Source organism: Oreochromis aureus, linkage group 10 (assembly GCF_013358895.1).
Source record: "Oreochromis aureus strain Israel breed Guangdong linkage group 10, ZZ_aureus, whole genome shotgun sequence".
In the NCBI taxonomy this organism is placed as follows: Eukaryota; Metazoa; Chordata; class Actinopteri; order Cichliformes; family Cichlidae; genus Oreochromis; species Oreochromis aureus.
The window spans coordinates 3,132,541-3,276,719 of NC_052951.1; the positions used below are offsets into that span (position 1 = coordinate 3,132,541).

Genomic DNA, 144,179 nt, shown 5'->3' on the forward strand with positions numbered 1-144,179 from the left:
AGCATGACAAGATAAATGGAATTTTTAAATCTCACATGCAAAGTACGTGGTGTTAGAAAAATGCAGCACAGCTGGGCCTCGGGCTGTATAACAATGAAAGAGTTAACATATTCAAATTCACGGGTGTGTGTTTGAAGGGAGGACGCCTTGGAGAGACCTCATGCAGAGAAAATGTGTGAAGGTCTGGGAACTGACTGAGGAGCAGATAAAGAAAGATTGCTGGGGTTACGGGTGGAGGTAAAAGACTAAAAGCTACAGCACATGTGGGCTTGTAATTGAAATGGAGAAACTGCAGTGGGGTAGAGAAAGAGCAAGCTGCTTTTGAAATACTGACTTATAGCTCCTTAAATACCTGCAAAGTGTCTTTTTTTTTAAAGCACTGAGAACTTCAAGGAAATGATATAAAGCTAAAGAAGAGGCCTACAGTCAAATATTTAAAAATACTACAACAACAAACATAACTAATACAAAATGTGTTATGGTCAATCTTAAATTGGATTTGATTATTTTAATAAAGCACCAAGAACTGTATATACAAACATTTCTGAATGTAAATATGGGAGTTTTATTATAATAACTTGATAAGGAGCCATTTCTATTACAGAGACATAAACTGCATATTGCTTAAATTGGAAAAGCTAGCTGCTCCATCTGTTAGACATATGATTGTTTGTAATGATGGCGGGTCCTTGTATAACATATGAACTGTGGCAAGACATCACCTTCTTTTATAAATTAATCCACTACATACTTTCCTAAAGAAGGGAAAGAAAGAAAGCAATGAAACAGCATTCCTTAGTTTTTAGAGAATTCCACCAGCTCTTATGGCCATGCAGATAATTCCAGGTCATGACAATTATCTAGGAACCTTCCTAAATAAAATTCATTAAGAGTCTGATCAATTCTATAAGTGAGTGTTTTCACAGCGGAAGAGAAAGAGCACACCAGAAAGAAAAGGAGGGCAGGCTTACACCCGTGACTCTAACAGCTTCTACTTCAACTGTATATAGAACATCGACATAACCACTAACCACCACAAAGTTACGTGTGCAGGGTTATTCTGACTATGAAACCAATAGAAACAATTAGCTGTAGCTAATGACTCTAACAGCTAACCCTAGCTCACCCTGGTTTGTCTTCCTTTTCTGATGAGCACAAATAATCATCTTCTCTGTCTTGAAACCAGAGCAGTAGCAACTAAAGTTGAAAAAAATACATCAGGAAAGTATTTACGGGGGTCATAAGTCAAGGGATCGAAGAGCCATTTTCCACTTACAAGAGTTGCTGCTTGCTGGCCACTAGCTAAATCATATATGAGTGTTGTGGTGGTACAGAGCTTGTGGGAACCTGGATGGATCGTGAGTGACTGGGAGAGGTTAGGAAATGTACAGGCCTGTGCAGAGTCTATTGGAATACTAATGGCACTTAAAGGTAGGGATAGTTGAGGCAAACAAAGCAAAACACCCCATTTCAACAGTGTTAACTGAAGAACATGAACTGGGCACCACTGTGGGGTTGTTATGGTCCCCATCACACGTAGAAATAAGGACCAACTCAATAGAATGAGTTATGAATGACCAATGGAGGGCAGCAATATGCATTTGCTCCACACTTCTGGACAAATTTCAAAAGAACAAAGAAGATAGAATGATGAACGCTTTGGAGATATAAGTTGGTGCATTCCTCATTACTTTAATATTTTAGATTACTAGACACTATTTTTAAGATGGAACAAACTTTTTCAGGATTAAATGTTTTCATTTTGTTGGTTGTTTTTTTCTGGTAAAAATCTAAAAAAAGAAGAAGCTGTGTAGTAGTTCTTACAAGCCAAACAATACCAAAGACAAACCCTGCTGCTAATGAGGTGAGTTAGATTTCCATGGCTCCGCGCAGAGGCACTCCCACGAGGCGGTGCGCTGTTCAGGCCAGCATCATGCGTTCATCTGCACACAGATGCTGCTGTGAACTTAACTCCAGAAGGGATCTCGCTCTCCATCCATGGTTGTCCTCAGGATAAGAAATGTGCACAAAAGGAAATATGCACTCATCTGCCTGTGCATTGCTGGATTCATCATGTACAGATATCTCGGGTAAGTTCTTAAATTGTTACATATGTTTCAGTAAGAGGCTGTTATTTTCCCCTCTAATGCAACAATTCAGCTTGATGTAGTTTTCACAGACACACATTTCAAATAGTCTCAATAGTAATATCGTTTGTGTGGCTACTATAACAGTACAACAGTGTCACTGTATTACACACGGTTGTCATAAGAAACTTTATTTATTTTGGGAAGTGAATAATAAGAAACTAATGGATGATAAAGAAAATGTAAAAGAAGCCCATATGAGTTTACTGAAGTCTGATGTCCTCCTGCTCAACTCAAGACATCTGCAGATTCCTGCCAAGCATGTCATGTGGTCAGTTAGGGTACAATAGCCTATGTTAGGCATTAAGTGACTGTGACACACTGAGTGGAACTCCTCTTCCAGCATGCCAGGCAGGGGGAGGAGGATGAGCCGAAAGGTCGGCTTGTGTGCCAACACGTCCCAGTTTACCCTCGAGGGAGAGCCCTTCCGCATCATTGGGGGATCCATCCACTATTTCCGTGTGCCCAGGGCCTACTGGAGGGACCGCCTGATGAAGATGAAAGCCTGTGGGATTAATACCCTCACTACGTACGAACACCACTCCAGTGATTGAGTTTAGAATCACAAGCACTGTCACTGCTGAATGTTAACTGTGGACGCCCTCCATCCTTGCAGATACGTGCCGTGGAATCTGCACCAGCCGGAAAGGGGGGTTTTTAACTTCCAGACACAGCTGGATTTAGAGTAAGGAGAATTTTCTTTCATGATTAATCACCACACAGCATCCTTCACACCACCTTCCTAGCTTCTCTAACAATATTACCTGGTCTAAGGTATTTTGGGAATATTCTTCATTTTCTCCTCATCATCTAAGTCCTCAGTGCTCAGGGGAGAAGCTAGAGGCAGAGAGTCCCACCTGACAACAGCAGCATCTCCATAACAAAAGCAGCTTATCGAGCAATTAACCGCACAGTGATGATAAGCGAAGAGAGAGGTCCCGCCTCTGCCAGTGCTGTTGCCAGGCACTTTTCAAACTCACCAAACAATGAGAAATGGAGCCTCACTGTGAGTCTGAACTTTGGGTTTGCACAGAAAAAAGTTGCTTGTTGATTTTCTCTTCTGTCTGGATTTCAGAGCCTATATCAGTCTTGCAGCCGAGATGGAACTGTGGGTGATTTTGCGTCCAGGGCCCTACATTTCCTCTGAGCTGGACCTAGGAGGACTGCCGAGGTAGTCATGGTGTTCTCTGTATGTAGGTTTATGCAGAAATTCAGAATTTTTTGTGTGTATCTTCATATGGTATGAAAAGGGACGTTAGTTTAAACTGCAAGTGTACTCAGTGCCTGTCCTGAGTAAATAGATTTTTGTATTTAAGTGAATTTAACCCGACAGCACAAGAGTTACTTGATCTAATGCACAAAGTGCCATTTTTGCTTTCTGAATGAAATCAGGGTGGAGGAGTCGCAGCTTGTTTAAAGTGAAGGCTTGCTCAGTGTCTCAAGCTTTGTCCAGTATTTTAGACTCACTGTGACTCTGTTGTTAAGTGTTAACTGAGCATGTTTTCTATGTCTTTGCAGCTGGCTCCTCCAAGACAGCAGCATGAGACTGCGGACGACGTACCCAGGGTTCATTCAGGCTGTCAACACTTTTTTTGACAAGCTGATACCAAAACTGGTTCCATTGCAGGTCAGGCTGGAAACATACCAGCTGAAACAGAGTTTGTTAATCTTTTTAATAAAAGAAATGCTTGTTTGTGTTTTTTTAGTTCAAGAAAGGAGGTCCAATCATTGCAGTGCAAGTGGAAAACGAGTATGGCTCCTTTGGAAAGGATCAGAGTTATATGCTCTTCATTAAAGAGGTGACTACACATGAAACTTGATGGGATGAAACGGATCAATAGGATTATTTTCACTTCTTCCTTTGTGTTTTATTTTGAAAGGCTCTGCAGTCCAGAGGGATCAGCGAACTGCTGCTCACATCAGACAAGCACAACACGTTAAAGTCTGGGGGTGTGGATGGAGGTATATTAATAATTACACACCTAAACATAAACACGCACACACAGAGTTGACCTAATCTCTTGTAGCCCTCAGGACAGTGAAGCTTCAGAAGCTAAATCAGAGAAACATCCAGGAGCTGACTGCTATCCAGGTGAGTCTCACCTTTCCACATCACTTGTATCCATCACTGATGACAGTAAGGAGATGCAAGCTGACTGTGTGCGTGCTGCTTTTCAGCCCAACAACCCCACCATGGTGATGGATTACTGGACCGGCTGGTATGATATCTGGGGAGAGCTCCACCATGTGCTGCCCCCAGAGGGTAAGGAGGGTTCTCTGTGCTGCTAGTGGCATGTTGCTCCCCTGCTATTCATAATCAACCTGGGTGGTCTAACAATGGAGTGTCGCTCAAGGGAGTTTTCATACTTCAGCGAGGTGGTGAAAGAAGCGTACACATCCTTCTCTTAGTATCTATGAAAGCCACATAGTGATCTGACAATGTTACATTAGCAAAAAACAGGCATAAAGTGTCTTGTGCAAATTAAATTCTTCTTATATTTTATAAAATGTAAAGAAAAATATTGTGGAAATCATTGCCTGTAGTTATTTTATTAGTCTTTCATTATTTTTTTACATTTTGTTGTGCAGTTTGTGCAGTGAAATACAAAACGGTCTAAATCTCTTGCTTCATAAACCAAATTTGGAAACAGAAATATGTTGTTTTTTTTCTTATAATTACTGCTTTAAAGCAAATTTGTTTTAAAAACAGTCTTTTACATCAACCCAACCAGTAAACATGGAAAACCTGCATGTGAAAAGAAATTTGGATGCAGAAATCTATACTCTTACTTTACGAATACTTTACTAACCCTTGAAAAAAATACATATATGGGTAAAACCAACCAAAGGGTAGCGTTGTTGTCTGGCCCCTCTCATACGTCTTTCTCACTACTGCTAATCTATCTCCAGTTCCTCTAATCTGCTGTAAATGTGCTTTCTTTCTCACCCCAGTGTAAATTTTTGCATGAGAAATGGCAGCTAAATGCCCACAGTGGACATGCAAATGTCAGGGTCATGCTGCTTTTGAATGAGTCACTTACGTATTTAATGAAATGAGTCAGAAGACAGTCAGAAGAGTTCGGGATTTAAAATTTGTATTTGCATGAATCCATTATTCTAAACACTGTGAACATGTTGCATTTCTTGTCAGATATGGTATCCACTGTAAGGGAAGTTCTGAGGAGAGGCATGTCTGTCAACTTGTACATGTTCCACGGAGGATCCAGTTTTGGCTTCATGAGCGGAGCACTTGCCGATCCCTCATACAGAGCTTTAGTCCCCAGCTATGGTTGGTTCCTTTGTACTGTGAGCTCAGTCTCAAATAGACTCTCGTGCAAATTCACAAAGATCTTTCAGTGATTAATAACTGCCATATCAGAGCTGGACTATATTGTGTTCTGTACTGTTGACCTTAACAACCAGCAGGTGGCAGCAAATGACAGTTTTCGCACACTGTTGATGTTCTGCAGATTATGACGCTCCTCTGTCTGAATCTGGGGAATACACTTCAAAGTACCATCTTCTCAGGGATTTACTTTCTCGATACAAAAACAGTAAGAAAAACATGAGATATGTAGCACATTGTTACGTTCAGTTACTGACTTCTTTGCCTGACTGGATTTGACCTCTCTGTGCAGCAGGAGGCTCTGACAGTCTCCCGGACATGCCAGTCCTGCATTACAGGGAGGCTTACGAACCAGCTATTATGTACCAGCACCTTTCATTATGGGATGCTTTAAGCTTCACAGAAGGAGTATGTTTATGTGAGATTATCTGTAACATACATATCCTGCAATGTAAAGAATTTTGCTTTTCAGACAGCTCAACTGTTTCAATTGTCTCTGCAGCCATTTAAGTCCGCCAAACCAGTAAACATGGAAAATCTACCTGTGAACAACAGAAATGGACAGTCCTATGGCTACACTCTGTATGAGACTATTATCACGAGGGGAGGGCTGTTACAGTCAGGGGACAATGTCAGAGACCGTGCCCTGGTGAGTTAATGCACACTATACATGTGCATGATATTTATCCATAAGCTAATTGCTTAGCTTCCATAATGTGTTTGTAGCTGCTGAAATTAAAAACTAGGAAGTTATGTCTTGCTGCTAAAAGATATTTTCCTGTGAAATATAAACTTAGTGGCATATGATAGTCAGCATAGAAAAATTGCAAATATGGGAAAACAGCTAATCAGACTCTGTCCAAGGGTAAAAAAAATCTTCCTAATAGCTAATTCATTACATTTTTAAATATTGTTTATAAAATCCACAGCAAATAAATAAATAATTAGAAAACCCCCGCAAGAACAAAATTATTCGTTCTTGCTGAAAATTTGAACGATCAATTATAAAGCAGGAGCCAGAGGACCGTTAACCTAGTTTACATTAGTCACACAGGCCAACAGACAAGTTAACAACCACCCCGCTGGTTGTGAGTTGTTGCTGGACGTCTGTTAAGACCAAGCTATTCATTCCTAAAAAACACAATCAGTGACTTCATGGTAACCTGAGTGCTGTGATTGCTTTGGTCACTATTGCCAGGGCCACCTGTAGTTTGTACTGAGATGCTGACTTGTCTGCAAACACTACCTCTGAGTGGTCAGCTAGCACATGTTGGGGAAAATACATTTTATACATTTTCCTCTAGAGTTTGCCACTTTAGCCCTGCGTGACTGAGGTCTTAGCAGAGCAAAAACAGTGGGAAACAGTGACTCTGTCCAAGCATTACAGAAAATCTTCAGACAGTTCACTCATTATTACTCAAGATTACAAAATCTTATAGTTCCATTAAAGGCTGCATGCATATATTTCAGTTGTGAATTGTTTCACCACAGCTTACTTCAGTTACGACATCAGAACTGCTTGCGTTATTAAACAACTGAACAAATGTGATCAAATGTCACGCTGAAGTTATAAACCTAAACTAGTCTGCTGACCATCTTCATGAGTTCTTATGTATTGTTTATAGCGCTCTGCTCCGTGGATGTCTTTTCCAGTTTTTTTCTCTCTCATTTTCATTTGTTCCTGTGGGATAGTTGCCCGCTCTGTCTCTACACTTGATAGGCTTCTCTCCCTCACATATTCTCTGGTGAATTTTAAATTCTACCAATTTTCACAAAGTTAATGTCAGCCACAGCTATGTCTGACAGCTCAGGTGCAGTGCAGGATTGAGCCGAGGAGCACTGCTTTATGACAAACTATTCCACTGTGTAAATCTGAGATTTGTGCTCCTACGGTGTGCAGAAAATCTTTAGACAGTTCACTCATCATCTCTTTTTTTCCACAAAAAAAAAAAAAGATTTCAAAATCTTGTAATTCCATTATAGTTCCTGACCTGTTTGGATATTTCAGTTGTGCAAATTACCATTGTTTATATATATAACATATAATGCAAGCTATTTATTAAAGTAAGCATTAATTGGATCAGTCAAAGCTGAGCACACTGCTAAAACCTTGGCTCTGTCCTCGACCTGCATGCTGACAGAGTTCCTTTCGGCTCAGTCTATTATTTAATTGAAACCAAACAGAAGTGAACTGAACAGTGTTTTTAGAAACATACATAGAGACTGGAACAAAATGTAAACATCTCTCTGGTAAATAATGTTTAGTGTTCTTCTGCACATCATGCAGGTCACATGGTTTCAGGTTTATACAGTGTTATGGTTTATCATAACGGAGCTCTTCTCTGGATAAACCTGAGATCCACCTGAGTCTCAGACCTCAAACTCACACAGCTTTAGCACTTTCATAGATAAGCTGACCCCATAGAAAACTATACTGATTCTTCTTCAGCTTCTATTCATTTCTCTACATTGTCACACTGTTTTCATAAAGAACCATGTGTATAGCATTAGCTTAAATTGTATTATTTTTGTCAGACCCTCACTTGCTTCTTTTGCACTCCCTCATCACAGGCCATTATTTTTTAGACACTAATTTGTACACCTCTTGTCAGGTAATTACTAAAATGAGCTGACTGCATCTTTGGATATAAAGATAGCTCAATGTTTGCATCACCCTATGATCTTTCCACTTCCATGGACACACTTTTGCAAATGCATCATCATGCTACTTTGCCCTACAGCACTGACACTCTGCCTTTTTGGTAAGCCCTAAAAGAGAGTTTTACACTGGCTCAGATATTAGCAGATCTGGCTTGAGATATTAAACTGACAGGTTTGACCATTCATGCTGTCTTTACCAATTTTATTGCATGAAATGCTCTTAAAGTGAGATCTAAATTTCAACCAATTAAACTTCAGCGTAAGTGGATATTTCATTCTTCAAAGAAAAAGGGGCGGAGCGTTGCTCTGGTGCCTTCCAGCAGGACACAGTTTATTAAACTAAATTACTACACTTATTTGACGCTAATGTTTTTAATCCAGGTGTTCGTAGACAGAAGCTACATTGGCCTTTTCAAGCGCCGGAGTCTGGAACTGGCGGTTCCTGATGGTAAGGTATGGCATCAAGTTGAACAGTGGAGGGAAAGGCTTCATTCAATGTGATGGATGCTGGAGAGGCTTCTGTTTGGCTGTTAAAACTATCAAAAAACATAAATGTGATTGATCCCTACAGGAACGTCGTACCTTAAGTTTATTGGTGGAGAACTGTGGACGAGTTCACCAGGGAAGGGAGCTTGACAAGCAACGTAAAGGTGATTGACTGAAATTTTTGCTGTTCATCGCTCTGCCTGCTTTTAAATCACTCGAGCAATCAGTGTGTAGAGCGCAAGCCAATTTCGATTTGTGTTTTTGCAGGACTAGTGGGAGACATTTTATTAAACAATATCCCCTTGAGAGATTTTACAATATACAGCCTGGATATGAAACCCAGCTTCATTGATAGGTTTGTAGACTTTATTAAATCTAATACGCTGCATATTTCTTGCTTTTGTCTGTAATAGTGTGTTTGATGTAGCCTTATTTCAGTCTTTATCAAGCACCCTGGAAAAGTCTTTCTGAAACCCCCAGCTTCCCTGGATTTTTCATGGGCAGACTGTTTGCATATGGGTATCCAAGTGACACGTTTGTGAAGCTGCCAGTAAGTGAACTGAAATATAAACAGCTATGTTAAAAATAAGTAAATGACATTTAAATAAACGGAAAAGACTAATCACATGGAAAAATCATGTTCGTTACACCTTGAAATCCAATAAATTAGAAGAAGGAATTCCGATGACTGAAACCTCTTTGTGGAGTAACAGGTGGAAACTGACTTTTAAATGTCTGTCATTAGGACCTTTTGTGCTTTTTCCGATTGAAGTGTCTGCCTGTGAGTCTTCAATCTGGAAAAGGGTATAAAAAGCTCTTCAAATTATTTGAAATAACAAAATTAACTGTAAAGAAAATCAAATTACTGCCAGTTCACCGCTGGGTAGCTTGCAGGCATTGATTCAACTTCACATTCTTCAGCATCGCTTGAATATACAGTAATGTGAATCAGTTTATCTGAAAAGTGAGCTGAAAGTGGACCTTTTTGAAAGGATAATGATCCGAAGCACATTCGTGAAAGAATGGAATGAAAGAAGAAATGGAAGGTCATGCAATGACTTAGTTGAAAAAAATAAAACCTTCAGTATCATTGAAATGTTGAATGGGCATTTAAACCAAGGAGAATAATTTTTGCAGTAGAAGTAATTTTACAGGGAAGAGAGTTTAGAAAGCAGGTGTCAGATACTGGTGGATGGATATTGGCACTCCTACAAGGAGTGCCAATGGAGGCAAAATGAGCTTCTGATACCGTGGGTGTAATTTCTTTTATTTTAAAAAGAAGAATATTAGATCTTATTCACCGAATCATTGAAGAATTACCATTTGTGCTGTCCTTCAAGTACTATAAAACATCTTTTGTCTGTGGGATTTTTAAAATAGTCAAATGTTTCCTCATCTAAATATGTTTAAAAAATACATAAAGAAGCCAGGTGTGTTTATACTTATTTTTTAATTTGTTTTAAAAAATGTATGTATCTGGGATCCGCAGGGCTGGGAGAAAGGTGTTGTGTTTATCAATGGGTTCAACCTTGGGCGCTACTGGTCCATTGGCCCCCAGCAGACTCTCTACCTCCCAGGTCCTTTTCTCAATAGTGGAATCAATCAGGTATAGCTGTTCGGAAACAAATGATGAATTATGATGATTGTAGCACTGTGTTGGTCTGTAAGCAATTATCATTCTACCTTTCTTGTAGGTCCTTAACTTCATAGCCAAAGCAGACGTTCTCACGTGCAGTCATCCAAAAAACCTCCACAAAGCTTCATCGATCATTGGCGATGATGTTATGTGTAGGCAGAAAGATGATTGGTTTAAAGGTTTGCTACAATAGGAAATAGATGACAAAGGAGTTCTTAAAAAAGTATAAGACAGAATATAGACCATATGTAAAAGATGGTTGCAGCCACTATGATGTTACCCAGGGATGGATCTGATTGTGTAACCATCTGCTCATAACTACAACATAACTTGAGACTGATAGCAATACTCAGAGTAAAATTGTAGTTTGACTAAAATATGAAGTGTAATAGTTGTTGTGCCACACAGGTTACAATGTGTCTTATTTTCCCTGTTTCCATATTTTCGCATCTAATGTGACGGCACAAGGACATACTTCACTTCCATCTCGTCCCATCTTTCTACACAACTAAATTAGTTCTGATTGGATCTCTCTCTCTCTCTAGAAAATCTTCATCCCATTTTTATTCATTGATGAAAGTGTCAACAGACATCATCTTAAAGTGTTTTGTCCCTGTGACTTTAGCTTTTATGCAGTTATTGTCTTGTTTTTGTCAGAAAAAAGGTTGTTGACAAAAAATATGATGAAAATTTTTAGTTGACAAAATTAACACTGCTTACTTGCTCTCTCTTATCTAGTGTTAGATGAGAAGACTGATGATATTAGCGTGTTTAGGTTTTACAAGGCTTCCAGTAGCTTACCCCAGCCTAGCATCGCCATAGCTAATTTACATGCTGTTTGTTGTATGTTTCATTCATATTTGCTTGTAAGATGATTTTGTTACCTACTGGGCGACTCAGGTTAGCCGTTTCCTCCTCTTCACACTCTTTATGCTAAATATCTGCTGGCTCTAGCTTTGTAAAGTGCTGTATTGTTAATGTATTTTTTTGTACTATAATTGCAAAACCAAAACCAAACAAATCTCTAACACCTGTCTGTTTTTTTCACACTCAAATAAATTAGGTCATTGTGTTTGAGGAACAAGAGGGAGACTTCAAGGTCCACTTTGAGGATGAGGCTGATCTTGGCATGGCTGCTGACATCCAGTGAACGACATGACATCACAATTCCAATGTTTGTGTGTTTGTGTATGTGTGTATGTATGTATGTAAAATTTGCATATTTTTTTATATTACTGAGTGCTTATCATATCAGGAGGAATTGAAATACAGGGAAACAATAAATTCTGTCAAATGCAATAAATTCCACCTACATATATATTGGGGGCTCGTCCGGGATTCATTTTGAACATGGCACAGTTTAGTCTGGTAGATTTTATAGCTAATCCTACCTTACAATAGCTTGATGTACGTAGGAAATATGATTTATGTGCAATTGCCTCACATTATGAAATCTCTGTGTAAATCTATGAAGAAAAGTGAATTTAGAACTCTGGTTAGAAGGCTGGTTGAAATGGGCGTGTTCCCATTGGAAGTGGATATGGAAGAAGCTGCTTCAGTTTCTGATTCCTCTGATGAGGGTTATGCTGAGGAGGGGACGGGAACACCTGCCGCTGTCAAACCAGAGAGGGGTAATCCATACACACACACACACACACACACACACACACACACACACACACACACACACGTATATATATATAGACATATTTAGACATGCCTCTTTAAATCAAAGACAGAGTCACGATTGTATGGGAGCAGTTTATAACTATGTACATACAGTACCCTTATTTACAATAAATCTTTACACATACAGCAGAATTATTAAGCAATGATCATGTTCTTACCCGTGAATTTACAGTCTTAGAGTAACGATTTTAGGGAGTCTGGCTGTGGCAGGTGTGGCAGATTGTTAAATCTGTATTGCCTATGTGAATATTCTTGAGTGTGTGTCAAGTAGCAGTTACTGCAATGTCTGAAGCTTAGGTCTGTAAAGGAAAAATCAGCTTCATGAGGCAGTAGTTTGAACACAAGCAACATAGCAGTAACATCAGAACCTAACCTTAAAGTCAAAGTTCAATGTTTCAAGTGTTTTAATGTTTCAAATGTCTCCAAATTAACACTGAGAACTGACTCAACTCTTAAAACGATACAAAGTCATAGAGAACATTTGCATTTTAAAGTGGTGTTACTGCAAGTCAGTGGAGTATGAACTCATAACTCGCAAGGCTTCCATCCACGGTGAGAATAATTAGAATGTATAACACAGCTATTTGAAAGAATGCACTTCTGATTTTCAGAGTAATGGCTTTACATTCCATCGACTCTCACACGTACTGTTCACAACTAACATACGAACGCTACAAATGACTCTGAAACAATAAATAACTGCTAAGAAACCTTCACCCAGTGCAGTCTCAATTAGCTTATGAGGAAGTCTTTGAGTTTGACAGGCTAACAGCAATACTGGATCCTCTTTTAAATATGAGTACATGTCAGCGCTGTTACAGCATGTTAAGCTTGTAGTAAATGAATGCGAGAGAGGACACTGCTGTTAATAAGCCACTGCTCCATGTTTTTGTGTGCATGTGTGTCTGTGTGCAGTGTGACAGCTCAGTGTGTGCAAATGTATGTTCAAAAGTAGCAGGGCTCCTAATTAGTACTGGGTTCAGTGTTGTACAGTACAAAAAGGGGGAGGGCTCAGATCCCATCAGTGCTCTCTAACAGTCAATGCTGACTCTCTTGAAACAAGGACTTCTTTTATTTCCCTGTGCAGCTCTTTGCCCAACAGCCAGCTCGCATCAAAACAAAAGGGCCCCATTCAGTTCTGATTGGCTGGTTGGCTGGTGTTGGCTCTTTATTGCTTGCTGTACCATCTCTTCCTGCAGCTTAAGTCATGTGACATCCCATATCTCAGAGGAGACCTCAGTTGGCAAACTCCTTTCGGTGCTGCTCCAGAACAGACCAGACGTTTTTGTGCAGTTGTGCTTTGATACTCTGTGGTCGCTCAAACACACATGGCTTTGCTCTGCCTCTTGAGCTGGACACGTGTACCTTCATGCTAAGCTGTGGTGAAATACAGCTGCTGCGTCCTGGTAATATTTTTGGCCGTGACCGTTGCTTTTCGGAGGTTGGTTTGAATCCAGGGAGAGTTCAGTAGAAACGTTCCTCCCCTGAAACAAAAAAGTTTACACTTAATAAGTGCTATCAGGAAAACAAGAAAATGAATTATTAGCCACAATAGAGGCTACGTAAAGCTTTATCAATGCAATATGATGTCCAAAATATACTCCCAAATTTCCAGCATGGCAGTAGCATGCAAACCGACTTCCATGTGTCATGAGAAAACTCAGATTTTATGTCATGTTTTTAATTACAGGTTCTACCAAACACTGTTTTTATATTATCCCTTTTAAAAAAAAGAATACAGCAATATAATCTGTGTGCACAGGCTTTAAATGACCTGTTTCTAATCTTGTAACTTATTTGTTTTTATAAGTAATCCATAACTTGTCCAATGACAGGCTCACTGGTTTATCACAGGGCTGATTATTTGCCATTGCATGGAAAAGAATTGCCTGGGGGAATTTTTGTAAGATGACAGAGATCCTGTCTGTAGGTGCTCGTAAAGAATCATAAATATGACATTAAAATCACTTATAAAAATTACAGGTTTATTTTTATATGATAGTCATAAGTGCAAATGATTCCCATATTAACAAGCAGTAACTAGTAGTCTCCTTTATGTTTGAGAAAAGATGGAGATGACTGATATTATTATGCAAGAACGGCAACGTTCCATCTTTTCTCTTCTTCTTCTTCTTATATTTTAATAATGTTGAAATTATTACCAGATTTGCATTTATTTACAATCGATTTCTTTGTACTGTGTATGTGCAAAATGCTGACATAGCGTTTTCAACAACACCTGAAGGAGTGTTTATTTAAAAGCAATAAATTAGGACTTTTGTGGTGCCAGCTAACATTCAGCATTTGAATGATTGCTGAATGTTCATTAGCTGATCATCTTTCTCATTATCTAGTCTTGGTTGAAAAATAATTTCAATTATATAATAATTTCAAAAAGAAAGTTTCACGCGTGTCTGAGACACCATGTCACCATCTGCTGAACAGCCTTCTTAAACGTTGGCTTGACAAACTGTGCAGTGTATCAGGGTGCTGGGTCTTTTGAAGTTATTGTGTTTTTGTCACTTTTTCTATTTTAAGGATGGGTCAAGTTAAAGTTTTACAGTCAGCCTTGTTTATGGTTTCTTGCATTAGGTTCCTCTTGTGTCTCCTGTGACAGTCTGTCAGTCCTTTGTGTATGTTTCCTGAGTTATGTCTGTGTCTCCCTCCGTGTCTCGTCTCCCTTTCCTGTTCCCATGTTCCCCTCCTAGTGTTTTATTCCATGTCTTCCCTGCCTGTTATGTGCATGCATGTCTGTTCTTCCCCTGGTCCCAGTGTCAAGCCTGTGTGTTTTAGTCTGTATCACAGTATGTTTCCTGTTTTATTTTGACAGCCTCTCATCCCACGTTCAGTTTGTTCTGTTTCATTTTACCTATGTCATTTTTTTTAATTACAAGAACATGGTTGATATTTGTCACTGTGTAGTTGAGGGTCTATCCAGAATACTATGTGTGCAGTTTTTCCCCATCTTTTTTTTTCTCTCAAGATTTTCTCTCATGATACTGCATCTTTATTGTTTATTTCTTTCAGGGACTGTGTTAATCACACAAACAGAAAAGATGATTTGTATCAGATTAAGCTACTGACTAATTTATGAGGCTGGCTCAAGCTCTAAATATCACAGGAGAGCTTATGAGAACACAAAATCTCTGCAGGAGCCACTGACTGTAATGTCTCTACATGACTCTTTGCAAAGAATGGAAGACAGACAGCAAATTCCTAGTATCAAGCTGTCTGAACTCGAAACTGAAACTAAGACTGTGCCAGACAAAAAAATACAAAAGAAGAAGCAAAACTGGCTGCTTTGGCTTTTCACCTAACTGGTCTCAACATCGCGTCTTAGAAATCATATTTATATACAACTAAATGTTTATAAGTGGTGAAAAAAACGAAAGAGTTGGGTACGGGAAAAAAATTGTCAGTGAACAAATCACCCCCACTCGGTCGTGGCAGATGGCGCCCCTCCCTGAGCCTGGTTCTGCTGGAGGTTTCTTCCCATTAAATGGGAGTTTTTCCTCCCTACTATTGCCACGTGCTTACTCATAGGGGATCTTCAGATTGTTGGAGCTTTTTTAAAACCAACCACTGACATCAAATTTAAGACTCAGCAATTCATCATAAAGTTGAGGAATCATCCATGTAAAACATATTTGTGAGGGCACTAAGGCTAATCACACACTAATTAGAACAACTGGGATCACATTACGAAAAAGGAAAACAAAATAATGTTTGAAAAACTAGATATGTAATTTTTTCATATAGATTTCAAACAACATACTATTTGATGTCAACATATTTTTGTTACATTTGCAGTGCTCGTTGGTGTTTATGAGTATATCTTTCTGTCTTGCTTCACATTTTACTTCTGCTTGGCTAGCTTTAGCCGTGCTAGCATCAGCACAGGTAGAAACAGATATACATCAGAGAATCAGCCATTTACCAGCCTATCTAAATTCAAAAGGAAAACTATAAAAATAAAAATATACACATATAACATATAGAACATTATTTCATTTTATGCTAAAGTCAATGGTTATCCATTTCAGACAACTCGGAAATGGCTCCAGGGACTCTGTTGTGACAACAAATTTCATCTGACGTTTCTTTATTGAAAGTCTACCCAGTCAGAAATACAAACTGAACAACACACCATAAGTTTACACTCAGCTCAGTGACCTGGGTTCAGTAAATGAAAAGTGGTTTTGTTACATATGCTGACACTGTCCCTTGTTTCTTTTCTGACATTCAATCAAGCGACACCGTTACTCTCCACTCACATATTCACATCATACTTTTCTTTTGTATGGACACACTGGCTCTTTCACTTCAGTCACACTGAATGTGTCAGTAGAACAATTTTACATGGTGTACACAGCAGAAAACAATCCGCTGCATGTGTTTATTAATATATGTTGTCTGATTTGCTTGAGAAAAACATGCAAGACATGCAAAGCCCCATGGAATGAACTAGGACACCACGTTGGAGGGTCCCAAAAGTTATAAACCCACATTAGAACCAAGTCAATATAACAATAATCAAGGCAACTTCAGTGATCAACAGTAGTGTGAAAGCTTTAAGAGAATGTGAAGAAACTGCCTTTCAAAATATTTCTATGGGAATAGTTATTACAACCCACAAGAGTTCTATAAGCAAAATATGAATAAAGAAGAAACTCTGCCACATTACAGTTTAATATGTGAATAAAATCAGAATCTATTGATTTGCATGTCAGAAAAACCCGTATTTTATTCACAATAGAACTCAGAAAACATATCAAATATTTAAACTGAGAGGTTTTGAAAAATATTAGTAAATATTTCTGTTTTTATTTATATTTTTTTAATATTTAATACAGCATATGATTTTTTTAATGTGTTTATTAAAAAAAACTTGGTTTCTAAAAAGATTTGACTTATGAAACAAGCTGTAATATCTGTGATTCTACGGGTGGGAAAATATAAGAGAAGGGAGCTCATCCAGGTCACTACGTTTGTCTCAATAGCTGCAAAAATTCTAGAAAACCAAATTTATTGCAAATTTAAGACAAAATTTTTCTTCTTGTGACATCACCCACAGTCGCTGAATTCCTGTTTTGCGACCTCTAAATGAGCATTCTCTGCCATGTTGATAGGAACAAACCAGATGTGATGAGAAATGGTGGGTCTGACTGTGAAACTGCATGCTCATTGGAAAATGACTCATGACATTAACCATTAGTGCACAGTTTCATAAAATGGTTAGTCCTCTGTTTTGCCAAATAGACTAAATTTTTATTCAATATGACCTGAAATGAGAAACTAAACCATCAACTTAGCAGGAATGTGTCAACCATTTCTACAGACTTATTCATAAAGACTGAAAATCACAGGTATCACCATCTCGTAACCTTAAGACACAATACAGATAAACTGCCAATGGCAGTAAGAAAACACCGAAAACAGACCAATCTTAACCCAAAAGAATGTCTGAATGAATGTGCCCACAAACGACACACGGTTAATAATTAAAATGTTACAGCTTGTTACTTTCTTTGAAGTAAGTCCTAATGCTGAAGTTAACTGGTACATTGAAATCTTAGTTGACACAAGCGTGACTCCTTTCTGAAGAATTCAAATATTTGATGTTCGGACACCATGAGCTTTTACACTTAAGTTGAAAGATGTGTTACTCATGAATGGCGCTGATAACAATCTGGAGGGGCAAAATAGTATTTGAAGGCTTGCATTTATTAAAATACCGCAGAGCTAGGAGAAAAGTAGATACTTGACCTAGAGACAGGGTTTCTATTATGGCTGTCATAAAAAAAAAATACAAATTCTCAGATACCAATAGATACTAAAAATGTAGATGCTCATGTGCAATAGTATCAATACCAACAGTGCAATCTTTGCCTTTTCCATTTGACATAACTTCACACAGCACGCTGCAGACAGGCAGGCACGCAGCTCCTCTCCTCTCTAGCAACTAAACTTGGTGACGTTAACAACATTGAACAACAGTTTGAAGAATTTCGGAGGTCAGTTCAGCCTCTGTTAGAACAACAATGAGGTACTGATCAGTTATCATAAATGTTAATCTGGCTGAAAGGCATGTAAATGTTAGCTGGTTAACAATGAGCAATTACCCCATAGTCACAAACCCAACCTCAGGGGGTCACAAGCTTCTCGTGCCAGACCCACGCCGAGATACTTGGGCAGACATCCAATGCAGCAGCCCCTTTGGAAATCAGGGAGTGGCCAGTCTGATAGCCGTATTAGCCATCTGTTCAGTTACCATTAAAGTCTTATAGTGGCAACTATGACTAAAACCCCCAGTGACCCATCTCTTCAGGTCTATGCACTGATGTCCACTAAAATAAAATGAATTGCTTTGAAAATGTATTATATACAAAGGTCAGACATGCATTTCAAATTAGGTGTGTATTCTGGGTGCCCATATTCTTTGAGTTCGAAGTTGCTTTTCCATTCCCCCACACCCAAAGTAATCACTGTGTTGAAATGCAGTAATTTGCATTTCTAAATCTCTGCTATTACCTGTGTCACGTGAAGGATGTCATATCTCTACGTTAGAGTCTGTAAATCCTTTCTTGCCCTCATTTACCAGCACAGGCTTCTCTGTCCTTGTGTGCCATACTAATACCTAGAGGTAAGGAGAAAGGCATGGACAAGCAAAAAAATACTCAATATGATAAAATACGAATACAGACATTTTGGCTGGAAATGCTGTTTGCTGGTAATAGAGTGCCTCATATCTGCCACACAATATCCAGAAGCAGAACATAGCATATTTTAAATGAGCCTCTGAGCTTAAAGGGTTGGCTGTAAGCTGACAGTTTAATGACTTTAAGAACAAATTTTTCTGACAACACAAGATCCTAAGGCTCGTCTTATTCTACCAGCATTTCCAGATGCAGCTTGTTTCATTGTCATTTCACTGGCATTGCATTGCATTTTAAACATATAGAAAGCCTCCTTTTCTTACCTTAGTGCAGTTAGCAGCTTTAGGCTCCAAGTCACTGAGAGTGACCAGCTCTTTTAATAAGCTGCTCTCCTGATATCCTCCCTTTACCCCACGCAGCTTGAAATAAGCCTGAGGTTTGGACAGAATGAGCTGCAGGTTCACCGCAAACCCAGCCATGTCAATAGCAAAGGGCCGGTGCGGGTCAAATACAGTTTTCCAGCCAAACACCTTCCCCAAGGTGTTTACTTTGGGCGACTCATAACGCAGGCCACCCACAAAAGCCACGGGCCACACCGACACCTTTTTAGTGGAACGCATCTATTAGTTGAAAACAGAGACACAGAAACAAACCACTTATACGAGTCATTTAAAAATCCATACAAAAGATTAGATTTAGCTAAAGATCACAGATGGTAAAAGGTGGACATAGTGTGATGTCAGTTTGTGAAATCAGCATCACAAACTTAGTGTTTAGAAAAAGGACTTAAAAAGTTAAGAGCTAGTGCTGACCGAGAAGCTGAGGACACTGCAATGAGCGCAGGATACAGACTTGCCAATGACATGCTAATGCACAAGCCTACTGTCCTCTAGTAGCTTTTTGACTCTAATGGAATCATCATTTAGAAAATATAAGATTTTTAAAGCAAATCGCACAGACCTGTCGGCCACCATCTGGCAATCACCAGTCACTAGGGAAAAATGTGCATTCCCCCGTCCAGTTGTTAGTAGTTGCTGAAAGAAACTGTTTGCTAAAGCCCCCGTAAACGCAGGGCTGGAGACAGTCACTGACCTGCTGGTAGTCACTGGTTGCCAAAGTAAAAGTGTTCATTCTGCAACCGGTTAGGGTGCGGTTTCTGGCAGTTGCTAGTGTGAAACTGGTTATAAAGAAGAGTATAAAGCTGTACTGAAAGTCTCTTTGTTATTGCTTATTATTAGCATATTATTACATTTGCTTGTAGTAACATGGAAAATGCCAGCTTGTCTGCAGACACTTTCACTAGCTAAGCAGTAGTGAAATGTGTAACAACACAAAACATTGAGAACGTTTACTTCTCCTGTTTGTTGTGCAGCAACCTCTTTGCAATCATTTTCACGCAACAGAAGCCAGTAACCATCTGCAAGCATCGATCAATTACTTGAGATATACACATTTTTTCCTTAGCCACTGGAGGTTGCCTATGCCTATGTGAGGCGTAACTTAATATATATATATATATATATAAAAGGCTTATAACTACTGGTTCAACTGAAACCATAAACTCATTGGAAAAGTGTTTCATGAAGTTCTAGATTAAGAAAGCCAAATTAAATTTCCTCACCTCCTCAAACAGCTCCAAGCTATATGTGTTGTCATCATCTGCAAAGTAGACAACCCCAGGCTGGCTGTTATTTACGCTGAAGGTCTCCCGTAACCACCGGAGAGCTAGGTTCCTCTGTATGGTACCACGTGGTATTCTGGGGTCCCTGGTGTCCCCGTGTACCTTATAGTTCCTAGGTGTCTCCACATTGAGGTGGGTGTAGTTGAGCCCTGTGTTGTGGAGAAGATGACTAACCAGACTGGTCCGCCTCTGGGAGTCTTCTACCAGGATCCAATGCAAGTTGACCACATGAAGCAAAGTGTTGGCCAGCCGTGTCAGCTCTGCTTTCTGCACCGGGCGGCTGTAAGTGGGAGTGATAATGTGGATAGTGGGCAATATATCCGACCAGGGTGGAGGGCGGCTGTACACGTATTCCGTGCGTACCACCTCCACAATGTCCCGGTTCTGAAGCGAGCATGACTCCTTAAAAGCAAAGGTGTTTCTGGAGTTGGAGTGACCATCAGTTCTGTCATCTAGTCAGCAAGAAAACACATTACAATGAGCTTCTGTGTGCTCACAAATATGGATTGGTATTCATGCTACAGTATATTTCTGTACAGTAAGATTTATTTCTTCATAATTAATTTTACTATATGAGACAATGTTAATACTCTTTGATCAGATGCTAAGCTGCATTAATAAAGAGATGTAATATTCTCAACACTTGCTGAGGTACACACTAGAAGTAACTGCGTACAACTTTGACGACAGTATAAAAAATATGCACATATCCAACCTGGTCTCCTAAAAAATGCATTCCTGTATAACTGAAATACATTCACAATAACATTTAAAATGTATTTTCTCTCCAAAAGACAAAATCTGCATTAGGAGGCAGAAGACTTTCCTCCAACAGACCTTTGTTTTCCATACTCTGTTTGTTAAAAAAAACATGATTAAATTTAGGAACAGGTCATGGATTGGGTGAGAAGAGACCCTTGCACATTTTTAATCATTTTCAGTAGCTCTCCATTTTCTTGGTATTTTGAGTAAAACAAAAGTAAGAAATGGAAAAATAGCAAAATAACGCCATGTTAATGACAAACATATTTATATGTCACATATCGAATCTAGGAGAAATGCATTCCACTCAAAATGTAAGTGAGAATGCAGAAATTTACCATAACACTAACTCAGGCAGGCCACAAAGACAGTCACAGCTGCATCCCACATCAGTGTCAGGCCAAATCAGTTAACACTTGTATATTAGATTTTCCAATTAGCAAATCTAATATAAAAGGCATGCTTTAAGGTTCTATAACCTGCCCACAGTTTTTGTACAACTGCAAGCTACTTTGTAACCTGCCTCTAGACCAGCTTTTCCTTTAATTCTGTATCCAACTTATTCAGTGTTAATATCTCTTTCTCTGCTATATACTGGGTCTCGCTGCCTTTGACATACTGTACTGCACTAAGCTACACTATGCCACAAAATTTAATTTGCTGCAGATGTAAATTTCAGTCTTTTTTGACTGTCTGAATGTACGTTTTTTTCAACACACTCTTTTTTACCCTTTCGAGTAGTAAGCAGAGGAGTGAGGGTGCTCTGGTGCCAAACAGTGATGAGTAGTGTCCAAGGCAACACGATCAATATAATGGCAACGATGTCTCGTCTCTTCGGCATCTCCAGGGTCAGACCTGAATCATGTTCCTACCTGCAAGGGTGTGTAACACATGATGGGTGCACAGTTATTAGAACTACGCAGCTGTGATTTGTTTGAGATCATACTTGCATCTCACTGAACCAATTAAAAGGGCCTTTGGATCTATTTTAATGTCTGTATTTTGTTTTCTATATTTAATGAATTGAATAAACTGAGGCATTCATTATGACAAACTAATTTTATGTCAAAGGTGGGCAGGTGGGACCCAAACAGGAGTCACAGACACATACAAATAAACTAAATAACAGCCTTCTATTAGCTGGAATGCCAAAGTCCATAAATGAAGAACTAAATCCAAAATCCCAAACAGACACACAATACACAGGCAGGAAACTGTGAAGATAAGTTAACAGACAGTCAGATAAAGAACAAAAGGAAATTGGGCTAGAAATACACAGACACAATGGGGACAAATCACTGGGAGTGGAAACACCTGGAAAACAATAACAGCTGAAACTAATCAGGGGTAACAAGACAAGGGAAGTAAGACGAAATACGAGACACAAGAAACAAATAATTACCATTACAATTAAGTAATACTAACACACAATACTAGCTAAACATGAACAGTCCAAAACTCTAAATTCTGGGTCAAACACCCAGGACCACGCCAATATATAAGTAATTTTAATTTGTATTTTAAGGTATATAATTGAGTTCGAAGTACTTTTCACCAGCCTTTCAATAGTTGTATTTTTAAAGGAAACATTCCCTTCTTTCAAAAGTAGTAGCAGATTCTCTTTAACATGAATGGATGAGCTGGTTCTTTGAGTCTCTAGATATAATGGCCATTTGCTAGAGGTGGATTACATTTTGAAGTGCATGTTGCATGGAACATGGTGGCCCTCAATTTAACACTGTCATACTGTAGCTGCAAGGCACAAACTTCAAGGAAAGAGGAATTTTGTTAATAAATAGTCTTAGTCTGCTGGAGCAGGCCGAATATAGGTCAGAGACTGCTCTAAGCTTTCTATTTTATCACAGCTGAAGATGTACTGGTGTACTATTATATAATTAAGCTAATGATTTGAAGAGGGCTACCGTGTGGCTGAATGGGTGAGCCCCTTTCCTGCTTCTCAACACAGTGGGCACAGATATACAGTAGTTGTCATGAATTCACAATGAAACAGTATATAAGCATTACACCCAGTTATTATGCAAATGGCCAAATGCAAACTAAACACACTAAAACATTTATAAATTTATATTCCATTGTAGCAGTCGTTACCATGTTCTTAATAATTGCCCCATATGGTTCTTTTTATTTTTTTTCCATATTTGCTTACATCTGTCGTTGCCAGACACCTAATGTTTATATTAAGAAACTGCCATAATATAATAATTTAATAATAAATTATAATAATAATAAATAATATATAATATAATCATTTTTGAACAAAATACTTTTTTTGAACACTGCCATCCATGTTTTTCCATTCTAAGGATTTCCTTATTGCCACTTAGACACCACATCTTCAATTAGATATGAAGGTGTGGTGTTTGTGGATAGAATGAAGACAATCTCGGATGAGACTGTGGTTTGGGTAAGGACTGAGTGAGGACCAGAGCCAGCATCCCCTAAAAGCAGTGATGATTGAGTATTATGAAGATTTTGAAAATTGTTTTGAATATATAACTGGTAGGCTTACAATGACCAATGGACAATGACCTCGGTCAGGTGGTCAGGGATCCCTTTGTATGAGGCAGACATAGCTCATGTACTCATACAGAAAAAATGTCGAGCAAAGCAATCAGGAGAAATTTGGGACAATGGAAGAAGTTGAAGTTTGAGAGAAACTGAAACTGAGGAGCAACCTGGCCATACTCAGTGGTAAACAGAGGGTCTAAAGGGGAAGCATGATGACATTTTTAAAGCTGTTGCTAATGGGCTCGAGAGGGCTCAGGAGTAACTTTATGGTGACATACAATATGGACAGAGGGTGGCCTGACTGGTTATTCTTACTTCTTTGGAGAATGTGAGGCAAACATTCAAAGATTAAGTGAAGGTCATTGATGCAGAGGTGATTATCTGAAATTTGTAATTTGGTCTTTGAGCAGCAGTAGATGGAGAGAAGTTGAAGGGAGCTTCTGATGCTGGAGTTTTTTAATGAGTAGTGATAGCTGAGATAACGCGGAGGAAAACGCAAGGGGAATCTGTGAGAGGTTTTGAAGAAGAAATGCAACTAAGGTAAGATTTTATTGTGGGGATTTTGATAGAAAGGATTTGATGTGTATTTGAGGAAAAAACTAGGCAATGTAATGATCATGAAGGACAGGAAGAGTAGACTGAAACAGGAACAAAAGGAATGAAATGAATTCCAAGAGGTTCAGACAGTGGGCAAAGTGTTGTGAGTAAGGCTGTTAATGATGGCTTCCTGAGATTAAGCTAATGACCTCTGCAAAGCTAGGGTTTAAATCTTAAATATTATGGGTGAATGTTAAAGTACTTGCATTGTGTCTGATTCTGCATGTGGGACAAGGATCTGTCTGGAGAAAGAGACGACGAGAGACGGCCTGGAATGGGGTCTGCTCTGAGTAAGAATTGGTGGGTGACCAACAGCCACGCAAGATGATGCACGAAGGACATGATGGATGGGGAGTTGCTTCAGCCTTTGTTAATAATGCAAATTATGTGCAGTGAATGAGGATTAATCTTTTTGACCATTTGTTCCCCCACAGTGATAACTACTGGGTAGTTCTGTAAATGGCTGAAGATGATGGGAAATTGTTTTTGAGCTACTGTGAAAATTTGGATGGCCAATTAGAGGAGAACCACTTTCCACCATAATAACCTCCAGAAACTATTGAAAAAGCAAAATCTTTGCAGAGCTGAATGTCATCAGAGCGGGACAGCTGATCATCATAAAAGAAAGTGATGCCATTCCACTTGGCAAAGACATGATGCCACATTCCAGGAAGAGTTTTACAGAATTATTGTGATTATGTGCGGAATGGCCTTTTAAGAACAAAGTGTTCTTAAAAGGAAAGCAGCTTTTGTTTGGTGCAAGAGCGAGCAAGGAGAAAGTTTTGGGGGAGTTTAATGTCACTAAGTTTCTCCAAGGGCATAGAAGCCTGAAACCAAATAGTGTTGAGGGTCATGCCAAGACACTACAGGGATATCCAAGGACCTTCTGTTTTGTCTTCTGACAAGAGATTGCTTAATTAAGTGAAAACTGACATCAGGGTGGTTAACCCATGCGCTGGAGGTGATGTGGGAGGAGATATATCCAGGAAGATATAACTAGAAAATCATAAGATGGACCAGATATGGCAATATGTGGTTGTTGTCTTGTTGGTAATTATCCTTTGGCTTTGGCTTTGGAAAGACAGCTGAACATCTTGGGGCTGCTGTCTTTCCAAATGTAAGCCCAACTCTAAAATAGCAAACTGCCTTCCATTTGATTCTAAAGAGGAACCTGAATTCAGGGTGGATTGGCAGGAACTTGAAGGCGCTTGTAATTTTGACTAGCGTGACCTACTGAGTATTTGTATTTCAGGGAAAAGTCATCTCTAGGAATTAAGCTATTATTGTTCGGGATGAGGCTGATATCTATAATGATGTATTTTTTTTCTGGAATACTTTCTGGTTGCAGTGCCAAATGGACTGATGTGAAAAGGCGATTAAGGAAAGGCCTAATCATGAATCCCTCTCAAATGTCTTTCATCATGCAAAACCTTTTGATTTGATGGTGAAAGTGAGTTGATGGTGATGATGGTGAGTCAATGAAATTTGGCTTAGGGTAATTTTTTTAAGGCTTCTTTCATTGCTTGAATACTAACTGGTGTTGAGACAGATGTGGCTAGTAACTGCTTAGCTCTGACCCATAGGTGACCACATCAGGATCCCCTTCAATTTGCTTATCAGCCCCGAGTCGGAGCTGAGGACACCATCATCTATCTGCTCAATTGTGTCTACACCCATCTGGACCAGCTGGCGAGCACTGTGAGGGTCATGTTTTTTGACTTTTCCAGTGCATTCAACATCATCAGTCCGACCCTCCTGGGTGATAAGCTAAAAGCTATGCAGGTAGATGCTTCTCTGATGTCCTGGATTGTTGATTACCTGACAGGAAGACCACAATATGTGCACCTTCCACAATGTGTGTCTGACAAGGTAATCAGCAACACAGGGGCAACACAAGGGACTGTCCTCTCCCCCTTCCTCTTCGCCACCAAACACCAAAGGCTTCAGCACAGAGACCTGCCATCTTCAGAAGTTTTCTGATGGCAGGGGTGATGAGTCAGAGTACTGGGCTGTGGCTGACGCCCTTGTCACGTGGTGTGAGCAGAATCATCTGCAGCTCAATGTGGGAAAGACCAAGGAATTGATTGTGGATTTCAGGAAGACCAAGAAAACCTTGACTTAACACCTTAAGGGAGTCCAGCTCCCGACCGGAGAGGCGAATGTTGTCCAAGTTAAAGACAACCTTGGATAATACCTCCCACCCACTCCATGACATGCTGGATAGCCACAGGAGCACTTTCAGTGAGAGACTGAGATTACCAAAAAGCACCACTGAATGACACAGGAAATCATTCCTGCCTGTGGCCATCTCCCTGTACAACTCCTCCATCTCCTCCACTGTAAACACTGCAATAGTTACATCCTTTTTGCACATGCTCTTTCTCATTCTGTAATGTTGCTGTCAATATCTTGATATTCATTTATAATCACATCTGTCAACCCTGAATATTAATTACTTGGTGATTTGTATATATTGTATATATTGTGCTGTTCCTCATATCTTAACATACTGTGTTGATAAATAGTCTAGTTTGTTTTTGTTAATGCTACAGTACTGGAGCAACTGTAACCCACAAAATTTCCCTAGGGATTAATAAAGTATTCTGATTATGATTCTTAGCGGGAATGTGTGGGTGGGCTGGGCAGAAATGGCCACTGGAATGAAGGTAGCAACACTTTGACATTGAGCATCAGAAGTATGGCGTTATTTTTGTGCCACTATTCTGAGCGCACGAAAATTTTTTTTACAGGTGCAAGTGCTGCATTTTGAGGAGAAATTTATTTTGAGCGAAGAAAAGCTAAATTTGAGTGAACAAAATTCATTGCTGCGTGCAAAAAATGTATTTCAGTGTTTGCTATTATCCACACACACACACACACAATAGCAGCCCCTCTCGCTCAGTTTTTGCATTTGCGCTTGCTCGCAACGTGTTGCTTGCACTCTCAACATTTCTGCCCGTGCACGTTCAACTCTTTCTGCACACCGTTATATTTGTGCCACAAAACCAGCCAATCACAGACTTGGATGCAAAAAAATCTGATTGGCTGTTCTGGTCTCCAATCAGATCGAAATGACGAAATGCAATATCCCAGAATGCATTTCGTCCAAAACTCAAACGAGGCAGTGGCGGAGGAACACAGAGTGGCAGAGTTTGAAATATTACTCTTTCTGGGTCACTAAATAAACTTTTAAGATATTTTCATGCGAGAATGTTGCTGTGTAAGCTTCAAATATCTGCTCGATTTATCAAGACATCACATATTTGCAAAAGTGCTCTAATGTTTTTGGAGATGCCTGTTACCCACCAGCTGACCGCATAGCTGGACTGGCCATTGGGCATACCGGGCACATGCCCGGTGAGCCGATGGTGATTTTTCATTTTTATGTTTGTTTGTTTTTGTAACGGTATAAACAATGAAAGGTGGTGGATTAGCCAATTGGTCATGATCAACTCTGGGCTAGACCAATTACAATGCATCCGTATTGAGGGGAAAAGGAACGCGATTCGTCCCGTACTTCAGCTAGAATGAAAAAAAGACACAAAGCTGGAGTTATTCTGTGTTTTTGCTGCACAACTGCCTCTTCTCTCATTCTCTCCCCTCCATCTCCTGTTGCTACTTCAATCATGAAACTGATCAATGATCAGCTGATTGGCTTTTCTGCCACAAGTCCCGTCTCTCTTGTTTGTTTATCGCCCACTTTGCGCCAGAAAGAGGAAACCAGCGGATGTTGCGCTAAACAACAGCAGCACGTTCAAGCTTGATAAGCTGTTGTTAGAAATTATTTAATATTACTTCCTAGTATCAGCTGATGTTTGCTGGAGCCACAGCTGTAAAAGCTGCTCGTCATGATATCGGTTTGGATATGTGGTGAGAGGGAAACATGAAGGTGATACAAATCATACATATATACCAACAAGACAGTGTACATCACTGTCACAACAGTGTTTGTTTTAGTTCATGGTTTTTCCTATAATACCTGGTGGTGTAGTCGGCCGATTTTTTGTCAGTTCAGCCTTATATATTATGTTTAACCCGAGTGACCACCCGGTCAGCTGGTGGGCAACAGGCATCTCCGAAAACATTAGAGCACTTATGCAAATATGTGATGTCTTGATAAATCAAGCAGATATTTGAAGTTTACACAGCAACATTCTCGCATGAAAATATCTTAAAAGTTTATTTTGTGACCCAGAAAGAGTAATATTTCAAACTCTGCCACTCTGTGTTCCTCCGCCACTGCCTCGTTTGAGTTTTGGACGAAATGCATTCTGGGATATTGCATTTCGTCATTTCGATCTGATTGGAGACCAGAACAGCCAATCAGATTTTTTTGCATCCAAGTCTGTGATTGGCTGGTTTTGTGGCACAAATATAACGGTGTGCAGAAAGAGTTGAACGTGCACGGGCAGAAATGTTGAGAGTGCAAGCAACACGTTGCGAGCAAGCGCAAATGCAAAAACTGAGCGAGAGGGGCTGCTATTGTGTGTGTGTGTGTGGATAATAGCAAACACTGAAATACATTTTTTGCACACAGCAATGAATTTTGTTCACTCAAATTTAGCTTTTCTTCGCTCAAAATAAATTTCTCCTCAAAATGCAGCACTTGCACCTGTAATTTTTTTTTACGTGCGCTCAGAATAGTGGCACAAAAATAACGCCATACCAAAGTTGTTGAATTACTGCAATTGTACAGTCTCCTAAGTGCATGGTGGATGTAACCTTCCTATATATACTTTGTGGCAGTAGCATGCTATCTTGCTAGCATGCTAACAATATAGGTTCAGGAGTTTTGGGAAGGCAGTTGGAGCTAATTGGGCTTTTAGGTAGTGAGGTATTTTGGGCTAGCATAATGCAAGCTGTAGTTGGATGGAGGAGTGAAAAACTGGCATCCCGGTGTCAGATATGGTAGCAGAGGAAAGCTGTAATGGAGGAATGGTACATTATGGTGCCAACAGCACAGACTGAATTAGAGGTAAGAGGCAGCTGCATGGAATGGTAGATAGCATTTTGGCAGCTTGGTGGAGGGGAGAGGGAATCTTTTTCTGTTACCTAAACTTGCTTCCGGTTGCTTATGAAGATGCAAGGCATGCTCTGCTTTTGCCTCTGCCTGGAAGAGGATCAATTTTATTTGTTGTTTAGAACAAGAGTTTTGAAATGCTAAGAACATCTGGAATAGTGTTGCCTTGTTATTGGAGTTAAAGCTAAAAACTCTCTCTTTTAGAACACGTTAAAGCCAGGCTATGGAACAGCCAAAAATTCTCGATGGCTAATTATTTTCAGGAGACCTGAATGGAGAACCTTCTGAACCCAACGCTGAGATGAACTTGAGTTTCAGGAGAGTTTTATACAGTGAATCATATATTTTTTATAATTTTGCATAAATTGGTCTGATAATGGAAATACTTGAAAAGTATTCTAACTACAAGTCAGCCAAATTTATCTGTAGGAAGACTCAAATGTATACCTTGTGTACCTTGTATGAAAGCTACTTAAGCTATTATAATGGGCCACAATACTGTGGTTTAGGATTGAACCCATTAGTAGAGTCAGTTATTTGTGTGTGTGGTACAGGAATGTATAGGGATGAATGTTGTAGGAATTTATGTTGTATACATTAATAGAAACAACAAATAATGTATGCATGTTGTATAATTATGGATCAATGCAGTCCATAAATGCAAATGCGAATTCTTACCTTACCTATGTTTACAGCTAACACACATGACCATTCCAACAACTGATGCTGCTCCACTCCGTATGTATAAATTTGAGGATGAGCGGTTCAGTGATGTCATTTAACTCTAGAAAGACGAAAACATACAGGTTTAGATTCAACTGATGGCACAACAGAAAATTAATAAGAGATCTGTTAAAGTGCATTCTTGGTCAAATGTCCTGCATGATCAGCATTTCAAGTCTTTAATTAAAATTATGCCATCTCTAATAAAACTAAAGCCGTTCTCAGACATCAATGCCAGGAAATGATGGGAAGATCAGGATTTAGACATTGTTCAAAATTCTCACAGCTAACAGGACAAGGGTTCATGTGTCCAGCATATACGAGGTCGGACACTCGTTGTGAATTCTCCTGCTCTGTTCTCAAATGAGGCCATCCAGACACTACACTGATTTTCTAGTAGGGAACCCCCAGAGAACCTGTTAAATGTGTTAAAATGAAAGTGTTTAATGACCTGATCTGACTGCATTTGATGCATAAAGCTCTGTCAAATATCACCTAGAAAAGTTTGGGCTGCATTACATATGTGATTATATTTTATAATTGGGTCCCTCTAGACTTCCATATATGAGCCAAATGTTTACCATCCGGCTTAAAATAGGATAAATCACATTTTCATTAGCATTTTTTGTGTGCTTTTGGTGAGGTTCATTAACAGAAGTGATTTTATATTTGAGGACTAGTCCATATGGAAGATTGCAAAAACAAAAGATTTATAGAAGACTTTCATCATGTGTACTTGGGTGTTTTCATGGCTCCTTCAACTGTTTTCTGCAGTCTAGGCCCCACAGCTTTCAATCTACACAGATATCCTGACAATACAGCCATCCAGTCTGTATTCTTTTGTTTTCCTCCTCTCTTTAGGCCTCTCTTCATGAGGCATATCCTCTGCTGGTTAATCACAAGTCTTTAGACATCATTAATCCTTGATTAAAGAAGATCAATCCCAGTCTGAGATCAAAGGTTGTGCTAGCTAATTAACACATCAGAACAGGTCTAATACGGTCATGTTTGAACAGCATGTCATTGATATAGACAAGCTAATTTTCTATACACAAGCTGAAAAGCAATGACTCCACCTCACCACCATTTTGCAGCCCTACAGTATTTAAAGCCTAATTAAGCTCATGGTTGAGAATAGCCACAGATGTGAAATGATATAACATAAAGGTGTCAGCCTAGCAATGATGCCTTTTGGCGAAAGGTTTAATCACCATCACATGGCTGTTTGCCCTTTCAGCTACAGCAGCATGGTTTAGCTAGAGATTCTGAGGCTTACCATGCACTGGACATCTCCCCTGAAAAGACTGCACTTTTGGAGGAGAGAATGAAACAAATGGAGCTTGATAATATCTGTCAACAGTTTGAAGAGGACTCAGGCTGATTTGGAATATCAGCAACTTTAGATTCAGGTGAGAGAAGCTCAATGAATGCAGGAGGAGGCACTGCAGGCCAGGGAGACCTTAACTAAGCGCTTTGACAGGAGTCACCATTTAAAGAAAGCAGAGAAAGAGTTGGAAAGAGCCAAAAGAGACTTTTCCAGTTGATTACATTTTGTATGATGGATTATGCAGAAAAAGTAGAATTGGGCTGAAAGATCTATCGCTTTATCTATTCAGGTTGTAAATTGTGTTTTTAAAAAGTAACTAAGTAACTAAGTAATTAATTACTTTTGAAAATAAGTAATCAGTAAAGTAATGGGATTACTTTTTGGGGGAAGTAATCAGTAATTAGTTACTGATTACATTTTTCAAGTAACTTGACCAACACTGGTCTCCACAGACAGCTTCCGTACACCAGCTTCACTTTCCCAAATGAGGACAGGGCATGCTCAAATCGGTATGAGGGTCCCCCAGTTTACCATAATGTTCCTACCAATACAGCTAAATGGGGACATCTGTCCCAACGCCTGCCGCTGGGCCACTGGCATTATTCATGAAAGGTACACCTGCGGCCTCTGCGCAACACCCACTGGGTCCTGAAGTTATTTCTCCAAGGGGGGGTCAGCTGTAGCTGCAGCTTCAGCTACTCGGTCTCCTGGCTTGGCAAGGCACATCGACTCTGCACCTTTGGTTTCCATCTCCACATTCGAGAGCATGACACCAGTCCCACCGGTGGCTCAGTCTGTCACTGCCCCTACTTTAGGCCAGTCTTCATTCATCCCTACTTTTCAAACACTGCTGGTTAATGCTGTCTATCCCCCCAAACTAGTCATATTCCATCCGCTGGAGCAGAACTTCTAATTGCCTCTGCTTATGGCATTCCCAGACTTACATTATCGGTATTTCAAAGTGGAAGGGAGAGTGTCTCCAAAAGCCCATCTTGGGAGAGCGATTTTGCTCTACTCAAGATGGCATTGGATGACCTGCTGAGTAGTCACACCCACCTTGGTGAGCAGTATAAGTCAGGTGTTGCTTACCCAGCCATTTAAAACTCCCTAGTGCTTTACAAATGGCAAAGGCCTACATGTTCCACCCACAGCCCTACACAGCTGCTCTACAGGGGCTCCAGGAGAAGTATGGCTAGCCAAGACAGCTAGTCCAGTCAGAGATGAGTGCAATCTGAAGCACTCCAGCTCTGAAAATGGGAGATGCAACTGCCTTCGATGCCTTTTCATTATCTTTTCAGTCATTGGTTGGAATGTTAAAGACATTTGAGGGTCCAAGCGCTTACGAGCTAATGTGTGGGTCACATGTGGATCAACTATTGAGTAAAATGCCTCCAGCCCTTCGTGACAGTTTTGTGGAACACTGCTTGATCCATGGCACCCTGCATTCAGGTACAGATAAGACACTATCTGACTTTGCCTGTGACTAAATTTGCAATCACGCTGCTAAGTGAATCTCCAGTCAGGCAGCCACTTTTTTCCAGAATGACTCCTTGTGAAGTGAAGAAGTGAAGAAGTGGGCTTGACACCAGTCCTCCTTACAGTTCAGGAAAGCAATGAATCATCATCACTGAATCGACCTAAATCCAGCACTAAGCCACAGCCCGACTGTCTGTGATGCGAGAAAAAACACATTATCTCAACAACTGTAATGAATTCAAGAAGCTGAGAACCAGTCAGGTTGTTAAATGGATCAAGGATGGTAACCGATGTTGGCGATGTGGTCTTTCTGCAGATGTTTGTGTCTTGAAGAGCCCTTGTAAGCTCTGCAAAGAGCAGCACCTCACAGTACTTCATGACTCTGTGCAGGAAACTTTGAGTGCTGTTTTCATGGTGCATTTGCCTCTGACACATATCTACCTTGATCACCCTAAGCGCTCCCAGAAGCTATGTTAAAGGTCGTGAACGTTCTCATTCACAATGGTAACTATGCAATGGAGGCATATGCTATCCTAGATGATGGGTCGGAGAGAACGATCATCCTAGCACCTGTAGCGCAACACTTGAAACTCACTGCCACACAGAAACATTGTCCCTACAGACAGTACACCAGAATGTTGAGCAGCTTGCGGGATCCTCAGTCTCCTTTGAAGAATCATCGCTGGGCAAACCTGTTGAGGGATACAGGATCCCTAATGCTTTCACAGCTAATGGGCTCAACCTGGCTGATCTCACTTATCCTGTTTCTTTTCTACAACAGAAGTACCATCACTTAAGGGAACCCCCTCTGTCCTCAATGGATCAGGTGACATCTTTACCTCTAATCGGGTCTGATGTACCTCATCTCATCATGCACTGTGTGGGGCCTATGAGCTGCAGTGCTTACATTTATCCACAGCAAAGGAGCATTGTGACCTTCTCAGGAATGTGGAAGACCGGTGGCAGCATGACACTCTGCCCCATGATGAGAAAGCTGCCACCAGATCTGAACAGGACCAACATGCCTATAACCTTTTATAAGTTGTGATCATTCAAGTGAACGTGGATGGGGTGCAACGTTATGCCAGACCTTTGCTGCAGTGGACACCCATCACCAGTCTTTATGCCCCAAAGGAAGATGTAATATCTAGTCTTCGCAGCACTGAATGTAGGCTTGCTCAGGCCCCCAGCCAGGCAGATTCCTGCTGCTATAAAATCCACAAACTGGAACAGGCAGGCTACATAGTCAAGATCTCATTGAAAGAAGCCGGCCAGACAGAGGAATCGTGGTTTATTCCACATCACATGGTGCAGCATAATGGTAAGAACAGGATAGTCTTTAACTGTTCATTGCAATACCATGGCCGGTTACTGAATGACCAGCTTTTACCAAGGCCCTAGTTCCATCACTCCTTGGTGTACTCCTTTAATTTTGCCAGCACGCTGTGGTCGTGAGTGGCGAAATTAAAGGAATGTTCCACCAAGTACGCCTGCCGCACCAAGACAGACCACTCTTGCGCTTCTTCTGGAAAGATATGCAGAGAGAAGAGGAGTCATCCATATATGAGTGGCAAGTATAACATTAGGGAGAAATTGCAGCCCTTGTTGCGCCGTATAGGCCTTTCAACACCGTGTCAAGGACAGCAGGAATGTAACCACCAACCCGGCTAACATAGTTGGGTCATTTTATGTTGACAAAAATGTATGTCCAAAGCAGAAGAGGCCAAGTGCTTGGTGGACAGCCTGGAACAGTTGTTAGCGGAAGGAGGATTTGAGATCAGGCAATGGTCCTGTAATATTTCTGCTGCCACTGAACATCTCCCACCTGTAGCCAGGTCCACAGCTAGTGACCTCTGGCTGTAAAAGAGCAGTACTGCCCTTCAAGCGCTAACCCTTGGCATGCAGTGTAACTGTCTCAGTGACACAGTGGGCTATAAACAACAATCCAGTGAGTCCGGACCACCTACTCTCAGGAAACTGTATAAGACACTCGCTAGCCAGCATGACAATTGTTATCCGGGACCTCAGTGGGCTAGTTTCAGTCATTGTGTAAATGTACTGTTTATAAGGTAATGCTACGTCGATATGAACAGAATCACACACACATAACATTTTGGGATAATATTATCATGTTAGCCATTCTTTGTATAATGTTGGGGGCTAAAATTTTAGGGTTCTTCTGTCTCTCCATGTGATCAGATAATGAACATGCTGCGTCACTCTGTGGAGAATGCAGTGAGTTTTAGGAGGATTAGGAGGGAATTTCTTCAAGATTGTGTTTCTTTTCATTTCTGGTAGCAAGTGGCAAGGACAACAAGGTTTACTCAACCCATCAGACACATCCCTGCTTAGCTGAACAAGTTGAAGTTACCTCAGAACCACTTGTTGTTCAACTCTGAAAAATTGGCAGAAAAGCAAGGCTTCAATTCAATTCAATTCAATTCAATTTTATTTATATAGCGCCAAATCACAACAAAAGTCGCCTCAAGGCACTTTATATTGTACAATAGATCGCACAATAATAAATACAGAGAAAACCCCAACAATCATATCATATGACCCCCTATGAGCAAGCACTTTGGCGACAGTGGGAAGGAAAAACTCCCTTTTAACAGGAAGAAACCTCCGGCAGAACCAGGCTCAGGGAGGGGCGGCCATCTGCTGCGACCGGTTGGGGTGAAGAAGGAAAACAGGATGAAAGACATGCTGTGAACAATCATGGTGATTAGCAATTAGTGAACAATCATGGTGATTTTCACTTGTCTACAATAATCTATCTAGGTGACTGGACGTGAGAAAAAAATGGCATAATTTAGTGCTGTGTGATGCTGCAGATTTTGGTATCAATCTGATACCAAGTATATACAGGGCTGGTTTTCCCGATACCAATCGGTATCGGTATTGGTATCTCAACTCACTCACTCTGATTTTTACTTTCTATAACACTTTGTTAACACAACAAAACAAATGTAACTCTGAAACATGGCAAAGGGTAAAAGGTATCAAAAAAATTCTTCAGTCAAATTCTTGAAGTCAAGCAGGGATTTTATGAAAATGGTAAAACAGTTGTTGAAATGTGAAAGACTGTCAGCAACTTTAAAAAGGCAAGAAAGAATTACCAGCAGATAAGATAAAGGAACACGACACTTAGCTAAAAATGACACAAGATGCTGTTGTCGGAGCTGAAAAAGTTATTGAAATCTAAAAAAATAGCAGAAACTTTAGAAAAAAAGTGTCCTGGTCCTGCATCTATGACCTAAGGTTTTGAGTTTTGAGAATACTCAGGAGTTTTCTAGTTTACTTATATTATCGTTCTGTATTTTATATTTGTTGTTGTTCAGGCTCGTTATTATGTGGTTAAATTGGTGTTTCCTGTCTTCTTATGTCTAGTTTCCTGTGTTAGTTTCTCTGTGAAGTCAGTTTTGTCGCTATTTTAATTTGTCTACCACTTCTGTCATGTGTCTGTGTTATCCATTATGTATTTTTATGAATGCCAAGTTTGGGGTCACTCTGTCGCTCTCTATCTCTCTTGTCCCTGGTTCTCTAGTGTTCGCTCGTGTTTAGCTCCCTGGCTCTCTGTCTTTCAGCTCTGTCTGCCATGTTTGTGCTTTTGTCTTCCCTGGTCAAGTTGTGCGTCTTAATGTGCCCCCTGTGTCTGAGTCTGTTACTTCCTGTTTTACTTTGATAGTCTCCTGCCTCGTGTGTACGATGTTCAGTTTTGCTTCGCTTGTCTCGTTAACCTGGATTTGTTCCTTCATTATCCTGTGTTTACATATTGTCTGAATTAGCCTCTGCTCTTGCTCGTGTCATCCATCTAGCTGTGTGCCTGTGTGTCTTGAGCTGAGTAGTTCCCGGTTCCAGTTGAATTTGAGTTTTTTGGATCTTGTGTTTTGGGAGAGCTCAGCAATACAGCTGTTCTGGACTTACCTTTGTGATTTTTGGAGACCTGCGTTTGGGTCCTAATCTCCCTGCGAAACAGCGGATCATGACAAACAGAAAAGAACAGCCAGCAGATAAACTAAAACATAACAAAATTAAGCTAAAAATTGCAATGACTGGAATAATAAGAACCATCTCCTCCTGAACAGCACCAACACCTAGAAGCTGTTAATGGAGTTCAGGAGACCTAAAACACATTGCCGGTCAATCTGGATAGACAGAGCAGATAGACACTGTGCAGAGCAGATGAGGAGGAAGTTAAGCAAGATAATATTGTTATTTTGATATATTATGCAATATATATTAAACAGTGTTGGGTAAGTTACTTTAAATTAGTAACTTAGTTACATTACTAGTTACTTCTCTAAAAAAGTAACTCAGTTACTTCAAGTTACTCGTTACTTTCAGAGTAACTAGTTACTAGGGAAAGTAACTTTGGTTTTACTCAGAATTCTCTTGTTAATGTGTTGCTTCCATAACTGGATACCCAGCAAGAGTGCCAGTCTTCTAGCTTGCTTACTTGCCACAAGTGCACTGTGCCACCTACCAATAGAAAGGAAAAATAATGTGCACATTTCCACGAGAGAAATCACGCCTGGACCGTCGTTGACCGCCGCCATGATTCTAGCCTGCTTTTACATCCAACACAAAAACTGCAGTCGTGGTGCTTTTGATTGTACTCAGAACTTGGAAATTCTGCCTTCTGAATAGGAAGATGTAGGTAACACCAGACTGCAGATGAGCTGCATACAGAGCTGGACTGGGACAAAACAATCATCCCGGGCATTTTGACTAGAGACCGGCCCACCATTATAGGAAAAATCATAAAGCCTTTGAATGAAAACAAACACTGTTGTGACAGTGATGTACACTGTTCTGATGGTATATATGTATCAATCTATCAATCGTTTGTTGTAAGACTCAGATAATTATTTTTTTAAAAGCGAGACATTTTAAATGAGAATAATAAAGAAAAGTATTTCCTTGTGCCCCCCTTTCCCTGTTAATGCCCTACCTGGCCCCCTGGCAACACTTTGCTAGACCCGCCCCTGCACAGTTACCAGCTGTCAGCTATGTAGAAAAGGATCCTGGTGTTATTTGTCTCTCAGAAACAGCTCATAACTTCCCTTCAACTCATTCATGTCACCTAAAAGGTAAACCTGTTTCTCCATCACCTGTTCAACTCTGATGATTCAGTAAGGACATCTCCTGGTTTCATCTGCATGTTTCCCTCTCACCAGATAACCAAACCGATATCATGACCAGCAGCTTTACAGCTGTGGCTCCAGCAAACATCAGCTGATACTAGAAATTAATATTAAATAAATTCTAACAACAGCTGATCAAGCTTAAACGTGCTGCTGCTGTTTAACGCGACATCCGCTGGTTTCCTCTTTCTGGCGCAAAGTGGGCGATAAATAAACAAGAGAGAAAAGCTGATCAGCTGATCATTGATCAGTTTCGTGATTGAAGTAGAAACGGGAGAGAATGAGAGAAGAAGAGGCAGCTGTGCAGCTTCAGCTTTGTGTTTTTTTCATTGTAGCTGAAGTCCGGAACAAACTGTGTTCCTTTTCACCTCAGTACGAAACGCGTAATATTTTCTCTGAATACCAGACGATTCTGTTTTTTTAGGGGACGGTTGGCAACTCTAATAATTAACGGTATGAACAAAATAAAGTTCAACATCAGTAACATAGCACCCACCCAGCTGTATAGAAACTCCGTCATGCTAGCTAGCATGCAGTACGAAAATGTCAGCATACCGAAAATAAACTCCACCTAAACTTGGTTTATATCTGACCCAGATAGACTGCAGCTCATAACTTCTTACCTGAAGTTCAGTTCACCTGACACGCGGACCGGCGGCCGCTTCGGGTCTCTCCTCTTGCCTCCCTTTTCCTTCATCCACCTGCTGGCTTCCACCACTTGCTAATGTTATTGAATCTGTGGAAGCTCCGCGATATCCACCACACGAAGTAACGAGTAACGAGCCTATCTAAATCCCAGTAACGAGTAACGCGTTCCTGGTTTTGGCATAATAACTAGTTACCGTGCTCGTTACCACAATAATAACGTAGTTACTGTAACGCGTTACTTAATAACGCCTTAGTCCCAACACTGATATTAAATATGTGAAACATTCAAAACTGAACTTGGTGAATGAGCTTAATTGCAAAAGATTTTCAAAATATCAGCCACCTTAAGTGTGAAAACTGTGAGTACAAAAAAACAGAAAAATATGCTAAATAAAGCCAACAAAGTACCTAAACTGAGCATCATTTAATGAAATTTACCTTTTCAAAACAAAACAACACAAAAAAGATGCAAAACCTGCAACTGAAGCTCATCAAGATGAAGAACTGAAACAAATGCTGAACGAGTGAAAAAGGACTGAAATAAGCTCAGCTTGAATCTATAAACTCTAAACAGGCAGTTTCTGATTGGTGGAAGCTTGTAAACACCCCTCTGACACAAAGACACAAACGCGCACGCATATAGAACTCCACTAACAATGTTAACAAATATGGACACACACACGCACCATGGAGTGAACAGTGACTGTGAGAGTGTGGCCTCTGTGTTTCGATGCCAATCAAGTCTGAATCAATCTCTACCTTCTATACAGTCGTTGGTGTGAATCTGCTGAATTTGAATCCACCAATCAGAAGCAGCTTGTGTTTGCTTTACGTGGGCTGTTTACTTTTTCCCACCGAAACAACTGTGGCTACTTCAGGCATAGATGAAGCCATCATTAAGGAGATGGCACGACTGGAAAACGTGTCCGGATAGACTTCCAGCTCTGGTTTTGAGTGAAATTTGTATTGCTTCCCTTTAACTCCTACATCAATGTCTGTCACATTTTCTGAATCAAAACATAAAAATCTATGTTTTGGTATATAATTTGTGTTGGATGAGTGAAAATTGAGTAAGTAAGAAGAATTTATTTGGACATGAGGAACAGATTCAGAGAGAGAGTGGTGCACTCTAGTTTAACTGCAGAGCAAACATAGCAAAGCACGTGTTTTATAAAAAATCATCATGATGCAACGAAAAACCTGAGCAGGGATTTTATGAAAACGGTAAAAGATACCCAAAAGCTGAATTATACAATAATAAGATAAGATAAGAAGAACTTTATTTATCCCGAGGGAAATTCTTTTGTCATAATAGCCAAATGGTTTGAGAGCATTTTGAGTTTAAATAGTGCTTCTAAGTGAAAGGATGTGGAAACAGTGACGTTTAAAAATCAACCAAGTTTTAACAGATGTCTGGAATCTTTCCATAATGGGGGTAGAAAATCCATAAAAAGCTGAAGGTTTTAAAAAGTATAGAAAGTCAAAAATAACAGAAAATAGGACCAGAAAGAGCAGAAGTAGCAAAATAGTGTAAAACATGAATTGCTAAAAGTATGCAGAAGTAGTTAAAGGGCCCAAAACAAACTAAAGCTACTTGAGGACGAATAATACTAAAGAATAAAGAGAAAAAGGAACACAAAAGTGTGAATGCATTCATACCATTGTGTTCCTGGTTCTCAACTAGAAAAATAGCCATTTCCTGTGAGAATGCAGTGTGAATTCAGTAATTTTAATAAAATAAAACTCTTTGAGCTGAAAACTGCTGAAGAAGCTGAAGTTACCGCTAAACAACTTGTTGTTCACCTGTGAAAAATTGTCAGAAAAGTGGGAAAGAACAGCCAGCAGATAAACTAAAGCATCACAAAATTAAGTTAAAAATTTCAGTGACTGGAGTAATAAGAACTGAACAGCACCAACACCAAGGAGCTGCGTTCATGAGCAGTCTGCATAGATACAGAGTAGTTAGACACTGTGCAAAGCAGATGAGGAGGAAGTTATATATTTATATATCAATATATTATGCAATATATAAAAAATATTTTAAATATTCAAAGCTGAACTTGAGGAATAAGTTTAATTGAATAAGCTCTTCAAAATATCAGCCATCTTAAGTGTGAAAACCAAGAGCACAACCCCACCAGAAAAATATGCTAAATAAAGCCAACAAAGTACCTAAACTGAGCGTCATTTGGTGAAATTTAATTTTTCAAAACAAAAAAAAGATGCAAAATCTGGAGTTGAAGCTCATAAAGATGAAGAAGAACTGAAACAAATGCTGAACGAGAGAAAAAGGTCTGAAATAAACTCAGTGTGAATCTATAAACTCTCTATAAACAGCAAGCAGTTTCTGATTCAGGGCAGCTAAATACCCCTCTGACACAAACACACACACACACCCACACACACACACACACACACACACCATGGAGTGAACAGTGATTGTGAGAGTGGCCTCTGTGTGGCCATTTCTCAGTACTGAAGTACGCTGGTCCGTACTTGCTTTCTTGCTAGTCTGTACTTCAGAGAACAGGAGAACGCAGCGCGATCATTCTACAGTTGAAACAGCAGTGTACTCGATATCATCACAACTCAGCTCCAGTGTTTTTTCTGCCATGCCCCCTTAATTTAACTTTGATTAATATTTGCAATGGAAATTACAAAAGATATCCCAAAATTTGTAGAAATTTTAAATTAAATGAATATAAAATTTAAGTAGAAAATTTGCTTAGGAAAAAAGTCTTTTAAGCACTTTGGCAAAAATTGCTTTTATATATGATCTATTTCATAACGTCTAACAAGCTTCATACAGTTAAGCACAATTACTACGTGACAGAAACACAAACTCTCTTAATAATATGCATGTATGCTTTACAGCATTCACACAATTAAAAACTACAGTTTCTCTTATTCTATTTGCTTGAATCCAGTGATGCTGAGGATTGCCCAATGTTTTCAAACATATTGATGTGTATTATGCCTGCAGCTAAAGTAATCATGGTGATGTACTGTGGTAAAAATTGAGCCACTTTCAAACACTGAAAATCCCAGGTTAAAGTGTGCAGTCTCACCTTGTAGCACTGGCCTTTATTAGTGTGGATGCTGATTAAGCAGTATTGTTCTTCTACTTTTCATATTCCGTACATTTCTCGGCATCTAGCTCCTTCAACACCGTTCAACCAAACCATTCAACCACTGTTAGATTCCTCTTCTTTTTTCCTTATTTTCCTAATTTTTAACTTTTATATTTTTAAAATTATTCAACTTTATTCAACAAAAATTTACCATGTATTTCAATGGGAGAATCTTCAAATTCTCATTCAACAGACTCCCATTTCAACTCTACTTCTACATACGTTGACGTAGAGCCACCATTCAAACTTTAAAACGAAGCCAAGACATTGAACTATTTAGCTTGTATTTATCTTTTTATTATCTGTTATACTTTTTCTTCAGCCCCAGTTCAAGTTTCATGCTTTTTTTCACCCGTTTCAGAGTTTATAATGGGTGTGTATGGGACGGAATGTTGGAGGTTAGAGTGAGACAGCTCAACTGCTAGAGGGGAGAAATTTGTCTTAAAGTCTTCTCTTTAAACTCCTGCTGTGTCCACAGCGTTTGGTCTAGAGTGATCATTTTACTCTCAAAACAAAGCCATCGTTGCCCTCTTTCGTCAAATGTTATTATTATTGTAATAGGTATTATAGTTCTTTCATAAATGTCACCAACGCAGAGCCTCCTCCCTGCAGCTCTTCCATAGAGAACAATGTTAAAATGGCTCCCAAAATTCGTCTGAAAATCAGAAGTACAGTCTGTCTTCACCCTGTCACCATGTCCAAATAATAAACTCCACAGGCATGAAAACTGAGAATTTGGTAGACTGGACACTGGTGGCACTCACGGTGAAAGAATTTTGTCAATACAACTTGTAGTTTTTTCTTGGGAAGCATTTGTTTCAGGATCACTTTTCTGTTTATTTAAAGCGGCAGCAGACTGTCTGAGTCTGTGGATGTCCGTGGTCGTGTCCAAATTCATGGGCTGCATCCTCCTGAGGCCGCATTTATAGACCGATTATGTCACAGCGACGTGCCGAAGGCTGTCCAAATTCGTGGACTCCTCCGAATGCAGCCGACAAATGCGTCCTCCTTTTCCCCGAATTTGAAGGATGGGTTGGGTGTGTCCTTCGTGGCCCACCATATCCCAGAATTCATAGCGCGGCCCAACCAAACTCCAGTTTCCGGCAATGGCGGCCGCTACTAAGTTTTAAAATTACTTTTATTAATCTTTCTGGGTCACAAAATAAACTTTTAACATATTTTCAGGCGAGAATGTAGCTGTGTAAACTTCAAATATCTGCTCGGTTTATCAAGGTATCGCATATTTACAAAAGTGCTTCGACGTTTTCGGAGACGTCTGTTACCCACCAGCTCGATAGCTAACCGAGAGCTCGAGGGTCACTGAAGCCGCCGAGAACGGCACAACTCCCGGCACATCATTTTCAGATCACCGCGGACTTTCGCTACTCAGGTTAAACGTAATATATAAGTCACTTAGACAACCTAAAAATGATATTGTTTGGCTTTTTTCAGTGTTTTATTTGTTCGTGAGTAAATCGGTTTGGCTGAGGTTAAAGTTATTAGATTAGATTAGATAAAATAAAACTTTATTAATCCCCCGGGTGGGTTCCTCCTTGGTTTTCACACAGCTGAATAAACGTCAAACAGAAAACCGATTAAACAGAAGTGTGAGATGGTCGAGAATTTACGTCAGTGTTCTGTTATATTTTAGATAGCAAGGAGCAGACGGCTGAGTTTATTAAACTCCACCGAGACAGCAGTGACGTTAATCAGAAGGCTAGACCGTCCAATTTCACAGCCGTTTACTTCCGGCCTACCCGACCTTCTGAGGACCCGGCCCACGTAGACCGCGAAGGCCGGGTCCTCAGGAGGATGCAGCCCATGAATTTTGACACGACCCGTGTGTGTGGCGCCACTGGCTGGAGTTGTTATAGCAACTAGAGATGGACCGATCCGATATTATGTATCGGTATCGGTCCGATACTGACGTAAATTACTTGATCGGATATCGGAGAGAAATAAAAAATGTAATCAATCCATTAAATATCAAAAAAGCACCTCACAAAACTTGCGACATGGCATAACTCGGCTCATAACCGTAGCACGTCGGAGCAGTATGCGTCACGTGATAGAGCGGCTGTGTGTATTTGTAGCCTCGCTACCAAACCAGCATTTCATCTCCGAGGAAGTTATCCCAGAGAGAAGTAAAGCAAGTGTGTAAGTTCATCTCTGAATGTTTGTAAAGCGTTCCTATGGGCTCAAAATGTGGTCATAAATATTTTGTACTTGTAAATCAGTTTTGTACTTGTAAATCAGGATTTGTATGTGTAAAAAGAATTTGTGTGTATGTAAAAAAGATTTGTGTGTGGACTTGGCCAAAAAAACACCTGCAAGTTACAAGTACAAATTTTGACCCTATTTTTCTTCCTTTCATCTGATTGGTCAATGTCATGTCAATCACAAATGTAACAATCCAATCAGAGAACAGATGGGTTTGGCTGTCGGAGGGGCGCTTTTTTGAACTGCAGGTCCTTGAAGGGTAATACAGTTTGAAGCTGGAGGATCTCTTTATAAATATCTGATAGCAGCTAGGTCCCCTTACTTTCAGCAGCTGTTGAAAGGATAAAGTTGTGGCATATCAGTGGTTAGAAATACCATTATTACTTTAGGATTAGTTTAACACAAAGTCAGGGCTGACCCGGGACCATTGCTGTGAGTCACAGTGCGCAGCATAAAGGTCCTTTCACATCGGACGCAGCATGTGCTGCTAATGCTAACTGCTAACTAAAAGCCAAGGATCCAGTATTTGTTGCGCTGGCTGCTGAGCTCTGTGGGTTTTTGCAGCAGCTCTACCTGTACTAGATGCACCTGCTCCTTGTCGTTTCTGTCAGGGTCCTGGGTCCCCTGACCCAGCATGTTTAATTCTTTATGATTTTTGTAGTATTGTGCTTGTGAGTTGTATCGTTTCTAGTTTCGATCCCTTGCCCTTCGTGTTTCTCTGTGTCCCCTCTGTTCTGTGTAGTCTGTCTGCATGTTGAGTTTCCCTCTGTGTCTTTCGGTTCTTAGAGTCCTCTGTCTTATGGTTTATGTCTCTGTGTTTCTTAGTTGCTGTCTCCACTGTGCCAAGTTCGTGTCTCTGTGTCATACTTCCTGTTTTACTTTGAAGGTCCGTGTCTTATGTAAATGTGTCCTGCTTTGCTCCCTTGTCTCGTCAGTCCTGATTTCTCCCAGCTGTGCTCTCCTTCTGTGTCTCATTCCCCTCGTTACTTCCCAGTGTATTTAAAACCTGTGTTTCTGAGTCAGTGTCGCGTCGTCCCTCAAGCTGTGTGTTTCCTCGTGTGCCTCTCTGTCAAGTGTAAGTTTATATTTCCCAGTTTAGTTTAGTTTGTATGCCTTTTTCCCTGCCAGCCAATAAAGCTGTGACTTTGAGTTTACACCTTGAGTCTGAGCGCCTGCATTTTGGGTCCTACTCCTGCCTGCCACACAGCGTTTCATGACAGATTCTATCTCTGACTGTATGTCCTCTACAAGAGTTTTTTTTTTTTTTTTTGCTAGTTCTTTAGATGTTCAATAAAAACATGTATGCTAATTCATAATGAAGAAAGCTTTGTAGTGAAGACTGTCATTTCCAAAACACTGCCCCTCCCCCGCAGTCTGCAGCGCTGTTGAAAAAGCTGTGGAAGTCCCTATTATTAAGACTGTTTTCCTTCGTGGTGATGAAGGAAAACGCTGGGTTGGCATGTAAAAGGGCATTTATTCCCTTCAAGGACCTGCAGTTCAAAAAAGCGCCCCTCCGACAGCCAAACCCATCTGTTCTCTGATTTCATCCATATTTCTGATCTGAGAGAGGGGACGAAGGGGATGACCCGCCAATCTCTGGGGGCGAGATCACTGAGGCAGTTAAACAACTCCTTGGTGGCAGAGGCCCTGGGGTGGACGATTTCCGCCCCAAGTTCCTGAAGGCTCTGGATGTTGTAGGGCTGTCTTGGTTGACACGTCTCTGCAATGTTGCGTGGAGATCAGGGGCAGTACCCCTGGACTGGCAGACCGGGGTGGTGGTCCCCATCTTTAAGAAAGGGGATCGAAGGGTGTGTTCCAACTACAGGGGAATGACACTCCTCAGCCTCCCTGGGAAAGTCTATGCCAGGGTGCTGGAGAGGAGAGTCCATCCGTTAGTCGAACCTCGGATACAGGAGGAACAATGCGGTGTTCGTCCTGGTTGTGGAACACTGGGCCAGCTCTTTATCCTCTCGAGGATACTCGAGGGTGCATGGGAGTTTGCCCAACCAGTCTACCTCCGACTACACAGGACCCCCCGACGGACACGGTCGGGGGGTTCTGTGGGTATGAGGTGTGAGTATGGGGTGTCTGGCCCATTGCTACGGGCCATTCAGTCCTTATATGACCGCTGCAAGAGCTTGGTCCGCATAGCCGGCAATAAGTCGGACTTGTTCCTGGTGGGTGATGGGCTCCGCCAGGGCTGCCCTTTGTCACCGATTCTGTTGCCAAGTGGCGGAAGGCTTTCACTTCAGTGGTCTCAGGATCTCATCTCTGCTTTTTGCAGATGATGTGGTCCTGTTGGCTTCATCAGGTGATGGCCTCCAGCTCGCCTTGGAATGCTTCGCAGCCGAGTGTGAAGCAGTGGGAATGAGAATCAGCACCTCCAAATCTGAGGCTATGGTCCTCAGCCGGAAAAGGGTGGAGTGCCCACTCCACCCTTTTCCGGGACGAGACCCTGCCCCAAGCGGAGGGGTTTAAGTATCTTGGGGTCTTGTTCACGAGTGATGGGAGAAGGGAGCGGGAGATCGACAGACAGATTGGTGCACTGGCTGCAGTGATGCGGTTGCTGTACTGGTCTGTTGTGGTGAAGAGAGAACTGAGTGTAAAAGCGAAGCTCTCAATTTACCGGTCGATCTACGCCCCTACCCTCACCTATGGCCACGAGCTGTGGGTAGTGACTGGGGAGAGGGAGGTCTGGGCTTCTCTGCTTGGGCTGCTGCCCCTGCGACCCGGCTCCGGATAAGCGGAAGAAAATGGATGGATGGACATTCTGTGTTTTTCATCTCCTTCAACATTTGTAACTTAACATTCAGGAGTTGTTTCATTTCAGCTCAAAACATTCAGCTATCAGCATCCACACAGCAGTTTCGTCAGAAAATGCATTTTCTAGTTTAAAAAGGTGTTTTAAAACACACTGTTATCATGTTCTCCCAGTTCCTGTGTGCATTCTCTTTGGGTACTCTGGGTTCTTCCCACATCCAAAAACCTGTTAACTGATTGGCCATTTGGTCAATCTAAATAGGGCATAACTACAATGTGAGCATGAGTTCCTGCCTGTCTTTGTGCTAGCCTGATAGACTGGCAACTTGTTCAGGATGTCTTGCCCTATGAGATGGGCTCCAGCCCCTCTGCACCCCTAAACTGGACAAGCAGTTGAGAAAAACGATGGATAGCTAGACAGTATCTGATTCAGTACATGTGTTGCATTGTCCTTGCCAAATAACCTAAAAATATAAATGCATGCAAGCTACATTTTAACAGAGCACTCAAGCTGAAGAAATTTCAAATGTGATAATTGGATCCCAGTCCCTTATATTTATATATATATATATGTATGTGTATCTATCTATCTATCTATCTATCTGAACAAGACAACACAACATTTAAGTATTTACAAGTATTTGCAATTATAATAAAATAGCTGAAAGTGGTCTAATGGATAAGGCATGTACCCCATGCTGTGCCTGTAGCTTTCACTGTTTTTCCCAGCAGGTTGCATGTCATACCCTTTCCCTGTTTCCTGTTTCCATACACCAACAACTGACAAACAGAGCCAACAATGGCAAAAAAAAATTATCTTAGGAAAAAGGGAATAAACAAACAAATAATATTTCTGTCTTTATACAACTATCAGCTAATCGACCCAATACTACGACTGAGAAGAAAACATTAAAAATAAATAAAAATGACAAATACAATATTTTATATATATAAATAAAGTATATATATATTTATATTTTTCTTATTTAATGATTTTACATGATGAAAATGTGCACTGATTATCGAAGACATGGCTCATAACAGTACCATTACCATCGCTACTGGAAGCACTTTGATTGAAGGATAAGGAGAAAATAAAATAACATGGTTTGTGCTGGCTGTGTCTGTTTCAAATGGATTTTTTCATTAAATCCCATCAGCTGAGAAAGCGCTCTCTTGATTGGTTTTCAGAATCCACTTGGCGCTGCACCCGTGTCCATACACATCACTAAGCACAGGGGTCTGCCACATGCTAATGACCTTTGCTGGTGGTAGATGAGTCAGCACACGAACATTGCATGAAACTCAAACATAAAACTCTATTTTGTCTTCTCCTTTTTTAATTATTTTTTAACAATTTGAAGGTTCTTTCATGGAATGATTCATTTTTGATCCATCTACATAATGTAGCATTATTTTCTTCAGCTCAGTCATAAACAATAGCACTGTGTGCGAGCACTGAAGCATGCAGCCAATTTAAGATGTGCCTGTTAGAACACCAATCAGCAACAACAGACTGATAGTTTGTTTATATAACACACAACTGACCACTACTATACGTTTACTACGGCATCAATGTTTTAATGTGACTGCAACCTTTTTGTGTTCAGTGATGTACCTTTGTGTTTAAAGGTGATATCCTTTTAATGTGCCTTTTTTTATGGCGTTACCTATAAGAAATGATAGAATAGCTGTAAATCAATTCAAGTACATAATGGGACTTGGCAGTAAAGCTGTGCTGGAAAGAGACCCACATCTACAAAACAAACCAAATGATTCTAATGCAGTGCTCATTATTGATAGACTCTGACTGGTTTAAAGAGCAATGAGTGGAAGGAGGACAGGCAGGCCTCACGCCGCACTTAAAAGGATTGAAAGTGTCTTACCATGTCTTTAAAATGTATGGAAGAGCTCATAAACACTATAAATAGGTCTCTCTTGGTATCAAAACTCCCTGCAACATAAATTCTGTTTCAGCTGGAAAAATCCATACAAATGCTGTTTGTGCTAATGAGAGTCAAATGGCAGGCGCTGCTGGGGGCTATGTGACATATACACACTGAAGGCATACTGATGAAAGAGCCACAATTTAAAGGGTAACAAGCCTTACAAGCTCTGTGTGGCACTGATACACTCATGATATGGAATTTCAATAAATAGCACCATTGACCACAGCTTTGCATTTCTGCGAATGCCCAGCTAACTCTGTGTTATAGCATTCATGTATCCAGTGCAAATCCTCATTACAAAGCAGTTCCTATTCCCACCCTACAGTCCTCAAGCCAGGTGGCACACAGACAGCGATAACGCCGACAGTCATTATGTGCTGTGTACTTAATAAAACTACTATCAACAATACAGGTATTGCTTACAAAGTACATTCACTTATCCCTACCCACATAACTGCATAATAACCTAAATCCAGATCTGTGCAGGTGTCTGTGTATGACAGATACCTGCATCGCTGCAGGTAGTCTAATGCATTACTGTTTCTGGTTTTTGATGTTCCTATGTTTGCACTCACCCCTTTCAGCTGGTTTGAGGTGTAAAACTTGAGCTGGGTGCCTTGATGTACTGCTGGCTTGGAATTCTAATAATGAGTGTGCTTTGGGATTTTAAGGATGAGTCTCTCTGAAATAGTTTTTCACTTCAGTACCTTTTATTTCAGCCTCCTCTTATGGTGCTGCTAAAACCTCCTCTTTTCTTTTCTTCTAAAAAGGAAGAAATTAATTTGCCCTGCTTGGCAATTGTATAAGAACAATAATATAATGATCACTTGAGTCTTGACTGTAAAGTATACTGTTAAAAGCTACAGTTAAAAAGCATCAGGTGGATACTCACAGAAACGAATAGTGATCCACAGAGTTGGATCCTGTGTACTGTGCTAATGATGAAGGTGCTGATAGCAGTGCTGAGGCTTGGGAGCATCAGCTGGGATGAACAGAGGGATCCCTCGAGTTCTCTTTCTCGGGAAGGAGCTTGTGTTTGCCGCACATGCGGGCAGCATTGGGGTGACAACTAGCGGATTTCGTTCACAGCATCCGGCGGGTGCTATCCAATCATCGGGGAGGGTCGTGTGCCCAGTGCCAGCCTCTATAGAGACAGAGGAGGTCATCCCTCTGGAAGAATGCTGCTTCTCATTGCAAAAACAAAGGCTGGGATTGTCAAAGCTGATGGCGAGGGGACGAGGCGGAGGGGCAGCAATGGCTGGAGGATTTGGGACAATAGAATAAATCACATAAAAAATGTCACAGCCACACAAATGGAAATTTTGCTTGGGGATGAAGCTGGATTCAAAAAACTGAGAGAACCATGAGTAACATGGGGGTTGTTTATCTAAGGCATAAACACCTAGTCACATGGCCCACTAGTCAGACAGTAAGGACATTTCTTTTCATTTCCTGACAGGCGTATGAAAGGAGTGCACTTTGAATAGACTCTTTTTGCTTGAAAACTCCTAAAGAGAAATTCGATGAACGCCACAGTTGGAATATAGCCCATATCAGAAACTAAGGAAGACTGGTACGTGGCTGATGGTGCTTAAAGCAGGTGGTTTAGACGAGAGACTCTAACTTCAAGCCTGCGGAAGTCTTTTGATATTACACGTCACACTGCAGTCATGCACGTTTGTCTACACATACACTATGGGTAGAAAATGTATGGGGAAACATGACATTGGTAAAATCTCAGATGTAATGCCACATTCAGGCAATATCAGTAAAACCATAGATGCAAATGGCCTAGAGGAAAAAAACTTACTAGTTCAGCCTTAAAATTCAAAGATACCAGGAGCTGCCATGTACTTTGTGAAAACCACTCATTATGGACAACTGCATTTAAATAAAAGGTAAAAGCTAACTTTAAATCAACAGACATCATCAACAACAGTTAGGTCTGTTGACAAGTAAAGGGAGGTATTGGTCCAACTGATAAACCTGTGACAGTGCCTTAGGTCCGAAAAATACTAGAGATGGACCAATCCGATATTATATATTGGTATCGGTCCGATACTGACCTAAATTATTGGATCGGATATCGGAGAGAAATAAAAAATGTAATCCGATCCATTAAATATCACGAAAGCACCTCACAAAACTTGCGACATAGCGTAACTCAGCTCATAACCTTAGCACGTCGGAGCAGTATGCGTCACGTGATAGAGCGGCTATGGCGTGCGAGACCTGTCGGCGGTCTGGTTGAACATTTGAAGCCTCGCTACCAAACCGGAATTTCATCTCCGAGGAAGTTATCCCACAGAGAAGTAAAGCAAGTGTGTAAGTTCATCTCTGAATGTTTGTAAAGCGTTCCCAAGTTAAGCTTAACAACCGATATATGGAGCGACTGCCTCTCTCTCCCTCTCCTGTTGCTACTTCAGTCATGAAACTGATCAATGATCAGCTGATCGGCTTTTCTGTCGCGACTCGTTTGTTTTTGGCCCACTTTGCACCAGAAAGAGGAAACCAGCGGCTGAACAACAGCAGCACGTTTAAGCTTGATAAGCTGTTGTTAGAATTTATTTGATATTACTTTCTACACCAGGATCCTTTTCTATGTAGCTGACGGCTGATAACTGTGCAGGGGCGGATCTAGCAAAGTTTAGCCAGGGGGGCAGGTAGGGCATGAACAGGAAAAGGGGGGCTCTGTTAGTTAGGTTGCTTAACATTTCTGCTAAGTACTCTTTAAAATACCAGAATAGGAAGGATGGTGTAGGTTTAAGTTTATTAGATTTATCAGTATTGGTGAACTGAAATATTTTGGGTGCAGTGTATCTTTTGCATACAGGTTTAACAGAATAGCTTTAGTGTTTGTTTGTTTTTAAAACTTGAGTATGAACTTATACAAAATGCAGCAAGATATAAAAAAATAGTTTTATTGATTAACAAATACACTATATCGGATTCATATCGGTATCGGCAGATATCCAAATTTATGATATCGGTATCGGACGTAAAAAAGTGGTATCATGCCATGTCTAAAAAATACTGTAATTCTACTTATGGTGTTAGAACACAGTGCAAGACATCACAACTTAAGCGGATAAAATTGGTGCCAGAACTGGAACATGAACCAATGGAGGTGTTGTTGTCTGACGACCAGTAACGAGTACTGTAAGGGATTACTATTGCAAAAACGGTAATTAGATTACCGCTACTTTCACGTAGGAACGCTGCGTTACTGCGTTACTAAAACCGTGATTTTTTGCGAGAATGTCTCATGACAGTGACGTAAGTGAGTGCGACGTTCGTGACAACAGCTGTGTGCAGATCAACAATGGATAATATATCGAGTGCGGGAGAGAGTATTAGCGTGCAGCGTTTAAAGCGTGGAAGTACTGACCTTATTTTGAGTTTGATTCCATAAAAAGTGACAAAAACATTAGTGTCCACAGTTCACTGCGTGGGAAGAAAACTTCTTTTTACAGCGAAAAAAACCCATAAACTTCCAAGCAACCACCGAGTGCGCTACGACTATAAAGTGAAATTCACAGAGAAACTCGCGGAGTCTTCCACTGACCGCTGCGGCACACCTGCACCAGGGTAAACCTCCGCCTAACCCACTCCTGCTTTACAGGTGAAAATAGAGCAACAGGACCGCTAGTCTTTGATTTTATTTATTTTCTGCTGTGTTTTACTTGCATCTATTTGAAAGAGTGAGTGTAAACACAAAAAATATTTTATTTTATGTGCTGGAATGTGCAGGAAATAGGTTTAAATGTTAAACAAATTTCTTCCAGTCAGAGAATGTTGCATATAATTAAATTTTTGCTTGATGCATAAAGTTAAAAGATTTAAAGTTTAAAGTTTTAAAAAGAGACGTTTCCATTTGATTACATTTTGTATGATGGATTATGCAGAAAAAGTAGAATTGGGCTGAAAGATCTATCGCTTTATCTATTCAGGTTGTAAATCGTGTTTTTAAAAAGTAACTAAGTAACTAAGTAATTAATTACTTTTGAAAATAAGTAATCAGTAAAGTAACGGGATTACTTTTTTTGGGAAGTAATCAGTAATTAGTTACTGATTACTTTTTTCAAGTAACTTGACCAACACTGCTGACGACATCATGTATGACATTTACCTATGGAAGCAGTGGCAGCAGGATGCACCAAGGGAAGAAAGTAGATGGGCAAAGGTCATGTGATACTCTAGACCAGGGGTCTGCAACTTTTAAGACCCAAAGAGCCATTTGGACCCGGTTTCCACGCAAAAGAAAACACTGGGAGCCGCAAATACTTTTTTGACATCTAAAATGAAGATAACACTGTATATATTGTTTTTTACCTTTGTGCTTTGTGTGAACAACTAAGGTGTGCTGCTTATGAAATCCATGAAGTGCTACAGAGAAAATTACATTTTATTTATGTAATCAACACATTTTGAACTCTTAAAGAAATATAACAAAAGCAAAGACACCCAGCTGAACTAAAATGATCCATGTAGCAAACAAAAACTGTTGTCAGCCGCCACCCTTATATCGCCTTTGGGCTTTTGGAGCCTTGATCTGACTTTTAAAAAAAATTATTGGGAAAAAAAGCACTATGCTGCTGAAAAATGAAAAATAGATATTTGCAAAATTCTGCCTAAATATGTATTTTACCTGGTTAATGTGTGTGGCGGGGCGTGGTCTGCAGCACCGCTGCAGGGGAGGTGGACGCACCTGAGCGGCACCCGCAATCACGCCTCGCCGCCTTAACATCTGTGCTATCTATGCTGTTGTGTTGTTGGTGGTGTATGTCGGGCTGTGAGCTGAAAAGCTACAGCCGGCTGTATGCGTACAGCAACCGTGTGTGAAAAGTGCTCAATAAAGAGATGCTCAAAAGCATGCTCATGGAAACATCGTCGGGTCTGCCGTGATTTGTTTACAATGGGACTCCTGAACCTCTGCGCACAGAGTCCGCAAATGGGGGCTATACGAAGTCACTTTTATCTTTAAGCAGGACTGTAAGCTGTCATCTGTGAGGCGTGAGCGATGTTTGTCTTTAACATAGTTCACGGTGGAGAACAGCTGCTGACATAACATGGATCCAAAGATCCATAATTGGCCTACCTGGGGTTGAAAGTCTTGATAAATTCACGGCGTTTCGGTGGGTATACCGGCTTCCGTGAGTGTGGCTCTTATTTTGAGCGATGAAAAAAAAAAAAAATAGAATATAATGTTATTTTTATATTTTAATATCACAATAATCTTCCAATTTAGATCTACAAGTTAAAAAAGAACTAAAATAAATAAGATACACTTCAGCTAAATACTTCTAATTTATTTTCCCAAACCATGCGGAGCCGCAGTATAAGGACTAAAGAGCCGCATGCAGCTCCGGAGCCGCAGGTTGTCGACCCCTGCTCTAGACAATGTTCTGGAAAACCCCGAATCCTGATTTTCGTGTGGATCTTACTCTGATAGAAGCTCCCAGTTTACTGGATTTTAAGAGTCTAACATCTTAGCTCCTGATACCATAAGACACCATCAGACATCATGTTTAGTCCATGCGCTATCAGAGCTGCTTTAGGATACAGGTAACTGTATTACGAAGGTGTCTAGGCAGATTTGTTTTTAGTATTTTTAGATTTAGTAGGGCTAAACAGCAACAGTAGTCTGAAGCCAAGGTGTGAAGACGGGTGTGGGTCTTCACACCTTGGCTCATGTGATTGGGTAGAGGATCATCAGGGGTCCTTTTGTCCCTATTTGAGGGGATACTCCCACTGGGTTTAAATCTGGGACTCTCCACCATTTGACCCTTAGAACTGAAGAAGCTTTTCAGATGAGAGGTGAAACGTCTTCAAGCAAAGAAGTCCAGACGCTTTTCTTTCCAAGCTCCTTAGACTACGATGACCTGGATGACTGAGAACCTTCACAGACATAGTCTCAAGGCACTTTACAAGGTAAAGACCCTTCAATAATACAGAGAAAAGTCTAACAATCAAATTACCTCCTTTGAGCAAGCACAATATGAAGGAAAAACTTCCTTTTAACAGGAAGAAACCTCCAGCAGAAACACGCTCAGGGAGGGGCGGCCATCTGCTGTGAGTGATTGTGGGTGAAGGGAGGGGGACAGGACAAAAAACAAACTGTGAGAGAGCCAGAGATTTATAATAACTGATGATTAAATGCACAGTGGTGAATAGACACAAATAGAGTAAGATGAGGTGAGTGAAGAAGAAAAACTCTGGGCACCATGGGAAGCCCCCATCAGCCTGGGTCTATTTCGAGAGGCTAACAGAGCCATATCTGCTGTTGTGATTTAACACATCCTTTAGCCCTTCACTGCTTTTCTAGTCCCTGTCAGTACATTACCTGCAGCATTTTCAATCAACTGAAGGCCTGTCAGTAGGGCTGGGACGACGTGTCGATGTAATCGATTACGTCGACACGTAAAATACGTCGACGTAAAAAAAGTGTGCATCGATGCGTCGTCACTTTCAAAACAGACATGGCGAGTAGAGAGTAGTGGTAACATGAGTGAGGCAGCTGCAGTCGACTTAAACCACTCCACCCGAACACACAGTTCTACAATATGGGGATATTTTAACAGAAAAGGAAGTGATTCAGTCGTTTGCCGGCTTTGTAAGGTGGAAATGGCCTATCATAAAAGCACGACGGCTATTAAATCTCCAATCCATAACTACTTCATGTAATTAACATGATTGACGATTGAACTCACACACACACACAGAAACGTGAGAAATGGCAACAAAATGTTTTGTTTTTTGTTTTTTGTTTTGTGAATGAAGAGCACTTTTTTGCAGAAAGCAAAGTGAATGTGTCATTTTGTTTGTTTAAAGACACCATTGCTGCTATGCCGGCTTGTACACATACACGAGAGTTTATTGTGCTTCTTTTAACGTAGTCAAAGGAATTTGCAAAGAAAAGCGTCTGGACTTCTTTGAGTTGCTTGAAGACGTTTCACCTCTCATCCGAGAAGCTTCTTCAGTTCTAAGGTCAAATGGCCGAGAGTCCCAGATTTAAACCCAGTGGGAGTATCCCCCAAAGAGGACAAAGGACCCCTGGTGATCCTCTAATCACATGAGCCAAGGTGTGGCGGGTGTGGGACCTAATCAGCCAGGGTTTCGGGTGAGCTCATTGTGAAACCTGGCCCCTCCTTGTCATGTGAATTCCTGAGGTCAGATGGCCCAGGATGTGAGTGGGCGTTAAGCGTCTGGGAGGGAACTCAAAACTGGATTATAGATGGCAGACAGTTGGTGTCGTAAACCACCACCTCTGTTCAAAGATGGTCGCTCACAGTGGACATAGATGGCTTCTTTCACTCCTCTTTCAAACCATCTGTCCTCTCTGTCCAAAATGTGAACATTGGCATCCTCGAAAGAGTGACCTTTGTCCTTTAGATGCAGATGGACTGCTGAGTCTTGTCCTGTGGAGGTGGGTCTGAAGTACACTGGGATGTCGTGTTTGGAGAAAACTCTCCTGAGTTTCTCTGATACACCGGCTACATCGGGGATGACAACGTTGTTGCGTCTGTCTTTCTTATCCTCCCTCGCTGGTGTCCCTCGCTGGTGTCCCCTATGTAGCCGGTGTATCAGAGAAACTCAGGAGAGTTTTCTCCAAGCACGACATCCCAGTGTACTTCAGACCCAGCAACACACTCAGACAGAAACTGGTTCACCCGAAAGACAAAACTCCAAAACACAGACTTAACAACGTGGTGTATGCTGTACAGTGCAGCGAGGAATGCCCAGACCTCTACATTGGAGAGACCAAACAGCCACTTCACACGCGCATGGCACAACATAGAAGAGCCACCTCCACAGGACAAGACTCAGCAGTCCATCTGCATCTAAAGGACAAAGGTCACTCTTTCGAGGATGCCAATGTTCACATTTTGGACAGAGAGGACAGATGGTTTGAAAGAGGAGTGAAAGAAGCCATCTGTCCACTGTGAGCGACCATCTTTGAACAGAGGTGGTGGTTTACGACACCAACTGTCTGCCATCTATAATCCAGTTTTGAGTTCCCTCCCCAGACGCCTTAACGCCCACTCACATCCTGGGCCATCTGACCTCAGGAATTCACATGACAAGGTGGGGCCAGGTTTCACAATGAGCTCACCCGAAACCCTGGCTGATTAGGTCCCACACCCGCCACACCTTGGCTCATGTGATTAGAGGATCACCAGGGGTCCTTTGTCCCTCTTTGGGGGATACTCCCACTGGGTTTAAATCTGGGACTCTCGGCCATTTGACCTTAGAACTGAAGAAGCTTCTCGGATGAGAGGTGAAACGTCTTCAAGCAACTCAAAGAAGTCCAGACGCTTTTCTTTGCAAATTCCTTTGACTACGATGACCTGGATGACTGAGAACCTTCACAGACATATTCTTTTAACGTACACAGGTACACCGTAGAACTGGTGAATACAAATGTACAAGAAAGTTATATTTCAGCATTAAAACATATTACAATATAAAATTCACAAAATATAAACAAACGTACCACTTTGGCCTGCAAGTAGACAAACCGGTGTAATTGGAACTTAGGACTTATTTCTTCTTTGACATTCACACGGCTAGACCGTCACCATGAGCAGCTTCTCTGACCTTAGTTCCCAAAACAGGAAGTGACCTCTGCCCTTACCTTATACTTACAAAATTAACCGGTTATTTTCCATGTATCAAATTAACTTTACACCAATCCGGTATGCAAAAAAGGAAAATGTTAACATGCTCAACACAAAAATAAAACATACAAAATAAAATGCGTTAATTACATTATCATTACAAGAGCTCTGCCTAGTGGTCAAATACTAACATTTCACCAACTGTTACACTCCCACCATCACACTATCGCAACAGCATGTGTGATCCTAAAGGAATTTGACCCAACAATGAACTTAGCAAAGGTTAACCAATAAACATTATGTTGAGTCTTTACTCTGCTTCAAGTAAAAGTATAGTCTTATGTATGGGTCTCTCTAAAATCGTCTTAGTTGTGTGCTTCACCTTATTGTTTCTAGTAGAGTCACCGATGAGAAGCTTAACTTTTCTGACTCTGCCGTCAGCTCCTGGAGTGACTTCCACGACTTTGGCGAGTTTCCATTGATTTCTTGGAAGACAGTCTTCTTGTAATAACACAATATCATTTATTTTTGCATTTCTTCTGTGTTTAATCCATTTGCTTCTCTGTTGCCGGTTTAACAGATATTCCTTTCTCCACCTAGTCCAAAATACATTCGCCAAATATTGTACTCGTTTCCATCTTTTCTGGAGGTAGAGATCTTCTTTAGCGAATTCTCCAGGTGGTGGTGAGATCACTGCTGATTTCATTGTCAAAATATGGTTGGGTGTCAACGGCTCCAGTCCTACAGGGTCGTTGATAGACTCTACAGTTAGTGGTCGACTGTTCACTATTGCCATAGCTTCATACATGAACGTTCTCAATGATGAAGTGTCTAATCTTGAAGCTGACTGGTCAAGAATGGATTTCAGAACATTTCTTATTGTCCGAATCTGCCTCTCCCAGACTCCTCCTATGTGGCTAGAAGCAGGTGGGTTGAAAACGAAAGTTATTCCCAGCTCTTTGACCTTCTCTTGAGTTAAGATAAGATAAGACTTTATTGATCCCACGACGGGGAAATTTTTGCGTCACCTCAGCTCAGGTACAGATATCAGAAGGAAATACAAAAAAAATGCAAATAAGTACAATCAATGAAAAAAGTAAGATAATACACTATATACAATGGTAGCATACACAGTATGTGATTATGGATATGGTTGGAAATATGGAAGACATAAACTATATCGCTTGATATAGCTATTGTACCACTACTATTCCTATTTATAGACATGTACACACACACATGTACACACTAAATATACATATGTATACATATACATACATATATACCTGCACATGTCCATACACATGGAAGGTCCATTATGCATGAAGTGGTGACCGTGGATGTTCACAGTATCCAGTGACAGATGACATTGTGATTGAGGAGTTATAGAGTCTAACTGCTGTTGGGATGAATGATCTGCTGATGAAAGCGCTCCTTCCTGCACCGAGGGTGTTTCAGTCTCTGACTAAAGGAGCTGCTCAGCCCACTCACATACTCATGCAGTGGGTGATGTGGGTTGTTCATGATGGATGTCAGCTTTACTAACATCCTCCTCTCGCCAACCACCCCCACAGACTCCAGGGGACATCCCAGCACGGAGCTAGACCTCCGCACCAGTTTGTCAATCCTGCTCCTGTCCCTGTCCGTGCATCCACTCCCCCAGCAGGCCACTGCATAGAAAAGGGCAGATGCTACCACAGTGTCATAGAATGTCCTTAACAGAGTCCTGCAGACTCCGAAGGACCTCAGTCTCCTCAGCAGGTGGAGTCGACTCTGGCCCTTCTTATACAGGATGTCTGTATTTGTAGTCCAGTCCAGTTTATTGTTGAGGTGAACACCCAGGTACTTATAAGAGTCCACTATCTCAATGTCTTTCCCTTGGATGCTCACCGGTGTTGTAGGGGGTGACTTCCTCCTGAAGTCTATGATCATCTCCAGTGCTATATAAATAAATTGATTTGATTTGATCTCCTTTGTCTTGCCGGCGTTGATTTGGAGTACGTTGGTCTCACACCAGCCAACAAAGTCACTGATGACCCCCCTGTACTCCTGATCATTCCCGTCTGATACGCATCCAATGATGGCTGTATCATCTGAGAACTTCTGTAGATGGCAATCGTCCGAATTATAACAGAAGTCTGAAGTGTAAAGGCTGAACAGGAAAGGTGAGAGAACTGTGCCCTGTGGTGCTCCCGTGCTGCATATTACCACCTCGGACACACAGTCATGGAGCCTCACATACTGTAGTCTGTTGGTAAGGTAGTCGATGGTCTATGCAGTCAGCTGTTTGCCTACTCCAGCTCCCTCCAGCTTCCCTCTCAGTAGTGCAGGTTGGATGGTGTTGAAAGCACTGGAGAAGTCAAAAAACATGATCCTCACAGTGCTCCCCGCCTGCTCTAGGTGAGAGAGGGATCGGTGTACCAGGTAGATGACAGCGTCATCCACCCCAATTCCAGAACGGTAGGCGAACTGCAAGGGGTCCATCACTGAGCCCACCAGTGGCCGAAGGTGGTGCAGGATGAGCCTTTCCATGGTCTTCATCAGATGAGAAGTCAAGGCAACAGGCCTGAAGTGGTTGGGCTCCCTGGGGTGTGCGATTTTTGGCACCGGAACCACACAGGAAGTCTTCCACAGTTCAGGAACCCTCTCCAGGCTCAGGCTCAGGTTGAAGATGTACAGGGCCACCTGACAGACCTGGTCTGCACAGTCCCTGAGCAGTCTGGAGCAGATTCCATCCGGACCTGTTGCCTTCCTTGCCTTCATCCTCTTGAGCTGATTTCTCACCTGATCAGCTGTGAAGTAGATGTGAGGCTGGGCTGGAGTGGGGGGTGGGGCTGGTTTTGTTGTGGGTAGCTGTGTGGATAGGGGTGAAGCAGAGAGCTCAGGTGACAATGGCATTGCACCGGAGGGGGGCGGCAACTGGAGGGGGTTAGAAGCTCGTTTCTTGCACCGATAAAATTGGTGCCTTGATCACAATGCAGCTGACCTATGTTGCCACATATTGCTATGAAACAACGGAGTGCATTGAGAAAACAGTCTGCACTGAGATAATCTAGAACTTCTATGTGTATACCTCTTGAGCACATACATGTAAACAAGAGTCCATATCTCTTTAAGTCTTTCCTCCCTTCCTTTACACAGAATGGTCCGAAGCAGTCCATACTGCTGTATGTAAATGGAGGGGTAGCTTCCAGTCTTTCTGGTGGCAGGTCGCCCATCCTTTGTTCTTGATTGCCTTTCCTGTACTTTCTACATTTGACACATTTGTATATAAATGACGATACTTCAGTACTGCAGCCAATTACCCATATGCCATTGGACCGTATCTCATTTACTGTCATCCCTCGGCCTTGATGATGCGTCTTCTCATGAAAATGTTTGATGAGCAGGTGCGACACATGATGTTTCTTTGGCAGAATGGCTGGGTGTTTGATGTTGGGATGGATTGACGCTTTTGTAAGTCTTCCTCCTACCCTCAAGATATTGTGTTGATCAAGGAATGGACTTAACTGATGTAGCTTCGAGTGAGATGGTTTGACTTCCTCCTTATCTTTTATGATCTTAATTTCCTTTCCAAATGCTTCTCCTTGAACTGTCCGTATGATGAACTCCTCGGCTTCTTTCCTTTCTTCCAACGTAATACTTTCACTGGACATTTCTTTTGAGTTCTTTGCATACTTTACACGTCGTCTTAATCTTGCTATTGCTTTCACAACTCTTGTCCAATCTGAGAATTTTTCCAGTCGTTCCAAAATGGATTTCTCTTCTTTTGCCTTAACTGCGAATACTGTTGTGACTTTGAGTTCTGGATCTTCGACACTGATCTCTTCCACTTTAGCATCTTCTTTTGGTAGTTCCTTTTGCCATGAAAAACTTGGTCCTGTGAACCAGTTGGACTGTACTAGTTCTTTTGTCATGACTCCACGTGACGCGTGATCTGCAGGATTTTGTTCAGAGGCAAAATATCGCCATTGACTTGGTTCTGTACTTGATCTGATTCTCTGTATTCTGTTAGCAACGAATACATGAAAGCGCCTTGCGTCGTTGTTAATATAACCAAGGACAACTTTGGAATCAGTCCAGTAGTACTCCTGAATATTTTGGATCTCCAATTCTCTCTTTAGAAAGTCAGCTGCTCTCGTAGCTACTACAGCCGCAGTAAGCTCCAATCTTGGGATGGTTGTCACTTTAGTAGGAGCGACTCTTGCTTTACCCATCACAAGAGTGCACTGTACTTCTCCAAACTTGGTCACTGTTCTCAAGTATGAGCACACACCATAACTGGTTACACTGGCATCAGAAAAGCTGTGTAACTCATACTGCTTCACTTGGTCAGATGTTGATGGGACATAACAACGTGATATCTTTATGGAGGACAGGTTCTGGAGGTCTCTGAGCCAAGCTTCCCATTGAGGTTTGAGATCTTCTGGAAGCGGCTCGTCCCAGTCCAGCTTTTCCTGACACATTCTTTGGAGGAGTTTCTTAACAACTAAAATGAACGGAGCGACGAATCCAAGTGGGTCGAATATTGAGGCCACTGTTGAGAGCACTCCTCTTCTAGTGAAGGGGTTATTCTTTACAATCACTCTGAATTGAAAGATGTCTGAGCTTACACACCATTGGACCCCTAAGGCTCTTTCTATCTTTGGCTCTCCTAGTGCCAGATCCAGATCAGTTGCTCCTGCTACACATTCTTCCTTTGGGATAGCAGCAATCGCTTCCTTGCTGTTTCTAATGAACTTGTGCAGGTGCAGCTTACCCGTGGCACACAGTTCTCTAGCTTCCTTTACAAGTTGAATACCTTCTTGTACTGAATCCACACTCACCAAACCGTCGTCCACGTAGAAGTTGCTTTGCATGAACTTCACCGTGGCTTCACTGAACTTATTTTCACCTTGCGCAGCGATATGCTTGAATTCAAAGTTTGCGCATCCTGGTGAAGATGCTGCACCAAACAAGTGGACTCTCATGCGAAACACTGATGTGGACTTTTCCATGTTACCATCCTCCCACCATAGGAATCGGAGGTAATCTTGATCTTTTGGGGCAACATGAAACTGGTGAAACATGCGCTCCACGTCACACATGACAGCTACATGTCCTTTCCTGAAACGACACAGAACTCCAACAAGAGTATTTGTGAGGTCAGGTCCTGACAGGAGATGCTCGTTGAGCGATGTATTCTGGAACTTTGCACAGCAATCAAAGACGACACGAATCTTATTTGGCTTCTGTGGATGGTAGACGCCATGGTGAGGAATGTACCATGCTGGTTGATTATTTAGCTCAGCCTCTGGCACTTTCTCTGCATCACCTCTCTTTATGATGTCTTGCATGAAAGCCACATAGTCCTTGTAGTAGCGTTCGCCTTTTCTGAGACGCTTTTCTAGACACTTCAGTCTGTGTTCTGCACAAAGTTTGTTGTTTGGCAACTCAGGTCTTTCTTGTCTGAAGGGTAGTGGCATTTCAAAGTGGCCATCTTGCTTTTGTCTTATGCCTTCTTTTACTTTGGCTAGAAACAGTAGATCTTCTTGTGACACTGACTCTTCTTCAACACCCTTTTCAACAAAGTCCATCTCTAGCACATTAAGTATCTCAGCTGGAGTAAGTATTTCTTTGACTTTGTTTCTGCTTACAAAGTGAACTTCTGTTTTGAGCTTGTGAGCGGGTTCTACAGCTGGCAAGACTTGTCTAACAATAACACAATGGCTTACTCCTATTTCATCTTCACAATCACCTTCAGAGTCGCTGTAGCCAATGATGCTCCAGCCAAGCAGAGATTTCTGTGTAAATGGCTGGTCTCTATCACCACTGACCACCGCTAGAGGGAGCAATGCTTGAGGACAGTTATATCCGATCAGTAGTCCAACTTCACAATCAAGCTTGGGAGCCATCTCCTTTGATAAATCTTTCAAATGTGACCAGTTCTCTGCTGTTTTGTTTGTGGGAATATGTGATCTGTTAGCAGGAATGTAGTCTCTGGTATAGCTTGTTGGTAGTTTGATTCTTGTTTCAGAGTAAATGCCTCTTACTTGTAAGTCCTTTAACTTGCTGCTTGAAACAATTTTTGTTTTGGACGTTATAGTGGAAATCTTGAGTTTAACTGGCTCTGACATGGCGTTGAGCGACTGAGCTGTGTCTTTCAAGATGAAAGTGGTGTCACTTTGAGTATCGAGCAAAGCATACACCAACTTTTCATTTTCTGGTTCATCCACAGTTGATACATAAACTGGGATAACTGAGGAAGTACAACCTTTTGACTTTTGTTGCACAACTCTGTTGGATGTAACTTGGTTAGATACTTGCTCTTGTACTTCAGAAACCTCTGTTTCCTGGTTAGTTATGGAAGAAATATAGTATATTTCTTCCATAGTTAGTCTTTGATTGTTGTTAGCTATTCTTTCTTTGTTCCTTGTCTCTTTTCTCTCTGTCTTGATGTAGACAAGTTGGGTGAGGCTTCTGGCATTTGTCACACACACTTCTGGAAGTACAGTTCTTAGAGTTATGACCAGTCTTGAGGCAACCAAAGCACAGTTTTTCAGACTGCACAAACTTTACTCTCTCTTCAACTGACTTGTCCATTATCTTGCGACATTTCTGAAGCATGTGACCAGGTTTCTTACGAAAGAGACATGTGACATTTGTCCTTTCACTAGAGCTTGTACTAAGTGCCTTAGCATTCAGCATGTAGTTTCTTTTGGGCTTGTCTTTGAATGCATGCTTGTCTTGTTCACTTGGCTTTATTGCAGGCAGAGAAGTGATAGGATTACATGCAATTCTTGCTTCTTTATTCAGGAATTTGACAAAATGACTAAAATCTGGGAACATTTTGTGTTCATCTTGAAACTCTGTCACCGTTCTGTTCCATCGTGCACTTAGCCAATCAGGCAGCTTTGCAGCTATCCTCTGATTTTCCACGCAATCATGCAAAACCTGTAAACCTTGAACATAAGGTATGGCTGACTCAACACTGCTTAGAAAATCTGCAAACTCACGTAGATCTTTAGTGTCTTTGCTGTTAATTTTTGGCCATGACTGAATCTTGTCACGATATGATTTGCCTATCACAAAGGGATCTCCAAACCTGTCGTTGAGTATCTCCCAGGCAGCATGATAAGCGGTGTCTGTTCCAACCAGAAAATGTCCTTCAATAGCCTTCTTCGCTGGACCTCCAACATACTTTCTCAGGAAGAAGAGCTTTTCTTGAATTGGCAGATTCTTTCAACTAATGTTTGAAAAGACAACTTCCAGTCGTTATACTGCAGCGGATCACCTGTGAAGACTGGAGGCTCTGGGATTGGGATTCTGTTTGCAGTGATAGCTTCAGCAAGCATCCTTACAAGATCAGTGGATGGCGTTTCATTTGCACTACGAATTGCTGTTTGAGGAACAGAGGCTTGGAGAGGTGCAGTTTGTTGTGGAGCTCTAACTTGAGAGGGGATGAATGGTATCGAGTTCACATTTGGAAAGCTTGGTTGCGGGAAGGAACTATCTTGTCTTACTTGGGAATGAACAGGAGATTTTTCTTCATTCTCAATGTTCACACTTTCAGCATACAACTTCAGTCTTGCTTGTGCTGCATTACGCTTTTGCAATTCTTTCAAAAGTTCCACTTCCTTTCTCTTTTCATCTAACCTTGTCTTTATTGAGGTGCTCTCAGTTAGAAATTGAGCTCTTTCCCTTGCATCCTCAACTTCAAGTTCTCTGATTTCTTCCTCACACTGATGCTGTGTTTTCATTATTTTAATGACTTCTTCTGTAGCTGCTACTTCAGCTGCAGCTTCTTGTCTTTGGTGTAATGTGACCAGAGATGATTGCTTTGACATCCCAGAGATAGACCTTGACTTATATGTGATCCTTGAAGAAGCACTGGATGAACTGCTGTCAAACACGGACTCTGAATCAGGCCAGGGTATACTATTTGGATCACCATCTTCTTCTAAAAGGCACCGAGCCTTTGCTCTGGCAGTTTCACTGATAGCCATGCACACATCACATCTTCTGCGCATTTCAATATCAGGACTTTGTATTTTTCTGATCTCATCATGAATGTTACAGATGTCAGCCATACTAGCGTCTATAACACTTACAGCTTCAGGTATTAACTCAATGTCTTTACTCTTCACCATTCTTTTAAGTAAGTTTATCTGGTATTTCCACTTCTTGTAAACTCGCTCAAAATTGTTTGTCAAGTCATTTAACTTGGCTTCTTGTAAAGATTGTCTTTTCAGTGAGAGTTCGTGTGCGCTGGCTTCTGCGCAAGCTTTCTGACTGTGTCCCTTTAGTAAATACTGAGGACTGTGGAGTTTCTTCTCCATTTGTCTGCTCTTTACTTTCATCATTTTGAAAATTATCATCAGCACTTTCTTCTTCAGTGGGCTGTATTGCATCTTCATTTTCATCTGCCATGTTGTCTTAATAGTATTTTCACTTGACTTTAACATTTACTTGATAAACCTTGATTTTAGCTGCTCCTTAATATGAAAGGTCACTTTGAATCTCAAATGGAACTGAGGCTTGATACCAATTTACAAGTGCTTTTGTTACTTCCAAGACACAGACTTTTGTGCTTGCTTGATTATCTTTCACTTGTTAGCTTGCTTCTTTACTTATTCAATGCCTTTGCTGGAGCATGTGATACTTCTCTTGCTAGTAGCTTCTCTTGCTAGTAGCGTCTCTTGCTAGTAGCTTCTCTTGCTAGTAGCTTCTCTTGCTAGTAGCTTCGGAACAACCATCTCGTTGCCTTCTCCGGGGCAGTGCAGTGTTCTACTATGCCGGCTTGTACACATACACGAGAGACACGAGAGTTCTTCTTTACTGATGTTTACTGTGCTTCTTTTAACGTACACAGGTACACCGTAGAACTGGTGAATACAAATGTACAAGAAAGTTATATTTCAGCATTAAAAAATATTACAATATAAAATTCACAAAATATAAACAAACGTACCACTTTGGCCTGCAAGTAGACAAACCGGTGTAATTGGAACTTAGGACTTATTTCTTCTTTGACATTCACACGGCTAGACCGTCACCATGAGCAGCTTCTCTAACCTTAGTTCCCAAAACAGGAAGTGACCTCTGCCCTTACCTTATACTTACAAAATTAACCGGTTATTTTCCATGTATCAAATTAACTTTACACCAATCCGGTATGCAAAAAAGGAAAATGTTAACATGCTCAACACAAAAATAAAACATACAAAATAAAATGCGTTAATTACATTATCATTACAAGAGCTCTGCCTAGTGGTCAAATACTAACATTTCACCAACTGTTACAGCTGCTATTTATTTTAAATGTTTTGTTAACTTTTCCTTAATTTTATATATGTTCGCACATTTCATTTCTTGTTAAATGCTATCTCTAATATAAGATTGTACTACTACTACAACTTTATTTTGCAATTTTTTTTATTAAAAGGTGTTCAAATGAAGAAATTTGTGTTTTTCATTGAGATACATAAATTACTAAATGTGAAATTCCTATACAAGTCAAATAATGGGGAAATAATCGATAATCGAATCAAATCAAAATAGAATCGGATTGAAAAATTAATCGCTAGATTCATCGATTAGGAAAATAATCGTTTTGCACAGCCCTACCTGTCAGGGAGATTTTAGAACAACTTGGTAATAATGAATTACAATAGTCGGACATAGAAGTAATAAATGTATGAACTAGTTTTTCAGCTTTACTCTGAAACAGGATGTTTACAATTTCAAAGATATTGTGCAAATGCAAGACAGGAATTCCTAAATACTTATTTAATGTGCATACTAATGGACATTTCTTAGGCCCAAGTACCATAACCTGAGTTCCTCTGAATTTAGAAGTAGGAAATTAAGGGTTATCCACACCTTCATGTCTTTAAAATATTCCCGCAGTTGAGCAAATTGGTGTATGACCTGTTATCTGTCTTCATGGATAAAGTTGTGTATCATCTGCAAAGCAATGAAAATCATTGCTTACCTTTTAATAATACTGCCTAAAGGAAGCCTATATAATGTAAACAGAACTGGTCTCAGCTCAGAACCCTCTGAAACTCCATAATTAACTGTAGTGTGTGAAAAAGACTAATTTACATTAACAAATTGAGGTCTATTGGATAGACCTGACTATATAGTACCTTTTAATACCTACAGCATGTTCTAATCTGTGTAATAAAATAAAAAAGTCCTACAAAGATTGTGTCATTTGTCGTGTGGCCAGAAATATTGTATCAAATAAATTGTGTTATGTGTATTTTCTATTTGTATAATAATATTAGCCATTCTTTGTGTAACGCTGAAATTTTGAAGATCTTCTGCCCCTCATGTGGTCAGGAAATCAACATGTAGCGTCACTCAATGGAGAAGCAATGACTCTTTAAATGACAGGAAATATCTTCAAGATTGTGTTTCTTTTCATTTCCTTACACAAAGGGCCCTAACTTGTCAGCATGCAGTACAGTACTGTACAAAGTTCTGGAGCTTTTCATAATTTCTTTGTTTTCCCTCGCAGGAGCCAGACTTCCTTGTAGCTTCCTGAAGATCTTTTAAAGTTTTCTCGTGCATGAGTATTCTCAGACTGTTTTTGTTTTTTTTGTTAAGCCACTTAATAATGAATCACTGAAGCATAAAAAACACAAAAGATGAATCAGTGTCATGTCTACCCATTACAGACAGCTTATCAGATAATCTGTTTTAAATTGTATCGTTAGGTGCTTTGTTACTGTCACTAAAACCCAGCATTTGTTCACATTAGTTTAAGAAAAAAGGTCAGAGACACAGATTCACAGAGGTAAAATAGTATCATGGCACCACTAAGGTGATTCCCAAAGACCAATTAGTCAAAGGCTCAGCAGGGTGACCCTAAACAATTCAAGGAAATTGGACAAGTGAAGGTCAAGTGGCAGGTTTAACTATCAATAGCAGATGAACAGTATCTGAAAGTCGTGTCCTCAAGAAATATGAAAATATCTAGATACATCTGGATTTCAATTATGTATCTAATGTTTCCTGAAGCCTCATCAGAAATACTCTCAGCTCTCTGTTTAAGAAGCCATTCTTAAAGAAGGGAAACCAGGAGAAAAGCATGACGTATGCCAGTTTATACGAGAACTAAAATGAAGACAGATCTTATGGAGTGATGAATCTTGATTTGAAATTTAGTTCAAATCGTCATCAGCATATAGAGAGGAGGTACAAGAGTGAGCATATACAGCCATCTGTTAAACACGGTTGAAGTTTGGTCATATTTGGGGCTGCATTTCAACCAGTTGTGTTGGTGACCTAGTCAGTGTAGATCAAATTTATATGATGAAAATATCTGCTATACGATACCATTTGGAAAGAATCTGATTGGCATCAATTTTCATTTTTTAGCACGAAACACACTCCAAATGCAGTAAAAACAAGGACGGATGCCAGTACCTCCACATTACTGAAGCAGCGTGGGATCATCTTGATAGACTGGCGCAAAGACCAGCTTTGAATGTCCTTCAACAAGCCTGGAGAGCTATTCCTGAAGGGTGTGACGGAGTATTAGGATCACATTTAGAAATAAAAATATACTGTTCACTTTGAGAATAAAGTTGAAACACTATAGCGTGAAGATTAAAGTTACAGTATTATTTCAGGTCAAACAACTGATGCTGAATTATCATTTATCCTATTCAGAGGCTAGTTGAAATATGAAAATCATTCATTCTGAAGATATAAGGCAGCAGTATTCGCGCTCAGTTTTCTTGCTAGTGTCTATATTTCCGCATCAAATAATTCCAATCAGTCATCAATATTTCTTGTTCATTAAAAAGACTGTTCAGAAATGTATACACATGATCACCTGTTTGGATTTTTATTATGTGTGTCAGCCACATTTTCAGCTGGAAACACCTTCCTGTGTGTTTGTGCATGTTATCAGACAGCAGATGATGGTGTTTAGAAAAAAACTATTCAAAAATAATGTGCGCATATAAACAGACTAATCAGAGAAGAACACATCTCAGTCCTCTTGATGTGGGCTTTTCTTGACCCAGCAAGAATCAGTGATTATCAAAGAGCTTTAATAATCTGCCTTCTCTTCATCTCTTCATCAATCAAGAGCGCGAAAAAACTGTATTTTTCTTTCTCTTTTTGTTTTGACATTTCACAGTGCTTGGCATACCGAGAAGATTTTTGTTAATAAGGAAAATTGGAGTAAAATTGTGCATAGGTTTGACCTGTAAGGAAAGAATGTAACATTATCCTGTGATATTTCTTCCTGAGGTGAGAATTTGTCAGATCAGATTAATGATACTGTGATACAATTTCAAAGGTGTCATATAGAGAAAGAAGAAGCCTTGATACAGTATTAAAACATAAATCTCTAGTCTCACATTCAATACATATTTTCTTGAGCTGGCCATGACAACACTGACGTGTGCTTTTAATGGCAACATTTCTTCCTCTGAAGGTATATTTTCTGTTTTGGAATTTGCATAAACACTTATTGGTTTGCAGAGACGTAATTGTAGCATCATACATACAAATCTAGCTTCATTGTTGCAGGATGCTGGAGGGGGTATTCATTTTTGGCTTCTGCTTCAGAAGCCTTATTATGAATGATTATATGATTGAATCTACACTTTTAAATAATTTTTTAAATTTTTGTAAAGTTACCAAAACATTAATCCAATTACAGCACTAGAACAAAAGTCAAGGAATCCGGAATGGAAAAATTTCCTAGTAATACATTTTTCTTATGCTTATTGAGTTACATGTTCTGGTAAACAGACTCACACGACTCCATTCATGTTTTAGAATTTGAGTTTTGGAACCAAGCAGCTATATTATCTTTTGTCAAGAACTAGAAATACATTTTTTTGAATTTCAATGCATGTTATGACATGTTAGCAGTGCATTTTCTTGAAAAGACAATAATAAAGACTGACATGGACAGACTTGGAATTTTCATACTTCTAAAGCAATGAAATGGGCCAGACTTGATAATGTAATTTAAATGCTAATATCGGGAAGGTTATGCTTAGAACAAAAATGCTTACATGTTGATGTATAGAAAGTAATTTCACTTAATTAAACACAACAACATAGGATGGATGAGTCAGAAACCAAGGTGCAGAGTCTGAATGATTTCTTTTAACTGTTTTTTTCATCTTTTATGAGTTCCAACTTGTGCACACAACTGTTGATTTTTTAAAGTCACTAAAATGTACACTATACAATAACATGCTTTTGATTGCAGCTGTAGATGGCTAATGAATGGGCAGTTAAATGGTGACTGTATTAAATCAAGTGATAATGAACAATCGCATTACTGTTCAGGCAATTCAGGACTTATGAAACTTTGCCATCCTGAAATCCTGATCTGGTGAATCTACATTGCACTGACTTTATTCTGATTATACCTGATGTAGCACGCTGCCGTTAACTCTGACCTCCACACACACAAACTTTCTACAGATGAACAGCTCGTATTGCCAACCTGTCCTCACTTGTCAGTAGGACGCTTTAGAGCGCATCCTGGTTTGATTTGTTATCAGCAGTCATCGTGGACTCAACAGTGACAGTAAATAGATTTACTAAAGGGAATTTCACATCAGCAAGTGGAATGTTTGGATTTGGAGGGAAAAATAAATCAGATAAGCTGAGATATCTAAAACCTGAGAAATAGTTTTAAAAGAATTTTGAATATATGAGTTATTAAAAAAGTGTAGCAAGTGAGAGTTTAATAATTTAATATGTGGGTGTATGTGATTACAGCTTTCTACTGTGAAGATGTTTACAAGTACAGACGGTGCGAAGTCTAACATATCAGTGAAAGCGTTAATGAGTACCAGATAGTGCTGTGCCAACAGTACATTTCACAGCTCAGACAGGCAAAATGTTCCCACTTTCAGCACAGTTTGTGTTTGCAACAAGCATCATCTTATTAGTTTAATTAGAAAAACATCAACTCTGGAACCATACACCCTGCAGTCTGTAACCGATGAGATATATATATATCACAGCTCATAATGATATTGAGATTGCTATAAGAAAATATAGACTAAACAATATACACCGGGACACTAATAAATGAAGTCTTTACAATATTTGTGAAAGAACACGTTCTAAAGAGCATACTGAGAGGGGTGTTATAATAGGATGCTACCATTCCAACTAGTCAGTTTGGGACATTTCTTCCTTCCTGGTTATTCCAGCATCAGCTTTAAATGGTGTTATTGCAAAGTGGAAGCATTTAGGAACCACAGCAACTCAGTGGCAGACCTCATAGTTACAGATCAGGGTCACTGTGCTGAGCTGTCACCAACACTCTGCTGACTCAATGATTGCAGAGCTCCAAACTTCCTGTGGCGTTAACATCAGCACAAAAGCGGTGTCCTGAGAACTTCTTGGCCTGAGTTTTCATGGACGAGCAGCTCCTGTAGGTGTAACGTGTAGATCCGCAATAGCGTGAAATTTTAGCTACATTCTAAAGAACAGTAAGGAAGCGTTAGCCTGAAATTGTAATTGTAACATTAGAGATTTGAAGCCTTGGCAGCTCTGAGTATTCATTTTCTGTCCACCATTTGACAAGGAAACATGCTGCACTGTTACTGTATCTAATCATGCATACTACCAGCCTCCTCATAGAGTAATGTACTGCCAGCTATCAGCCTTTGGAACCTGATATAAACAGCAAGCCAACAACTCCAACTCTACTTGGCAATCTTTTTGGCCACTAAAGTCCTACATATCAAGGCAAATTGTACACATGCCATATGCCATTCTACATCTACAGTTTGTTGTGAAAACCCCACAAAGCATTGTAATAATATAACTGCCATTTAAAATCATATATACCAAAAATAAGATGCCAAAGCAGTTGTCACACCTCAGGCTGGAATTAACCGAGAGCTCAGGGAGAGCGAGCGAGTCTGCAATACCTTTATGTAGTCTCATCCTCGCATAATGGGGCACCTTCATCATACACTTATTAAAATCCAGTCGTTCAAAGTTTTATACAGTCATTTGAAATGAAAAGTGGATTTAGATTGTCGTCTGTTTTCATTTCCTCTCTATAGAGAATGCTGAACAACCTTCTTGTGCTGCCTGGGCAAAGCATGAGGCCACCCCACTGACACTAACAATGAGAAGATGAGGAGTGAAAAGTGTTACACTGTTACATTGACCTTGATGCAATTTAAAGAGTTTGTATGTTTAAAATATGTTTAAAATTGACAACTGTTGTCTAGCATAATATGCTCCCACAAAATCACCACTGGCACTGTCTACGCCTACTCTCATTCACTTTGGTTTTGGGCACACCATAATCCGATTACAGCCTCTAGTTGGAGTCCTTCTGTTAATATTCCATTTTTTTTTTGTGGGTTTGCATACTTGCATATCTGTTGATGGAGTAAAAACGTATCTTGTGTTCCCCAAGGCAATCAACATTCATCAAAATTCATGTCTTATCGGCGTATCAATTCACTTAATATGGCCTTAATGAAGTAGTAATTATTTTAAGCTACTTATGTGACCATTCTTATAACGGAAATCAAATCAGCAGCCAGAGGCAAATGACAATCAGTTCCATCGAAACTCATAGTATATACATGAATTGTAATATTCTGCAGGGCATGTAATGAGATAATCCAATTATTCTTATGATCAAAGTGAGAAACAACAAGTCTCTGCAAGCAGTTTACGCTCATTTAGCAGCTAGTGAGTTGCAGTGAAGTGACATCAGAACATGTTTGTCTCCACATCTGAAAGATAACTGGTAATATTCACTAACAGGAGATCAGTGCAGATTGGGATGAATTAAAAAACAGAGTGGTGCGATCAACATGAAGTACTTAAAACAACTGGAAAAGTCAAACTATACGGAAAAAACCACATGTATTATTCATGTGTGTACAACCCTCATGTTAAATTTAAATAAATTAGCATTCACTCACATTTCACTGAATGGAAGTTTGTCCCCACCCCCGATATCCACACACACAGGCAATTTTATCTTTCAGTGGCTTTAAAAATAGACTCAAAACAATCAGAAGCACATATACAATCAGCCTACAATCAAGAAGGAAATGTATGCACAGAGCCGCAGCCGTTTCCATTATATACAGCCACTTTATCCATGCCACTCATCCTGATTACAAAAGCACACAGATACACAATATGCATACATTAACTTGTTTACTAGTTTCCCGGTTGTTGAGATTGTTTCGGGGGCGGGGGGGACTTTAAAAGTAGTGCAGTAACTTTTAAGTAGACCGATCTCAGATGCCAGAATGGCTCATTTAGTGGAAGAAGGACACACTGCTGCTCCAGTTCACCGATACTGAAGGAGGGGGTTTATCCCATTCAGGCCCCGGCTCCTTCAAGTTCAGCTTTAACTGGATGTGGAGGATGTGCTTGGCAAACAGACACGCTGCTGCAATGTTGTTTTTGGAAAAGCAGAATCATTTAAATGCAGCGTTATTACAGCACTACATACTATCACAAAGCAGCTGATAAACTGCAGCATCTGTTTATCGTTTGTTTCATGTTTAAACATTTATAAGTATCTGCATCGTTTTTGAGTGTGGGAAAATTTGGTTGATTGATAATGTTATGTGACTTCAGAGCAGCTTGGTATGAGGAAACTGCCAAATAACACTTTATCATGCTAACATAATGAATAACAACTGGTCTAATCATAATTCATTTGTTTTTTTTAAATTTGCATGAGTGGAAAAAAAAGAACAAGTTGAGAGGTCGGCTGGGTAATAAATTATTTTCTAAATGTAACAAAACTACAATGTAAAAAAACAAGTCATGCCTTGATCACTGGAGAGAAAACCTCAATGATCAGCTGATCCCCTATGAGCATATGATACACACATGTAGTTTTGTAGTCTTGTGTAATTCTGTTCTGTTCCTGCGAATCAAAATTACTTCAGAGATGTTACATTTTATCAAATATAAGCTCCACACAAAAGGGGAGAGTGTAGTTATAGGGGGTGAAAACTGCAGCGTGTTTGAAATAAACTCAAACAAGACTTGGCAAACACATCATACCGTTACACTTACAGTATGTTATGCCTATGTTTAATTTGGATGTGTGAAAATATACATGCTGTTGCTCGGTTTCAACACTTTTAATTGGAATCATCAGCCAGAAAATGTGCGATGACACAACCGATGATGAGCCAATCAGCAGTTCTCAATAACAAAATGTGCCAAATATTGTGTTTTTTGTTTTTGTGATCCATGTTGTGAACATTAAAAACACTAGCCAAATAGCACCAGCATGTCCTGTATGAAATGTATCAGAAAGTGCAATACCATTTCTACAGCCTAGATTAAAATATTGCATTGTTTCTATTTAGCAGGTAAAGTGGGGGCAGTTTTACAATAAGACCTCACAACTTTAGTGGCAAGCTGTTTGTCTTAGGACTCTCCCTGTCTCCAACCGTGTGCTGTCATTAATGCAGTCATGTTATAAAATCATCTCACATAGAGCGTGTAAAAATAAAATAAGAAAAGAAACAGTCAGCCATAGTAAGACAGCATTTGCTCACGTTCAGGAAAAAGCCCATTTTCTGTCTCCCCATGTGTGAAGCTTGTTAGCTCATCATGAATCAGCAGTGCGACGTTCTGTATCTTCTTGGCATTTGGTAAGACTGAGTCACAGTCGGGCTGAACACTTTAGTTTCAGTACAAGTGGAGAATGCTGCACAAATTTGAGTGTAATACAAAAGAAATGCATTTCTCTTGTATCATCCAAGTAAAATGCATTGAATTGAATTACAAAGCTTTCTGGCTGCTGCTTACGTAGTCAGTCAGGTTTGTAGGTTTGCTTGGCACTGCATTGTTCTGGAGGAAGTGAGGGCTCGCTCGCTTGTCAGTATGTTAGTTGAAACTGAACCACACTCTGTCCCCAGCACTAAGTATGCAATTGGTGGTTGCAGTTTGTAGTCAGAATATGCAAACTCAGCTCCTTCCTCCATCCTAACACCAGCAGAAATGTTTGTTTTACAAGAATGTATTCAAATATCTTCAAGTTTTGTTTCTTTTTTCTTTCCATAGCACAAAGTTATTTTGTAGGTTGACCATTTTAAGGAAAATTGGGTACTTTAGTAACCTAACTAAAGTAACTAGCCACTTCCAGAAATGTAGCCAGCTATGACTCAAGGACCAAGGAGATGGTTTTTAGGGCACAGCCTACAATTTACAAATGAAAAAGCAAAAACAAAAAAGTGTTTTTTTGACAGTCACATACTCACTCACAGAAATTTGTACCCCATGCTCATGCTGTCATCCAGCTGTCAACAATAAGCTGTCCTGTAACATCCTTAAAGCTTTGGAGGAAAAATATCCAGTGAAAATGACATTAACTGTAACTTGCTGTTAATACAATTAAAGCTCAGTGCTCACACCACTTTCCAGATTTGACTCCCCATAATTTTTTTCTCCAAAATAAAATTAAAAACTGGTATTTTGATACAGTAAATAATTACAAATTTACACCTTCAAATGTTCACAAATGGACACCCAGGTACAGTATTTGCTTTCTGAAATCGTGCCCTCACAAACTTTGGTTCACAGTTTCAGCAGTGATTAATCAGGTCCATACTCTACCAGAACAATAGGGAAGCCCTATTTTGAAAGCATTTAATTATACAGAAAAGTACATGATGAAGTTGAGACAATAACTTTTTTAACCTTCAAAATTAACTAAAGCTGTCAACAAATTGTGAAGACGTAATTGACCTTATGCCAGAATGGTGGCCTGGAAAAGGCAAAGCCTCTCAAGGAAATGATAAAGAAGAAACAGCAAAACATAAAACAACAGCAAGCACGCATCTCAATAAATTTGGACCCACCACTAATAAAATAATCTCTTCTCTGACCCAGTTCCACTACGCTGCTGTATGCAGCCATATATGCTGATGCCATAACACTGCCTCCACCATGTTTTACAGGTTATATTATTTCCTGTGTCCAATAAAGTGTTTCAGAACTCGCTTTCCGATGGCAAAGAGTGAAAACAGCTGCACCTTACACCTTGTCGTAACTGTTTGTGTATCCATTCATGAATGCACCATTTTGATGTAGACCTTGACAGTAATATGCCGGTTTCCTTCAAAGTGTTCTTGAGTGCAGGGTTTTTCTTCAGCCTCTGAGCTCAAATCTTCCCTTTGTGACTGATTTATTTTGCAAAGAGTGTCATTGTCCAAAATTCTATAGATCTACACTCTTGCTTCGTAGTCATCGCACACAAAACACTCACTGCGTTAGCATACTATTGTCTGCACTTCTTTTACAGTGTATCTGACATGAGAGAGTACAGTTCAGAGGACCTGGCATCCTGCTTCATAGCGTGATAGTGCTGGTTTGGTGAGGAACTGCTCTGTGTATTGATCTGCTCATGCAGTATTCCCTCTACTTCGTGTGAGAATTTGCCTCTGATCTGAACCAGCTTTCAAGTGGGCAAAAACAATCTGACTCAAAGGCACATTTTTTGTAATGTACATCAATAGAGTAGCAGAGTGTGCAGAAAAAAAGCAAGCCTCCAATAGTGGTTCAAAGGGTAATGATTTTCTCTGAATGGCCTATCCATCAGAACTACACTTAATTCTGCTTTATACCGATCTAACAAACTCAAAATAGTTCAGGAGGATTTCAGTGAAATGTCATTCCATTGAATTTCCAGACAAATCTTAATTCCAGTGAAGATTTTTCAACAAGACTCATTTGTTCATCAACAGCAGGTGAAGCACAAATGGTGAGGTAAATTGTTGAACATAGCTACAAATCTTAGTGTGATGACAGTAGTGTATGTATGTATACATGCACCCTATCTCCTACTTAAAAGGTTGAATCATAGTTTGCATGAACATCGTCACAAATACAGCGATGATTAACATCTGTATGTTATTACAAAAATCTTTATATTCATTCATATTCATCATCCCTCAACAGTACACTGTCCACTTGTATTACTTGGCACATTCAGTGTGTATGGAAATTTGTTCAAGTCACCAGTACAGCGATTATTCACACCTCTGTGTTTTAAAAAAAAGACTTATTATAAATCCAAATTCTTTGGATTTTTCTATATATTATGTTCATATGTTTCCTTTCATAATCCCCACTGCAAAGGCTGTATTACCTAATCCGTCTGTGTTTCTTTCATGTGTCATGTTCAGTGTTTGTCTCCCGTAAAATAACTTCTTTCAAAATGCGCCGCTGGTAACTATACAGATAATAATGTACTGTTAATCAGCGCACTAATAATTTGCTCCGCCATTTAATGAATTATTGGTGATACTTGAAACCATTAAAGCCAACTTAGTCTTTAATGCCGCAAAACTGAAAGTTTCAAACCTGCAAATGAGCAAAACTAAAACACTGATTTCAATAAAACATGTTAATTAACTGATGATATCATTTTTTCAGTTGTTTCATTTGTAAGTGCAGTTTTCTTTATTTACTGTGCTGTTGATGCCAGTGGTTAAGACACAGTTGATGGAAATATAGTTTTATAATAGTACATCTAAAACACTGCAAGGGTTTGTGAAACGGTAAAAGATGCTTAAGCGTTATACTGCATATTCATCAGTGCCAGTATTTTGAGAAAGAAATGTTGTTCCAGACAAGTTGGCAGCTAAGACTCTTTGAATATCTTCCAAAGTCTAATTAACAGACTTAGATATCAGCAGTACTCTGCAGTCAGAGATGACAGGCTGTATCACAAGACACGAATCATTCTGTGTCACTCTTTTTATTCCAGAATCAAAACAGATTTCATGATCTGTAAAAGTATTACACAATGACCCCAATAACTCCTATCTGACGCACCTGTGATCCTTAATAGTCTCCTGTAAATTACTTTTATCAGCATAAAAGTTCTCAGTATTTGAGCTACACAGACCCCCAGAGGATTTGTCAAAATGATCTCTATTACAGCTTTAGTCTATAGTTCAATAAGCACTGACACGGCGTGAAAAACCTCTAAACATGCAGAAAGCGTGTCTTCTCTGTTGATGCTACATATTTGAAAAGACGGATGACTCAAAGGAGGAAAAATAAAAAGGGTTCAAACCTTAATTGCAGACCGGAGCTGCTCAGCATCCACTTCTCTGCATGTTGCCTTCTCCTGCACTGCTTCTGCTTCCAAGCTCAAATGATCTCGCCAAGGCAGATTTCAAACACCCTTTGCTGCAGTCACTGCCATTCATACACAAGCGCTGCATCCCTGAATGAATGAATAGAGCTTACAGGTGTACATGTCGGGAGAGCGCTGCCAGAGCTCACGGCGTGCTCCAGCGCTCACAGACTGAGACATGGAAGAAGAGAGGGCAGCTTATTTGGCATTATCAGCCCGCCCTCCCTCTGGTCTACTCTCCTCGCGTTCCTCTCTCTGTCACTGTCTCCTCTCTTATTCACCTTTTTATCCCCTGCCTGTCCCCTCAAAGCAACTGCTCGGCTTCCTCTTGTCTTGCTGTAAGTATGAGTGTAAGTAATTGTCTTATTCCAGCAAGAGGGTGTACGTGAGAGAGACGACTTGAAGCAAGCCATCTGTGAGAGAGTATTTATATGAAACTGAAGGAGAATCTCTGCTTTTGAGGGAAGGACCAACCCCCATCCTCTCTGAGACAAACAGCTACTGGCATGTATCAGAGAGGGATGAACAGCCGACTTCGTACAAGAAGATGAGAACGAAAGAGCCTTCCGTGTCTTCAGATCTAAGGTGCACACAATGAGGAGCTGCTGATTTAAAGAAGCATAAAATTACCTTGGACACAATTACATTTTTTGACAGTGAAGGATCACCTCTCAGGAACCTTTAAGTGCTACTTTTCCTCTTTTTGAAAGGTGTGACATTTAGAAGAAATGCTCAGCCACTAAACTTGAGTCTAACCTTTACTAAATAATGGATTGTGGCTGTGAATCATGTGACACCTCAGTAATTGAAAAACAATATGAAAATTCCAGAGGCTCGCTTTGACAGTTGTAAGTCTACAGCCGTGTGCACTTTAGTTCACTCAGTCATCTATATTTATTAAACGCAAGAAAACAATGTTGCTTTAAGGAAGACACGCTGTCCAATCTGGAAGCGATGAGGTGAAATAACTCCTAAAGCCATCAGTCACGTTGTGAAATATTTCCACTCTGACGCCATTTTTACTGCACTTCACATACACACATCTGACTAGAAGTATTTAAACATCTATAAGAGCCTAAATGATTGTCTTTTCCATCTATTATGGCAACAAGCATCAAACAGGAAATTAATTGCTTAATTTCCAAAATAAAATGTCACGAGTAGTTGTTATTTTTGCTCTGTCTGGTTGTGTATTTTCTTTTTAAAGCAGCACCCCATAACAACATGCATCATCCATCTAGTTTCATCAAAATGAGCCTGGGCAGTGCAACAGCTGTGGCATTTCAAACTTTGAATGTTGAACTTTAAAGTTTGTCCCCAGTCACAGAGATTTGTAAGTAAGACTAAATGTGAGCAACTTGACTTGTCTTGCAAGGCAAAGAAGAAAAGCTGCAGTCGTTTGCTGACTTTGGTTGTGTGCTATCAATGCAGCTAAAAACCTAATTGCTATTTTTGTTTTTCAGCTGTGAGGCCTCCAGTTGTCAAACCATCGTTTATAATAAAAGAAAGATATTATATAAAAGTCAGCCTGTGGCCACTGGCTAAAACAAGTGACTGCTCTGGATTTTTCAATATTTGATTAAATATTCTAAATATTTGATTAAACAAACACAGTCAGAATATATTTTAAAGTTCTTTTAAACAATAAGTCACCCAAATGGAGTAAATATATGTCAAACAGTTTTTAATCTCACTCTTAAAGGGGAAAAAAGCAAAATACTAGTTCTGTTCAGAGAGGAAGGTTTGAGTACGTACAGCGTGTTGTGTTCACGCTAGCTCAGAATAATATCATATTGCTCTGAGTACTGGTACTGGTGGTGGTGACTGCTTTACAGTTGTGGAATATTTTCAGTGTCTCTGTGTCTCTACAGTTTGCCTTGCAAGAAGAACAAGTAGGTCAAAGCGCCTCGGGACTCTGTAAGCATTTTGACAGACTTCCAGATCTCCTGGAAGTTGGTCTCCAGAGGGGTGAAGGCAATATTTAGGGCAAACCCCTGCACAGTAATCTCCTTCCCTCAGCTAATGCATTAAAAAACTGGGAACATGAAAGTATTTCAAATAAAGGGAAATAAATGCTAATGTGATAAAGCTAGGCTAGCTTCATTAAGGTAAGATATACACATGGCTGGCTGAAGCACTCATCTGCTTTTTGAGAGATGATACGCATCATTATTATTGTTGTTTCAATATGCATTATTTGTTTTCTGTGTTACTGTAAGTACGGTACAGTTGTTGCATTGCTAATTCTAGTCCCTCACTAAAAGCAAAACCCACCTTGCCACTGTTACCGGACAACAGCTTGCACAAACTGGAGCAATGGTGGTAAGAGGGGCTGCATTGGAGAGAGAACAAGGAAAAGGAAGTTGCAGGGGGAAAAAAAGGCTCAGCCTTGCTGAAAGACCGGGTATTTTGTCTCCGCATGTCTCAATGGGCAGCCCTCAATGTGTGTTAATTCATCCCTCACAAAGGGCCTTGAAGCAAGGCTTTCCCAAACCAGCAAACAAATCACTTCCCTCCCTCTCCATTGGTATTCTGAGCATGATTCTCCAGTCTTTGTGTAGGGAAATGAGCAGCAGAATAAGAAACAGATTTAAGTTATAGGTGCGGTTTACTCAGGGATCGCTTTGATTGAAATACCTCACACACGAACAGAATGTCCTCGTTTTGAGTCTATATCAGTATTTTCCTGTCTATATTGAGACAAATACCATCTCTGTGTTGAGATGAAGTAGGCTATTCTGCCATTAGCAGTCCATTTAAGTTAAATTTAATTAGCTGTTAGCAGCCTGTGATTCCACTCCTTCATTTCATTCATAAATCCTCATTTACAATCTGTTCTGGGAGCACTGCTGCTTAATTTATTAAGATAGAGCTCTAAAAATGTCTTTATTATAACTGTGTGAGAAAGTGGATATTTCTAATAGGCTCTTATTTAGTGCTAATTAAGCTATCCATAAAACAATGCTAAAGGTTAACGCTTTGCTAAAGTAACATTCTTGTCACAGTCTGGTTTCCTGCAGCAATAAAATTATTTTAAGTTAATAGTGGCTCAGAAAACCACTGTCATCGCCTCATTCATTTTCAGCTGTTTTACAGTTTTTCTCGATTGCTTAAACACATTTCTTGAAACTATGCCTCGTATTCCCAAAACAGTAAACACAAAACTCACCCAATTTCCCAAACATCGTATTGTCAGGTCAAAGTGAAGCTCTACACTCAAAACCAATCGCTCTTGCTGAAAAAACAAACTTTGCCCACAGAAGGCCTCAAAAACAAACACACAACAACATAGTCGCACACATTGGTGCAATAAATGTAAAACTATATTCCCCAAACTAGCAAGTTATGTTGCTTGTGGTTCTTGCCCTCAAAAATCTTTTCCCAAGATGAACACATAAGATGCAATCAATGTATATACAGTGGCACACACACCAAAAACATTAGTCCACCTCAGCATCCTGTCAGTGGTCTGGGTCAGGCCAGAGAATCTCATCCGCATCACAGGTTGTATTGGCCCCGGCCAGGCAGCGGGGGTAAAATCCTCTGACATGCCTGATCCACCCCTGGCATGCATATACTGATATGTCTAGGCAGGGGTCTTCTACGGCCTGGAGGAGGTGCTTCGCTGGCGAAGGTGATTGTCAATACGAATGGCCAAGCTCACAAGAGCCTCAAAGTTTTCGGGTTCATCGTGTGCTTCTTCCCGAGCCTCTGTGTGCTTCTGGGACAGTCCCAGAAGCACACAGAGGCTCGGGAAGTTGCAGTGAATGTTGTTTATTTACAGTGATAGGGGTATTTACAAGGGTCAGGGCTATTTACAGTGACAGGGTCAACGTGGGAGGGGAAGAAAACAAAACACAGATCCCAGGGCGTGTCGGAGTATTGGTGGCGTACTGGAGCGATCTAAGGAAGAAGGACAAAACAGAGTTAAGGGGGTAAGAGCAAAACGTATGCCAACGGGGAGAGTTGGAGAGCTTACTTGACACACTGAAAATGCAAACGTGGACGGTGACCTTCTGGAACCACAGGCAGAGGCGAGGCAGATCTCCCTTTTAGATCAGGGAACACAATTTCCAAAACAACAGGTGGGCGAGCAGGTAGCGGGACAGGCTAGTGCAAGGAAACACAGGCAAGGAGACAAATCCTGAATACTTAGCAGAAGTAGCGTCAGTCTTGAGAGTTTTAGTGCAAAACACGTTACTACTTGTGGAAGCGACAATACTCCGACACCAGACATCCGTCGCACAGCTCTTTAAAAACGCTCCCTCTGCTGACGTCTGATGCGTGCCGGGGATCCCGCAAAGCACCGCCCCGCCTACCTGTGCCGAAAAAGAAAAACAAGCCCAAGAACGCCACACATTAACACACCAGCTCCTAATACCTACACAATAAAACAGGAAACTGGGGAAATGAACCATTACCTTTGTTGGGTGCTTCATACAAGTCTAATTGTTTTGCATGCAAGTCTTTAAGGGTAAGAAAAAAGCTGCTTAAGTCCCAACTCAGATATAAGGTGGTGCTCCACTTAGAGCTGAATAAAAGTACTGCACATTCTGAAACACTGGGCTAACTGGCTCTTTAGCTACAATGCTAAAGTTGCATACAGTAAACAGACTAAGTGGTGTTTTTGTAATAAACTTGGTAGTTTAATTGCTTACCTGGTGTTGACATGAATTTATTGGCTGATCCCTACAGTGCCAACATACTTCTCTTCTCTTTGCATACTAACTAGGATGTGATTAAAGGAGCAGTTTTTCCATGGTACAGTAGACACTTGGAATCAAAACAGAGTCACTGTGGGTCTTGTTGCTATAAAACTGTTTTATTTTTTGTGTGCATGCTGTTTATTTTCTACTATAACTATTAATGACATGCACAGTAATATAGTTGCTACAGCCTCTGCTCCTAGCAGTATGTGCAATGTGTCTAGTTTTTCTTTGCTCAAGCATCTCAGAATTGAACATGTTGGTCTAGAAATAAGCTAAATGAACAAAACTGAAGTCTAGTTTAACACTACACAGCATCTACAGCTTACAAATTCAAGCACTGCTGGAAATGGTTTAGGTTTTTGTCTCTGTCAGGCTGTTGCTTTACACTTAAAATAACATTTAGCTGCATTAGGATGTGCAAAAAGCCTGCAGCCAAGCTTTCAGAAACACTGATCCTTATTTCTCATTTGAAGAGCTTTAAATTACACAACCGGTTTCACAGTTATCTGGAAGGTGTCTATGTCTTGTTAGAAATGACACCTCTGTGAATGTTCTTTTATTTTTCACATTGCTGGATGCTGTGTAGCTGTTTCATCTGAGGCTGTTTCCTGGCACTCATATTTTTTTTTCTGGTTGAAAAATGGTGCTTAACTTTAAAGCAGAGCTCCACAAAAGTGATGAAATTTAATTGGAGTGGTAAATACACACATTCAAAAGGTACTGGTGTTAAAAAAAAAAAAGCCAAATGCAGAAATCTTCAGTTGGATCTGCCTCTTGTGTTTGCTGCAGTAAAACCACAACCAAGCTGACATTCTTCTTTCATCTTTTTAGCCAAGGCTAAGCCCAAGGTTATTTTCTATTGTAGGATAAATTATTAATGAACCAAATGGCCTAGCTTCATTATTCAATAAGAAACAGTGTCTGTCTTGTCTATTTAAAAAAAAAAAAAAAACTTTTCTTATGCAAGTCACAAGTGATTTTTTTTTAAATATGTAAACTACATTTTGAGCCATTTTGAGTTTGAATTTAAGTGGGGGTTGCACCTGTTTCTTTTCTTCTTCTTCTTTGCATCATATTTTTATGATTTTTGTCTGAATTTGCTATTTACTGTGAGATTATGAGCAATTTTCTTTTTTATCTACACAAGTTTAAGTCTTCTACAAGAGCAAAAGTGGTTACAAAGGAATTTAAACAGACATTTTTAAGTGTAAGATGTGACTCCCTGCATTGCTGTCTATGTTCTTACACGATTTATTTCTTAAATTACACTACAGCTCAAAGAGTCATTCACACCTTTGGCAGTTTTTGACATTGGAAACATGGTACTTCATGTAACATCATTATTTATTATTATTACCAATCAAGTGCTGCCCTCTTAAATGGTTGGATGTGCACTTGTTATAAACCAGACAGGTCCCCAAAACAGCTTTTGGAGTAATATCAGGATTTAGTGTCCAAAAAGAGTAATATGATGTTATAGTCCCTCAGTATTACTCAATGCGTGTTTGCTTCCAAGAAAGAACATTTGTACATTTGTAGTTTTAATGTGAAACAAAGTATGATCTCTTATGTTTTGTTAGTGTGATGTAAAATAAGTGGGATCAGTTGTTCTATAACCTTAATAGGCTACCATGCCTTTTACCATGCCAAACGTGCATTATGTCTCAGTCATACTTGAATAAAAATACCATGGCAACTGTGCAGCAAGGTAAAATTGATGGTTGTCTGATGATTGCACAGAATTTTTGTAACTTTCACACCACTTTCAATCACAAGGAAATTGCACAGGTGATTGCAATGCGTCACCAAACAGCTGAGGTGTATTTCGGGCTGGCTGCAATCACTCTCAGACAGATGATTGAAGATTGCAAGTACGTGCTATCTAGTTAATAATAAAGATATATTACCAATACACTGTAATTGATCAGAGTCATTACCTTATTCTACAGTATTCTACAGCAATCTCTTTGAGACAACGCAGCAATAAATTGCAAATCTGTTTCAAATCTCGTTCCATCTATACAAATAGAAATTCACATTAAATAGAAAAAATTACATTAACTAATTACATTCAGAGTCTAGCCTGAAGGACAGCAAATTTAATTTTGTTCTGTAATATTTTGGCATTTGGAATATAACCAGTCAAGTGCTCAACTGCAAAAACATGCATTACAACATGTATGCAATTGTACCCATCAGTATAGATGGACTTAGACTGAATGCAACATGTTGGGAAAAATGCTATTTTTGGTCAACTTTCACACTAGATTGAACAAATAAGACAAGTTGCAACAAAAAAAATCAAAATCAAAATCAAAAAGAACTCAAACGGTTCAAACACCGCGTTAGAATTCTGACTCAGAATTCTGACTCAGAATTCTGAGAAAAAAGAATTCCAAGAAAGAAATAAGAATTCCGACTCAGAATTCTGAGAAAAATAATTCTGAGAAATAATGTGGAATTCTGACTCAAAATTCTGAGAAAAAAATGATTCTGAGAGAAAAATTTAAAATTCTGACTCAGAATTCTGAGAAAAAAGTCAGAATCCTGACTCAAAATTCTGAGATCAAAGTTAGAATTCTGAGAAAAAAGTCAGAATTCTGACTCAGAATTCTGAGATTAAAGTTAGAATTCTGACTCAAAATTCTGAGAAAAAAGAATTTTGAGAAAAAATGTAGAATTCTGACTCAAAATTCTGGGGAAAAAAAGGATTCTGAGAGAAAAATTTTAAACTCTGACTCAGAATTCTGGGAAAAAAGTCAGAATCCCGACTCAAAATTCTGAGATCAAAGTTAGAATTCTGACTCCGAATTCTAAGAAAAAAGTCAGAAGTCTGAAATTAAAGTTAGAATTCTGAGAAAAAAGTAAGAATTCTGACTCAAATTCTGAGATCAAAGTTAGAATTCTGAGAAAAAAGTCAGAATTCTGACTCAGAATTCTGAGATTAAAGTTAGAATTCTGAGAAAAAAGTCAGAATTCTGACTCAGAATTCTGAGATTAAAGTTATTAATCTGACTCAAAATTCTGAGAAAAAATAATTCTGAGAAAAAAGTCAGAAATCTGACTCAGAATTATGAGGAAAAATTCAGAATTCTGACTCAGAATTCTCAGAAAAAAGAATTCTGAGAAAAAAGTCAGAATTGTAACTCAGAATTCTGACATTAAAGTCACAATTTTATCTTTCATAATATTTTAGGTATTGATAGAGAGTAAGTATAAAAAACCTGATTAGCAGGATAATTTTCATCGATTTTATCACCAGACCTGCGGCCATATGTTTTGGACACTCACCTAAAGAGAGGGGCTGAGCTGTCAACTGATCACCGCCTGGTGGTGAGCTGGATCAGGTGGCAGGGGACGACACTGGACAGACCTGGTGCACCTAAACGTATAGTGAGGGTGCGCTGGGAACGCGTAGCAGAGGTCCCAGTCTGCGAAATCTTCAACACACACCTCCGGCAGAGCTTCAACAGTATTCCCAGAGATACCAGGGACATTGAGTCTGAATGTACCATGCTCAGCACCTCAATTGCCAAAGCTGCTGCAATGAGCTGTGGCCGCAAGGTGGTTGGTGCCTGTCGTAGTGGTAACCCCCGAACCAAATGGTGGACACCAGAGGTGAAGGGAGCCACCAGGCTGAAGAAGGAGTCCTACTGGGCTTGATTAGCCTGTGGGACTTCGGAGGCAGCTGATAGGTACCGACAGGCCAAGCGGAATGCGGCTTGGGCAGTGGCTGAAGCTGAAACTCAGGTGTGGGAGGAATTCGGAGAGGCCATGGAAAGAGACAAAAAGAGACAGAGAAAGAGACTTCTTCAAAGAGATTCTGGCAAACCGTCAGGCAACTCAGGAGGGGAAAGTGGTGCTCTACCTGTATTGTGTATAGTGCTGGTGGAGCGCTGCTGACTTCGACTGAGAAAATTGTTGGGCGGTGGAAGGAATACATTGAGGACCTCCTTAATCCCACTGACACATCTTCCGAGGAGGAAGCAGAGTCTGGGGGATGACCCGCCAATTTCCAGGGGTGAGGTCACTGAGGCAGTTAAACAACTCCTTGGTGGCAGAGCCCCTGGTGTGGATGAAGTCCGCCCCGAGTTCCTGAAGGCTCTGGATGTCATAGGGCTGTCCTGGCTGACACGCCTCTACAATGTTGAGTGGAGATCAGGGGCAGTGCCTCTGGACTGGCAGACCGGGGTGGTGGTCCCCATTTTTAAGAAGGGGGACTGGAGAGTGTGCTCCAACTACTGGGGGATCACACTGCTCAGCCTCCCTGGGAAAGTCTATGCCAGGGTGCTGGAAAGGAGAGTCCATCCGGAGAGTCCCTTAAATAGTGCCACAAGGAAAGTGTATTTGTAGATTGAGCAACAGAGTTGAGTATGCTGGTTGTGTCCATGAAAAACTTGCCAAATCTACTCCACTAATGCTGCCAAGAAGCATTATTACAACAAAGAAATAATCAACCAAACATAAGTTTGAATGCTACGAGCCATTCAATCCTTATACAACGTCTGCAAGAGTTTGGTCCACAGGGACTATGGCTATGAACTCTTAAAGCTAGCTTCAAGGGGCTATTAAAGGAACTGCAGTTGGGCTCCAAGTTCATTTCACAACTCTGTTTGAAAGTTTTGTCACAGCTAAGAGCAGAAGTCTAGTCCTTTCTCAATAAGCCAAAGATTTTTATGGAGTTTTTGTCCAATTACTCACAAAACATGTTGGTTACTGCAGCTTTAAATATGTTCAGTAGTAATTGCTGAGTGGATAGTCATAATGCAAAGACAGAACAGAATTGTCACTGTTCTGTGCAAAGGTTATAAATATTTTATGTTTTATTGCCTTCTTCACTCTCACTTCAGTCACATCGCTCTTTACATGCCTGCGGTCGGTCACATGTTTACTTTAATAAAGCTGTGATATCAACCTGACTGTGATTGTGCGCTGTTTCAGCAAACTGCAGAGTTGTTATAAAATCAATAGACCCAGCATTTCTGCGCTACTGTCCTGGAAAGTGATGATGGATGATGGATTTCTGGTTAATAAAGCTGCTGCTGTTATTGCAGTGTAACTCTAAATTGGATTTCACTGTGCTAAAAGACAAGTGACCCAGCAAGCTCCCGCTACTACATCTGCTTTTTTAATAATAAATTTGAATAAAACATAACACTGTAGTTGCCCCACAATGAGTCAACTCTGTCTGTTTTTTCACTAATGCCACGGAAATTCACAGCAAACACAAATTTCCTGTCTTTTCCTGTGGACACAGGGGCGTGGATTTAACTTTAGAGGCTCATTAATAAAACATATCCTAGTGGCTCCTGTTTGATGTTGGATTCAGGAAATATAATCTCATACCTGAGCAAACAAAGCCTCTAAGCAACAAAGAAAACTTAGCGATGCTCACTTCATACCTGGAATATATATCACCTCCTCATGGCTTAAAAGTTACCTCTTTTCTTATACAGCTACATTTGGATAATTGAAATGATCATGTAACTGGGGAGGAAAGCTTTAACAGCTGAATGAGATGGTTTTTCTGTTAGATGTATAATAAACACAGATGATTTAATAATGTATCCTCCCCTCTTTCTGGAAAACAGATGATTTGAGCAAAGTTGACAAAATTCTATTTTCTTTTTATTAAATTAAATTAAATTAATTTCAGTTTTATTTATACAGCACCAAATCACAACAGCAGTTTCCTCAAGGCACTTTATATTGGAAGGTAGACCCTACAATAACACATACAGAGAAAAACCCCAAAATCATATGACCCCCTATGGGTAAGCACTTTGGCGACAGTGGGAAGGAAAAACTCCCTTTTAACAGGAAGAAACCTCCAGCAGAACCAGGCTCAGGGAGGGGCGGGGCCATCTGCTGCGACCGGTTGGGGTGAGAGAAGGAAGATGGGATATTTTTATGAGCATAGGGAGATGTTAGGTTAGCAAAGTAAAAACCTAAAGCTTTTAAATCTAAAAAAAATCTCCTAATAGCCCAAAAGAGCACTGTGCTTTCAGGTGGCAGGCTTACTTGTGCTTCCTAGACTTTCCAAAGGTAGAATTGAAGAGGGAGTATTCAGCTGTCTTTTTCTCTAATCTTGAACAGTCTTGTAAGTGACCAGGCAGTCAACACAGACAGTGCACTGCTCAAAAGATGGGTTTAAATTTTATTATTCAAAGGATTTTAAAAAAAATGCAATTTTAAGAACTACACTGTAAAAACGATAACTAGTAATTGTTGATTTGAGTAAAGTTTTCAAATTAAACTGACTTAGAAATAAAACTTTTCATTTACAACCTAAAATAGCTTGTCTGCCCAACAAATTTCTTCCATTGTTGTCCTAACTAAGATTTTCTAGCGAGCATAACAAAGATTATCAACTTTTGAGTAGATTTTTTGAGTCGAGTTGGGAACCGTTGGGAAACCCGTAGGTGACTGGCACACGTCGTGGTCTGAATAAGTTTGAACTAGACCAAACGAGTCTGAGCAGACTGTGTGATAGTGGTTTGTCGATGTGTTCTGAACTGAAAACCTGCTAAGAAACTTTGAACAAACGTGGCCAAAGTTGGATGAAAATTACAATTTTTCGACCATTACGGATTTTACCTGGTCTGAAGTTGGAGTGTATTATTTGACCATTTTTTGGACAGGTGCGGGAGCTGCCGGCCATTTGCCCTAGCAGGTAAGCTAACGACATCTGTTATTAGGATTTTCTACAAGCGCTAGGCTGCATCCTCCTGAGGACCCAGGAGGGTGGAACGAGTAAAGCATGAAAAAAAAAAGCCAAACAATAACATATTTAAGTCATCTAAGGGACTTATATATCATGTTTAAGCTAGCGAAGGACCGCGCGGGGGTTGAAAATGATATGCCGGGAGTTCGCTGTTCTCGCTGCTCTAGCGAGCCTTGAATCCCCAGCTAGCTATCGAAGCTGGTGGTAACAGACGTCTCCGAAAACGTAGAAGCATTTTTGCAAAAATGTGTTGTCTTAATAAACTGAGCAGATATTTGAAATTTACACAGCTACATTCTCGCCTGAAAATACCTTAAAAGTTTACTTTGTGACCCAGAAAGAGTAATAAGAGTAATATTAAAACTAAGTGGCTGCCGCCATTGTTTGAAACTAGAATCGGCTGGGCCGCGCTATGAATTCTGGCATAGGGTGGGCCACGAAGGATACACCCTGACCCATCCTTCAAAGCTGTGGAAAGTATTGTATTGTTTTGAGAGCCTTTTTGTTGGTGGAGTATTGATTTTATGTACAATTCCACGGGTAGACGCGATCTGTACGGTCAGACTTTGCACATGCGCAGTAAGGATCGGGGAGTCCGATCCGTAACTTTTTTTTCTCTTTTTTTTTTCTACATTATATTGAAATGCTTCATTATTGCAAACATTTTCTCTCAGGCGGAGAGAGGTCGTGGAGTGTCAGCCTATGGTATCTGAGGTCCAGGAGAGATGACCTGCGCTGTTTTCCTCTGAGGAGGTAAGACTGTCCTAATTTATTTATAATTTAATTATTATTCAAATTGGGCATGATTTATACTTATATTGAAGCAGTACGGTATTTGCTGGGGTAATGCATTGGCCAACTTTATTATCTTGTGCTACCACTCCAGTCAAGGCCCTTGCCAGTGTTATATTGAAATCCTTACCCTGAACATTTCTGCCAGTACAAGAAAAGAGTCCCCATGCTAAATCGAAATTGTGAAACAGAAAGGCAATCTCATAATTTTGACTTAGCATGTATTTTTTTTCTTTTTGTGCTAGAAATAGGACTTCTATAGTCTGAGATTGTTAGGGAAAGAATACTAAGGCAGGTCACAGAATCTGATTGGTCACAGATTTTTGGTGCAACTTAGAACATAATATGTATTTTCATATTGATACTGGGTTTTGTGGGGGTGTTTCTATTCCTGTGCAAAAGATGTATTCATGAGAGATTTTTGAAGTAGGTAGGTTTTGCTGTTGATGACACAGTCAGGCATATAACATGGTGCAGACTGTCCAAGACAGCTACCCAGGAATTTTCTGTGCTGAATAAATGACAATATTTTGGTGAATGTATTGTTTAGATATCTGAAAATTTCATCGGATCACAAGCAAAGACCTCCTGGGGACCTTCAATGCATCCCTTGACAAAGTTGTGCCTGGCCTGCTGAAACTGTACTGGTCTAAGAAGGAGCTCTTGGTGAGGAGATGGAAGACCTCCTGGATAAACTTGATGAACAGGTGAGTGAAGTGCTCCTTTATCTGACATTTTAGAAGAGAGTATACTTTTCTCTTAACAGAAACTGAAAAGATGTTGGCTTCAAACAAAACACATCAGTGGACATGTCAGTAAAATGAATGTCATGAGTCATTGCTTTGTTCTTATTTGGCAGTATTTTATTTAATTTGTAAAATGAAAGTAAAATTGTTAACATGGTGTTGTTGTTGTTTTTTGGGGGTTATGCGTTTTGCGTGTTGCTGGGTCTGACCTGTGCTTTACTTTCATTACTATGAGAGTTCTGATTTTGCATTGTGTATAGTACACCATGTTACTTCACTAATTGAAATTCTTGTTTTCCACTGAATACTCTTTAGACATCCAACACTGTGTCCAACGGGCACTGAGAGGCCTGCCCATTTTCCTCAAGAGAAGATGCAACAGAGGTTTTCCTGAAGTGCTTAGTAAGTACAAAAAAGTAATCCAAGTAAAACTAATTGCTATGAGATGTTTTTAAAGGATGAGTTTATCCAAAATGGAAATGTACACTTTCTCAGTGCAGTCCAGATAATTTTATAGTGGGGATTGCAGTTGTCATAACTCTCACTCCTTTTTTTCTGCTGAGCAGCAGCTGGGCATTGTTAGTGGTTGTTCCATAGCAGAAAATATTTTTGTACAAAACTCACAAGGTGGCATTAATTAAAAGAAAATAAGCTTTTTCTTCTTAAAACCTCCATGGGTCAAACGACCAGCATGGTATAGAGGTTAAAGTTAAAATCTTTAGAAATTTGTTTTGTCTTTAGTTTTTCTTAGCTTTCAATAATTCATATTTTACTTTTCTTCAGGACACTGACATTTTGGAACCAGTGTTGAACAGTGCATCAGTTGCCATCCTCACCATCCTACAAGATGACGATGCTGATACGTCTGTGCGAGAACATGCAGTTGTGTTGGAAGGGGACATTGTGCTACATAACATTCCAGATCTCTCTACTGCCCTGGCACACCTCTTTGGCCTTCTGTATGCCCTCAACATTGATTATCCAAAGCAGATGAGTTTTACCTTTGAAGCAATTCAGGCCATCTTATTTTGGCCTGGTCGGACAATATGAAGGTGAAGTGGATAAATCATTATTCGAAATGTAAATTTTAGTCAGATGAATCTGTATTGTTGAGAATATATGGTGAAAATTTGTCTTGTAGTATTTTAAAAGATTTGTTATAGTGTTAGTTTCCTCTTCATTGATGGTAACATTTCTAAGAACTTTTAACTTCCATAGTTCATCATAGTAAGCCTGTGTAAAATGTCAATGTCTGGGTGCATAGGCAATCGTTTGTAGCACTACCCTATTTAATGTGCAATAGTTATGTTCAGCTTTTACAAGACGGTCAGGGTGTGTGTGTGTGAATTATTAAGTTGCTGGACACTTTTCTTTTTGGTTCTGGACTCTAGAATTTTAACGTCTCTGCTGGGGTGCTCAAAGCACCCAAAAGAAACTGGCAAGAGGTTTTTGTTTGTTTGTTATTTCTTTTCTTTCTTTCTTTTTTGTTTTTTTAACAGAAATTCACCCTACTACCCATGACATTCTGAAATGTACTGAAAAGACTGTTGAACAAAATAAATAAGCTTTTAGATAACATTGAATTGTGCTTTGTTTTATTCTATATCATTTATTAAGTGTTTTTTCAAGTATAATAACAACATACATTTTCCTTCGTTTATATAGGTAAATTTTCAACTCACTGGAGTAAGAATTGTATGATTACTCAACAAGAATATCTGTGTTTGGTGAAGGCAGAAATACATGGCATTGAAACCAGAATTTCTTCGTTAGACTTCCAGGATTATCCTAATTAGGTGAACAAGAAGATCCAAGTTGGCAGAACTTGTAAATCTTAGTTGAGTCAACAACAGTTGGCAAAAGTTGAGAAAACTCAAAAATCTCTTGCATCATGTTGCCTTGAAATTTTACGTTTTCTCAACATTTTCTTTTTTACAGTGTAAGTAGGCCAACTAAACAGAGTGTTACTCAAAAATACTAGTTAGCAAAACAAGAGTTTGACTGAATAAACTGACCTTACAAAATGAGAGAGAACTCAGCCTTATATCCTGGCGGAGCCAACTATTCACACAGGGTAAAAACCACAGGGACAATAACGAAATTCAATAAAAAAGAAACTCAATTTCTCCCATGCTGTCACAGCAGAAGGTTCAGTGCTGCCCTGTAACTGTGTGGGTTGTCTCTGGGCTCTCTGGCTTCATAGCACCGTATGTTAGGTTAATTGGTGGATTTGGACACATTTCTTTTTGTGTAAGAATCCGAGTTTCCATGAAATTAAATTTTCTGTTTGAATATAATTTCTATTCTCTCTTCTGTTCGTATTTCCATATTCAAGCCACAGATTTGGTTGTAGACAGTTTTTAAGGTGTACAGACTGTAAACCAGGTTAAGGTGAATTTAGATTGCATCAGCCCCCTTCAATTCTTCTACCATTTCCAGATCATGAGTGAAAGCTGCCATCAGACCTAATCACTCCTTCTCCATTGGATGGGTGGCACTTGGATTTGACATACAGCATTCGATATAAATACTGATAAGAGGGCACACTGTAAAAAAAAAACTGTCAAATTTACGGTAAAATACCGGCAGCTGTGGTAGCCAGGAATATACCGTGAAAAAAATGTGGAATCTGTAAAAGACAATACGGTATACTGGTTTTGTAACCCTAAATTTTAAGGTAGACAACGTATTATTTTACCAAAATCATGATAGAAAAAAACAAATATATTTGTCAATTATACAGCAATTTAATGTAAAAATGCAACTTTCCATAGCTTTTTACGGATATTTGCAGTAAAAAAAGGTTATGATATAATAATATTTACAGTAATTTGTTGTTAATTTAACAGTAATAGGATAGACCCTATTATTGTAAATAACTGTAAAAATAACAGAAATATGTTAAACCTTATTAAAACCTTTGACAGTAAAAAACACAGTGAAATTGTATAACAAATTACAGCATTTTATTTTGACCAGATACATTTTACGGTAAATTCCTGGCTACCACAGCTGCCGGTATTTTACCGCTAAAAATACAGTACAATATGAGGAACATAAATGGTTTACCGTACATTTTACATTTGCAACCGCTAAATATAGAAAAACCTAAAGATGCTCATATATAGCCAAGGTAGTGAATATTACTGATAAACAATGAGAAAATTTGACATACTATTTGAAAACAGACTAAACATATCATTTCTCTATTCCTACAAAACAGCATAGATCTTGAGAATACAGCATGTGTCCATATATATGGCTGGTAATCCATAGAGGAATGAATAAACATGAAACAAAATATTACCTGCCCCTGACCTATCAACAGTAATGAGTCACTGGGTCCTGCCTTGGTGAAGGAAAGGACTCAGTGGAGTTTCTAATGCGCATGGTGTCGAAGATACAAGCTCTGCAGGAGTACTTCAATGTCCATCAGGAGTTCACTTTGGACTGGCAGGATCCCTCTGCAGCAAAAAATGGACAAAGTTTGATCAGTGCTTGAGCAAAATGCACAGAAATGAACAAAACGTGCTGCCAAAAACAGATCTAATGATAAATGATTTCTTAAGTGTAAAATATACAGTTCTTAAAGGATAGCTATTGTCAAAATGCAACCTGGGCTGTTTTTTTTTTACTGTAAACGAGACAAACATATATCTAAAAGCATAATTACGACAAACAAGCCGTTTTTGAGATTGACCGTGATTTTGTTTTGTGGTCAATAGCCAGTGAATGGGAATACTAGGGGGCGGTGCATAAATTTGAGCGCATCAAAATCGATACACAAAAAAAAAAAAAACAGCCCAGGTTGCGTTTTGGCAATAGTTATCCTTTAAATCTACTTATGTAAAAGTGATACATAGACAACGCAGCCCTAATCAGAATCATAATTTGTTGGAAAACGTATTTAAGTTTTCTATTGATTTATCATAGAACTTGAAGTTAATGGCTGAATGCATGGTGATGAGACCTATCATTCAATCTACATTTTATAGCGTATGAAACTGCTCACCTGGACATGAACCTGAGCTCGGCTGATTAAGATTAGTGTCTCCTGTCCATCTTTCTTTAGCAAAACTTGAATAATACCACTGCTTACCTCTTATTGAATCTTTGGGTGCAGACTTAATTGAAGAGCCTCGTATAAACAGGCAGGGTGTGATGTTTAGGGAAACCAAAGAATACAGGCGCCATCATTTCTGCCAGAAGACTCATGGGGTGCAACGAAGCTTTCATTGTGGACTGGCTAGATACCTTCTGCATTCAGAAAGAAAACAAGAAGGGCATACACCATAAACAATAATAACTGACAAAAATAATGAGACAAGAAATTAAAGTAACAAAATAAGTGCAAATCAAGTTTCCCTGTGTTGCAGTGTAGCTGAATGTTTTTCAACAATTTGATTTACGGTAAAACACATACCAAATATTTCCAGCCAAGGTTTGTTTCAATCTTCAGCATGTTTTTCCTGCCATTGTCTTGAAACTGTTTCATCTGTCCCTCTCATTTGATGCTGTTTACAAAAACAAAACAGCAATATTGTAAAGGGAAAAAGGAAAATGAATTTAATGGAAAAAAAAAAAAAGATTATGACCTGAAATCTCACCATTTCCTGAGAGTCACAGGTCCTTTGAGTATCCTTATGGTTTCTGCTCAAATTCAGTGTCTGAAAAGGGCAGGAACAAAACAAACCTTTTTAATCATAATAAAGACAAAATAAGATTTAGAGACAGACAACAAAGAAATGTGTAAAATATCTTCTTGAATCTGTTTACTCCCTCAAAGATATCATGACCTAGACATGGTGGCAAGCCTGGCATACAAACGTTGAAGTATTTCAGTGAATTGAACACTGACCTGAACTTCACTCCTTCGACGTCTGGTGTATTGTCAATCTGGAGGCGATCAACAGCAGAGTTGTAGTTCTCTTTGGTACGTTCTGGTCCACACAGATTTGGGTCAGCACCCTGAAATTCAGATTTCGTTATCAGGCAGTACCTGCAGAAGTACTTTGAAGAACTAAAGTTTTCAGTGAAGCCACCAATACAGTGAGAACCCAGATTATCACCAGCAATGCAAAACAAAGTTCCTTTGACTCTAGTTTCATCTGATGCAACAATCCCACTGTCCTCCAATTCTTTCAAGTCTGCCAGTAATTCAGAGAACACATTAGCATGACCAAACTCTTTAAAATCTTTCTCCCTGCACAGTAAGACAAGAGACATGTGATCTGTGTCTGAGCACAACATTACAATATTTAATTGTAAAATGTATGCATATTTATTTGTTTTCACAGACAATATTTATAATTTCAACATTTTATTACAGTAAAAAACAAAGTTTTATCCAGTCTCACAATTAACGGTTATTCAATCTATTTAATACAGTAAAAGGAAGTTTTTGGTTTTACGCTCCATTACCGTTGGAATTTGACGGTGTTTTGCTGTATATTTTACTGACTTTTGTTACAGTGCAGTATGATGAGAATTGGCCAATCAAACAGGCAAGAGTCCTAACCCAAGACCTTTACAGCACTCCCACTTTTCTAACTGAACCACCATGGGCACCTTGGACATGGCTGGCATCTTTTCACATCCTTACTTCACATCTGGGAGGATGCCAGCCCTGTCCTTCACATGGCCCTGTAAAATGAGCCCTAAGGAAGAGACAGGAAACGAATGAGATTAAGTGGTCTTTTTCATATTCCCTGTTATTTGCAGTAATTTCTCCAAAGTAGCAGAACGAATTTGCTTATAACTTCTTGTAAAGCATCTTGCACCAGCCTCGTGTTGCCCTTTATTGCCCGACAACAAGCTGCTTTCTAACTACCTTAAGTTATGCTCATGCTCAAAATGAATAAGCGCCACATTAAAGTAGACCCTTAGCTTTTATTTTCACCTCCTCCTCCAACATTAGGAGACAAACAACCTTGTGTTTAATAATGAGAGGCCGAGCAAGAAGACCTTTATCTCTGGCGAAGACTGGGAATATAATGGCAGTAATTAACTGAACGTTACCCCTCAGCAAGTCCTCCTGAGAACCCCGGCAGTCTTTCCAGCCACCTCCTCCTCCTCTGCCTAAATTGACACTGCTGTCTAGTTTGACATGCTTGCTCACAATGGTGACTGTTTTCAAAGAATGGGAAAGCAAAGTCGATAATAGGAGACCAAACTGCTTTTAATGAAGTACTGGATCTGTGCTTGCATTTACTCTTCATATTTTCTTTTATTAGATTTGAATTTGCTTTAGCATCTGCTGTAAAAGCCACCCTAAATGAAAAACTGAATTTACACAGCAACGGTAACTTAAACTGTGTCTCAGACATGAAAGAGGAGTAATAAGTCATCTTTGTGAAATCATCAACTTTGAGTTAAATGTTCATTTAGTGCTATAGCTGTGCCACGTTACAAGAGCATTTGTTCTAAAGGGTGCTGCGGCACACCTCGTGTCACTGGAGCAGCCTGCAATAAATCACCATGTCTGGATAATTTATGAATACCAACAAAAAGGGAGGCGTGATCATTATCTTTTGACAGCTCACACAGCATATATTAGATCAGCCAGGTTAACGCCTTTATCTAGGCCACTTTACCATGACAAATAGAGGCGCACAGCTTAATGTGGAGGATGGCTTTATAGTCTGTTGTAGCTTACGTACAATAACTACCTTTGGCCACATATAATTCTAATAAAACTGCAGTCCAGAAAAACAGGCAACACACAGCTTTCCACATTTCCTTAGAAACAGCATGTGGTCATGAGAGGAGAATGTAATATTGATTTCAGTACAGTCCTCAGCTCTCGAATTAAAACATGTTGAAAGATTCTGTTGCTTGAAGAGCTTGAGACATCAGAAGCTCATTGCAAATTAGCTTGAAAGTTTGGCTGTAATCAGCTGTTGAGAGGTGGGTTATTTTTGACAAGGCGAGCATCCCCTGCTGTTTTGTAAATGGCTCTGCTATCAATGGTGAAAACAGGTCCAGAAATCAACCTGACATTTTCCTCCTACTGCATGTGGTTCGCTGCAGGAACACATGTTTATCATCTACTATTTTGCATTATCATCACCCTGGCAATCTATTATAGAGCTTCCAGGAAATTGTTGATGTTATTGAGCCTCACAGCTTGAACTGTTATTGTCATTTCAATAACATCCCTTAACTCAACAATTTAACTCATTCATCCTACAGTATTTTTGTCATGCTCTCCTCTTTGTGACAATCATCTAATGCAGTTCTCATACTGTCAGCAGGGATTTTAATGTAAGATAAATATGTCTCCATATCACTAGCACTATTTCACACTGAGATAGCCTCCCACAAACACGGACTGTAAACTGAAATGTAATCTGTCAAATGTGAAAGAAGCTCTCCTGACAGCTGTCACATCATGACAAGTGTGTTTTTATCCCCCCCACTATTTTTTAAACACACACATAAGGTGACAGAGGTTTGAAGTGACTACTAATATGTCTTGTGAGAAAAACTACAAAATGATGCATAGAATCCTCAAAGAGATTTGGAACAATAATAAAATCATGCAAAGCAGGTAAATTATGCAAAAAAGATTCAAAACAAGCACAAAAAAGAAGAAGAAAGAAATCCATGCAAAATACTCACAATTTGATGCATAATAACAAGGAGATGAGAAACGGCAAGAAATAGCTACAAAAGAGATACAACAAAATTCAAAATAGTCAATAAGATGCAAAACTACAAACAAAACCAAAACAACCAAAGAGAACTTCAAAACTGCCACAAAGAGATTCATAACAACTACAAAGAGACAGAAAACAGCCACCAGAAGATGTATAACAACAACACAGAGAGCAAATGAACAAAAGAGAAGTTCAAAACAGCCACAACGAGATACAAAATAAACATAATGAGATGCAAAACAACAACAAAAAGATGCATAACAGTAACAAAGAGGCGTAAAAAAGACAGATAATGAGTTCAATTTAACAAATACAAAACACCTCAAAATACAGAGATGCAGAACCCTGTGAAACCATGTCAGAGACACAATGAGCACAAAGAGATGGAAACATTTCCTGTTTCTAAACAACTAATCTCACATTGAGTGCACACATTTTTCTCAACCGAGATTGTACATTTTCTCTAGCACTGTCCAATTTTGAGACACTTCATTTGTGCATTTAAATTTCCTGCTTTATATTGTTTATGTTTATTATTATTATTATCATCAGCATCATCACTGGACACTTGTGAAATTCAGCCACATATCTAAACACAAGTAGATTAAGAAGTTGAAACATGACATCAAAGTCCAAATCTAGACACAGTATGTTCTACATTTTCAGCAGTGGAGAAGTATTTTTTCTTTTACATTGTAAATATAATGCTGCTTTCCTTTTTATTTTCTATGAAGGATTTGTATATATTTACATAAGCATTGTCATAGAGTGCTAATTTTAGTTTAAGTAAACAAAGCAAACTTCCAACAACAATGGGAATCTAGAATAATTTAGAGGCCACACAAAGGCAGTCTCTATTTCCAAAGCTGCTGTTGTTTAGATAAAACAAAGCGAATGTCTCTATCAGGGGGCAACACATTATTTGCCAGCCCCACACATGTGATCCATTCTTCTCCATATGAGTTTCTGACACACGTAGGTAACAAATAACATTGTCAAACTGAGAGCGCTCAGATTCGAAGAAACATGAGAATACATCTTGCAGCACAAAATAGTTTGGCAATGGGTGTTTAGGACACCTTTCGACATGACAGTGCTACTGCCTCACTGTCAAAATGATTCATCCCTGTTCTGACTGCATTATATATCGCTCCGAGGCTTTCAGATTTTGCACAGTAAGCTATTATTTTATCCATTAAGAAGAGGCTCCATGATGTGGAAGCTCTCAGTAGGTGCAGTATTACCACATTAGCATGTTGTGGTGGTAATAATGTGACGAGTGCACTTTATAAGGGCACTTTATGTGTCCACACAAGCACTGAACACTTGTAGAGCACAGCTAACACTCCTGCAGTACCAAGCAGCCTCCCTTTCCATCCATAACTGCCATAAATAATTTTTTGACCAAATCAAGAGTAATTTACATTCTGTCTGTTCATCAACTGTTCATCATTCTTTCTGACCCCATAAGCTTTGTTTGTTATCTACTAAGGTACAATTTAAGAAGAGGTCCATTAAACATTTTATCAGTTATCATGAGATCATTTACTTTGTAGTAAAATGTAATATATCTGCTCTCCTTTATTACCTGGATTAAAAATGACTTGACAGGTTCATGAACCTTAATTCAGCTTGAAACACAGAACACAAAATAGGCAAAAACAATCCTGTGTAGGCCAGGTGACCGTCAACGAGCCAGGTGGATGGCGGGGAGTCGGATGGATGGCACAATGGGCTGTTGTAGACGGGCTTACCTGGGAATGTGCGGTGGATGCGCATAGATGCTTGAAGCTTGAATCTAACTGCTAAAGGGCTAATGACGGCATCGATCTCATACGGTCTGAATAAACCATTCATAAAAATAAAATAAAACATTCATACTGCTTTAAGCTATGTGTCAGAAAAAAACTGCCTCTTCTTTTATTTTAATAAGGTCCCTGTTTTTCATTTAGCAGGAGTGTCATTGTTGAGAAACTGTAGCCTTTTAGGACACGCTATATTCACTGACCTTTCTGAAAGAGAGCTGCTTTCTACTTCCATCTCTGTTCCAGATTTCCCACACCTGATTGCCGCAGCTGGACATCATTCAGAACATTTGTGGAAGTTCATATATAGCTCCAGCAATAAGTGTTCCTTGTGATTTGGCTACTGGGCTCTGAGAAGTGTGTGGCTGCGGGGTTAGTGTTTATATATAGATATATAGCGATAGATTGAATTTAAAGTAAAGGATAGTGGTATATTTGTGGGACCTATTTGGTAAAGTGCTTTATTTATTAGTGAAAGCTTGGCAGCGGTTCCCTGCCATTTTTGTTTATGCATATATTTGTTCTGTTTTGTGGCCTGCCAGGAGGGCTAGGCATTATATGTTTGGTTTCAGTCCGGAGATTAGTGTTTCTTTTCTTTCTAGTAAGAGTCGGTATTTTTGTTTCTTATTTTGGCCTTGGAAACTTGGTGCTCATTTGCTTCTTTTTCCCCTCCCATTTATTTTTATGGTGTTGGGTAATTGTAAATAGTTCATTAGTTGTAAATAGCTGTAAATAGTTCATTGTAAATTTGTTACATGAATTATTTTGATGCATAGATAATTTGTTTGGAGACTCAGTCTATGGTCTGCACTGCTGACACTTTGTGTCACACTCTTTGTGTCTCCTAGACGTTGCAGGTGAGGACAGTGTGACAGGACAATCTAAGAAAAGGAAGTATGCCATTATGCATTTCATGGTACAAGGCCTTGTTAGTGGTGTGCTAGCATCTAAGGTATTGCCATCTTGTCATCTTGACAGGGGGTACTTTTTGTTTTTTTTTTACTGTTATAGGAACTTCTGAAATTTTTGGCAAATAGAAAATTATAAAATGCAGGAGTAGCCTATAATTGTCATTGTACACTTTTAATCTTTTGTACACTTGGAAATGGCATTTGTATATCACTTTTCTAGTCTTAGTGACAGATAATCTCAGATATACCTATAGTATGCCCAACTGAAATTCACAGACAAACCTAACATGCATGAGTTTGGATTACAGAACAAAGGTTCAGGAAGTGTCAAGATCTAAAGGAGGCAGATGGTGTGAAGCCAAGAGAGGAGCCAAATGCAGACGCGTGAAGACAGGAGTTAACAGAAGGTGTCACGACTGGGGCAGGAGTCGTATGAAGGTGAGAAAGGAGGATCCAATAGCAGACAGTGGCGGAGGTGCAAGTGGGTTTTATTTACAGTGCACAAAACCAAGGTGTGGGGCAGAACCGAACATAAACCTAAACTGGGCAAACTAATACAAAAAGGAGGTGAAGCGAGATCATTCAGCTGCAGACCAGACAACAAACGACGGAGGCTCCAGAAAAGTGCAATCAAACGATGAGTTTATTGACAACGGAGAACAACCATCAGCATATGGCCTGTTTTGCTCTGACAAAAATACACTGAGTTCTGGTTTTATAGCATAGAGGATCACACCCCCACATACACGTCAAATACAGGTCAAAAATACATTGTGTACAGTCATTGTTTACAGACAAGGGTACATCTTGTACATCTCTAATAACTATAAACAGACATATAACTTCTCTCTTTGATAACACCTTCCTTTTAAGGTAATAACTTCAAGCTTCAGGGCCTCTAAGGGCTAATAATTGACCCTCGTCCTCAATCACTAAGTAGACTGAATTGGCGCAGGTCTCAAATAAGAAGCAGAAGACACTTGGGCCTTCGCTCAGGCCTGCTACTAGATTTATGTGTATTGTAAGCATGCATGCAATTAACCTGCTATGTTCTCATCTTCCCTCAACATGTATCACCTGGACACTCTCACCAGTGAAGCTTAAAACCCTCTTGGATAGAACATCAACTCTAAACAAGCACAGATATGCAATGTGTATAAACTGATCATAACTACACCTGTAAATAGAAAGGTCAATGTGATGACAAACATATTCAATGCAATATGAACCCTGTAAACAATATTACTGATAAAATAATACTGTAGAACATGTTATTAATGCATTTATCATAAGGCAGAGTATATGGCAGCAATAAAAGAATCTCTAAATCCCAACATTCCCTCTTTTGACATTCCAACAAGGAATGTCACCACACTTCGTGTTGTATCACTCCCTGCCCCACTCTATGGGTTCTAAGTTCATCTGGTAGATGACCTCAACCCAGCCAGGGTTCACAACCCTTACCATTACTTTTACCAACAATCCTCTGACACAAGGAATGATACAACAACTAGCGATGACCAGTATTCCCAAAAGTACAGTCAAAGAAAACATCACTGACATAGCCACACTTTTCCATTGTCCAAACACAGATGTCATCCAGGACGCCAGCAGATTTTCGATACCTGAGTGTTCATGCATAGTTTTAGACAAAGTTTTCAGGCCCTCCAGAGCTCAGGTTACTGAGCCATCTGGGGCAGTACTAATAGGGATAAAAGTGCAGCACATGTCTCCGAACATGGCGCATACGCCTCCCCTCTCATGTCAAGGGCCATTCGATTTTGCACCCCCGTCAGTGAACTCGGACCCGATTGGTCTGCGAACCCCATCATGGCGTCCCTGGTTAGGTTAGAGAGTCTCAGCAGGTTGCAATGAACATAGTTAATGCGATCAACATTCTTATTAGGCGTTACCCAAAGAAATATACTTTTAAATCCTACAGCTACCGGATTTACCAGCTTGTACTCGTCTGGAACTCCCCTGGGCACTCCTATGGAGTCTATCCAAGTCGGAGAGTTTAGGCGAGGATCATAAGCATGTGTACCCTGGGTCCCTCTTTTGGCCAAAATATGAATAGCCTTTACCTGGTTCCCAATAAGCATAAGCGGAGCTCCCAATCGCACCATCGCACATGTCCCTACGCTTCCCATAGGAACACGAACCAACAGAGTATTTTCCCCACAATAATAATAGAGCCCACTTCTTCACCATGTTCCAATTACCGTGCTAGGGTCGCTTACATTGTTGGTGGTTCGTCCCGTGAGTGTGACAGCACACCAAGTTGGGTCGATCTCTCCCACCTTGTACTTTTCATTATCTGTAGAGAACTTGAAACATGTAATTATCTCGTTTTGGCATAAATGGTCCCACTGCTGTCTGCTTTGAAACGGGAGGGAAAAGTCTGGACAACAAAGTACAGTTGCCCGTAGTCACTGCACTTCTAGTTAACTGTAACATACAATCATAGCCCCACTTATCTTCTAAATGCAACAGTGCCGGTTCTGCGAACAAACGTGGCCTAGCTGACGCACAGGCAACACAGTCAGATACATGTTGTTCTCTAGCATTTTGAGCCACCCAGTCAAGCCAGAGGTTACTGTCCTTGAAACCGGTGGCACGCTCAATCAAATCCTTAGGCTTCAGTCTAGAGTAATCTGTTGTCAGAAGTAATCTCCCTTTTGGTTCCTGTTCCTTTTGAGCTACTGTTCCCGAAGTTACCATCTGATCAGTCAGAATGGTGATTGAGCTTTCTGCGAGCGGCTTAGACTTTGCATCAACTAAATTTGCCCTAAGCATATCATGGGGTGATTGCAGACCCGTACATCATACGCTCTCCAGCTACTGCTGGCTCCTGTACACTTAATGACGTCACACAAATCAAACGTGAATGAGCTGGTAGACCCTTTAACATAATTCAACTCTATGCCATTATTCATGCTGAGACACTCATCACCTTTACCTGACACCTCGCGCTTTTGTCTTTTCACCGATCCCGTTTTAGCAACTACAGTCTCAGGAAGCACTGGGCTGGACTGGCCTCCGTGTTCAGACAAGTGGTCCGGAGTGCCCTGCAAAATATAGACAATAAACAACACAGCCATAGTTAATATCATTGCATACAATAAACATGTAGTTGTAAGGAACATTCTAATCAGTTTTCTCATTACGTGTCTCTGTTTTTCTTGTGACATTACCAATAAGTTTGATGTGTCACATGGCCCTCTTCCTATTGAAAAAACAAAAGTTGTATCCAAGATGGCCGACTTCTAAATGGCCACCATGGTCACCACCCATCTTGAGGAGTTTGCCCCCTCACATATACTAATGTGCCACAAACAGGACTTTAATATCACCAACCATTCCCATTTTATTACGGTGTATCCATATAAATGGCCCACCCTGTAAATCACACCCATAAGCAAACACAATAATCAGAAAACTCATAAGCACAAAAAAAATGAACTAGGAAGCATAGGTCACTCTAAGAGTACAACAATAATGTCCACAAAAACCTTCACATTGGGTCAAAGACCCAGAACCATGACAGGAAGGGTAAAACGCAGAACCTTCTTGCTATGATGCAGCAGTGCATCATCACTTCACTACAAGTATTTTCACAAGTATATAAGCCTGATACAGAAGGAAACTTGCTAGAACGTATTAGGTGAAATATTAATTTGTTTCACCTAAATAAATAAATGAACACCAAAATCTTCAAAATGATTTTTTACTTTCATTTTGTACTTTTATAAACATGCAAATATGAACCATTTTCTTATATGTGTATTATTCAGGCTTCCTAGGGCTAAAATAGTTCACACGTTTAATAATTATTGGCCCTATATTCTCGTAAATTTGTCTTTTTATGTTATTGCAAACCTATATATAAATATATATGAAAGTATAAAACTGAACATTTCTGTGTAGAACATACTGGGGCAAAGTTCAGAGCTAGGTAACCGTTTAGTGCCTGTGAACCATGCATTGCTTTTGTGTGCAACAACATATTCTCAGCTGGATGTGAGAAGGAGATGCCATCAATCAAAAACGTTGTTGCATCACAGCACGGGGAGATTTTGCTATGTGTTCAATAGACTAAACTTTTGGGTGGGATTGCATTTGAAACATAACTTTTGTGATAACTTTGCAGAGTTTACGTATGTTTTATACTTGTATAAATACTATAAATACAAAAATGATCATATTATACACTTATAAGTAGTTTGCACATTCAAATTAGTGATATAAAATATTTGTTGTACTGCCTCTCTTCTCAAGTGAGCTGAATATAACCAAACATATTTACACCACATATTGAAAATGGCACTTTGAAACGATGTGGTTGTCACAGCAACCAAGCCCTCTAATGAATTTACTGGTCTGTTTGATATAAGCTTGAATAAGATTGTACATTTCCTCAGAGAGCATCTATAAGAGAAACATCACCTCACTTTATTATCACAGGCACTCTTGATTAATTTAAAAATAAATAAGTAATAATGAACATGTCAAAGTATTATTCAGAGATAGGGTGTTGCTTTCCACTCACCGACATGAAGCTGTCATATAAATAGCTTCAACAGGTGAGCACTGTATATGAGCAGGAAATAATGTTGCTGAGCTGAGGCTGGTGAAAAGGCTCACACATCACCGCAGGTCATTTCACAGGATTTTACTTTGAAAATGCTCTTGAAAACAAAATCGGTCCCTCTGTGAAAGCGTTGACCTAAATGCTTTTCACCAAGTGACCAGAAAATAACCCAAGATTGCAGATTGTCTGATATTTTACGTTCCTCTCTCTCAGTGACACCGTGATCCTTCCCTCAGTGAAACGCTTTAGTGGAAATATATTTTCCTTCAGTCTGCTAGAACTTTATGACAGTTTATATGAATCACTAGGGAAGGAACCCAGGTATATTACAGAAATCCCATATAGTCAATATAAACCTGTGGGCTACCTGCTACGGGTTTTCATATAAGTGAAATGCTTTTAAAGACACATTTATGTGTCCAAATATGAGTTTTTACACCAGAAGTAATTTCCCCATTCTCCCGCTCAATTAAAATTGTTTTTCAAGGACCGTGTACAAACCTCATCAATCTAAAACAATGACGAGAGAGATTTTTGTTCCAGACTTTGCTATTTTTCCATCACATGGATGAAAAATGTGGACATACTCTGGGGCTCCAGCTCTGACTGCAGTGACTTTAATGGCAAATGAAAAGATAAAAACTGTTTTCTTCTTTCATCGTTGCAGCTTTTCTGTGAGGTTCCATTAAGATAAGATAAGTTGCAGATAAAGGCAGAAGGTTTTTAAGGAATTCATTAAAGGACTCTCTCTACAAAGAATGTAGAGCATGCTACTCGTGTGGATACATGTAGAATTACTGTACCTGGAAAATCACAAAACAATGACTATTGATCAAGACTATAATGACTGATGTCACTACTTTTGCACCACTTGGGGGCTCATTCAGAGGTACAAATAGAGACTCATAGGGGCGAATTTAATTGTAAATGGTTTATCTCTGTGTCCAGGTTTTTTCTCAATGACAGCTGAGTAAGTAAATGATGGATGTAATGCAAATGAACACACATGTAGGCAATAAATAACTGATAAATCATTTAAAGTCTTGCTATGTTGCTCCCTGATTAACTTAGGAGAAACATCGTACCTGGTTGGAATATGTGTACTATGTAATAAGTACAGTTTGTCATGGTCCCCGTGTCTCGTCGGCTGACTCTGTGTGAGGCGATATGTTTTTTTTGTTTTTGCTCTCCCTGTCAGGGCTCTGTGTGCAGGCAGATGGAGAGGTGGATCCAAATGCAGGACTCAGACACTAACTTGAAACTCAAAAACCTCAGTTTTATTGCTGGTGACCAAACAAAACATGAACTGAACAACGACACTGAAAACCAAAACACACAGGCATGATCTGATGGTACGACGCGACACTGAGCAAGGGCAAACACAGGGCTAATATACACAGGGAAGTAATCAGGGAATGGAAAACAGGAGGGAGACACAGCTGGGAGAGATTGGGGCTAACGAGACAGGGGAGCGAAGCTAGACACACTAACATAAGGCACACTCCTTCGAAATAAAACAGGAAACAATAAACCACTAAACAAGGACGCAGACTGAGAGGCAGAAAATAACACATGGAACTCAAACAATACATGAGACCACAATTCCTAAAACATGGATAAACAGAAACATGAAACTCTAATCATCATCATCATCATCAACACCAGCACTACAAGAATAAGAAAACAATCCATAATGCAAAAATACACCAAAATGACTGAAACACAGATTCATCATAAAACCCAACAAAGCACCAGAGAAACATAAAGAACAATCCATCATTCAAAATTAAACCAAGGTTCAAGGTTCAAGGTTCTTTATTTGTCACATGCATAGTTATACAAGTATAACACACAGTGAAATGTATCCTGACACGATCCTCGACATGTGCAAAAACATGGCGGGGGGGTAGAGGAATAACATTATAAATATATATATATAGTATATACATTGGGTGAATGTGCAGTAGAAGCAGCAGCAGGTGAATTCTGTACATTAATATGAATAGACATCTGACTATTTTACAGAATGGACAATATAAACATATTTAAAGTTAAAGGAAGTTAAAGGAATTGAGTGTCTGGAGGAGAGTCTCAGTCAATTATAGATGATGTGAGATGGCGTGTGTGTGTGTGTGTGTGTGTGTGTGTGTGGGGGGTTGGTTTAGGGTCCGGATGGCTTGAGGATAGAAGCTCTTCTTGAGTCTCTCTGTCCTTGCCCGGATGATGCAGAACCTTCTACCAGATTGTAGAAGTTGGAAGAACAGTTTGTTGCCAGGATGGGACGGGTCCTTCAGTATCTGCGTTGCTCTAGTCCGGCATCTCCTGGTGTAGGTGTCCTGAAGTGGGGGGAGAGCAATCCTGCAGCAACGTTCTGCTGTACGGATCACTCTCTGGAGAGCTTTTTGGTCCTTCACACAGCTGAAGGACCAAATTAAACCAAACCATAACAACTCAAAATACTGGGTCCAACGGACCCAGAACCGTGACACTCCCTCTCTCTCTCCGCTCTCTCTCTCCCTTTTGCCGTGGCGACGCTCATTGCGGGCTCCCGCCGCTGGCCCATGCACCTGCTCGCATCACTACACCTGTCGCTGATTCCAGCGGATTGCAGCACTACTTAAGATGGCGGACCTGCGCTAGTCTTCGCTGGATCGTTGAGCTGTCAGCGTCAGTCAACCTGCGAATCTGCAAGCCTGTTAAATCTGAATCTGTGAGTTTTGTGTGACTTTTGCTAACTGGACTTCTCTGTGTGCTTAGAACATCCCCGAACCTGTTTTGGCTTTATTTATCTGGACGAACGAACGAGAGGAGTGGCTGAGGAGAGGAATTGGACTTTGTAAAAAGAGTGTGGAGCTTTCTTTCCAACCCCTGTTTTCCCACGAACCCTGGATTCCCGGACCCCCTTATCCCCAGCACTTTGTATATATTCACTTGGTGTTATTTTCTGCACTGTAAATAAATACACTGCTTTCTGCCTAAGGAATTCCTGGCCTGCGCCTGAGTCTGTTTAAAGAACCTTAACAGAACGATCCAGCCAACATGAACTCAGCATGACAGGACCCCGTGGGCCAGGCTCTGGCCGCCCAGGAAGCCATTCTGGTCCGTCATGAACAGATGCTCATCCAGCTGCGGAACGACATCGCCGCATTAACCCAGGACGTTGCCCAGTTAATACAGCTGGAAGGAAATGTGCAGCCAGGAAATGTGCAGCCGGGAAGCCCTCAGCCAGTTAACCCCGCTCCCCAGGTGGCGCCAGCCGCCACAGCGACAGTTAGCCCACGCCTGCACCATTCTCGGGTGAGTCCGAAAAATGCGCTGGTTTCCTGGCTCAGTGTTCGTTTTCCGTGAGCAGCAGCGTTTTCATAATAATGACGGGGCAAAAATCACCTGTTTCGTTCAACTTTTGAGAGGCCGTGCGCTAAAATGGGCCCAAGTTGTGCTAAGCTCAGACCCCAGCATTTCCTATACTGACTCTATCACTAAATTTAAAAGTGTGTTTAATCAAGGTACCGGGGATGAGGCCGCAGCTCTCTGTCTCCTAAACTTCAAACAAGGTAAGCGGAGCATGTCCGACTATGCCATTGACTTTTGGGTTCTGGCTGAGGAGACGGGATGGAGCCAGGAGGCGCTACGGAGCGCTTTGTTGAATAACATCCGTGAGGAATTGAAGGATGAAGTCATTATGCGTGACCTGCCTGCCTCTTTTAATGATCTAATGTCACTGTGCATTAAGGTGGATGAACTGCTGCGGGCCCGCCGGTCGCAGCGGAACTACAACCCCCGTGAGTCAGCAGGATTTTCTGGCACTGGCGCCATCGCTGAATCAGGCTCCTCCCGGGCACACGAGGGCGCTGACAGGGAGCAACCCATGCAGTTAGGCGGCTCCCACCTTACAGCTGCGGAGCGCCAGCGCAGGATTTCGGCCGGTGAGTGCCTCTATTGCAGTCGCAAGGGACATGTCATAGCCACCTGCCCATCGCGAGCAAAAGGTCGCACCCTCCAGTGATGGTAGGAGTACTGGTGGGTGAACTAAGCCAAGAGAAAGCTCCTCCCCTTTTAATGCTACCGGCTAAGGTCTCCATTCACTCTGAGAATCATTCCCTGTCTGTTTTACTTGACTCAGAAGCAGAACAAAACTTCATTGACTCTGAGTTAGCTTGTCAGCTCGGCTTACAATTGGATCCCTTGCCTCACCCTCTGTGCGTTAGGGCCCTGTCAGGGCAACGCCTCCCAGACATCACACTTGTCACTGAACCGGTAGTGCTCACTCTCTCAGGCAACCATTCAGAGGAGATCTGTTTTTTGGTATTTAAAGCTACTCAGACCCCATTAGTTCTTGGCCACCCCTGGCTGTAACAGCACAACCCTCATATCAGTTGGCTAAAGGGATGCATCACTTGGTGGGGGGAGGAGTGCCATATGACCTGCCTCAAGGCCGCCTCATCTCCAGGCAGAGAAACACTCTCATCTGGGGAACCGAAACCTGCTGACTTATCCAATGTTCCCTCAGTTTATCATGAGGTGTTTTAAAAGTCTTGAGCTCAGTCACTACCTCCGCATAGGCCTTATGACTGTGCCATTGATCTGCTCCCCGGCGCTCCATTACCCACCAGCCATCTCTATAGCATCTCGCTTCCTGAACGAGAAGCTATGGAGAAATACATCACTGAATCCCTTGCCGCCGGCCTCATTCGCGCCTCTACCTCACCAGTCGCAGCTGGCTTCTTTTTCGTCGAAAAGAAAGATAAAACCCTCCGGCCATGCATCGACTATCGCAGACTAAATAACATCACCGTCAAAAATAAGTACCCGCTGCCTCTCCTCACATCCGCCTTTGAACTCCTTAAGAGGGCAACTGTTTTCACTAAATTAGATCTACGAAGTGCCTACCATCTGGTTCGGATCTGTGAAGGGGACGAATGGAAGACCGCTTTCAACAGACACCTCGGGCCCTTTGAGTACTTAGTCATGCCATTCGGCCTCACCAATGCCCCAGCGGTTTTCCAAGCCTTAGTGAATGACGTGCTCAGAGACTTTATTAACCGGTTTGTTTTTCTCTACCTAGATGACATCCTGATTTTTTCCAAGACTCAATCCGAACATGAGAGCCATGTCAGGCAGGATTTACAAAGTCTTCTGGAGAACCGGTTATTCATCAAGGGAGAAAAGTGTGAGTTTCACGTCCCCACTGTCGCCTTTCTGGGCTACATAATCGACCGGGGAAACCTCCATCTCCCGGTGAAACCTCCATCTCCCGGTGAAAGTAAAAGCCATGGTGGATTGGCCGGAACCGCCTAATTGGCGTCAGCTGCAGCGATTCCTCGGATTTGCCAACTTCTACAGACGGTTTATCTGGAATTTCAGTCGAGCTGCTTTGCCTCTGACACAATTAACCTCTCCCAAACTTCCTTTTCAGTGGAACGACGCAGCAGAGTCAGCCTTTCAGGAACTCAAGAAACTGTTTGCCTCAGCTCCCATCCTGATCCAAACCGACCTCACACAACCATTCGTGGTCGAGGCGGATGCCTCCGACAAGGGTGTTGGGGCGGTCTTATCACAACAGAGGGAAGGTAAGCTCCATCCCTGTGCCTTCTTCTCTCATCGTCTTTCCCCAGCAGAAAGAAACTACAACGTACGAGACCGCTGGCGATCAAACTCGCTTTGGAAGAATGGCGGCACTGGTTGGAGGGCACAGCTCAACCGTTTGTCGTCTGGACAGACCACAAAAACCTGGCTTACCTACAATCCGCCAAGAGACTCAACGCCCGACAGGCCAGGTGGGCCGTGTTTTTCACCCGTTTCCATTTTACCATCTCTTACAGATCCAGTTCCCGGAATGTTAAACCCGACGCCCTGTCCCGTCAGTTCTCTGTCTCGGAGGAGACGACCGAGCCCGCTCCCATTCTCCCTGCTACGTGTGTTGTGGGCACCATCTCCTGGGAAATCGAGACGGCCGTTTGGCAAGCCCAGGAAACGGAACCAGATTCGGGGGGGTGGACTGGCCTGACAGCTCTTTGTTCCCCAGTCGGTGAGGGCCCAGGTTCTGCATTGGGCTCACACTGCCCGCTTCACTTGCCACCCTGGTGTACATCGCACTCTCAAGTTCCTCCAGCGATTCTTCTGGTGGCCCTTGCTGACCCAGGACGCTTGGGAGTACGTTTCCACCTGCACAGTCTGCGCCCAGAATAAGCCGTCCCATCAGCCGCCCGCCGGACAGCTCAATCCTGTCAACCCCCTCCGAGGCCTTGGTCCAACAAAGCCTACAAAGGCTGCTCACTTTGTAGCACTGCCCAAGCTTCCCACGGCTCTGGAGACCGCACGGCTGCTCTCTCTCCACGTTTTCCACCTTCATGGGATCCCGGAAGACATCGTTTCGAACAGACGTCCTCAATTCACGTCCAGCATCTGGGGGCTACGGTCAGTTTAACCTCTGGATATCATCCTCAGAGCAACAGCCAGTGTGAGCAAGCCAACCAGGAACTAGAAGCGGTGCTACGGTGCGTCGCATCCACCAACCAAGCCATCTGGAGGGAGTTCTGCATCTCTTTGGCGGCTAAGGTCAGTTTAACCTCTGGATATCATCCTCAGAGCACCGACAGTGTGAGCAAGCCAACCAGGAACCTTAGGCGGTGCTACGGTGCGTCGCATCCACCAACCAAGCCATCTGGAGTGAAGACCTGCCCTGGATTGAGTATGCCCACAATAGCCTGACCTCCTCTGCTACTGGCTGGTCCCCTCGGTTCAAGCCCATCTACGCAGGTGCCGTCGGGTGTGGCACCTGCGTACCAGGGACCGCAACAAACAAATCGCAGATTGTCGCAGCACGCCAGCACCAGAGTACACTGTGGGAAAAAGATAACCCAAGTAAATGCAACAAGCATTTTTAAATGATTTCATTTATTAAGCACAAACCTTACCTGGCCCTATGTGAAAAAGTAATTGCCCCAGAACCTTTGTTGTGCCAGAACTGCAATGAAGCATTTGTAATAGCTGACATTGTGAAAGACTTGTGGTCCACTCCTTGCAGAATTGTTCTAATTCAGTCACACTGGAGTGTATTGGGGCATGAGCGGCCTGTTTAAAGTTGTGACAAAATATCTCAAGCAGATTTAAGTCTGGGCTTTGACTGGACCACTCCAAAACCTTTGTATTATTGTGTTTTTGAGCCATTCAGAGGTGGACTTGCTGGTGTGTCACAGATCACTGACCTGCAGCACGGCCCGAGTGCACTAAGGCTTCAGAGCATCTTTTCCTTGAGTTAAATTTCTTTATGGTCCTATCTGTCTTTTTCCCCAGTCAGCGTATAATACTGCATCTCCTGTGTGGACTGACTGCCATGACCTTAGCGGGCTGCAGATAACATCTTTAAACAGTCAGAAGCAAAATTCATAAACTTTGAACTTCTCTTTTATTCCATAATGTAAATTTTGAGTGAAAGCTGCAGCTGTGTTTATGAAAGTTACATCCTCAGCTGATTAAACAAAATCTAATATAGAAAAGTCAGCTCTGTGGATTCGGGAGACTCTGTGAATATAAATCAGCTTTGAAAATGCTAATTGACTTAATTTCTTTGTTTGTGGCTTTTTAAAGTTGATGGTGATCTTTCTTACTTACTGACATTCATTGTAGAGATTGCAGAATGATATTTGATACAAGCTGCATACTTGGAAGAACTGTGAGATAAATACTTATTTGTTTACTGGAATAATCAGACTAAAACATGAAGTCCAGTTCAGCACTTTTCTTGTGAGCTTGGGCTTGGTTTGAAGTGTTATTGCTGTCTTGTTCTCAGGTTGACTTGGGTGAATTTTGCTTGACAATGAATGGAAACGAATACATAAAAATCTATATCCCAAAGTAGAAAAAAATATTTATTCCCAATCCTACCACACTGATTCCTGTTCAGTATATATGCACCAGCAGCACCACCCACGTACACACAAACACAGAATGTGCTGTAAATCTGTCCCAGGTTATTTGGCTGTTTTTGTCTATTGGACAGATTTTGTCACACAGAGACAATTATTTTGTTTGTTTAGTATTCATCTGCATGTCTGAATGTTGCAGTCATTCGCCTGTTTCAAGAGGCTCCCTGTGGTTTTGACAAAAATCTAAAATGATTTTATTTTTTTTAACTGTTTCATTTTTATTTACCGTTGTTGTGATTTTGATTCTTCACATTATGCAACTGTATGAATGTGCAGCCTACACAATTTTTTAAAATGTAATAAATGGCTAGGGTGGAACCTCCTAGCTACACAAGTATTCACCCACCCATCCAAATCATTGAATTCAGGTGTTTCAATCATTTTCACAGGTGTATAAAATCAAACACTTGGACATGCAACATGCTTCTACATACATTTGTGAAAGAATGGGTCGCTCTCAGGAGCTCAGTGAATTGCAGCGTGGTACCGTGAGAACACCTGCAGTCCACTTGTAAAATTTCTTCACTACTAAATATTCCAGAGTCACGCTGTAGTGGTATTATAACAGTGGAAGTAACTGGGAATGACAGAAATTCAGCCATCAAGTGACTGACCATGCAAAACCACAGACTGGAGTCAAGTGAATGCTGAGGCACATAGTGCGCAGAGGTCGCCAACTTTCTGCAGAGCCAATCACAACAGACTTCCAGACTTCATGTGGCCTTCAGATTACCTCAACAACAGTGTGTAGAGAGCTTCATGGAATGAGTTTCCATGCCCGAGCAGCTGCATCCAAGCCTTACATCACCCAGAGCAATGCAAAGCGTCAGATGCAGTGGTGTAAAGCACACCACCACTGGACTCACACAGTGGAGACTCTGGAGAGGCCTATCATGGTCCTGGCAATCTGATTTACGAGTCTAGGTTTGGCATTTGGCAGGAGAACAGTGCAGTGACTGACTGCATTGTGCCAAGTGTAAAGTTTGGTGGAGGTGGGATTATTTTCCAGAAGGTGGGCTTGGCCCTTTAGTGAAAGGAACTCTTAATGGTTCAGCATAACAAGACATTTTGGACAATTTCATGCTCCCAGCTTTGTGAGAACAGTTTGTAGATGACCCCTCCCTGTTCCAACATGACTGCACACCACTGAACAAAGCAACATTGTGATGAACATGGATGAAGAGTTTGGTGTGGAAGAACTTGACTGGCCTGCACAGTCCTGTCCTGACTCAACCCGACAGAATACTTTTGAGATAAATTGGAGAGGAGACTGCGAGTCAGACCTTCTCATCCAACATTAGTGTGAGGACCAGATTAAAAAAAATAATGATTTATTTTGAGAAAAAAGTCAAATTGCAGAGATTAGTTGTTTCAAGGCAAACTGCTATAGCCTCTACAAAATGCCTTGGGTAGATGAGTTAAATGTGAATCATACTTCAAAATGGGCTTTAGTTACAAGGAAATTAATTCTCTTTTAGCACATAAACACAGCATGGTGATGAGTATCAGGATGCTGAAAAGACGGCGCAGAAAACTGAATCTGGTCAGAAGGAAAAAACACAAAAACTGGGAAGAGTTGGTCAGATTTTTATAAAATGAAACGGCTGGCAGTGGACAGATGCGAGGATACTGGTGGTTACACCCTCGTGCAAAAAAGAGGATGAATGTTGTATCACAAGACACAATAAAGATGGCAGATGTACCTCATCTACACAGAGCATTTTGTGGCAGTTGTTTGGCTTGAAGCAGCAACTTTAATCTGCACATGTCAGCTTTACTCACAAAATCTTATTTCCATACTTTCATTAATATTTCCAGTTTAATCAAGAAAATATTGACTTCAATCTCAAAATGGACACAATTTCTTTTCTTAATGTGACCCTAATACTCTTTTGTATTTATTAGCTTCAAATGCAGAAAAAAAAACCGCCCCGCACAGACAGCCTCACAGGCTTGTTCTGGCTTGAAAACACTTCTGAGCAGATGGTTGAACTGTGAAAGCACCTTCTAAAGATACTTTATCTTCTTATAACACAGTAAGAAGTGCTACTCAGGGACAGGGAACTGTGAATTGTGAGCAGTGATCGGTGTATAAATGAGCAGCCAGCGTTATTAAAGTCTTTTTTTTCCCTCTAATGAAGATCCAGAAAATGCACAAATAAATCTCTGTGTAGTCTTGAATTAACTACACACATTTCATCAACCTTTAACTTACCCACAGAATGTCTCATTCATGCATATTCAAGCAGTCATGAGTGTAGGTGTCAGATTCTTATTAGTTCCCAACTTCTCACATCCGTGACAAGGAAGAGCTACTGGAATTGAAATGACGGCTCATTTATACAGTGTAAGGACACACTTTCTTATTTCCCATGAGGAAAGCATCATCAGTGGTATTCACTTTTAATAAGAATGTAAGTGATAATGAGTCTTTCTGGCATTTAACATTCAATGCATATTATGCAAATAGATATGTTGGGACTTGATGATTAATTGGGGCCTGTGAAAGTAGACTCATGGTTAGTGATCATCATCCTCCTTTTTCCAGAAAGCAAGTGAACATCTGCTGCAGCACTCCCTCGGCAGAGGGCTATTATCAATAAAGAGGAGAAAAAAATGACAAACTGACAAAGAACTTTCTTTGCCTTGTGGTAAAACGGCTGAAGTGCTTCCTCCCTTGTTAGTTTTTTAAATGATTAAGAAGGCAGTGATAAATAATGTGCAGATTTGTGTAAAAGAAGTTAATAAAAAATCAGGAGCAAATTAAAGTGAATTAAATATTTCTTTCCTCCTCTGTGTCAGACTCACAGCAAGCTCGCCACTGTTCTTTGAGTCTTTGATAATGCTCTGCGATTTGGCTACCATCAAATGGATAGACTGTGATACCCAAAACCTTTTACAAATGAGCAGCCTTTATATTTGTTACAGTTTACTTTGTGAGATTAGTTGAAATCTTGTGATTGTTGTCATTATTTTCAATACAATTAAAATGAATGAGAACATGTGTAAGTTAAATTCACGTGGGGACAGAGAGGCAAAATGTCAATTTCAGAACCATTTCATCCACGTACTTGAAATGTATCAGTTAACATTTTTCAAGCACCTAGCATACCCGAACATATCAGCACATACAAAAAACCCTTTTGCTGATTCTTAGTTGCCTCTTACAACCTGTGGACTAAAGAGGCATGAAGAAGAATCTGCTGTGAGAATAAAAGATGAGACGCCTTTTCTCACCCCCTAATGGACTTCCACCATATTTTCTGTTGCAGATTTATTCCATCGATTTAAATTCAGGATTCTTTCAGTGCTGTTACTCTTCTATTATTATGGTCCCCAGGTTCCTACAGTGTCGACCTGGATCTTCTATCTTTTGTTCTCTCTGCCTTCTGTGTGTGTTTCAGAGGTTATTCTTCTGGTGGTTCCAGTGTTTTCATCTTTTCATTCCATTTTCATTCCGTTTTCATTCCCTACCTACCACTAAACCTTTTGGAGATCTCTTTGTGTCGCCACCTTGCCTTTGGATAACCCTTCTTGGAATAATCTTTGGTTCTTTTGTAATAGAGGCTCTTAACTTTTGACCTCTGTAGCTTGCTTTAGAGATCTTCCTGCTTCCTTAATTCAATTCAATTCAATTTTATTTATATAACGCCAAATCACAACAAAAGTCACCTCAAGGGGCTTAACACTTACAGGGCAGTTTAACTAACATGTCACATCACTGCAAACTGAGTTTTGGTTTTTTAAAAATGATTGCTGGTCAAAGAGAGCAAAGTGACTTGAAGGGAACTCAAAAGCACACAAAACAGGGAGGAGAATATTTAAATCAAGCACACAAACTGATTTACTGACGTTTGTGATTGGTGAATTTATTGTTGATGTGCTCATGTTTAACACAGAAAAACATGCCTTATTTTTTAAGCTTGATATCAAAAAGAAATGAACTGACTGTACCTGTGTTTAGAAAACAGCACAACTTTTGTAAATCACCTGTAAAACCTATTAGTGGAAGTTATTATTTTATAAATCTATCCCAAAATTTTTCTCTCTTTGTTAGATATCTAATGTTACTGGGAAGAAGAATAAGTGTACTCAGTATAAAGTACTAAGTACTTTTACTAGGTCTGACCAGAAGTGGTACTGACTCAAAACAAAAACAGAAAAAAAAACTTGAAAATCGTCCTAAATAACACTCCATTGTCCTGGTTGGAACAAGCAACCTGAAGAAGTCCAGATGCTTTTTCTTTCCAAGCTCCTTAGACTACGATGACCTGGATGACTGAGAACCTTCACAGACAACTTAGGTGAACCTCATACTGTCATATCAGCTGTGTGCCACAGACAGGATTGGACCCAAAATGCAGACTCGTCAGGCAGGACTTAACACAAGACCACAGTTTTATTGCTGGAATGTCAAAGCCATACAAAACTAACTTAAACTGGGAATACAGGAACCTAAACTAATACACGGAAACACACATCCAGTGGGAGATCGCGACACAGGACAGAAGGAGAGCCTGACATAAATACACACAATGGCAGACGAGGGAACAAACCACAGGAGGACACACAGCTGAACGTAATCTAGCAAACGAGACGGGGGAAACAAAACTGAACATGACGGACACCAGACAGGAGACTATCAAAGTAAAACAGGAAGCACTGAGACGCAGACTAATTTACACAACATGACCCGGGAGCTGGGAGAAATGAGATGGACTAGGGAGACAACGGCAGGAAACAACGATCTGATATCATCGTGTTGGTGTTGTTCCCAGATCATCATACTAAATGTTGTTCCAGGATCAACATTGCAAGTGACCAATCAGAATGTTGTACGTCATACTTTTGCGACTTCGGGAAAAAACGCCGTAAAACCAAAAACTGTACTTAAGCTGCGAGAAAACGCCTCTGTCCACCGATCAACAGACCCTGACCCTAATCCTAACCCTAACCCTAACTGTTTAGTAAACGGTAAGCAGAATTGATATTGTCCTTGCAACATTGGAATTTCATAAATGCACGAATAGCTTGGCGCGCAAAAGAATAACGTCACAACAATGTGATTGGTCACTTGCAATGTTGAACCTGGAACAACATTTTCATGATGATCTGGGAACAACACCAACACGACGATATCAGATCATCCGTGTAACTCATTTTTAAATTGAAGCATTCCTTTACATAGTTGCAGAAATGTATACATGAGTCATTTCAATGGCAAGACCAAATAACTGATTGGTTGGAGCTCTTGTTGCCATGGAGCCCATGGATCTGAATGAATACACTGACTTTGGTCAAAATATTTAGTTTGTATCCATCAGGTGACCCTGAATCCTCCCTTAGTATCGCTGCAATAGGCCAAGGTTGCTGGGGTTCAATGAACTGAGTGTTTCTTCATTGTTCCCCTTTTTTCACTGACTGTGTGTTTAAATACCACTCTGCATTCAGTCATTAGTTACTATTCATCTCTGGCTGTGTGCTGTCTTCCTCCCTTCACCCCCAACCTGTTAGGGCAGATGGCCCCGCCCCTCCCTGAGCCTGGTTCTCCCAGAGGTTTCTTCCTGTTAAAAGGGAGTTTTTCCTTCCCACTGTCACCAAGTGCTTGCTCAAAGGAGGCTGTCTGATTGTTGGGGTTTTCTCTGTATTGTTGTAGGGTCTCAACCTTACCATATAAAGCACTTTAAGGCAACTGCTGTTATGATTTGATGCTATATAAATTAAACCGAATTGTACTTGTTTTCCAAAAACTGAGCAAAGCTCCACTTTCTATTTAGTGGTAAACAGAGCTGCCAGACATGGTAAACAATGTATATTGGCATTTTGTCATTTTGACTTTGTGAACATGCTAACATTAGCGTTTAGGTTGACATACTGTGTCTTTTTAGAGCCCCACAGAGCTGCAAGCGTGGCTGTAGAAGACTTGAAAAGGACACTGTGTTGAAATGCAAATTTCAAATGTAACCCACTTTTCACACACATTTTTCAAAGAGTGACACCATAAAAGGAAAAATCTTTTCCTCTTGTATAAGAGCCTACATAAATGTCAGCTCACCGCCCCTGGACAAAAATCGGCAGGCGTAATTTGTCAGTTTAACAGCCGTGGAGTTCATGTGACACTCAGCCTCTCATGTTGGAGTTAGCACAACACTATAAGGCACTCCATGGCAGGTCAGTCCGCTCTCTCTACTGACATTTAAACTAACCTCGTTGTTTGATTAGTGTGATGGGTTCTTCATCTGACTTTACTCAGTAATTATATGACAATATCATTTCTCTCTGCACACAGTGATTCACTTCTTTATGATTATTAAACTCGGAACGAGCTCTCATATAAATTTCACTGAGATTGATTGCCTAATTGGTGCACTACAAAGTACATTTTGGCAACCTAAAATTATTTGAGCGCTCATTTTGAATTATGCTTTGTAAGTTTGTGAAAAAGTGGGCTTGTACGTGTCAAGAGACAGCAGATTTTTTCTCTCTTGATTTATTATTGCTTGCTTTGCTTCCCTCCCACTCCAGTCCACTTTGATGATATTTCCATTTATTCAGTTAAAATTTACATAAATCTTGTGTCAACCTATTGCTGAATAACTTAACAATGGTTAACTAATTTATAATGGTGCAGACAGCCAGTGATTGCAGTATTGTTCAGTTTTGTGGAATACGGTTATTGCAAAGAGAAAGTTAGACAGTAGGTATAAAAAAAATCATCACACTGAGTGGGTGGCCACACTTACCTTCAATACATGTCAGTGTTTTACTAATATGGCCACTTGTCCATGTCACTGGTGATTCTCTTGGGATGATTGCATGTTGCAGCTTACACAGCAGGGTTTAACAGTCCGTGGATCAAATACCAAGACCTGCTTTCTGCTGCCTCCATTCAATAAGCAATCACTAAAACCCATCTGCACACTTGTACCAATTATACAAAAGTTGCTCTGAGATTCTCAAACTCCTTCTTGCTGTTGAAAGAAATTTACATTTTTATTAAATTTCCATCTTTATGTGAGGATGTCTTTTTTCTTTGCACCTCTGCTTCCTCGCTTCACTTTGCGCTCTGCCCTACAGCTTTAGGTAGTTACTTGGAGGTGCTAGTATCAATTTCAGTGAGTACCTTTTGATATAAAACTATGTTTGAGTTTTTAAATAATTTATAAATGCAGATATATTTTTTTCTCTCTTTTCAATAATAAATATATAATGTAGAAGCCAGTAAATATGCATCCAGCCAAAACAGGAGCTTATACTAATGGCAAAGGAACCTGGGGCTTGTTGGTGGGCTTCTTCCACTCTGGTTAGAAATTGCTACTTTCTCCTCTCCCATTACATTACTGCCCACTTTTTTTCCCTGAGTGTCAAATACTGCAGTTGTGGCAAAGCCTCTGGCATCATCCAGCAATATCCGGCAATACACCAGGTTATGGTAATAGCAAGCCGAGTCTCACACTCTTTAAATAAACATGGATGCCTGTAAGGCCTCAATTATACTCTGGTGCAGACATGGACAACTGGAGACCATGACTGGACTGCACTGATTCCTGCTATATTTCTTTGAAGTCTGCTCATATTCTGCTGCCTGGACCACATGCATAGTTGGTACATTGTAATTTAAAGTCTCCAAAGAGTCCACATGGTCACAAAAATTGGGAGGCAGATGGACATCTGTGTGGACCCTTGCACACACCAGGTGATGGCAAAATAGTGCTACTGAGATCCAACCAGACCCTAGACACAGACACTCTCACACCCGTGTGTGGGATAGCATCACATTAAAGCACAGAGGAATTTTCCATTATTCACGATCTGTGGCAGCAGATTGTGTGGTGCTGAGCGGAGGACCTAAATATGGACACATGGACACAGGAGTTAACATTAGACAAGGACTATCAAAATAAAACAGGAAGTAGTACTAACACCAGGACTCAGACACTAACTCGTGAGCTTGATACTAAGACATAGTGAAACAAACATGGAAACCCACGACAGACTGGGGAGACAAGGATGAAACACAGAGAGAAGAGCATGGGAACAGGTAAGGGAGGCAGGACAACGAGACATGACTGGGATGAGAGAGAGTGACAGAGAGACACGGGGAAAGAGCGTGAGACAGACTGAGAGGGAGCGAGATACAGACACTGAGATGGAGATAAGACACTGAGGACCAGACAGAAAGAGAACCTAAAATCAGCCTGAATCACCAGAGATAAACAACATAATCAGAAACACACAAGCACGAGAAAACTAAACTAGGAAACATAACCCACTATTCAAGATCAAAACAGTAAAAAACACAAGATTCATAAGTCCAAAACAGAAAACACTGGGTCAAAGATCCAGAACCATGACAGGATTAATTGTTATGGTGGGGAAGATTCTCACATAAACACATCTGCTTCAAAAACCTGTTTAGGAAGAAAGCATGAACAAGTAAAACTGAAAGTAAATTAAATCCCAGCTGGGACACAAAGTCCAAATGTGGACTTTTTTGCTATTTAAACTAGAACCCATTATCCATCTGTGTCCACTAATACCACAGATAATGTAGTGGCATCTAACATAAAATAGCAGTGGTGAGAATGTGTTTAACAACAAGCTGGGAACAGTTGGATGTTCCTAGAGTGCTCAGGTTGGTTACAGCATCTGAACTTGGCCCAGCTGTAATCCCCGTTTCAGTATGAAAAACAACAGCCAGTCACTGAATGTTTAAAGCACCATCATGAGATTTGTGACTGTGATTGTGAGAAGATGCAGGCTGCTTAGCCAGATCCCTGCAGGAGCTGACCCACCTATCCATTAGAGACTCACATTTATTAGGTTGTTCAAGTTCTTTTGGAGCCCTTTGATTTGTGCCATCGTGTCTGTGAGGTTGCCACCCTGACACTATGGCTACACTAAATGTCCAGGACATTCAGCATGTTTGGGGAGCACATATGTAACTGGATGTGTCCTTTAAGTGTTTACACCTGCAGCAGACGTTCTGCACAGGGCTGTGTGGATAGTTGGCAAACCAAGAGAGTGAACTTTGCTTGGAGATTGTGTCTTCAGCTTAAATGCTAACAACCAAAGCGTTGATGAAACTTCTGATTTGTAACAGCAGATAACTAACAGGTGTTCTTCCTCTCCTAGAAAATCATACAAGTGCATGCAAACAGTGTGCCTCACTTGAGTGGACGGACACGTCGTGGTGCCTGATTGCTCCTGCGTATCAAACTGAAACCATCACGGCTGCACACTTGCCTAAAGGAAGTTTGATGTGTTTCTGGAGAGCTGAGAAGAAAGGCCTCCAGCTGTTGAATTTGTTGTTATTTTAGACTGAAAACAACTAATTTCAGAGATTTTGAGTTTCCAGAGGCACTGTGTCAGCAGACAACTTGATGCCCTGTCTCTGCCCTGTCTTTACATTATTTCCTCTGGGATTAATAAAATATTCTGTTTCTGAGTCTCTCAAAATGCAGCACTACTAAAATCCATTGCATAGCTGATTACACAGACAATGAATGAGGTTTTCTGTTGACCATTGCAGTTTAAATTTCAGTCACTTTCAAAGATGGCTTGCAATTTCAAGTAGTCAAAGGCTTCTTAGCAACTGTGCCCAAGGCCAAGTATTTGATCTGGCAGGAGCAAGGTGATCAGTCTGTTAGATATCCACCCATGGACAGTTACAACTTACGCCAGCCTATCTGAACATGATGATGAATGTTTAACCGTTCTAAGCCTTCATCAGCTCCCCCTTCACCAGAAATATGGTTATAACGATTGTAAGAGAAAAGCTGTGAGAACGGCAGCATTACTGACACAGTACTGCAGACAGGTGAAGCCCAGTGAGTACAGTACATGTAACCACAGGGGGCAGCGCTTTGCCCAAACACAGTGAGAGAAGAAATGGAAAAATGGAGATTTGTAATGGCCCTGTCTCAAGCCTCTGGGGCTGGTTTTGATGCATTAATTGCAACACAAAGCTAAATCCTGCCCTGTGGCCCGTCTCTCCCGCTGAGAAACTATGATTGCTGTTGGTAAGAAGTGATTGAAGAAGCTGAGTAACTTTCTCTTCTCCCTTTGTAGCTCATCTGGTTGGGTGTAACGGTCCCAGGCTCATTATTTTTCTCTCTTTCAAGCTGCTTTGACATTTGAGCTGCCGATGACTTTAAATGGATATCAAGCATACAAAGGAAGACAGCCACATTTTCTTTAACAACAAAGCCGATCATCACTTTTCTTTTTATTAATGGTCACAACAATGAGTGTCATTAAAAATATCAGAGGGTCTCCAGAGGAACCAAACTGGCTTGTATTATGCAGTCACGGTGATTGGGTCTGAGTTGTGCTGGACCTGAAAGCACAATGCAAGGTTTGTTAAAGTAAAACCACAATAAGAAAAGTTAACATAAAAATAGTAAAGAATCAAAATGACATTTCATTTCATTGTACAAAATAAAACATTAAAAGCATTAGAAAACCAATCTTTCACTGGACAGAGTTATGGAAATGAGTGGCTCTGTTGATTTCTTGATTCAGGGAGGAGACAGAAATCCCTTTGGGGTTGTGTCAGGAAAGGCATCAAGTGTGGAAAAACAAATCGTGTGGACCTACTTGCTGTGACGACCACCATGTGAATAAGGGAACAGCTGAAAGTAGCTAGTTTGTTATTTTAAAAATAAAAGCTTTTTTACAAACACAAAGAAAAAGCAAAAACAAAGCACACTGCACTTACAGGACTAAAAAGGAAGAAACAGCAACTCTTGTTTGGACCTGGATCAGGATTGGTCAGTAAGAAACTCAGGAACGTAATTTCCAGGGGGGGTAGGGGGGGTTATGACCCCCCCAATAATCAGACCCAGACAATATAACCCCCCGAATAAAATTATGAATTATCTTGCATAAATAGGCTGTTTCTTTACTCATTTCAGTTATTACCAGCAAAATAGTGGCATGTTTAATCGTCTGGGAATTTACCCAGATTTATTTATTTATTTAGACAGAGATCTTGAGATCTTGATCCCTTTCACTTTGGTATGTTTTTTTAATTGATGTCTGTTTTTAGATTTCACTAGATAAGCACTGTTTGCCTTGCTTGCAATGATGAGACTCTATTGCTGAATGCACAACACGTCGAACAGTAAAGCTACTACAGGGCTACAGCAGCAGAAGACCACACTATGTGGCACTCTTGTCAGGTAAGAACAAGAATCTGGGACAACACTTTAGGCTCATTAAAACTGGACAGTAGAAAACCGGAAAAACGTTGCCTGATACAACAAAGGGATCGACAGTCACTCACAACAAGAGATGCTCATCATGGATCTGCAGCAACTGTGTGATTCTCTCTTATCAACATCTGAGGAATCTTTCCAGCACCTTGTAGAAATATATGCCACAAAACATGTTCCTCTGATTGTGTTGTGCAAACCAGACTGGGTGGGTGGAGCTGAAGATTTTTACATTAAATACAATACATTTTTTCTGCAAGAAAAAAAGAATGAAAAAGGATTATGTATGTATCATGTATTGCATATTGCTGTTCTCTGCAAACATAAAAGCTGGCTTATGAATATCAACTGAGCGGTAACTAAACGCTCTAAAATGTCTTCAGTGTTCTAACACAGCGAGCCCTCACTTCTGCCATTATAACTGCTTAAGAGGTACCACAATAATAGAAATGCATTTCAAGGATAAACAACAGAGACATGTTTAATACAACAGCATCTGACTCTAGAAGACACAAAACAGCTTTTACCTCTCTCTGAGGCAGACTGTATAATGATGGCAGTCTAGTACATCGGCCACAATGAACACGTTACTTTAGCTCCATCTTTTGGCAGGAAGTGTGTTGAAGCACTGATGGTGCTTCTTTTGTCTTTACAGTCCTCTTTTCCAATTGCACATTTGTTGGGTTTGAAATCTCATAACAGCGACACAATGTTAAACTACAAATTAGTGCAACTTGCCAAAAAATGAATGAATCATAATCATAATAGGTCTACTTATTTTGTACCACTGACAAAAGGAATCACTGGACATCAACAGACTTGTCGGCTCATAAATGTTCATACAGTATTGTGCATAATGCGCTTTATAATACACTCAGATGGAACGTGTCTTTATCATTATGGTTTATTTTTGTTGCCATTTTCCTTCTTCATTGGTTTGACTACCTCAGTTGGTGTCTTCTTCTTTAGTGAGTTTTGACATTTTTGATGTGTGTATTTTTTTTTCAGCTGAGTTTCACAGAATTTTTGAATTGCATTTGATTTGTATGAAAAAACTGTATAAATAGAGCTTGACTGATTGACCATAGACTAGAGATAAAAACAGTTCATAGTAAAGATCAGAATCCACTATTCTAGAAAATATTAGAGATATATTTAGGAGTACCAAATTAGAAAGAAGCAGTCTTTACCGAAACACACTGAGGTTATGGTTTAGAGGAAATTGTTACTTCAGGCTGATAAACTGAGGTAATCCAGGAAAGTAGGTTTCCTTTTCCCTGTTTTTGCCATTACATAGATTATTCCTTTTCTCACCCTGCTCAAGGATTAATCACTCACAGAAGCCTGAGGTGAGAGCAAATGAGCACCCAGTAATCAAAGATGCTTGTGTAGGGTATTTCACGTTGTTAAACATTAATTGTTCATAATGTTTAGCCCTATGTTTGACATTCCTAATGAAATATATGATTCACCCTCTGCCTGCAGAACATTTTGTGTGTTGCCGCGTATACAGCGTCTCCAACATGGATAACTGAATGTCTTATACAATGATAGTGATCTTATTTTAGTATTAATCTCAGTATTAGAAACATCATCATCCCCATCATTATCATCAAAAACAAGGAATAAAAAAGAAACTGTCATTATAATAGACCATAAGTGTCATTTTGAAGATAAATGAAGGGAAATGAGGCTAGATTTTGTTCATTTTGACACTAATTTCTGGAATATTGGAGGATTTCAGTATTGTGCATGCAATACCCTTCTGTATATATTGTGTCTGTGACAGTTGAAATGCACTACTGTGATACTTAACCCTAAACCACAGCAGCTACCCCACACCTGTAAGGTCGAACTATAAAGGACGCTCTTGGAAGAACTTTAGGTTAAGTGTCGTCCACCTTATCAAAAATCTTTTATCAGAGTTAATAACAATCCAATATCATTGACTCAGTAACAGTGCTTTAGTTGAAACTCATTCTCATCTCCAGCTTTACTATGAAATAAATGAATCACAACAACTGTGTGTCTTTTTATTGCAGTGCAGTATAGGCAACTTTAATCACTAAATAGACGATAACCTTCACCTGCTCTTCACTAGCAGATACAGTCTAGCTGGTACAGGGTGGTAAACGGTTAAGTTATGCACTTGCTGCTCACTTGGAGCAGTTTATAATATTTTATCTACAATTTTGCTGTACATGTACAATGATAATAAAAGTACATGTACAATGATAATAAAAGTCTTTTCTATTCTGTTCTATTCTATAACTACCTGCATATGTGCAGGCACAATACAAACATTTATATATAAAAAACCAGTAAAATGTAAATCACAAAAAAGTGTTTTGTCAGCACACCATCTATTGTTCCACATGTTATCTGTGTTTTGTAGAACAAACTTTGATAAAGGAAATCGTTACGCTCCACTTCATAACCTAAAAAAATGCCATTTAATCCTCAGCACTTTTTTATACTTTCTTTTATAATGGTGAAACAGCTCCAGGACTATCTATAATTACACTCATTTTTTTCCCTACTGTTAGAGGCTCCTTCATTTTCTACGTGAATTGCATTGTGAGAGAGTAGTGCCTGGCGAGGGCACATTCAAAAATCTTTGAAACAATATCCTGTTGATATTTCCTTCCTGTGTAAAGCCAGCAGCGTGTACAGGAAAAGATTCCCCCAAATGGAGAAAAAGTAGTGTTAATGGCATGTTTTTGATAATGAAGCCTCAGCTGTGATTATATAAATGATCAGTGAGTGTCTGTAATCTCACACAGAACTATGCAGTGAGTGAAGAACAGTGTGGTGAGCAGAGGGAAAGCTTCAGGTTTTCTGTTAAATAAGAGAGTTCACTTCAACTCCAAGTCAGTTACAGACTGCTCACTGTCAGCGTTTCTTCAACAAACTCTGAGTTGCCATCAAAGCACATAGAGGAGCAAATTATTTTGCAGAAGTTTGCAAAATAATTTTACAAACACTGAAATCCCAGTTAGATATCATTTTGCCATTTTGTCTACTTGACATGAGCACTTTCACAAACCTTCAGTCGTCATTATATGAGGACAAATGAAGGACTGAAAACTAGATCTTCAGCAATGCTTCGGAGATGCTCTTCGCCTTACCTTGGTTGTAACAAAGGTATGATTGTATTGGTTGTATTGGTTGTACTGTTGCCTCCCGATCAGCTCGAAGCTGTCTGGCCATTCTCCTCTGACTTCAAATATCGACAAGGCATTTTCACCCAGAATAGCCATTCACTGTAATCCTATTAGATCAGCAGTTTATGAAATACTCACCCTAGCATGCTTGGCAAAAGTAACAATGGCACATTCAAAGTCTTTTATTTCATCTTTCCTTCCTATTCGGATGTGCCTTTTGAACTTTCGCAGGTCATCTTTACATGTCTAAATGCTGACATAGGCTAATTAGACTTTTGCATTAATGAGATGTTGAAAGAAGGTTCCTAATGAAGTGGCCAGTGAATAAGGCTTTTCAGATTTTGAATTCAACTTTAAGGACAGTAGTTCCAAACTTGGTTAATCTGTGATCACTTTGTAAAAATCTGTGTATTTTGCCCTCCTTGTCATGTTTCTTGTCATGTTTTTATTTTCTCCATATAAAGTTAGTTTTACTGTCAAAAACAAATATTTTAATGCAGATGTGTACTTTTACTAGTGAATGTGAGACTTTTATATGTAATAAAGATTCTGTGGGATCTGAGGAATTTCTCTAAACCCTCTCTTTCAGTTGCTCTTTGCACCAGTTTGCGGAGGAGGGCGGTAGTGAGCAGTGTGAGCTAAATATTGATGTCTTCGTGTAATAATAGAAGGTTGGCTGCACCGTATTATTCAGCAGGCCCGAGTGATTCCTAAAATATGCCAGCTCAAGAGTAATATGGGACTAGTTGTTTTACGAGGCACCACAAGCTTAAATTCAAATATTTTTCACTGGGGTTTGGCATGAAAACCGACCTCTACCTAAGTACGATATTGATATTGTATGTTTTAGTGACTGGCAGTGCAGCATAGTAACTGATAACCTGCCACGCTGTGTGTCTTTGTGTGTTGTGGCTGTGCCCACTCCATGTATGTCGCGCAGCCGCGCTCCCGGGACTGCAGACTGACGAACGCGCACCGTGTTTCAGCACGGACGAGGGACACGAATGAAAGGTAACGGGCTCTACCTGCATTTCTCCATTCAGCGCTTCAGCGAGCCGCCAGGCTGCTGTGTCCGGCGGCACTGACAGGAGTTAAAGCTCGTTTATGTCGGGGTTTGGTTAAAGGAGCCCGGAGAGCGTTGAGAGACACGGAAGGTCCCACAAATCAGTTCGCCGCTGTTAACCGGGCGATATGTTTGTTAGCAAGACCGCTGCTATTTGAGTAATTCAACTGCTATTTGCGACTTGTTCGGTTGTTTAAGACGCTTTAGGCGTCAGCAGCCAAGGCTTAGTGAGTTTAAATGGTTCCACAGAACACGTACAGAATGCCATTGAAGTGTAAAACCACAGAGCTTATGGTGCAATTCTAAGTATTTGACAACTAAGCTTTTCGTATCGTACTTTGTGTTCCTGAAACATGGCTACAAGCAGACCAGTCTTGCAGGTTTTCTGACATCTGATAGTTTGAGGGTTGCTAACTGGAGCCTTCAACTCTGACATTTATAGGGCAGCATGCTAGAGCAGTGAAACTGAGCAAGCTGGGCTGTAGCTCCTGCACCTGACCTGGTCAGCACCATAGCACCGTGGCAATGTTTTGACCTGAAGAAAAAGAAACTGCAGATAGTCAGTCTGTTCTATTCGAGCTTAATGTAATAAATTTATCCCCATGTGATCGCTGGGCAAGAAGTGCAAGATGTCTGCAATTCCAGAATGACCTGATGTAGCTGCTTCTGTCTAAAATAATGTGTTTTCTTGCTTTCATTTTTCAGGCTGCCTTAAAGTTCCTGTCCTCTGTCCCGGTGTCCCCAAGCAGCAGCCTCACAGATAGACACAGCTACCAGCCAGCACGGAGCTTGCTGTAGAGAGCTTCACCTCATGGAGAATATTTTATCCCATGCTACATCCTATTTTAGATCTCCTGCTGCAAACCACCATTTACCAGTAGTGTCAGCATCTAGCTGATTCCAGAGGGCCCAGAAACAAGACACCACTGAAGAAAAATTATTATTATTATAATTATTTGGATTGACCGTAATCATGGGGGCTACAGGCTACGGCTACTATCGTTTAGTCATCTTCATCTGCATGTTCATCGGCTACTCGCTCTATTTCTTTAACAGAAAGACCTTCTCATTTGTCATGCCCTCTGTGATGGAGGAGATAGAACTGGACAAAGATGATCTGGGTAAGATGGAAACAATAAGAGGATGGTTTTATTTTTTAGGCTGTTGAGTGTAAGGAAAAGCTTCTTTAGCAAGCATTTAAGCCTTTAATCAAGCAGTTGCACAAGCGTTGCTGTGTGCAGTGTTTGTTTGATTGCTGCTACACCCACCAAAGTGCTTATTATGTCACTTGGACTGATTTGACCTCAAACTTTCCACTGGGGAGAATTTTGGTTTAAAAATGCTCCCAAAAAGATAACATTTGCAAACATGTCCATCAATTTGTGCTTAATTTATGGTGTTCACAACTGACGCATGAATAGAAAAATCACAACCTGCAGACTTCTTAATATTTTCCATAAAAACTTTGTAAACAGCTTTACACACGTTCAGGTTTCCTGTTGAAAAAGCACATGGGACATGCTTTTTGTTTATTTGTTTATACAAATGATTAATTTGTTCACCTGATAAGAACAGGTCATGTTACACTTGCCAATGGAGTTCTGGGACTCCAGACAGTGACCTGAATAAGACAACATCCTGCTCCTCACTAGAGGCCTCTGGGCTGTGGATATTCCATGAGTAATTTCAAAGTGGGAAGGATGTTTTTCCTTCTGTAAATCCACACAACAGCTCATCAATTTGTGACTATAGATTACGGTTGGGGGAAAAATGGATACAACATGGCATAGCGATATTTTGCATTTCTATACAGGAACACCAAATGTCAGGGAATACTATGAGATAGATCCTGAGATAACGTTATCAAACAGTTTGTATGATACTGAAACCACGATCTTCACTGTGTCTCTGCAGGTCTGATCACCAGCAGCCAGACTATGGCATATGCCATCAGTAAGTTCATCAGCGGCGTGCTGTCAGATAAGATCAGCGCCCGCTGGCTTTTCTCCATCGGCCTCTTCCTGGTAGGGGGCATCAATGTGGTCTTCTCCTGGTCCTCTACTGTATCCATGTTCTCTCTGCTGTGGTTCATCAATGGCCTGGGACAAGGCTGTGGCTGGCCCCCATGTGGGAAAGTGCTCCGAAAGGTAATATCCTTAACGTATATTAGACTCACCTTTGGTAGGACTGTCTGGTTTGTAGGACCAGACAGTCCTACAGTCATATGTTTGAGCAAATCCTAATCCATTAGACTTTGAGATACCTTCCAGCATATCTCAAACTACGAAGCCCTCTTAAAAGTAGCGGTGAGGAACAGCTGGGTAATAAATAGGCTCTGGCATATGTTCAGCATGTGGCAGGGGATCAGCTTACAGGTCAGTGTATTTATGGAAGATCCTCGGAGGATGTTTTTGAAGAATAGTAACATTGTTCAGAAGAGTTTCCCATCCCCAGTCAGAGCAAACATGTTTCATCCCTCCAAGTGTGTTCCATACTTGAGTTAACATACACACGCGATGGAGAAGAAAAAGATCTAAATCAACTTCAGGTATTTGCCCAGTGGATTCTCAAGTTACTGGACAATCTGTTGGGTGTACGGTGTGAGGACTATTTATGGTCGCCTTTAGGTCGTTTACGTCTTGAGGGCGTGTGGCTCTGATGTCATTTCTTGAGAAGTATTACAGCAAAAAAGAAAACTCCAAACACATTACACTTTTCATCTGTGCTATAATTGTGCGACAATTCTGTTGATTATTAGATCTGTAATATTTCCTCTACACTGCTCCCATACCATTTTTTATGATAAACTGCACTCAGTGGCACATTTAGTTCTGTAAATTGTGGGTTGCCTCAGCAAATGGAAAGTAGCTAATATGAGCAGTATGTGGTTTCAAGTTGTCAAGTAGGAATATTGATTTGAAGACTTTAATATTTGATTCTTTGTGCCTCTTCTTCGTCAGTGGTATGAGCCTTCCCAGTTTGGAACATGGTGGTCTGTGCTGTCCTGCAGCATGAACCTGGCTGGGAGTCTGGGTCCAATCTTGGTCTCAGTCCTGCTGCATTACTACGACTGGAGGACCATCCTGACCATGTCGGGCATTTTCTGTGCTGCCTTCTCATTTGTTTGTCTAGTGTTTGTAAAGAATGAGCCAAAGGATGTGGGCCTGCCCAGCATGGAGGCAGTGGCCAAGAAGGGAGCGAAAGGAGGTGAGAGAACCAAGTACGGAAAGGCCACTTCCTGTGTAGCTTTAAACGATCATCATGTCAGTCACACGGGGACGTGTTCAGGGATGCAAACAACTCACTTGTAAGCTAATTTTCCTCTTTTTTAAATAGTGAAATTAGTGACTGTGACTTGTGTGGATTATCCTGAACCAGTGGATGATGGATAAATCTCCTTCAGAATTCCTACAGTGTATTTATTTGATGCTCATGAAGGTGAACCTTATTGGGTAATTAAAGCAAAAACCTGCTTGCATAGGTATGTGCATCCAAAGATAGACAGGACTCCAAAATATGGGAAACACGTCTCAAAAGAGTTACAAATGCGTACAGTATGATCCACAAGCGTAAACTAAGCTTGACAAATGTGTACAATGATTTGTGTGTAGCTTTTGAGGACTCATACGTACATGCTTCAATCCACACAGAAATACAAAGCGGCCTGCCTACATGTGAAACTATTATACAAACGCATACTTCCAAACCAGAATAAATGCTGATCATTTATTAAGTACAGCTCTGAATCCGATAATTTAGACTTTCAAACGTTTAACGGCACGTTTAGCCCTGCCAGCATTGCAAAGATTCACAAAGGTAAGCTGTGTTCAAGTGCCAGCGTGAACAAATGTGTACAAATCATTACTTGTGGATATCGTACACATTTGCAGCCCTTTTGAGGCATATTTCTGTCCATATCAAAAGCATATTGTTTTCATGTTCCCATAAGTGTCATAATGGCGGCTCCGTAGTACAAAGACCTCTGGCTGACGCTTAGTGTTCTGAGCTTGGCTCAAAGCTGCTCACTAGCTTTCTGGTTTGGGTCAACTTATATCAAAGTGAGCCATCAGAAGGTTACACCAGCAGAACTTGAATCCTCTGCAGGCGATGAACACAGTGTACAGCTGAATGCTAACATTTCACTCACAGCTGTGCCCATTAGACGTGCTCTTGGCTGTAGTAGCTATTATTATAAAAAGACTTTTCTTTTTCTCACTGTCTGTAAACTTTGTACTGCAGATGTTACTCTCACTCGCTGGTCCGCATATACTCACCAGCCACTTTATTAGGTACACCTGTTCAACTGCTAGTTAAAGTAAATATTTAATCAGCCGGTCACATGACAGCCGGTCACATGACAGCAGCTCAGTGCATTTAGATATGTATTTTTGAGGGGCCAAGCAGGTAAAGGCATAGAGGACACAGAAAAAATGTCTTCAAGGTGGGTTTTTATTTCACGCCAAAAAAATTCAAAAATGACAAAGTTGAAAATATAATTAATGGGCCCATAAAAGACATCAACTAAATACAACTCTGCTCGAAAAGTGACATAAAAGTAACTAAGCAAACAAAGTATACAGAACTTAACTCACAGACTGACTTAAACGCAAAGACACAGGAGGGTAACTTTTTATAGTGGTTTGGCCAAATCATTTACACACAATAGAGGAAACCGAATTAAAAATCAAGACTATCTAAGCACAAAATTACTAAACCTAAAACATCCACCCACCCGGGGGTGTGTTTGGTCCTGCTGGGCTGGCTTTCATAGTCCTCGGCCCTCGGCCACGCCTCTTGCCCAAAGAGAAAACTCAAAAGAAAGAGAAACATAATTAATATAACAGAATGACACAGTGCTACTATGTGCATGTTTCATAACGTAAATGAATGAATGACATTCCTGAAATACATGTTTAAACACAAGAGTAACTAATGAGTGTCTGGATTGATTTTTACCAACATGTGGCTGAGGCCACGACATTAGTCAGGAGCACCTGCTGAAGTTCAAATTGAGCATCAGAATGGGAAAGAGGTGATGTAATTGACGTTGAACATCGCACAGTTGTTGGTCCGAGACGGGTTGGTCTGAGTGTTTTCAGAATCTGCTGGGATCTTTCTGCACAATCCTCACAGAATGATATGAAGAAGAGAAAATATCCAGTGAGCGGCAGTTCTCTGGATAGATGTGAGAATTCAAAGGAGAATGCTCAGACTGATCCAATAGGAAGGCATCAGTAACTCAAATAACCACTCGTTACAACCAAGTTATGTAGAACATATGACTTGTCATCAGAGACTGAAAAACTCTCCATTTCTGTTGTGACATTCAGATGTAAGGTCAGAATTTGGTGTAAACGTCATGAAAGCATGGGTTCATCCTGCTTTGTATGAGCAGTCTGGAGGTCACTTTCTTGACACACTTTGTCTGTTAGCACCAACTGATCATTGTTTAAACGCCACAGTTGCTGACCATGTCTATCCCTTTACGACCAAGTGGTTGCTTCCAGATGGATATTGCTCAATGGTGCAAAGCTTAAATTCTCTCACGCTGGTTTCTTGAACATGACCGTGACAGTGACACCCTCCACAGTCACCAGATCTCCATCTAATAGAGCACCTTTGGGATGTGGTGAAACAGGAGCTTCACATACAACAAATCTGCAGACCTGGAGTTTTTCTAGCACCTTAAGTGTTTCCACCTGCCTTTATTCTTCTAGGCCATAAATATTAAGGCAGCTCTCAAGGCAAAAGCAGCTCAAAGCTCACACCTAATAACGTGTATTGTATGCTATCAGTGTTTTAAATGTGTGCCCATATTCTGAAAGTATAAATGATATGTGTTCATTGCTTTGCACTCAGTGCCTGTCATATAGGTAGCAGTGACTGATTCACATATAAATGATCCCATTTGTAATCTCAGATATCGATGGGACTTGACCATACCATGTGACAGGCGTGCTTTGTAGAATAATTGAAAAAACTTAATTCTTTACATTATTTGGACTGTTCTATTCATGAGCTCTTTTTGTGTCTGTGCTCACCAGGAAACAGTGAAAGCACCCTGAGTGAATTCCTCCTCTCTCCTTTCCTGTGGGTGCTGTCTCTGGGTTACTTGGTGGTGTTTGGAGTGAAGACGGCTGCCACCGACTGGGGACAGCTGTTCCTCATGCAGGAGAAAGGCCAGACTGCTCTCATGGGTACGCGTGTTCATTGCTGCTTCCCACATAGTTTTGACATCATCTGACTGGTTGTAGGTGATGATGGAAGCTCTGTTGCTAACAGGGAGTACCTACATGAGTGCCTTGGAGGTCGGAGGCTTTGTGGGCAGCCTTACATCAGGCTTCATTTCAGACAGAGCTGTGGCTCGGGTGAGTAACCAAAATGAGTTGAATCAAAATGACTTGGGTCAGTTGAAGGAGCGTTTCCGCAGGTCCTTCCTCCCCGCAGCTGTCAGACTGTACAATCAGAGCTGCTCCCAACAATCACAGATGTTTACATCAGCACTGTAACTGCAATAAGTTAATTAACCGATTCGCACTACAACCTGGTTTGCCTCTTATCTGTAGTTATTTATATTTAATTTAATAACTGTACAGTACTCTCTGTATATAGTAACCATTGTCCTTAATGTAAATATGTAAGAATAATTGTGTATGTTTCTGTTCTGTGTCCTGTGTACTGTTTGTTTGTATATGTGTCTTTTTGGCTGCTGTTACAACCAAATTTTCCCTTGTGGGACAATTAAAGGATTATTCTATTCTATTCTAGTTAAAGTGATTCTTGAACAGGCATATGAGCAGCGATTGGTTAAGTGGGTCAGTTAGCTAAACTATTTCAAATAATTAAAGGCTTAAATGAGCCTTAAAAAAGTCTGAGTAAAAAAGTCTACTAAAAGTAATGGAAATAACCATAAGTTATGTAATATTAACACAGAAATAGTTGGAATTCTACGCTCAAGGTATCACTGGTATTTGAAATTCATTAAAAAACAAATTCTTCGAAAGCTAACCAAAATGGATAGACACTTGACATCTTATTGCTAAACTGTGAATAAAAGTTGTAAATATGTTTGCCAAATATATGGCTAGCAATTAAATTGTTAGCCAAGTATGAATTAACAGTTAGCAAAATAGCAAATATAGCAAAAATGCAGTTTATTACACAGTTTCTGATGCCTAAACTGTAAATACACAGCACACTATTTCCCCCAAAATCTTTCTCCAGCAAGCCTCTGGCTGTGAGCAGTGTTGCCAACTCCTCAGTAAGGAAAATCGCTATTGGGTGTCCTAAAAGTCGCTACACGTCGCTAAATGATGTCATCGCCTAATTTGCATGCCTATGTAATTGTAACAGGCGCTGTAAGAGAGAGAAATAACATCGTGGAAGAGACATAAAGTGAATTAAAAAAAACACCCTAAATGCATTTAGAACGTATTTAGAAGTACAAATTAAATTTCTTTTAGCAATTATTGTTTTTTTAATGTCACAATTCCAACCCTCCTCCTTTATCCGGACTTGGGAACGGCAGAAGTGACCCAAAATCGGCACTCTGGTGGAGTTAATTTGTGTGTCTGTTTTTAAGTAGTTTTAAACCTTGCGATCCATAAAAAGTAACAGTAAAAGAAGAACATTTTTAACCATTAACAATCAAAATGCACATAGCAAGCCTCACCAGACAGTTTCAGTCGAAATCGGATGTAAAAGATGGAGTTAAGGCTCTGCAAGGACATCCGATTTCTAAGTTTGCAATGGTTGGAATGATGTATTTTAGTACAGTCAGGGCGGGAACAGCTGCTTCGCTCATGTGCGATTCATTTGCAGTTTGGACTCATAGGGGTGAATTTCTCCTGCTCTGACAGCAGCTCGGAGCGACTGCTGCATGAGGACTATCCGATGCCTCTGAGCGCTTTGGCACGGGCCAGGTGCCCACAGCAGCACCATGCTGCTTGTTGAGAGTAAGAGCGATATGTGCTTTTGCGTCGAAAAGTCAACATAAGTCTCCAATAACACCAGAAAAAGTCACCAGATTTGTCGCTAGTCGCTTCTTAGGGAAAAGTCGCTAAGGGGGTCTGAAAACTCGCTAAATATAGCAACAAAGTCGCTAAGTTGGCAACACTGGCTGTGAGGGGGAGTCTGCACTCAGCACAGCCACACAGTAGCTACATTGTAACAGCAAACCCCTCTGAAACCTTAGAATGTAACTTACCTATGGCTACATTTTATCTAAGGCCCTCTTTAAACTACTGCTATGAATCGTTGTAGAGTTTAGGATGCACAGGCCAATCCAATAGTTAAAGGTAAATGGACTGGTTCTTCACTTGAACATTGAAAGCACTGTGTCGACACAGACACAGCTGGTGACATTTCTGGGAGGTGCACATCAGGTTACTGGGCATATAGCAGGATATTTACACCATAACTGCAAAGCCCAACACCGTAACCTGACGTGCACCTCCACAGAAATGTGACTGCACTGCAGGTCGAAGCAGCCCACAACTATCGTGACTGGCCTGTTCAGTGATGTTGAGTCCTCCTGTGCATTTGTGGCTACATTTTCACCACAGTTTGATTTTTTTCAGTGAGAGAATAACAATCTCTGTCAGTTAGGTCATTATAAGAAATAATAATAATAGTAGCATCACTCCTGGAGGGAGATTGCTGAAACTGTTGGAATGGGTGATGGAAAGTACAAAGAAGTGGAAAAATTTGAGGCCCTTAAAAGAAACAGACCTCATCACTTGGTGGGGACCGAGGGGGAAAAAGAGCATTTTATCTGTTTCTATAGCAGTTTAATTATTTGTGATCATACTGCAAGCAGGTATTGATCTATTTGCACCATTTATTTAGTACAAACACAAGCTGACATCTTCGAGTTAAAATTATTAGAAAATAAACAGAGAGATAAATTAACTCAGTGTTTTGCATGTTCATTTCAAATTAATATACTGCTCAGTTTTTTTTTTTGTTTTTTTTTTTTTAATTAAGGTTTTAGACTTAAGCCTAGTTTTGATACATCACATGTTTCAATATGAAGGGTGTTGAGGAGGGGGGATTTGGGTCCACCTGACACGCCTGTATGTCTTGGAACCTGATTTTAGTGTTTTGCTCCTTTCTTTGCCTTTTTCTAGAAAGGCTTGGGCACCCATGGCAACCCTCGCCACGGCCTGCTTATTGTCATGATGGCTGGCATGTATGTGTCCATGTACCTCTTCAGAGTGACCATCACACCTGAAATCCCAAAGGTAATTCATCATTTTGTAATCTGGGTGAAATGTATACCTTTCAGTCCTGAAAATACTCTAATAGTAAATGTCTTTGTTCAGGAGCCTCCACTTTGGGTCCAAGTCATTCATCCTGTATCTGTCCTCATTGGTGTGTCAGAGAAAGAGGTATGCTCCGGAAAGATTAATTCCATGTGAATAAAAACAATGTAGCTTTGGCCCTCTTTGTACTATTAAAAGTCTGGAAAATATCCAGAAACTATCTTTAGATGGGTAATGTGTTTTTAGTCGTAGTACAGTAAGAATTTCCAGAAAGGCGGGAATTGTTTTGATGGCTTAGGAAAGTGGAGCCATTCATGCATCATCAGTAATAAAGCACAATGCTTGTTTTCCTGCAGTTTAAAAACACTGCTGCCATCTTGGGTTGTGAGGTTGGGGTTGATGGGGTTGCTCTGATGGAAGTTGGAAGTCTGATTTTTAGAGACCTTCCAGTCGAAAAGTCCATTTTGAAATGGAACACAGTATGAAACTTGCAATCTGTAACTACTGCTGGTACTGTCGTGTGTTTGGCTAATCAAATATGAGCACACATTTCACTCATATTTTCTTCAGTGAACACTAGACACAGTAATGCAGTTTCTTTCTGAAATGTAAGAACAGCATATTCCAACACAAGGGAAACTGCCATCGACTATGCTACTTATCAAAAGGCTAGCTCAGTGAGTTGTTCTGAAAAGCGAGCATAGCGCCCTCTATATTGTTCTTACACTTTCTCTACAGCAGACTCAGACACACTGTCCAGTGTTACAGTGCCATCCACTGACTATTTCTGGGAAGAGATGTGGGTTACACTCTGGCCCAGCAGGGGGCCAGTTAGGGCCCAGTTACCCGTTCAGCTTGCAGTGATGGAAACCCTGAAGCTGATGAAGAAAAAGGCATTTATTAGTCTGAGGAACTCGGACAATAGAAATTTAATGGCAAATATTGTTGGTGTTTAACACCTGTACCTTTAAAAGAAACTGCTTCAGAAGCAAACTGTGTTGCATAAAAGAATTTTTCAAGCTTGCAACATTTGGGATTTCATTTGGGAAAATCAGCATTTGGACAAACTCAACCAAAATATGTCTTTTTACCTTTTTACCCGTTCCTTTGAAAGAGTTCGTTCCCTTTTGAGCTTCAAACGAACTTAAAGATTTACCTAAAGGTTTAAAAATGTCCCAATTTCAGTATCAGCACCTGTGGACACCCTAGAAAATTACTTTTTCACCAGAAGGCTTTTATTTTATGTATGTTTTCTCTTATTCACAGATTTGGATCCTCTTCCTTGGTGCCATGTTTGGATTTTCTTCTTATGGACCAGTCGCCCTGTTCGGGGTGATAGCCAGTGAAAGTGCTCCTTCAAACTTCTGTGGAACATCTCATGCTGTTGTAGCTCTAATGGCTAACGGTGAGCTGCAGTAAAATCATTGTCATGTTTCAGGTTTTGACCCTTTGATATGAATAGACAAGCTTTCTTTTTGTTGCAGTGGGAGCTTTCATGGCAGGGCTGCCCTTCAGCACTATTGCCAAGCAGCACAGCTGGGACGTGGCGTTCTGGGTAGCTGAGGTGATAATGGGCGTCACCACCATCGGATTCTTCCTTGTACGCAACATGCGCACCAAAATGGGACGGATCACAGAGAAAGTGGACTAAAGTCCCTGTTGGTACTGCTGGTGGCTCTATATACAAAATACTGCACATTAATACGGATCCAGCTTGACCAACCAAAACAAGACTAATCATGACATCTTTGAAGGCATCCTCAGGGCTGATGCAGATCATGGAATCACTTATTTAATCCCAGGTAATCCCACATGCATGGATTAATATTAAAGTGCACAAAGGTCCTCTAGATCCATGCTCATCACAAGCTTCTGTTTTAACACTTCAACTTAATCAGCCAATCAATAGAAAAAGTTTCTCATATAGACGTGCTTAAAAATGGTCTAAAGGTGTAGGTTTCAGAAAACATACCAACACGAAAGTATCAAAAGCTGTGAGTCGGTTTTCTTGAGTTGAACCGTATGTAGAGCGTATTTCACATCCTGCCTACAGTGCAGGTCATTTCTGTTTAACACAGTGAATGTTGACTGAAGGGTCTGTACATTAAAAGTAACAATGTTCACTAATACCTCAAGTATTTGTAAAACGTCTTTTCATTAACGTGTTCAGTGACATGAAGCATTTGAAGACCATATTTTTCTACACAGTCGTTTGCTAAATGATAGTTTGTTCTCTGGTTATGTCAGCTTTTCTGATCTGGCATGTTTATTTATTTATTTATTTTTAGAACAGATAAATACAGATGATAATGTCACTGCCATTGTAGTTTTGTGGAGCAGATTTCTTAACTTTTGGGATAAACAAAGTATATATCATCTGGACTATAAACTGTTAAATAAAATCTCTTGACCACCTGATCTTTGTCAACTGAAAGGTTACAGCACATGTTGCTTTGCCATGTCTTACTGGAATTGGGCTTCAAAGAGGTAAAGATCTAATAAAAGCTTCATTTTCTTTATTTACAAAGTGTTGTTGAACTTTGCACCTTCAGTGTCTGACAGCTAAAAGTCCAAAAAACGGGCAGGAACAAATGTGGAGAAAAAACAGACGCCTTTGCTTGAATGAATACATAAAGGGATGGATGTGGTCCACCACCTCAACACCAGTAGATGTTCAGTACTTGTGTTATGTCTCAGATTTCTTGTGTCCAGGGTCCTGAAATCACATAAAATGTTGAGTTTTCAATTACTAAAACTGAAAAGGCACAAGAGAGCCTGTATGAAAAATTATAGCTGCAAAAAGCACCCATTCCAAGAGTTACCAGTTTGAATCCCACCTGATCCCTCGAAGAAAAATAAGTACACACAGCCATTACATTTAATGATAACTCAAGGTTTAATTTAAATAGAATGAGTTAGAGAAAAGACATGTTTGTAAGTATTTCTAAATGGTGGGATGTGGGAATGCTTTCATACTTACTGATTTATTTATTTATTGTAATGAGTGAACCAGATAGCAGCTGCTTGAGTTTGGGGAATAATTTGTGGATAATTGGAAAAAAAAAAAGAATACTAAAAATGGGATGATATAAAAAAATAAGTCTTGGTAAACTTTTAACTATGACTCTGAACCAGGGCTACCTGTGGTACGTTTCAGTTCTTCACTTGTTCCACATGTTGTCACGTTACAACCTTATTTTATTTACAGCCATATTTTGAGTGACAGTAGACCCCAATAACAGTTTGAGCTGATATAATTTTGTTGAGAATCGGGTAAAGGTTGGTCCTAACCCAAATTTGAGAATCGGTAAAAACTTCATATTACTCGCATTTATTTTTTTTTATGAGTCGTCTTCAAACTTGACAATAATATACTAGGCCTTGAAACCATATCAAACGTAATTTACATGTCAGATGTTTCTACAATTTGATTCGACTCCACCTGTTGTATACACAGTCGTCTGGGCATGATTTCATAAGATACTCACCAGTCTATTTAAAGTCCAACAATACATGTCAGAGCAAAAACCAAAACATGAAGTCCAAAGAATTGTCTGCAGACTCCAGAAACAGGATTGTTTCGAGGCACAGATCTGGAAAAAGGTACAAAGAAATTTCTGCAGCATTGAAGGTCTCAGTGAGCACAGTGTCCTCCATCGTCCATAAACGGGAGAAATTTGGATTCAGCAGGACTCTTCCTGGCTACTGGCCAATCTGAATACTTAAGGTAGAAGGGCCTTAGTCAGTGAGGTGGCCAAGAACCCAATAGCATAGCATCTTTATTTATAACGCACTTTACATCCAACAATGTTGGCCAAAGTGCTACAAATATAAAACAAAGAGAAAACAGTTTAAATTACATATAAAATATCTTAAAATTAAAAATAATATAATTAATAAGAAAATATATTGAGAGACATCAACAAGTCCTGCTGTGCTGAAAGCCAAGGTAACAGATAAGGAAGGTGCCTGTCTAACACGTAAAGGCAACTCATTCCACAATTTTGGTGCTGCCACAGCAAACGCCCGATCCCCTCTGAGCTTACGATTAGTCCTAGGCACACTCAGGAGGAGCTGGTCTGCCGACCTGAGGGACCGGGAAGGTATGTATGGATGAAGAAGCTCAGAGAGGTACAGAGGGGCAGCATTGGACAAACATTTAAAAACAAATAAAAGCAGCTTAAAATGGATCCTAAAATGCACGGGCAGCCAGTGAAGTGAATATAAAACTGGGGTGATATGCTCGCATCTACGATTGCCAGTTAAAAGGCGTGCAGCAGCATTCTCGACTACCTGCAGTCGAAAAACAGAAGATCAACTCACACCAAAATAAAGAGAATTACAGTGATCCAGCCGAACGGTTACAAAGGCGTGGATTACTGTTTCAAATTGTTGTCGCGCAAGAAAGTGCTTAATTTTGGCCAGCTGCCTCAGATGAAAGAAACTAGACCTTACAACCAACCCAATCTGGCTTTCAAGCTTAAGTTCAGGATCCATTTTAAAACCCAGATTTACAATCTCTGGTTTACAAAATGATTTCAGGGATTGCAAATCAACACACGGAACACCAGTGGAGGCAGGTCTAAACACCATTACTTCAGTTTTAGAATCGTTAAAACAAAGAAAGTTTAGCGCCAACCACGATTTGACGTCCTCCAGACATGTTTGCAATTGATTTACAGACGACCCATCTTTCTTTTTAAGAGGAACATAAATCTGGCAGTCATCTGCATAACAGTGAAAAGAGAGTCCGTGTTTCCTAAAAACTGAGCCCAAGGGAAGTAAATAAAGCGAAAACAGGATAGGGCCCAGAATGGAAACCTGTGGTACTCCATGAGACAATGGAGCACAGGAGGACTCATAGTTTCCTAAGCGAACTGAAAAGGTTCAATGGTTTCTCTGACAGAGCTCTAGTGTTTCTCTGTGGAGAGAGGAAAACCTTAAAGGTTCATCTTCCAACAGGGCAACAACCCTGAGCACACAGCCAAGATAACAAAGGAGTGGCTTCAGGACCACTCTGTGAATGTCCTTGACTGCCCCAGCGAGATCCCAGACTCTGGAAACATCTAAAAATGGCTGTGCGCTGACACTCCCCCATCCAACCTGAGAGGTTCTGCAAAGAACAATGTGAGAACCTGCCCCAAAATAGGTGTGGCTAAGCTTCATAGTCAAAAAGACTTAATGCTATAATAGTTAAGTATTGAGCAACTACTGTGAATATTTATATATGTTTTTTTTTTTTAATGCATTTGCAAAAATTTCAAACAAACAAATCG

At 40.4% G+C, this 144,179-nt stretch overlaps 3 protein-coding genes and 1 long non-coding RNA gene across 12 annotated transcripts; 2 read left to right on the forward strand and 2 right to left on the reverse strand.

The window, feature by feature from the left end:
• The first annotated feature begins 1,971 nt into the window (after positions 1-1,971).
• Positions 1,972-11,575, forward strand: LOC116332789 (beta-galactosidase-1-like protein 2). 2 transcript variants are annotated; one of them, XM_039618675.1, is made up of 19 exons: positions 1,972-2,090; positions 2,491-2,676; positions 2,764-2,832; positions 3,223-3,318; positions 3,666-3,774; positions 3,854-3,946; positions 4,028-4,109; positions 4,175-4,239; positions 4,326-4,410; positions 5,299-5,436; positions 5,618-5,701; positions 5,786-5,901; positions 5,996-6,142; positions 8,536-8,607; positions 8,726-8,804; positions 8,908-8,995; positions 9,079-9,190; positions 10,130-10,246; positions 11,340-11,575. In XM_039618675.1, the coding sequence occupies exons 1-19, from the start codon at positions 1,999-2,001 to the stop codon at positions 11,424-11,426; spliced, it is 1,917 nt and encodes a 638-aa protein (XP_039474609.1). In that variant the 5' UTR covers positions 1,972-1,998; the 3' UTR covers positions 11,427-11,575. The 2 variants fall into 2 exon arrangements, with proteins under 2 accessions (XP_039474609.1, XP_039474610.1); XM_039618676.1 differs by lacking the exon at positions 11,340-11,575 and having other exon boundaries at positions 9,068-9,190; positions 10,130-10,472.
• Positions 11,576-12,035: 460 nt separating this feature from the next.
• On the reverse strand, positions 12,036-78,488 carry LOC116332802 (galactosylgalactosylxylosylprotein 3-beta-glucuronosyltransferase 1). Of its 3 annotated transcripts, none has more exons than XM_039617961.1 (8): positions 38,507-38,528; positions 36,664-36,704; positions 29,894-29,994; positions 21,794-21,936; positions 20,243-20,754; positions 18,945-19,241; positions 18,497-18,602; positions 12,036-13,449 (listed from the first exon to the last, which is right to left on the reverse strand). In XM_039617961.1, exons 4-7 carry the CDS (start codon positions 21,903-21,905, stop codon positions 18,516-18,518), a joined length of 1,008 nt encoding a protein of 335 aa, XP_039473895.1. In that variant the 5' UTR covers positions 21,906-21,936; positions 29,894-29,994; positions 36,664-36,704; positions 38,507-38,528; the 3' UTR covers positions 12,036-13,449; positions 18,497-18,515. The 3 variants fall into 3 exon arrangements, with proteins under 3 accessions (XP_039473895.1, XP_039473896.1, XP_031611720.1); XM_039617962.1 differs by having other exon boundaries at positions 29,889-29,994; XM_031755860.2 differs by lacking the exons at positions 36,664-36,704; positions 38,507-38,528 and adding an exon at positions 78,271-78,488 and having other exon boundaries at positions 29,889-29,994.
• A 16,779-nt stretch (positions 78,489-95,267) lies between these two features.
• LOC120442319 lies at positions 95,268-96,540 on the reverse strand. The gene is made up of 4 exons (XR_005614669.1): positions 96,163-96,540; positions 95,912-95,971; positions 95,728-95,818; positions 95,268-95,561 (listed from the first exon to the last, which is right to left on the reverse strand). It is a non-coding gene; the product is annotated as an uncharacterized LOC120442319 (long non-coding RNA).
• Positions 96,541-129,184: 32,644 nt separating this feature from the next.
• On the forward strand, positions 129,185-141,422 carry LOC116332806 (glucose-6-phosphate exchanger SLC37A4-like). Of its 6 annotated transcripts, none has more exons than XM_031755865.2 (11): positions 129,185-129,400; positions 129,518-129,588; positions 130,346-130,761; positions 131,555-131,787; positions 132,601-132,847; positions 135,685-135,837; positions 135,923-136,008; positions 138,769-138,882; positions 138,964-139,029; positions 140,170-140,308; positions 140,388-140,554. In XM_031755865.2, exons 3-11 carry the CDS (start codon positions 130,614-130,616, stop codon positions 140,552-140,554), a joined length of 1,353 nt encoding a protein of 450 aa, XP_031611725.1. In that variant the 5' UTR covers positions 129,185-129,400; positions 129,518-129,588; positions 130,346-130,613. The 6 variants fall into 6 exon arrangements, with proteins under 6 accessions (XP_031611725.1, XP_039474866.1, XP_039474865.1 ...); XM_039618931.1 differs by having other exon boundaries at positions 129,200-129,248; XM_039618932.1 differs by having other exon boundaries at positions 129,185-129,588; positions 140,388-141,422.
• The last annotated feature ends 2,757 nt before the right edge of the window (positions 141,423-144,179 follow it).

Bases quoted from the DNA above. Each gene is read 5' to 3' on its own strand.
- LOC116332806 (XM_039618932.1), top strand. From the start codon at position 130,614: ATGGGGGCTACAGGCTACGGCTACTATCGTTTAGTCATCTTCATCTGC. The intron at 131,788-132,600 runs GTAATATCCTTA...CTTCTTCGTCAG, and splicing joins GTGGGAAAGTGCTCCGAAAG to TGGTATGAGCCTTCCCAGTT. The intron at 136,009-138,768 runs GTGAGTAACCAA...GCCTTTTTCTAG, and splicing joins CAGACAGAGCTGTGGCTCGG to AAAGGCTTGGGCACCCATGG.
- LOC116332802 (XM_031755860.2), bottom strand. From the start codon at position 21,905: ATGCCGAAGAGACGAGACATCGTTGCCATTATATTGATCGTGTTGCCT. The intron at 20,755-21,793 runs GTAAAAAAGAGT...CTTGCTGACTAG, and splicing joins TCTGCTTACTACTCGAAAGG to ATGACAGAACTGATGGTCAC. The intron at 19,242-20,242 runs GTGAGGAAATTT...TTCAACTAATAG, and splicing joins GCTTGGAGCTGTTTGAGGAG to ATGCGTTCCACTAAAAAGGT.
- LOC116332789 (XM_039618675.1), top strand. From the start codon at position 1,999: ATGGTTGTCCTCAGGATAAGAAATGTGCACAAAAGGAAATATGCACTC. The intron at 5,437-5,617 runs GTTGGTTCCTTT...GATGTTCTGCAG, and splicing joins AGCTTTAGTCCCCAGCTATG to ATTATGACGCTCCTCTGTCT. The intron at 6,143-8,535 runs GTGAGTTAATGC...TTTTTAATCCAG, and splicing joins ATGTCAGAGACCGTGCCCTG to GTGTTCGTAGACAGAAGCTA.